At 37.9% G+C, this 144,179-nt stretch overlaps 1 protein-coding gene across 1 annotated transcript; it reads left to right on the top strand.

The window, feature by feature from the left end:
- Positions 1-50,402: 50,402 nt before the first annotated feature.
- LOC149180765 (proline-rich family protein) lies at positions 50,403-127,424 on the top strand. Its single transcript, XM_089416285.1, has 3 exons — positions 50,403-50,700; positions 124,858-124,995; positions 126,431-127,424. The coding sequence occupies exons 1-3, from the start codon at positions 50,524-50,526 to the stop codon at positions 126,740-126,742; spliced, it is 627 nt and encodes a 208-aa protein (XP_089272411.1). The 5' UTR covers positions 50,403-50,523; the 3' UTR covers positions 126,743-127,424.
- The last annotated feature ends 16,755 nt before the right edge of the window (positions 127,425-144,179 follow it).

Raw genomic sequence — 144,179 nt, 5'->3', positions numbered from 1 at the left:
TTTGTTTTGTGATCTGGTTGCATAACATGTAGTCATTATTGGGGAGAGGGATTTAGATGTATGAATGTATCATAGTATTTTATGGAGTTTCTCCTATTATTAAGGAGTTATTGTGCAACTCATATATGTTATCTATCTTGGAGCTATGCTCCATGTGCAAATTTTGGTTGGTGAAGTGGTACATATACATGATTATTAAATGCATTTCTTAGAAAAATATCATGTCCAAAGGGACCAACTTTCAAAGGAATAGAAGGAATACCAATCAATGGTATATCTTAGTGAGTACCTATCTCAAGTATATATTTAGTCACTTTGCTTATGGGATGACAATTAGACCAACATATTTGGGTAGGGAGGCGGGATATGGTTGCACTTAGTGGAAGGGGTGACATTTATCTAGACATATATAATCTAAGATATTTGTCTATTTGGAATGTGTAAATGAGATAGACATCCAATCCTTCAAGGTGATCCTTTTTGAAGTACTTTATATACATCATTATGAAAAGTTGAGAGCACCATAAATGTTCATGTTAGTGGTTTTCCCACAATTTTAAAATTTGTCCATATTAACATTGAACTTAGTACCTTGTTTCTCCAAATCAATGTGAAAATATATTTTATTTGGAGGTTAAAAGTAGATGTCAATCATGTGATGTTATATATGATCCAAGAGAGAGGATTGTAAAGTTTGTGTCAAAAGAAGATGATTGTTATAACTACGAAGAATATGAGAATGAAAAAGAAACCTAAGAAGAATGATATCGAGAAATTGACCATCCATATGATCACTTTCCATGAGTGGTAATTAGGATAATGAAATGCATGTAATCATGATGATGGTATCAATGAAACCTTAGAAATATTCCAAAATGTGCTTATGTATAATCCATTTAATGATTAAGATGGTTGGAAATAAAATAATATCATGATGAGACCCCATGGAATATTTTGAAGATCACTATGATGATGCATAATAAAACATTGATTTAAAAAATGGTGAAATAATAAAGAATACAATAACATTAGATGAAAAGTGTAAATATAATATCTTAGCTCCTTCTCCTCTAAAATTTTTTATGTGCTCCTTATGGTCAACAATGCATGGGTCTTGAACACATTGAGTTGGTTGTATGTGGCATCTAAAATAGCTTATTCTTTTCACCTAGGATCTATGTTCGTTAACATGCAAGAGACACTAATGCTTAGACAACATTAACGGTTAAGGCCATTATTTTTTGAAAAAATGACATAAACATATCAGTGCTTGCTCATGTATATTCACCAACATAAAAACGAACATAAAAACAAATAAAATAATATGCGTTGACAAATGGTAGATGATGATGTTTGATAACAAGAGCTTCTATGATATGAGAATTAATTAAAATGGGAACCATTATAGTTTATGGCTATGGAGAGAAGTACCAAGAGAACAAATAACAACTAGCATTGAAACTCTTAAAGGGGAATGTAGTGAAGATATTGTTATCACGACAAAAACTTATCCCCATGGTTGCTTTTTGTTGTTGAGGATGTAGTTTCATGGATCATGTAAAGTTAAGGTTGATCATTATTATGATCCATGCATCATATAGAAATAAATGATCAGCAAGCTAGTGACCCTAGGCTCATTAACGTATAGATTTTGTTTCAACTTCTATGTAGAGGGTTTTATTCTTACTAAAATAAAGAAATAATGGAAGTTAGTAGTTGGTATTAAATTATTTATTTATGAAAGTTATATTTGATTAGGAACATTTATATAATTGGGGTTACCTTATATCAATTATGGAATACTCTCTTTTTTGTTTTTAGTAATAACTTATTTGTTTTAAAGTTAATTTTAGGTTATGCTCACTTCAAATCATTTAGCTTCCTTATATATGGCTCCATAAAGTTATTTATCCATGTGTCAAACAAGTTGTTAAACTTTTCAAGTATGAGTAACATTTATTTCTATATTTTCTTATCTCTTAGAAAATCATCTTAAAAGACCATTATCATCAAATGTATATTTACTATAATCATTATATAAAATTACTTTTTGTTGTTTTTCTTTAGTGTTTCATTACATAATATAAAACTTCTCCATTTTATGTCAATAGCATAATCTAATTAATCTTATTAGTCCCTGCCATCTGGCAATGGCCAGGGACTATAGTAATCGAAAACGATGTAGTTAACATTAGTTCAGCTGCTTGCTCCGCCTGTTTATCGAGTATAAACAAATTTTTTTAGTCCATAGTGATTTACGGTCTTATTTGGCCTCTTCCCGAGGCAGAAGTGCTAAAAGCATATATTATCTTGCATTTGTCTGGTTCCTTCTCGTTCATTTTTCAGAGCTGTTGATTAATGCTAACATTAATCTAGTAGTATGAAATGCTAGCTCCTGACTCTGGGATATTGTTTATGTGGGACTGATGGGCTTTCTTTGAAGTTGCCAGAAACAATGTCTCTGAAATTGCCACTTGTTGCAATGTGTCTACGAACATTTCAGAGACATTGTTGCTATGTGTCTACGGAACAGATGTTCTGCATGTTGCGGTGTTGTCTTTATGGAACATATGTTGCTGGATGGTTGTTTTCGTTGTTGCTGGCTTTTGTTGTGCTTTGTTGTTGCTGGCTTTTGTTGTGATTTTGTTGGCTGGCTGGCTTTCGCTGGCTTTTGCTGTGGGATATTCGCAGAGACAGGCAGCGGAAGATGGGCGAGAAATTGAGATAAATTGAAAGGTGGCTTTTGCTGTGGGATATTCGCAGAGACCGGCAGCGGAAGATGATGGGCGAGAAATTAAGATAAATTGAAAGGTTTACTTCTTTTGCTGGCTTTTATTGTTGTTGGGGAATAACACAACCGAAGATGGGCGAGAAATTGAGAGAAATTGAAAGGTTTACTTCTTTTGTTGGCTTTTATACTTCTTTTGTTGGTTGGCTGGCTTTTGTGGGATATTCATCAGACGGGTAGCGGAAGATGGGCGATAAATTGAGAGAAATTGAAAGGTTTACCCTCCTAGCTTCCACCTATTTCACCTATACGAGGCAGGGAAACATGCAAGACAGGAAAGGAAAACGTATACGAGGCAGGGAAACGTGCAAGATAGGAAAACGTATATGGGAAAGCAGCTATGCAAGAATGATAACTAACCAAAACTAGAGCTCATTAAGGCGCAAGAAGGATTTTCTGTGTACCTTCACATTCATCTAAGGTTCTGAGGGCTTCGCCGCATGCCCTACTCTTTGGTTCCGAGGCTCTGCATCGTGCTCTACCCTTGTTCTGGTAAGCCCTTGTTCTGGTAAGCCCTTGTTCCGGTAAGTATAAAGGTAGGTGTGCTCCCCTTATTTCTGGAATGTGCCTACCTTTTGTTTGATTACGGAGGCTACATCCATACCATAGAAAATTTTAGGGGCGAATGTTTGCCCTTTGGGGGCGAAATTAAGGGGTTTTAAATTTTTAGTGGGCGAATATTTTGTATCATAGCACATTTTTACAAATCACCTCAAATAGCCCACCTTATTTTAAGGGAGAGGGTAAAAAAGGTAAATTTACCCCTTGAAACTAGGAGTTACAACCTTCCATTCGCCCATTTTCAAGAATAGGTTTTATTTAAGTGAATTCATTCGCCCATTTTCAAGAATAGGTTTTATTTAAGTGAATCCTATGGGCCAAATACCATATTTATAAAAGAGGTATGGTAAATTAATAAAAATATAAATAAATGAGAGGTATGGTAAATAAATAAAACATTTTTTATATTTACTCCATAAGTCACCTTATATACATGCAAGGGTGTAAACAAATAAAAATATAAGTAAAGTGGAAGTATGGTAAATAAATAAAACATTTTTTTATACTTACTCAAAAGATATGGTAAATAAATAAAAATATAAATAAACTAGACGTATGGTAAATAAATAAAACCTCTTTTTATATCTAGTCCATAACCCTCGTTCTATTTATGAAGGCTCAAGAAAGAGGTTTTATTTAAGTGAATCCTATGGGCCAAATACCATATTTGTAAAAGAGGTATGGTAAATTAATAAAAATATAAATAAACGAGAGGTATGGTAAACAAATAAAACATTTTTTTATATTTACTCCATAAGTCACCTTATATTTATGAACACTCAAAAAATGTGTTATATTTAGGTGAAACCTACGGGAAAAATACTATGGGACAAATACCATGGACTAGATTGTTATTAATACCATGCAAAAAAACATTATTAACCCTAATATTAGCATTAATAAAAATAAAAATGGCACATGGTATTGACCCATGGTATCACCAAAATGGCACATGGTATTGACCCATGGTATTCACCTGGAATGTAGCCTATTTAAATGGGAGAATTAAACCAGCATAGATCCATCTTTACTCTGGATCTACTAACCCCCGAGAGGTATCAAATATCGTGATATGCAAACTAGCATAGAGTGAAAAAATATTTGATCCCTCTTGGGGCTTGGTGGATCAAGAGTAAAAATGGATGTTGTAATTTAATGTATGTTAAACATTTTAGCTTGGTTAAAATAAAAAAATAAAATAAAATTCAACTATTAATTTTATTGATTTTTATAAATTACTAATAGTAATTTTTAAGCTCCAGGTTTATGATAACCCATGGTATTGACCCATGGTAATACCATGGTATTCATGTGAACATAGACTATTTAAAGGGGAAATTCTATCATCTTAGATCCATCTTAATTCTGGGTCTACCAAGTGCTCAAAGGGATAAATGGATTTCATCCCCCTAAGAGTGGTAGATGTGGAGTTAAGATGGATTTAGGTTGGTTTTTATGATAATGAAGATATTAAATAGACTTAGGAAATTATATTGTAAAAACATCTTAAGGTGAATGGTTAAAGCATAGACATTGGACAAGTATATTTGTATACTTCTGTTTTAAACTGACTAAAAGGAATGGATTGATTGCACTAGTCATCCTTCTATAACTTTCCAACATATGCTGGAGTAAACAGATTGTAATTTGGGTGATTTTTCTAACTACAAAGAGGAACATACTTGTGTATTGGTAGGGTGGTTACGAGGTCCATAGAAGTGATGAATTTGAATTTTTCTTGGTTTTATATATAGTATTAGGTTTTTTCTCATGCTTTCTGTGAATGACACGGGTGAATTTTATCCTACACCCACTAGGTTATCGATATGTAATTTCAGTAATTTTTATTTCAAAAGATATTTTAAAGAAATGCAATGATTTCATTTGTGTATTCAATAAACACAATATTCTAAAGGAATTCTGCATTTGTGGTTTACCTATATAGATTCCATGGAGAAGTGTTAGTGTGGTGTGACATCAATTGTCCTCAAGCAGAGGCTTTAGTTTTACTCTTTTTGGAAGCAAATACTTTCTTCGAACATTTTTGAGTTCCATGAAAAATTTGAAAGTCCTAATAGTATTCAATTATGGGTTCAAGAGAGACATAGTATTCAATTATGGGTTAAAGAGATCCACACTGAATGATCTATCGGCCTTATCTTCACTTAGTTTAAGACTATTCACTTGGAGAGCCTGCATGTGCCCCCTCTTCAAGAGCATAGTAAAGTCATGTAGAACTTAGAGAAGCTATCTTTAAGCTTTTAGTGAAGAATGGAAAAATGGCTGGGTTCAATAACAACCAGTCGAGCATTAAGCTTCCAATAATGCTAGATTTTAACCTGGAGCACTTTTGTGATTTGGAGGAGATGCCCCCTTGTATTTGTGACACATCTTCAGTTGTGAATTGGACTATTACTAACTGTCATTTCCTTCGAAAGTTACCTGATGACTTGGGGAACCTCAACTCTTTAAGAATGTTAAGGAAGGAAATAAAGTACATTATGCTAAGTTCTCTAATGCTTTTCAAGTTTTTCTTGGATATCTGCAACGTTTCAGGTAGGAAAGTACATTCTATTAATGAAAATTTGTCTTGATAGAAAGGCCCAATTTCAAATTCTAATGCTTTCAAAAAACATTGTATAACTGTAATGTTTCTAAAAGAAAAGCATATTTTTTCAATTTAAGTATCATGATCCCATATTCCAACTTATTTTTCAGTAACCCATTAGGCTTTGTAGCTTTGAATAAATCCATGTCTTTTGATAAGATCCTCTTCCAAATTAGAATGCAGTTTCCTTTTGGCAATAACCACACACAATGTCTTGATTTTGTTATTGAGAAAATAGAGGTTTTGAAACAAGCTTGCGCCATACAAGGACTTGATTCATTGATTATGTATCAATTATGGCTCTTGATGTAACAATGTCTTGATTTTGTTGCTTGAAAATAGAGGTTACGCTTTACTATTTCACAGAATTTCTTACAATCTTTCCATAAGTATTGATTTGTAATCTCAGTCGCTGAGGGATGACAGTGATGACAAAGGTAATATTCCATGGTTTGAAGTTACCCTCTTACTAAATATTTAAATATATCACCACAATTTAACTGTTAGTTAAAGGAATTGTATTTGATTTGTAAACAATTCATTGCTTGATTTATAGATTTTGATTTTTTCCCTTTTTTATTTTTTTCTCAGATTTGGTATGAGATATCTTCCAATATTTGGGTTCCCTAGTTTCCCCACCATAGCTATGAGGTTCAGATGCTATCATTAAATATTCTCAGAACGTTACAACTTTTCTAGTAAGTGTACTTTGAAACATTGTTGTTGCTTTTCCATGGTGTTAATGCAAATAAGCACTACAACTAGTGCCATTATTTAGATTAAGTGTCGAAATCTAGGTGGTCTTGTAATGATGGAGTGATTGTTTTCTAGATACTAAGGCCATATGCATTTTTATCTCTTATGTTGTCCTGAGATATTCAAATTCAGAATAAGAATTGAGATCTCGTTTCCACTGTAGATTGCAGTGAGTTTCTTGAACATAATATATAGTAGATTATATTTTACTAATCAACTGTGGATGTGATCCCTCGCAGGAAAGGAAATTCAAAGTGACTTTGATTTCACATTGATTTGTCAAAACATCCACACAGGAAAGGAGATTCAAAGTGACACTGATTTCACACTGATTTGTCAAAATGGAGGCAAGAGAAAAGGAAACTTTGTATTCAACAATGCTCTTAATTTCATATGTACATGCACAGACATATTAGTAGAAAATATTGAAGGGTTGCCTAACTAGTATTTTCCATTCCACTACATTATTTACAGCTTCTAAAAAAATAACTCGGAACAATTCATTACACTACTTGTTATTCTTTATTAATCAGTGGTTAAGATTTTGATATTGAAATGGCTAAGATTTTTCTTCCTTCTGTGGAATTGTGTGTTCTATAATGCTTCTTTTCCATTCACTGTGTATAGCATATAAAGTGTGTCTAATGGAGTAGGAAGATTGGAAAGTCTTGTGATCCTTGAACTATGTTACAAGGCAGAAACCCAATGGGGAAGGGTAGGTGCATCCCCACAAAGGGGTCACAAATACCAAAGTTGGTATTGGCTAGTGCCTTGAGCTAGAAAATTTCCTTTACCCTTGTATTAACAGTGAATCCGAAGAGGATTCTAATATTATCTTTATAAGATTTATATTAGTTAAGATTGATGAATAAAATTCATGAGACATGAGCTAGGATGTCCTTGCAAGGTGGTTGTTGATTATTGGAAGCTATGATGACCATTATGTCAGGCTAGGTGGTCGCACTCCCTTGATCGTGAGCACGATTGTGATCAAGATGGAAGACTTCGTAGTCTGGATTGATTGTTTAGCAGTGATAATTAGTGGGCTCATTCACAAAAGCTTCTATTTCACTAATCCTTTTTATAGAGTTGTCAGATTCAATTTCCAAAGGTTTTAATTACACTATAGAGTTGAGTTCTGAGAGAGTTGTGATTCACAGTGTTAAGTATAGCAACTATGACACTTGAATGAAGACAAGCATAGTAGATGTATCAGACTCTGTTATAAGCTTACCTGCATATTATAAGGGACTTGGTTGGATTTTTTATAATTTTACAAACAAGTTCCATTTCGTGGAAATGTGAAAAAAACAGTGATATTGCCACCATGTGGCTCTTGTCATATATGGTTTTATACTTTTTCAAAAAATTCTCTAAGAGTTCACAATGCTAAGATTCACTAGGACCTTACAAAGTTTTATTATTTAGTGAAAGAATCACCAAGATCTTACAAGATTTTATAATTGAGTAAAATATTCGCCATGCCTGGTGAAAGATTCGCCAAAAAATTATATATACATATTATATTATTGATAAAATCGCCTTCCATTTTTCCTATATACCATGGAGATTCGCCCATTTATTATACATATAAATTTAGGGGGGGTTCTTAAAATTTTCCCTGATCCATACATTCACAATGAGAAAATGTCAGAATTGCATTTAACTCACCGGCATTATAAAATAGTCCCAGAGACTGCATAAATGTGGCATTATAAAATAGTCCCAGAGACTGCATAAATGTAAGCAATCTAATAATTTATTCTTAGAACAATAAGCAATCTAATCATTTATTATTAGAACAAACGATAGCTTCAAAGATTATTTTGGTGACATTATCCTTAGATCTACAATGCAATGCAATGTCCTTACACTGGATTGGCAACACTACAGTAAGGTTTTGGAGTTTACGTGAGCGTCCTTACAATGGATTTGCGCTACTACAGTGCGGTTTTGGAGTTTACCTGAGCGGTTGAAGCCTTTACAATGGAATTGTGACGCACAGTCGGGTTTTGGAGTTTACCAATTTTCTTAATAGCCAGCGCACAAAGTTTTTGCACTTCGTTGCACAAAGTTTTCTTGCTTCCCTGAGCACAATGTCTGCCCTGAGCACACTGAGCATAATGTCTGCCCTGAGCACAATGTCAGTAAAGACAGGTCCCAGAGACTTATGCCCAAGCCTCATTACCCTCTCTTAAAACCATCGGCCGGCACCTTGCTTTCACCCTTTACTTACTGCCTCTTCACCCAACGGAGTCTAGCATAACGTAGGCACTATCGCCGTGAACCTTTCACCCCTGCCTTCCATTTCTAAAAGCAAGCAAGCGAGCAAGCAGTCGCTCAGCGTAAAAGCCATTGATCCCATCAAGCTGTAGCAGCAAGCGCAGAGCATCAATCCGAGCAATCGTAGCTTTTTTATCCACCCTAGTTGCCTGTGTGAAACGTCTTCAAAATGGGAAAATGTTGGGGCAGTGAGAAGGGTAATGATGAATCAGTTGGAATTTTGAAAACCAGTGGGGATAGAGGGGCGAAAGCCCATTCATGGGGAAATATATTGTATGGCCAGCACTATCAGCAGAAGGTCGTAGTGGTACCCAGCAGTATCCTCAAGCAAGTGTGATTACCAGGCTTGTGAATGCTGTCAGGCGATCCAACTGCACCATCAGTCAAGGTGAGAGTTGTAGCTTCTGTGAAGGCAGGTGGGTTCTACGGATAACAGTTAATAAGTAGGGCGTAGCGGCACGTGAGCATTAGTGGTCAAGTTCGAGATAGCTATTACGCTCCACGACAATAGTAGCACCGTCTCTCGTATGCCACATCTCTATACGAGGTTGAGACAAGTCCTAGAGTGTGGAGAGGCGATAAGTGGGCTACGTGTAAGCCTTGCTTTCCCACGTCCAAGTTTCATTTCCAATATTTAATTTAATTTAATTTATATCTATTTTTTTAATAATTTTTCCTGGGCGCTTTTCTTTTTTTCGCTGGTTGGGGTATCTGCTGAATCACGTAGAGGATCCAAACCTTTTGCTCTGCTTCAGCTACTCTTGCTTCTTCCTCTGCAACTATATCCTGACAGTGATTGTTAGATTCATTATGTTCTCTTGTAGCGCTAAGTAATTTTTATTTTGCAACTTCTGTTGTTCTTGGCAGCATAAGTCCTGGGTTTGTAAATGGCTTGCAAGTTCGTCAATAATTATGTATTATTTTTTCTATCTATCCTGGTGATCTTAATTAGCACACATTAAATGGAGTTTAATTGTTGAATGCCTTCTGATATGTCTGTTGGATTGTAGATACCTGCTCGAACTAGCTTAGCACCTACCAACCTTGATGAGCAGAATGGCCACCAGGTCTTTCTTTTTAAAACTGCTTGTTTGCTAAACTATTGACTATTTCTGTTTTATGTGATTATAATCTCTATTGTATAAACTGGTGATGTTAGTTTCTTTTGCAATAACTGTCAGTTTATTTCCTGATTATATCCGGTAATTAAGTGATTGGCTAATAAGTAATAACTTGTACTACATAGCTTAGTTATACACTTGTAATAGGAGTTGGACTTGCCAACTGAATATTGTAGAAAGGCAAATGGCTTGAATCATCTTCACTTGTTGTGTACAACTGTGGAAAGAATTTCCACCTTCAAAACAAAGCCTTGAAGCAGAAAGGATAGGTAACACTTTTAGGTTTTTTTTTTATATATTGGAAGAATGCGTTTAAAAGGGGCTCCGGCTCAATTCTATTAAATCATGGTATGCTATTGAGCATCATGGGCTTCTCCTATTCCTAGAAAGCATAAACATTTGTGTTAGTTTTGAACTTGAACTTTCATTTCAAATACAATTCCGAAGTTCCTGCTCTTCTTTGCATTGTAGACAAGAGCATTGTAAAAATAGTAGAGCATGCCTATTGTATTATCCTTCTGCCTCCTGTATTGACATATGACCATGATACAATGTTAAGTGGCATGGTTTAGGCCCTGCATGCTATGCCATGGAGAAGGAGGTGAGGCATGTGGCCCTCATGGGAGGGCCCACATGGAGGTGTTTTTATTTTTAGTTTTTTAAGCACTTTAAGTAAAATCACGCAGTTGCTCCCTGTGGTTGGCGTTTCAACTGTCCCTCGCGCAGCTGCTGGAAGGCTCGGTTAGGGAAATATATAGGGCCTTTACAGGTTATTTTTCTATCATATTGATCATATAACTTGATGTGTAGATGCTTCTGAGGAGGTTTCTAGAGCTGTATATGAACAATCATTTGCATTTCAGTTTGGCAGCATAAGTCCTGGGTTTGTCAATGGCTTGCGGGTTCGTCAATAATCATGTATTATTTTTTCTATCTATCCTGGTGATCTTAATTAGCACACATTAAATGGAGTTTAATTGTTGAATTCCTTTTGATATGTCCATTGGATTGTAGATACCTACTCGAACTAGCTCAGCACCTCCCAACCTTGATGAGCAGAATGGCCACCGGGTCTTTCTTTTTAAAACTGTTTGTTTGCTAAACTATTGACTATTTTTGTTTTATGTGATTACAATCTCTATTGTATAAATTGGTGATGTTAGTTTCTTTTGCAATAACTATCAGTTTATTCCCTGATTATATCCGGTAATTAAGTGATTGGCTAATAACGTGTACTATATAGCTTAGTTATACAGTTGTAATAGGAGTTGGACTTGCTGGTTGAATATTGTAGAAAGGCAAATGGCTTGAATCATCTTCACTTGTTGTGTACAGCTGTGGAAAGAATTTCCACCTTCAAAACAAAGTCTTGGAGCACAAAGGATAGGTAACACTTTTAGGTTTTTTTTTTATATATATTGGAAGAATTCGTTTAAAAGGGGATCTAGCTCAATTCTATTAAATCATGGTATGCTACTGAGCATCATGGGCTTCTCCTGTTCCTGGAAAGCATAAACATTTGTGTTAGTTTTGAACTTGAACTTTCATTTCAAATACAATTCTGAAGTTCCTGCTCTTCTTTGCATTGTAGACAAGAGCATTGTAAAAATAGTAGAGCATGCCTACTATAGAATTCGTACTGTCTCCTGGTCTATAGAAGTGCTGCTCACACCATCCTCTATATAAAGTCATAGTCTCAAATCAATTTAAATTATTAATTATAGATTTAGGTTTAGAAGATAAACCAAAATTTGGATACAAATGCTGCTTCTCTCAATAGACTGCCTATTGTTTCAGCTGAACCACAAGCACATTGCCAAGTATGTTGAGAAATTTGCAGTAATTCTTGAACCTTCATCTTTTACTTGATTCTTCTCCATATTATCTTTTCACTCCTGTTTCTCCTATCAACAGAATCAAATACTAGAGTCTCAAGTTCAAGGGAGGAGATACTTACATGATGGTGGTGGACATCCAATATCTCTGGCACAGCAGCACCCTACTTCTGGTGGCACAAGTCCTGTATGCACCAAGTTCACAACAATTGTCGGGTACTCCTCCGCGACCACCACCAACATTACCATCACCTGCCTTGCGTTCACAGCAAGTGCTGATGCAACAAGGGCAGCGTTTGAATGTTCAATCACATATACTGCCACCTTCACTACATGGTATGCCTCAACATATTAGTCCCATTGGTGGTCAGTTTTCATCGCAACAACTACCACAGATAGTCCATCATCTGGGTACTCAAATGAGTCTTCCCATGGGGACCAAGCTACCAAGCGGGATTTCTGGTACACAGTTTAGGTCTCCAGTGATGAATCACCGTATTCCTGCCCGTACCAATAAGGCGGTGAAGATTACTCATCCAGAGACTCATGAAGAGCTGAGGTTTGATTCCAGTGGTAAGAAATCTGAGTCGGATAATGCTGCCACAACTTCTCTTCCAAGATCTATTTCCTTGTCAGTGAGAATGGCAACAAATGGCTTTATTCTCTCACGTCCTCCAGGTGTTTCACATGCTATGAATTTTTACCCTGTACAGACAGGATCGTATGGTCATCCTTCATCTACTTTTTATCTGCATCCAAAAAATTCAGTTCCACCCCAAAGATCTAATTCTGTACATCAATCACCAGCACAAATTGTTTCCTCTGGGATGGATGCATAGTCCATTGTTCCCAAGCTTGAAACTTCTGGGGCTTCTAGCACTGAGCTTTCACGGCCTATTGTTCATGATGGTGCTGCAGTTCCACTTTCTCTGACAAGGGGTCATGGCATAAGACAAACTCGCTTTACATCAACTTCAGAAAAGGATATGTCTGTTATTTCATCCTCTACTCAGAATCAAAATACTCATTTGCTAAGTAATGCAACTGACATTCCCCAAAGTAAACCATTGGATTCATCAGAACAACTTTTCACTCCAGCTGATAGTGTTTCTTCGGAAGTTCATAATGTTGAACCTTTGGGTTCATCTTCATCATTTGTAGCAAACGAGGTATCAGTCCAGAGAAAAGGATATGTCTGTTACTTCATCCTCTACTCAGACTCAAGATACTCATTTGCTAAGAAATGCAACTAACATGCCCCAAAGTAAACCACTGGATTCATCAGAACAGCTTTTCACTCCAGCTGATAGTGTTTCTTCAAAAGTTCATAATGTTGAACCTTTGGGTTCATCTTCATCATCTGTAGCAAACGATGTCTACAGGCCTCCTCCTTTCGGATTATGTTTAAGTTTCCACTGAGGAAAATGCCAAGATTCTGAAGTTTTGTTCCTCACTGCTTCAATTAACCAGCGTATAATCTTCTTGGTAATTTATATGTGAACTTTTTCCAACCTATATCACGGTCCCTTCCTTTAGCCACCGTTTCCTTGTAGACCTATTTAGGGTTTAATCATAATTTCCATTTCTTGTTTATATTTAAGGTTATTTTGTTACTGGGTCAATTATATGTTGGAGTTTTGGGGTTTCTCTTCAAACCTTTCCTTGTAGACCTATTTAGGGTTTAATCATAATTTCCATTTCTTGTTTATATTTAAGGTTATTTTGTTACTGGGTCAATTATATGTTGGAGTTTTGGGGTTTCTCTCCAAACCTGATGGTATTATAATATCAATAACTTTATCTATGTTCCTTTAAGTACAATTTCAAAAAAGTACCTGCTGAGTAATTTCTCGGGTTATAGTTTAATATGGTTTGGGTTCTTATTAAACCCTTGTATATGCTGCGACCTTACTCTTGGCACTAAGTGCTAGTCCTATCAACCGATATGGCATTAATCATATGGTTTATCGGCATCTCGTCAAGCACGTCATCTCCCTTTTGCTGTTTTTTTTGTCGGGAGATGATCTGGAAAAGTCCTTAGACGAAAATAAAACTGTGTGCGGCTCTGCAACTATACAAGTCGGTCTTTCTTTTAGTTGCGGCTCGTTGTTCCCCCCGCTGTTCCTCCCGCTCCTCCCCTTAAGACAAGGACTAGCTGCCATGCAGCCATTCTTGTTAAATGGTAGAATTTATCATTATAAAAATTTGTATTTTATCATATCTCTTTCACATATCTATGATCTTGTAAAACCTTGTATCTTTTTGGTATAACAATGTAACTCATCGATGTTGCGCAACATCACAAACTATGTTTTTAGTGGGGAAGGAGCAATGTATCATTCTAATTTTTTAATCAAAACTTCCGTGTTATATCAAAGTGATCATTCACATATTCTTAACTTATAAGATGTATAAATTCTATCCCATAGTGTAAAATGAAATAACAATACATAATTTTTTAATGTGTTTTATACAAACAAATAATTTTAATTACATTAGACCTTATTCTAATGTCTTTAATCATGGTAAAGATCACCTTTACATGTTTTGATTTAAGATCAATGAGACTTGTTTATTGTACCAAATTTGATATATCACACTTTTGTTCTTATACTGTAATTTAGGTATTTTCTATTTAAATTAAATATAATTATATGTAGATAATGGTTGAAAAAATTGATAGTAAACATAATTGATAATCGTAATTTAATAAATTGGAATAAAACTTAAATCCTTTACAACTAATACACTTATTTAGCATAGAATATTGGCAAGTTAGAACATCTCATGGAATGACAATTGAGAATCAACAACATGAAATCACAAATCTCTATGTATTAGTAACATGTAACTCAATACTTGGTAAGTATGATTTCGTTGAAGCATGCAAAATTTCTATATTCTATTCACCTTTTTATTTGAGGCTAAGTTTGAGTTGTAGAGTTATTCCTTTTACCTAATAAGTTTTTAATTTAACAATTTCCATTATTACTTTAAATTTGAAAATTTTAAGAATTAAATTCCATAAAAACAAAATGTTAACTGAGATTGATTTACTCTACAATTTAAACTAGCAATTGCACTTAAAGGTGCAAAGATACGCAGAAGGAATAGAAGATTTGGGAAGATCTTGGAAAACCAAATCACTAAATTTAAACACTCTTATTTCTAGTAGAATGAATATTACATAAAGCCCACAGGGCTTTGGATTGACAGTGAATGGGTGCACTGTTAAGGCACTCTTTACGATAGGTCACTGGTTCAAATCCCCCGTGGGTGCTTACCTACCAAAAAAAAAAAAATTACATAAGGATTATTTGGAAAATCATTGATAAACATTTATTATGAAGAGTAATCTTCTACTTTAGTGGTTGCAACTAAAGGTCCAATGATAAAATAGAGGTGAATGTCGATGATAAAAAATCATCAGATATATTAATCCTTTTGATAATTAATAATAATATTAAGTATAAGTTATAATTTAGTAATTTTTTTATTCTTTATTTTAATCACTGAAATGTGAATTGTATCATTCTATAAAGCTTAGTGTAGCTATGAGATATTTTTTACTTCTTCTAGCAATATTTTTTTGTAGATTATCTCTAAAGCTTAGTGTAGCTATGAGATAATTTTTATTTTTTCTAGCAATATTTTTTTATGGATTATCTCTAAAATTTCACTTGCATTTCTTGGAATGGTATGATTGAGGTTTGCGATATGTTCTAAGGGTTTTTGAGGAAGTTAAATCCATTTATGCATTAAAAAAATCATTTTAAACAATAAAAAACATAATCTTAGAGAAGTTTGTGATATGTCCTAAGGGTTTTTGAGAAGTTAAATCCATTTATGCATTTAAAAAAACATTTTAAACAATAAAAAATATAACCTTAGAAAAAAATATAATCTTAGGAAAAAATAGTGCCTATTTACAACAAAAAGAGTTAAACATCATTAGATAAATATTTTAATGCATAAACATTTAGCAATCATTTAATATATAACTACACTAGTTTTTATAATAAAATAAATAAATAATACGTTTTTTCTTTTTTATAACCAATAAAAAAATAGTGTTCACAGAAATTTTGATGAATTTAAATAAATTATTTTTTTATTTAAATAATTTTAAAATAATATGAGGACACATACATATGCTCTAAATATAGTAAGATTCACTTCTTCTTTTTTGGGGTGGGCATCCTCATCGCTTATTTCTTTAACTTGATTTACACTCTACATATCATCTTCTCAATTTCAATACAAGATTGAAGCATGGAAAAAATGCACACTTTAATATATTGTATTCATTTTTTTTATATAGTTTTAATACTCATTTAAATATATATTTATGTGTGTGTTAAATTAATATATCTCTATAAATAAACCTCATATGGTTAGGTTGTGAAGAATACAGCTACGCTTCATTTTATCGCACTCATTGTGGGTGTGATAACCCAAAAATCAAAGGAGATTACTCTGAAGGGGGTGTGATAATCTAAAAAGTAATGATCTGGAGCTTGATGATGAGGACATTAGCCAGTATACCACTTGAACAGTATTTCTCTCGATATAAGATGCCCTCACTATGCTCGAGAAAGATGTAAAGAAAATAATATATGAGGTATATTTTGATATATATATATAACCATTAAAGAGTTGAACATAAATTTCATAATGGCATACATAATTATTAGTTGAGTAAATATGGATTATATATATATATATGTGGTTTAGTCTTCGCCAACCGCATTCCTTCCAGTTTCAAATCAAAATATAATGGACTTTGTTGCCTAGCGGCTCGTTCCCCAGGTCGCACACTGGCTCATGCGGGTTAAGATTTGCCATGTATTTTTCATAAGCAGGAATGGTATCTCATGTTACTGAACATTCCCTCCATTTAAAACTAAATTACATGAGTATCCCCAGCAACGACGAATGCAACAATCGGAACCCACGTCAGAACAACAGGATGGAATTACATGAGTATCCCCAGCAACGACGAATGCAACAATCGGAACCCACGTCAGAACAACAGGATGGTTGTGGCTATGCGTGGAGTAGCCCATAAAATCGTTGAAAAATCCCCACTCAATTCATTGTTCTACAAGTTAAGCTGTGGAATTTTCCATATATGTTCGAAATTGGGCTCGAGATATGATTACCATTGAGGCTTAGAGGTTCTGAAGCCTGCCCCCATGGCAGAGATTAGTAGGAATCGAACCTGGATCTCATTGCCCCATTTTACAAGGGACGTGAAGTTGTCCTTGAGGCCGAGATCATTAGGAAGAGTCTTGCTAAGGGAATTTTCAAACATCGAGAAGTAGAAAAGATTTTTCAGTTTGACAACCCTTGGTGGTATTTGGGCCTATCAATTTATTCCTATAGAGGAAAAGAACTTGGAGATTCAAGAGCTTCAATATCTCATTGGGGATGAAGTATGTGATTCCATTCATGCTCTAATCTAGTTGTTCCAATGCCAACAGGTGAACTTGCATATTCAAGAGCTTTGATATCCCATCGGGGATGAGCCAGTGAGGTCATTCATGCTCCAATCTAGTTGCTCCAACGTCGTCAGTTTCCAGACATTGGAAAGGATTTTTCAGCACAATTTATTATAATAGAGATGCATGTAAACCAGTCGATGGAGCCTCATGAGCTCAGGCAGGATGGAACGAGATATGTCTAGAAGCCCCAACACCTATAGGTCACTTGCTGGAGCCTCATGAACTCAGCGGGATGGAACAAGACATGTCCAGAAGCGTCAACGTCTGTAGGTTGTCAATCGAGGTTAGGATTTGAACCATAGTTACCAAATTCGAATTCGATTCAATACGGAAAAAATTCGACTTTATAAAATTCAATACCGAAAAAATTCTACATTATACATCTTACAAATACTTAATATTCTTTTTTTTAATATTGGATTTATTTTTTTTTTCTATTTTTTTATAAGTCTTATCCATTGTAAACTGAATTTTGCTATTTTATAATTTTTTGTAATATAAAAGTTACTGTTTTTTTATTTTTTTATAAAAGTTGTCGATTTGGAAGCTTACCATTTTATATCTTTTATAATAATGAATTTTTCCATTTTATAATTTTTTGTAATATAGAAGTTACTGTTTTTCTATAAAAATTGTGGATTTGGAAGCTTACCATTTTATATGTTTTATAATTTTTTATAATATTGATTTATCCTTTTTTTTTAATAAGAGTTATTCATTTAACACGATATAGAAATTAGATTTTTTCTTTTTATAAAAGAGGTACCAATTTGCAACCAATTCATTATTTCATAATTCTTGTTAAAATAGAAGTTATATTTCTTTTAGTTGCAATTATATAGAAATTATTAACTCATCTCTCAATATGTATAAGAGCTATTTATATTATTTAATATCAATGATAATATTGATTTATTTTTAATTAAATTAATTATTTAATAAAAAATTTAGATTTTTATATTAGCAATTTATTTTCTATTATACCATATTATGTGGTAGAATAATTTGTAAATAATGTATAATAAAATATCAAAATCAAACTAAAATTAAAATAATCAAATTTCTAACCAAATTTCTAATAATATTTAATATTTTATAGAGAAATTTAATAAAAATCATTTTTTTATAATATAAGAATTATTAATTTTTATTTTTATTTTTATGTTTATAAAAATTATTGTTTATTTTTTTCCAATTTTCTGATTAATCCTCACATAAAAAAAAAACCCGAAAAGTTTAAAAAAAAAATATCACTAAAACTAAAAAAAAATAGCTGCATTATTTTTATAAAATTTCAATTCTCAACTTTCCCTGCTTTATTTTATAAAAGGTAATTGAAAAACTTGATTTATTCTTTTGTGATTTTATTTAGCAGTGATTTGTAAGTGTTTCTATCAATGGTTACACAGAGCCTACACAGCCACACTCTTCGTCAAGTCAGCGGGAGCAGCACAGTGGACGCTGGAAATAAACTGATAGAAAGCTTTGACCAAAATCTTTCACCGCTGACCTGTACCGAATTGGACACTGACGAATTATTCATCGTACCGAACCGAATCAGCGAATTTCCGAATTCTTTTTACCGGTACGATCAAATTTGGTAACTATGATTTGAACCATGAAGTACGATGAGACATGTACAAAAATTTTGGCACCTGTAGGTTGCCAAGTGAGCCTGAGATTTGACCTGTGAAGTACAACGAGGGACGTGAGGTCCAAAGCGCGAAGGAAGTTGAGCTAGCAAAGCGGAACTAGAGGCGACTTGGTCTGACGACACACACCACGTGGTCAAATGGTTGACCATTTGACGGAGGAAGCCAAAAATGGAGAAAGGAGATTCGCTGGGGTGAATAGTGTTTGCCCAACAAGCTCCATAGAGGAAACACCTTCCATATAAATATTGTAAATACAATTTTATAATAATATTCTCAATGGATCATTCGAATCTTATTTGTTACTTAAAACACTTTTAAGAAACCAAGTAATAATTGGTCCATTGGCTTTGTGGTATATTTTATTCTCATGTATGAAAATGCAACATTGTTTGGACCTTTATGAGTTACCATCCTCAATTTTTTTGTTAGTATAACACAAATAAATTTCCATATTCAATTTCTTCTTGTTAAATTTTTATATTCAAAGTTTTTTTAACATTCTCTACATTAATTGTATTTTATCAATATATTGGTTTACTTCGCATATAAATTTCATATAACAATTTATTTATAAAATTTTAGAACATCATTAAGGAAAAACTTATATATATATATATGACAATTCATATCTATATCTATATAGTTAAGTTCACATAATTAAACTTTTATACAATATTCAATATATAATGGGGGAGACAATAGCAGGAGGGGTCATTTACAGCCCCGATGAAGAAATAGAGACAAAATTCGCTTGGGGATTAGGCAAGGAAACAAATAACCAAGTGGAAGATTTAGCCCTTTAGTAAGGCTTGAAGATTTCCCTCTCAAGGTGGATATCACAACTTAAAGTCTCCGAGGACTCAATGATAATTATTCAAAAGTTCCACAAAGTGAAAAACTTCAAAGAGAAGGATTTGTCTCCAATGTCCCTTGAAATATGGATGCAAATCTAGAAGTTTGAATCAATAGCCTTCTTCCACATCAAAAGGGAAAATAACCGAAGTGCAAATAAGTAAGCAAATAGAGGAGCAACTCTTGAACAATGAACAATAGTCCAAGATCAAGGAGACCCGTATATATCTTCTATACCATGAATTTAATGTGCTATATGATTGAATCCAATATGTACTAAGTAACCAACCTCGAGGGTAAGACTAGATTGGAATTAATGCCTTTCATGCCCAATAATGAAAGCTTTAATCCCATGGGAGAGAGCACCTCTGGTGGATGGCACACTCGTAAGTTGAGTTGTGGAGGGGGAGTAAACATTTGTGAGAGCGAGGGAGGAAATGACATGATCGAAGATAGGTGGAGACTAATCCCCATTGGATTTATACCTAGCATCAAGGGAATGTAGAATGGTACCCCACTCATTATAGAGAAGTTAAAATTACATGAGCTTGAACATTGGGCGAAGGATTCTGCTACGAATATCTATGTCAGGAGTATGCAAGGAAGGGACATCGAAATTCAATGTGACGAGAATGAGATTGAAGTGGGAAGATCCCAAGCCAAGGAATATAAATGGAGTTTGTTGTTCACGAAATTCGAATTGGGCTATGTCAGAATTTGAGTGTAGTGTAGGATGGCATCTTCAAGGAAGCATAGTTGATAAGACTATGGTAAGGATCAATTGATGGCGAAATTGGTTGACCTCTCAGCCTTAGTACCCAAGCTTGGTGATCATGTGGCTTCAGAATCCTGCTCCCACTTCGCCCTGATCACAAGTCAACTAGAAGAGTTGTGTGATGACGTGGAATGACTATAGCTGATTGTGAACAGTTTAATAACCAAGGTGGATCATTTGAATCTGAAAGTGGATAGTATTGAGATAAAAGTGGAAACAACGACTCTGTGTGTTCTAAAAGAAGTCTCTGGGTGTTATGAAACCAACTCAAGAAAAGATAGAAAAGATAGATCAACGCCTTAGAATTCAGCCTCTTCGAGGGGGCAACCTCCTTTACATTACATAAATGAACAATTCTTGGATGATACAAATGACAAAACCTCCTTTCTATATATAGGAGTATAAGGAGTCAAAATATAATCCATCCGACCTAACAATAATAATATAAAGCCACAAAAATAACAATAGAGGGATTCTATGGGGCACAGTAATAATAATATGGGGGCAATAGGGGCACAACAATATTAATAAGGGGTATAACTACAATAGTAATGGGGTAATCACTAGTATTATAGGGACCCAACATGCCCCTCTCCTTCAAAAAAGTGTTGTCCTCAACACTTGAGTAGTTCTGGATACTTCTGCATAAAATTCTCATCCTCCCATGTGGAATCTTCAGCGGATAAGTTCTTCCACTTGATAAGATACTCTGAAATTGATCGATTTCGTAGCTGTCGAGTTCTTGTTTCTGTGACTGCTTCCGGTTCCAATATAATTTTTCTTTCCTCGTCAAGTTCTGGAAATATTGTTTGAACTGGGAGCTTGTCGCCTATAACCTTCTTTAAACATGAAACATGGAAAACTGGGTGCAATCGAGAAGCTGCAGGAAGCTCCAATTTGTATGCCATAGTACCAATCTTTTGCAACACCTTGTACGAACCATAATACTTTGGTGATAATTTATTATCCTTCTTAGCTTTCTTGAGGGACATTTTCTTATATGGTTGTAGCCGTAGGAATACCCAATCACCTACATCAAAACTTCTTTCACTGTGATGTTGATATGCCTGTTGTTTCATTCTATTCTGTTCCAACACGAGGTTATCCTTTAAGAGTTGGAGGACTTATTGTTGATGTTCGATGTGATGTTCCACTGCCTGAACCTTAGAATTTTCTCTTAAATATGATGTGATGGATGGTGGTTGATACCCATAAAGTGCCATAAATGGGGTCATTTTTGTTGTTGTATGGAAGGAAGTGTTATACCACCATTCAGCCAAAGGCAACCATTTGACCCATTGTGTCTGTTTATCAGATACAAAGCAACGAAGATATCCTTCCAAACATTTGTTTACTATCTTAGTTTGCCCATCAGATTGAGGATGATAAGATGAGATATGAGCTAACTGAGTACCAAGACAAGAAAATAATTCTGTCCAAAAATTTCTAGTGAAAATGGGATCTCTGTCACTTACAATAATCTTTGGGTTTCCATGTAGCTTTTAAATTGTTTCCATAAATGCAGTAGAAACTGTATTGGCTTTAAATGGATGTGATAATGCACAAAAGTGTGCATACTTGGTAAGTCTGTCAACTACCACCATGATGACACTCTTTCCCTCAGACTTGGGTAAACCTGTGATAAAATCCATTGAAACCTCCTCCCAACGTTGGCTTGGAATGGATAAAGGTTGTAATAGACCTGGTGTCTTAATTGTTTCAACTTTATTTTGTTGGCAAACCAAACATTCCGCCACAAACTTTTGAATATCTGATTTAAGGCCATCCCAAAAAAATTCCTTCTTAACCCTGTGGTAAGTTTTTAAAAATCTTGAGTGCCCTCCTAAGGGAGAAGTGTGCAATTCCATAAGAATCTTTTGTTTTAGCTGGGAATTCTTACAGAGGTATAAGCGATCTTTGTACCATAACAAATCATTTTGCCAGCTAAATGTATCAAACATATTGGAATCTTGTTGTAACTTTCGAATAAGTGCCCACACTTCTTCGTCATTCTTCCATTCCTCCCTTGTTTCATTTATCCAATCTGGTTGGATAATAGAAATGGTGCACAACAATGCTTCCACATCCTCATCCTTTCTTGAGAGTGCATCTGCCACCACATTTTGCTTCCCTTTTTTGTAGATGATTTCAAAGTCATAACCCAACATCTTTGTGACCCACTTTTGTTGCTCTTCAGAGGATAATCTTTGTTCTAAAAAGTATTTAAGGCTATCATGATCCGTTTTTACCTTGAAGTGTCTTCCCATTAGGTAGGGTCGCCATTTCTTAAGTGCATGGAGTATTGCCAACATTTCCTTCTCATAAATAGCTTTGTGTAAAAACTTTCCCTTGATTGGACGACTTTCAAAAGCAATGGGTCTTTCATCTTGCATTAAAACAGCACCAATTCCATTTCCTGAAGCATCACATTCCACAATAAAGGTTTTTTTGAAGTCCGGTGTAGCTAAGACCGGTGCTTGGCACATTGCCTCTTTAAGATGTTCGAATGCCTTTGTTGCTTCTGGAGTCCATGAAAATGCATCTTTCTTCAATAATGTTGTTAGAGGTGCTGCTATTCTCCCATAATTCTTAACAAACTTGCGATAATACCCTGTCAACCCGAGAAATCCTCGCAAATGCTTTATGGATGTGGGAATTTTCCATTCCTTAATGGCTTTAATTTTGCTAGGGTCTACCTTAACTCCTTCATGAGATACAATATGACCCAGATATTCCACCTCTTGTACTCCAAAGAAACATTTGGATCTTTTTGCATATAATTGTTTCTCCTCCAATAGTTGTAGCACCCTGTCAACATGTTCAACATGATCCTTCCAAGACTTGTTGTAGATTAGTATATCATCAAAAAATACTAACACAAATTTTCTAAGGAATGGTTTGAAAATTGAATTCATCAAACCTTGAAATGTTGAAGGTGCATTGGTAAGGCCAAAAGGCATGACCAAAAATTCATAATGACCCTCATGAGTTCTAAATGCTGTTTTCGGAATGTCTTCAATCTTCATTCTGATTTGATGATATCCTGAACGAAGATCCAACTTGGTGAAGTAAATTGATCCATGCAATTCATCCAGTAATTCATCAATGACAAGAATGGGAAACTTATCTTTAATAGTGAGCTTGTTGAGCTCCCTATAATCCGGACACATGCGCCATGATCCATCCTTCTTGTGCACCAATACTACTGGAGCAGAGAAAGAACTTTGACTTGGTTGAATTATACCAGCCTCTAGCATTTCTGCAACCATACGTTCAATTTCACTCTTTTGGGCATAGGGATATCTGTACGGCCTGATGTTTGGAGGAACACTTCCTGGAATCAGATGAATAGCATGATCATGATCACGAATAGGTGGGAGACCTTTGGGAGTCTCAAATACCTTGGAATGATTGTCCAAGACTTTTTGGAGATCTGGAGAAATAGATGATTCCACTTGGACACATCTAGCGAACATAATTGTGCAATTACACCTCTTTGTTCCTTTTTTAGAAGCTTTGTCATACCGTTAGAGCTGATTATCTTTCCCGGTTTCCCTGCAATACCCCTTAATTCAACTTCCTTTCCTTCCACAGAAAATTTCATGAAAAGTTCTTGAAAATTAAAAGCTATTGTACCCAAGGATTGTAGCCATTGGACTCCTAGTACAACATCAGCACCTCCCATTGGAATGGAAAGCATTGGGCTAGTCAATACATATTCTCCCATGGATAGCTTGATATTATGGCACTTTCCCAAGCAATTTATTGTTCCTCCATTTGCAACCATCACTTGACACTTTGGTGTTGGATATAAGAAGCAATTCAATTCTTTTGCTACCTTACAATGAATAAAATTGTGGGTACTTCCTGAATCAATCAACACTATTACTTTTTTCTTCTTGATTTGTCCTTCTATCTTGATGGTTTGAGTAGGGGTAATTCCCGCCAATGCCTTACAAGATATGGTCGGATTCATTTCTTCTTTATCTAGGTTTGTTCCTGGAGTATATCCTCTTCTTTTGACCTTTCTTGCTCCTTTTCTTCTTCCTCTTCACAATCTATGTAGAATAATTTCTTCTCAGCACACTTATGACCTTTAGTGTATTTGCTATCACAACTGTAACAAAGCCCTTTTGCTCTTTTTTCTTCCAATTGTTGTGGTGTCAACCTTATAGGTTGTGGAAGACTAGCGGCAACAACACTTCTGTCTTTATAGTTGTGAGTGGTATGCTTCCTGGTTGCCATAATTTTTCTTTCCATTTTTCTTGCTAACCTGAATGCCTTCTCTAATGAATCAGGTTCCCAAAGGCGAACATCATGTTGGATATTATCCTTTAAAGACCCTATGAACACATCAATCCTATGCTCCTCTGGAATATCTTTTACCCTTATGTTCAATTTTTGGAACTCCTCAATGTGCTCCATTATTGAACCCTTTTGTTTGAGACTTATCAATTGGCTAAAAAAAGTGTTGTTTTTTGTATCCTCATAATGTGCTATCAATTCTTCCGTAAAAATTGCCCAAGTGATAAATTGTTTACGAGAGCAAAGCCATTGATACCATACAAACTGATTTGGTTCCAAATATAAAGTTGCCATACGTACCTTTTGTGTGTTTTGCACATTATTGAGATCGAAGAATTGCTCCATCTGTAATATCCATGTGGCGGGATCCTTGCCATCAAACTTCCTCATATCGATTTTTGGAATATGGTTAGTCTTCGATCCAACATTAGAGTCTATGGAATCATGATTAACATTTCTTTTGTTCTCATCATGAGTTTCCTTTAGTACCCTTTCACCCTTAGTGACCATTTCTTGTAGCAACTTATTCATATTTATCTTCAGTTCTTCCATCTTATCATCCATGCCATCAATTTTAGCGTCCATGCCATTCACCTTAGCTTCCATGCCATTCACCTTAGCTTCCATGCCATCCATCTTAGCTTCTACGCCTTTCTTTAAACAATCCATCTTAGCTTCTACACCCTTCTTTAAACCATCCATCTTAGCTTCTAGATCTTTCCTTAAACCATCCATCTTAGATTCTGTTGCTTTTTGTGCAAGTGACACTTGTTGCACTTGTTCTTGTAATTTTGATATATCATATAGCATTTCTTCTTCTTCTTCATGAGTCATGCTAGAGCTTTCAGGTTCCTTACTAGGTGTTTGAATTTTCTTTCCTTGGGGCATCAGTTACCGATAATAATGCTCTATTATGCCCTTTGAATTCCTTCAAAATAAATTTTCAAACCAAGCTTAAGCAAAAATTTAAGAAAATCTACACACCTTTTTTCACTTTGTAGGAGCTCGATATTGCCTCTGATGTATCTCTGTACTTTCTGATTATCTAGTTCTGAATTTGTGACCTGTAGTAGCCCTCTGTGTCCTCTTTCCAATGCCACAAGTCTGACCCAAATTGGATTCTCCAAGGAAGAGTTATGCGAAATCTCCCACAGTGACTTGATTATAGACTAGTTCAGTAGAGCGAACTTGTATGACGTGCCACGAGTCACTGTTTCAACCTTTGGATTTGAAAAACGCATACAAGAAACTAAAGTCTGTCCCCTTTCTGTACCTTCTTATGAAATTTCAATCCGATCCCCAAAGAGAAAGTTATGACAATTTTCCCCAGGTCACCTGTTTGGAATATAATTCAGAAGTCTGCAAAAAGACCAACTTCCTCAGATCATATCTCCGCAAATATAGCGCGAAAAGCTCTGAAATTCGGACCTGAGGTTTAGCGTGATTTCTTCTCAAATGGGTTTTTTTTACAACTTCTGAAACGTCGCAGAAAAAAAGTTATAGTGAAAATGCCACGATGACCTGTTTGGAGCAGCGAAACCCTAGAATCCAAAGCTCTGATACCAAATGTTATGAAACCAGCTCAAGAAAAGATAGAAAAGATAGATCAACGCCTTAGAATTCAGCCTCTTCGAGGGGGCAACCTCCTTTACATTACATAAATGAACAATTCTTGGATGATACAAATGACAAAACCTCCTTTCTATATATAGGAGTCTAAGGAGTCACAATATAATCCAGCCGACCTAACAATAATAATATAAAGCCACAAAAATAACAATAGAGGGATTCTATGGGGCACAGTAATAATAATATGGGGGCAATAGGGACATAACAATATTAATAAGGGGTATAACTACAATAGTAACGGGGTAATCACTAGTATTATAGGGACCCAACACTGGGATCCTAAAACCTCCCATCCTTGTGAGCAGATCGCGCCTCAACTTGAAGAATTTATGGACCAGACTTTGGACTCAGCGCTCTCACAGCAGATGGAAGTAGAATAGAAGGAGCAAGATGGAAACCTTCAAGTTGAGAAGGATGATAGTGGTTTGCTATACATTCTTTGTTTCAAAATGTTTTGTAAGTTTGCGATATATAATGGAGTTTTTTAGAGGATGTACAAAAGAAGGGTAGTTAAAAAATTAGTAAGAAAAAGGCAAGGTAGAGATAGGATATCTTCTAAAAAATATTTGAATATTGATAAAGAAGAACAACTCTTGCATGTAATGGCACTGACGTGTTTTTGTGAAAATTTCATCTATCACAGCAACTAGAAATTATTTTCCTAATTGTTAATTTATTTAACAATTTATTTGTAGTTTGCTACAACAAATACCAAATAATTCACACTGTGATTTTTGCAAATAAACTGTGGAATAAAAATAGCGTTGGAATCTGATAAAATCTAGCACACACACAAAAAAATATGACACAGTTACTTTTGGACTAATTTCCTTGGAAAAACCCAACTAAGGAAATTCGATGTAGCAATTGAGGGTTTTATATTATTAGAAGCAATAAAATATGAGCACAATATATGGATGCCCAGTTGGAAATCCAAACGGCAAGAAAATCTGGCCAAAATTATTTAAGGGAATTTCCCTTCTTCCACAAGCAACCCAAACGCAGCTTTCCTTTATAAACTCGCCCTCTTGGCACCCTCACAATAGCCTCTACCCAGTGCTTGCATAGGCCCTATGAAATCTAGCCCAAAAATACCTCTGATGAAGTCGTTCTACCTTAATCTGTTAAGGAAATCACTTCTCTGGCACTTTGGAACCTTTGCCCGGCCTCCGGAACTGAAAACAATTTTTCCTCGAGCTAAATCGAGTTGCACTTCTGAAGCAACTATGTAGTCCTATGTGCTGCCCCATTGGGAATAACTCGACCTCTTGCTTCTACCTCTCCGGATCAAGAAAACTTCCTTCGTATCATTGTCTCTACCCCTCACTGTCTCTGTTTCAATCTCTAGCTCTTCGATAACTGTTGATGCTCTCTGGAAATCGATATTCCAAGGAAATCGAATTGCTCAAGTGTATTCTCCAATTTCCCATCGACTTCTTCGTATAATCCTCTGTTGGAGCACCAACGACCAAGATTAAAACTTAATCAAGGACCAGGATCGTCTTGAGGTTGATCCATGTGAGTTTCTAGACTATTCTCACCTTGGATTAATTAATTTTGATTAATTAACCATATTCCCTAATTTTTGACTTAGGAAATATTTAAAAAATGGCTAATATTCTAATTAGGTCATCTCTAGGTGGAATTTCCAGAAAAGATTTATGGGATTTGGAGATCTCATGTATTCTAGCCTCTCTACCAAATTTTGTGACTAGAAAACATATGATGTTACAAAAAATAACACTCCCTCTTAGCGATTACTGTGTTCTCTCTAGTGTTGCACATCCTACCACAACACCCTATCTTTGTATCACCTCATATCACGTTGTTGAGGTCTGGCTGCTGCTACCCATCAATTACTGCGCAACTATGATTCATCTGCCACAACTTTGTAGCCGAATCTTTGCTACATTTGTGTTGTTGCTAACACTGCATTGTACAATTTGTACTGCTGCCAACTTTGCAACTGCAGTGCAACACCCTCTCACATTTTTTTGCTGCAACTGCAACTACTACAATTGAGAAGCATCCAAAATACTGAATCAATTGTGTTCAGTATAATGCATCTGTATCCTAAGTCCTGACTTCTACTAACTATTGCACCGTCCACTGAAGTATCTGTGTTGTTGTTGCTCTGCTTTGTGCCACTATGTATTGTTTCCAACACTGCACTGCACTCCTCAGCATCTGACTTCTATTATTCTACAATTGTCACTTTGGTATTGAGTGCATCAACTGCCATTGATCCATCCTACTACTGAATATTGTGGGCCCTCATAGCCAGGTAACGATCCATGAGGTGGACTCCTTAAGGATCCTGCCCAATATCTGTAGCTCTTTGGGGCTAAAACACCAAATCACCCTACCTCACTCTTGAAGGTATATCTCCAAACATAGAAAACTCTTCCTCTAACCTAAAGGAAAGCTTGTCTATTTCCACGGATGGTGCCTATTGATCTTGCTTGTCTTGCTTGTCCTTCTTCCTGGGAGGACACTGTGTACCGCATTGGCCAAACTCAACACACTTAAAGCACTTGACCTTTGATAGGTCCTTCTTCTTCTTCTTTTATTCCCCATGCCCTTGATTGGGACCCTACAATGCAAGGGCCACATTCTCCTCTTTCTTCACACTCTTTGATCCGTTGTTACTGTTTCCATTGATGGAGCTCTTAAGAAAATGCTGCCTCATTTCCTCCTATTGTAAATCAACCCACATCCCGTCCCATCTAAGTAGAGTGTCTCTGCCCAATATACTTTGGACGAAGACCTAACAATCCTCCAAGATATTGTTTAGTGTCAAACACACTAGCTCTGATGGTTGAGGCACTGCCACAACAGTTGCAAGATGATCTCGGACTTCCTGAATCTTGGTCAGGAAGGGATCTACACCTTCTCCCTTTTTCATCCTTATGCCTTTGATATTTCCTTCAAGGAACATCTTTCGTTGCTCGAAAGCACTATGATATATCATGGATAAAGCATCCCACATTTCCTTGGCCATCCCTTGGCCAGCTACATGTGAGACTATATGATCTTGGACTCCATCCAAGATCAATTGCTTCGTCTTTGCCATCTCCTTCCTGTATTCTTTGAGTTGATCCGCATCCTGGGAAACTAGTACCACATTGTCTACATAGCCTTTCAAGCCATATTCATCTAGAAGGAAGGACATCCTAACCTTCCAGGTGACATAGTTGGAGGCCCCCTCCAACCTGTGCTCATCTCTAAGCCCGACTATGGCCATCTCGAGAAAACTTGTCGAAAAATCCCTCTTTCCCTTTGGTTGGTTATTGACCCTGCTATTCGCACTCCTCTTTGGAGTGAGAAAATCTTCTCACAACTCCTTCCAATCTGCAATGGAAAATCTAACTTCTGAAACTCAAAGTTCCCTGAGAGAAATTTTCCCTCTGTTGTGTGTGCTTTTCTCTTCCACCTGATGTTGATTCTGCAACTACACACTGCTACAAAACCCTCTGCATCCAACCAAGGAATATACTCAACAAAAATTTTGATTTGTTGCTGGAATCACTATCCCCGGCAACTCGACATTTCTGCAACCCTGCAACTGAAAATGAAATTTTTGCCCCCAACAATTCAGCCTGCCTGACAATGGACTGCGCAACCTCTAGGAATTTTGTCCTGTTGCTCCCTCTGAACAATGAAATTTCCTTCTTCGCTTCTGATCTTCATGTTTAATCACTCACGATCCAATACCATGTGAAAATTTCATCTATCACAAGTACTGGAAATTATTTTCCTAATTGCTAATTTATTTAACAATTTATTTACAATTTGTTATGGCAAATACCAAATAATTCACACTATGATTTTCAAAAATAAAATGCAGAAGAAAAATAGCGTTGGAATCAAAGAAAATCTAGCTCATAGACATAAAAATATAACACAATTATTTTTGGGCAAATGTCTCTGAAAAAAACCAACTTAGGAAAATCGATGCAGTAGCTCAAGGATTTATATTATTAAGCAACAGTAAAATATGAGTACAATCTATGGATTCCCATATGGAAATCCAAACAATAAGAAAATCTGGCCAAAATTGTCTAAGATAACTACCCTTCTTCCACAAGCAACCCCGACGCAACTTTCTTTCAGAAACTCGTCCTCCTGGAACCCTCACGTTGGCCTTTGCATAGTGCTTGTGCATGATCTATGACATCTAGCCTAGAACTTCCTCTGATGAAGTCTTTCAGCCTGACTCTGCTGAGGAAATCGCTTCTCTGGCACTCTGGAACCTCTGCCTGGCCTCCAAAACTAAAAATGATTTTTCCCCCAACTAAATCGAGTTGCTCTTTTGAAGCAACTACGCAGTCCTCTGTGCTACCCCACTGGGGATAACTCGGCCTCTTATTGTTGCCTCTCCAGATCTGGAAAAGCTTCCTTCGGATCACTGTCTCTGCCCCTCCCTATCTCTGCTTCGATCTTTGGCTCTCCGGCAACTGTTGTTTCTCTCTGGAAATCGATCTACCAAGGAAATCGAACTACTCAAGCGTATTCCCCAAGTGCCCATTCACTTCTTCTTATAATCCTCTATTGGAGCACCAACAACCAATATTAAAACTTAATCAAGGGCGAGGATCATCTTGAATTCGATCTGTGTGAGTTTCTAGACTATTCTCACCTTGACTTAATTAATTTTGATCAATTAACCATATTCCTTACGTTTAGACTTAGGAAATATTTAAAAAGTGACTAATAATCTAATAAAGTCATCCCTAGGTGGAATTTCCAGAAATGATTTATGGGTTTTGGAAATCTCATGTATTCTAGCCTCTCCACCAAATTTCGTGATTAGACCACATTTTGATGCTACAGAAACTAACATTTTTTTAGTTGGATTAATATTAAAACTACCTATTTCTTTAAAAAAATAATAATAGTTTTTCATATAATTATATTTAGTCTAACATATATATCTGTGAGCACAAATTTATCTGTGTGTTATCCCTAATTTTTTCATAATTGATATGAGATTTTATGTACTCATATATGACTATGAGGCATGACTAAAGAATATGAGGCATAATTGATATGAGGCAGGACTAAAGAATATCGATGAATAATGAATATCAATGTTATGAATATTGAATACATAATTTTTTCATAATTGATATGAGGTTTTATGTACTTGTATATGACTATGAAGCATGACTAAAAAATATGAGGCATGACGAAAAATATGGATGAATAATGAATATCAATGTTATGGATATTTATATACATAATTTGAAATAATATTGTCATAATTTATGTATAAAACATTAATAATTTTAAAATATTGTATTATGTATTTTAATTTATAATAATAATTATTATTAAATTTTAAATTATATATTAAATAATTAAATGTGTATAAATTTATATTTCAACAAATGTAATTAGTAATAAAGTTGTTTATAGTTGTAAACAATGCATGATTACAATTAACAAAATACTTCAGTTTACCAATCAGTAAAATCAAATTTGACCAGATTCTTAACACTAACTTGAATTCAATATTTTTAGTTTAATTTAACTATATTTAAACTGAGTGGCCAACTAGTAAAATGGGTCATGTAAATACTATATGTCATTTCTTATAACAAATTCCTTTTCAAAAGAAACATCACAAGAAGAAGAATTCCTAGACTTAAACGGCAACATAATGCATTATTAAAACTTCCTTATTCTTCGTTTGTTGATTCAACTTCGAAACAGGTGCATCATAAAGATTCATAATCAAACATGCGGTGAATTCTCAATCCTAAATTACTAAAGCGATCAACGAGCAAAGCTGAGACTTAAGGACAATGAATGCATGAAATTCGAAATGTCGCAATGGATGGCCGAAGCATTGAGCAATGGAAGAGACATGAATCGATGCCCCAATATGACAAAGGAGAAAATATGCCAAGGATGTGCCAATATGCCAAAGGAACAAACATGTCAAGGATAGCCATGTTTCACAAATGATTTTTTAATAAATTAAGGAGAGGAACATACTTCAGAAACTGAAAAAAGATTGGCAAAATTTTCATATTGTCCATTGGATCATGTATTAGACGAAGAATATTCCCTTGGCTTGTAATTTCAACCATTCATTTTATTAGAATTACATTTATTATTTTATATTGTTAAAATTTTAAAAATAATATATATTAGTTTTATTTACTACCACAACCAAATTAGTAAATGTGGTTGATATACATTGAAGGCATCAAGTTCCATCATCTATATGCTAATCACCTTTTATAAATGAAGTCAATCAACATAATTTAATATATATTTATTAATATTATTTATATTAAAAATGTTAATTTCACTAATAATATTAATATTTTTTTCATATTAACATTAATATTCAATATTAATATTAATATTAACTAATAATAATAATATTGTTATTAATTAATGATTTTAATAATATTATTGTTTGTACATATTGAATATATTTGTATTGGTTTCAAGAACCTGGTTCTGTCAACATGAATCTTTGTATACAAATGAAGATACATGCAAAATAAAATCTTCAGTACATGATTGATGGCGTCAACGATCCTCAAATCTTATTTCATGAGTGTAGAAAATGTAGTTTTGAGTTTTAACTCGATAACCTAGAAATGATCATAGCTTTTGAGTTTTAACTCAATAACCTATAAATGTTCATAGCTTTTATTTGATGTCAACCACTAACATTTCTATATCAAGGCTTGAACATCAACACTATGACTATTAGTCAAATGTTGATGGAAATATCAAGGAACCAAAGATTGTGCCAGATACAGTTAAATCTTAGAATATACACACATATATATTCATTCTAGTGGAAACTTGGAGTCCAATGATTTACCAACATAATACATCTTATCTCATGCATATTGCAATGAAAATATTCCTCTTGTAATGCCAACAACACATCTTCGCTGCAACTTTCTGCCATGCTTGTTTTCCGTTAGATATTATCCCCTGTGTTATGAACACCATAGAATTCCTCTTTCTTGTCTTGAATGATATTAAAATCAATCTGATTATCTCCCATGACTTCCATGTCTTTTTTATTCTCAACACTCTCTAAAAACACTGCTCAATCCCTAGATCTAATCAATCACGGTATTAATAGAGCAAAATGGATCAGGTAAATAGTATATGCCATTTCTCATAACAAATTCCTTTTCAAAAGAAACATCACAAGAAGAAGAATTCCTAGACTCAAACGCCAACATAGTGCATTATTGAAACTCCCTTATTCTTCGTTCGTTGATTCAACTTCAAAACAATTGCATCATAAAAATTCATAATGAGACATGTGGTGAATTCTCAATCCTAAATTACTAAAGCGATCAACGAGCAAAGCTGGGACTTAAGGACAAGGAAGGCATGAAATTCGAAATGTCGCAATGGATGGCCGAAGCGTTGAGCAATGGAAGAGACATGAATCGATGCCCCAATATGACAAAGGATAAAATATGCCAAGGATGTGCCGATATGCCAAAGGAACATACATGCCAAGGATAATCATGTTTCACAAATGATTTTTTAATAAATTAAAGAGAGGAGTAGACTTAAGAAACTAAAAAATGATTGGAAAACTTTTCATATTATTCATTGGATCATGTATTAGACGAAGAATATTCCCTTGGCTTGCAATCTCAACCATTCATTTTATTAAAATTATATTTATTATTTTATATTGTTCAAAAATTAAAAATAATATATAGTAGTTTTATTTACTAGCACAACCAAATTAGTAAATGTGGCTGATATACACCGAAGGCATCAAATTCTATCATTTATATGCCAATCACCTTTTATAAGTGAAGCCAATCAACATAATTTAATATATATTTATATTAAAAATGTTAATTTCACTAATAATATTAATAATTTTTTCATATTAACATTAATATTCAATATTAATATCAAATTTAATATTAATATTAACTAATAGTAATAATATTGTTATTAATTTATGATTTTAATAATATTATTGTTTGTACACATTGAATATATTTGTTTTGGTTTTAAGAAATCGGTTCCATCAACATGAATATTTGTATACCAATGAAGATACATGCAAAATAAAATCTTTAGTACATGATTGATGGCGTCAACGATCCTCAAATCTTATTTTATGAGTGTAGAAATGTAGTTTTGAGTTTTAACTCGGTAACCTAGAAATGATCATAGCTTTTGAGTTTTAACTCAGTAACCTAGAAATGTTCATAACTTTTATTTGATGTCAACCACTAACATTTCCATATCAAGGCTTGAACATCAACACTATGACTATTAGTCAAATGTCAGTGGAAATGTCAAGGAACCAAAGATTGTGCCAGATACAGTTAAATCCTAGAATATACACACATATATATTCATTCTAGTTGAAACTTGGAGTCCAATGATTTACCAACATAATACAACTTATCTCGTGCATCTTGCAATGACAATATTCCTCTTGTAATGCCAACAACACATCTTCGCTGCAATTTTCTTCCATGCTTGTCTGCCGTCAAATATTATCCCCTGTGTTATGAACACCATATAATTCCTCTTTCTTGTCTTGAATGATATTTACGATATTATAATCAATATGATTATGTCCCATGACTTCCATGTCTTTTTTATTCTCAACATTCTTTAAAAACACTGCAAAATGGGTCATGTAAATACTATATGCCATTTTTTTTTATAGCAAATTACTTTTCAAAAGAAACATCACAAGAAGAAGAATTCCTAGACTCAAACGCCAACATATCGCATTATTGAAACTCCCTTATTCTTCGTTCGTTGATTCAACTTTGAAACAGGTGCATCATAAAGATTCGTAATCGGAAATGCGGTGAATTATCAATAAATTACTAAAGTGATCAACAAGCAATGCTGGGACTTAAGGACAACGAATGCATGAAAATTGAAATGTCGCAATGGATGGTCAAAGCGTTGAGCAATGGAAGAGATATGAATCGATGTCCCGATATGGAAAAGGAGAAAATATGCCAAGGATGTGTCAATATGCCAAAGGAACAAACATGCCAAGGATAGCCACGTTTCACAAATGATTTTTTAATAAATTAAAGAGAGAAGCATATTTCAGAAACTGAAAAACGATTGGCAAACTTTTCATATTGTCCATTGGATCATGTATTAGGCGAAGAATATTCCCTTGGCTTGCAATTTCAACCATTCATTTTATTGAAAATATAAATTTCTTAATCCCAATTCCAATATAGACCATGTCTTTGGCGTAAATATTTATAGTTTTATTTGATAATTTACGATTGATTATATATAATAGAATTTTTCTTCCTCATAATAATGTACTATTTAACTTTTAGTGTATATATTATTCAAGATTAATTCAAAATTCTTATATGGCAATATTTTTTGTATGTTAATAAAATGTGAGACTAGTCCAATATGTTAAGTACTAATTTAAGTTTACAAGTATGATCTTGATTAGGATTTATTAGATGTGATTACTAGTCCCTGCCTCACTAGGGACTATAGCACTCACCTCGTGGTCAAAGCCTCTTCACTCTCCAAGTTTTTTGCCATTTTCATGTACATAACCAAAGTTTTCAGGATTTTCTTTTTATTTACAAAATTTCTTAAATTATTAAAACATTTTTATAATATTTGAAAAATGTATTTCTCATTTTCTAATTGGCTTATAGCACTTTGATGGGACATAATAACCCTAGTGGAGTGCCTTTTTATTTTCCTATTTGTCATTGTTTGACAAATCATTTTAAAATGAAAAAATGTTATTTTTCTAAGTGGCCATTCTGTTGTTGAGTGCTCTAACATTGACAGTGACACTGAATTTGTTATGTCTGACTGCTACCACTCTGCCCAATGATACTGGAACTGTCATGGTGCCATGTCCCTTACATAAGGGAGGGGGTGGGTGGGGGTGCCGGGGGTTATGGGTGGGTTGAACACATATGCAAAGGAAGTTTTCATTGTGCGAAGTGCAGCGATGCAAATGAGGATTTCATTGTGATTTCTCCACACTCTGCACAATGAAAGCCTCTTCTACACAATGAGGTGTGGGACCACGTTATCAGGTTTGGCTTGTTACTTTTTTCTCTACTCCAAGAATCACTTCCAACCAATCAACAACATCCCACCTGTGGGTTGCGCCATTTTGGATATATTGCACCAAACTTCACATGTTAAATTCACACTTATCATGCAACCTCTCCATGAGGCAGAGTCCATTGGTTTGTATATGTATTCTCTAATTGTTTAATGTATTTATTCCTCTCTCTTTGCTCAGTAATGTGGCCAAAAAATGGTGTTATATTCGTGAATTATGTGATAGAAAGGGAAAAATCAAAGAATATTACACCAATTCACAATTGTTCTCCACAAGAAGAAGAATTCCTAGACTCAAATGCCAACATAGCGCATTATTGAAACTCCCTTATTCTTCATTCCTTGATTCAACTTCGAAACAGGTGCGTCATAAAGACTCATAATCGAACATGCGGTGAATTCTCAATCCTAAATTACTAAAGCGATCAACGAGCAAAGCTGGGACTTAAGGACAAGGAATGCATGAAATTCAAAATGCCACAATGGATGGCTGAAGCATTGAGAAATGGAAGAGACATGAGTCGATGCCCCAATATGACAAAGGAGAAAATATGCCAAGGATATGCCAATATGCCAAAGGAACAAACATGCCAAGGATAGCCACGTTTCACAAATGATTTTTTAATAAATTAAGGAGAGGAGAGAACTACAAAACCTGAAAAACAATTGGCAAACTTTTCATTTTGTCCATTGGATCATGTATTAGACGAAGAATATTCCCTTGGCTTGCAATTTAAACCATTCATTTTATTGAAAATATAAATTCCTCAATTCCAATTCCAATATAGACCATGCTTTCAGCGTAAATATTTCTAGTTTTACTTGATAATTTATGATTGATTATATATAATATAATTTTTTTCCCATAATAATTTATTAATTAACTTTTAGTGTATATATTATTCAAGATTTAATTCAAAATTCTTATATGGCAATATTTTTTGTATGTTAATAAAATTTGAGACTAGTGCAATATGTTAAGTAATAATTTAAGTTTACTAATAATTTAAGTCTACAAATATGATCTTGATTAGGGTTTATTAGATGTGATTATTGGTCCCTGCCTCACTAGGGACTATAACACTCACCTCGTGGTCAAAGCCCCTTCACTCTCCGAGTTTTTTGCCATTTTCATGTACATAACCAAAGTTTTCAGAGTTTTCTTTTTATTTACAATTTCTCTTAAATTATTAAAACATTTTTATAATTTTTGAAAAATGTATTTCTCATTTTCTAGTTGGCCTAGAGCACTTTGATAGGACATAATAACCATAGTGGAGTGCCTTTTTATTTTCCTATTTTCCATTGTTTAACAAATCATTTTAAAATGAAGAAAGATTATTTTTCTAAATGACCATTTTGTTGTTGTGTGCTATAACATTGACACTGACACTAACTTTGTTATGCTTGACACTGCTACTGCTCTACCCAATGATACTAGAATTGTCATGGTGCCAAGTCCCTTACATAAGGGAGTGGGTGGGTGGGAGAGAGAAGGGTGGGGGGGGGGTGTGTTGTGGGTGGGCTGAAAAAATATGCAGAGGAAGCTTTCATTGTGAAAAGTGCAGAGGTGCAGACAAAGCTTTCATTGTGCTTCCTCCACACTCCTCACAATGAAAGCTTCTTCTACACAATGAGGTGTGGAACCACGTTATGCGGTTTGGCTTGGTACTTTTTTCTCTGCTCCAAGAATCACCTCCAACCAATCAACAACATCCCACCTGTGGGTTGCATCATTTTGGATATATTGCGCCAAGATTCACATGCTAAATTCACACTTATCATGCAACCTCTCCATGAGACAGAGTCCATTGGTCTGTATATGTATTCTCTAATGGTTTAATGTATTTATTCCCCTCTCTTTACTCAGTAATGTGGCCAAAAACTGGTGTTATATTCGTGATTATGTGATAGAAAGGGACAAATCAAAGAATATTACACCAATTCACAATTTTTCTCCACAAACAAAATCCTATTGACAATATTCCTATGACAACCATCGTTTATATATATTCACTTGTAACATTATTCGCAGGCTCTCTGCACTTGTAACCAACTGGTGCCTTTTTAGTTTGAACTGTGAGATAAAACATTCCAATGGAGTGTGACATGTGTGTTGTATCACACATCCACAAGGTCACGTTGAGTTGCCTAGCACAAAAATCCAAACATTCGTTGGAGTAGAAACAAGGTGGATATCCATAATCCATGGGTTGTTGTTGGCCATCAACACTATTAGGCTCCTCTCACATCTTAAAAATAATTGAAATTCAATATAATGCAAAGGAGCCTAAGGTTCGGGCATAATGTAAATTTACATCGGCTGCCCTCTGCATATCATATTTTATTCCTGCTAGGTATCACATACATTTCCTCTACCCACGGTATTAGTTTGCCCACTTATACCTCGTTCAGATTCATCAACCACAAATTTATGATAAGCGACAAGAGGAGTTATGTATATATATATATATATATATATATATATATATATATATATATATATATATATATATATATATATATATATATATATATATATTATTGGTGAAATCACGTTGTTAAAAAGTCAATTTGCAAGTATGCATCTTAATGAAAACTTTGTATTTGTCACATAAATGGTTTTATATGTAGAAGCGAGAGCATAAATGTTTAGATAAAGAGTATCAATAAACATAAACATTTTTCTTCACTTTTAGGATGGGCACAATGGTTTTGTTAAAGATCAATGAAAATCTTTCACACGTTTTCAAATTGGAAATGGATTGCATCAATAATAAACTCTAAACATTTATATCATAAATACATAGCCTTTATTACTATAAAAAAAATTGATCTATATCCCAAATATTGACAATTAAAGATAGTTTGCTAGACACTCTAAGTAGAAACTATTTCTATCTCTTATTACTATACATCAAATATTGATTTTGTCTTCAAACTAGTGGAAGAGAATTTAGTTTTGAATTTAATTTTAGAATTTGGGGTGTGGAGGTGGCTATCGTTATGCGGAGTGCAGAGGTGGCTTCACACTCCGCACAATGAAAGCCACCTCCTCACAATGGTCTTACACTAGGAAGAGAATCGAAAATAAAATTCAAAAAGCGTTGGCATGCAGTCTGTGTGTTTTTGTCTTAAAAGCATTTGGAGAAACCACTGTAACAAAATTCATCGACTCACAATATTTCAAAGTTTTTCTCTACAGTGTAAATAATTCAAAGTCAGGTGTTAAGGCTTAGTGTCTAGAGTACACCATCTATCTAGGAAATCAAAAGTGAAGATGTGGAAAGAGCGAGATCTATGACCCGATGTTTAAGTATTTTAGCAAGAAGAAACAATGTCATACATACTAAGTATCCTAAATATCTTGTTGATGACGGTGCACATGAGATGCTATGAATTAAGCTTATAGACAAATCATCAACTGTGATCTATATTTTCTTTAATATTCTCTTTTAAATACATGATTCTTGTAGTCTATGTATTGTTGTTGTTAGAAGTACGCTTATGTGCAATTCAAATGTGAATTCTATGATTAGCCGTTCATTGTATTATCTACTCGTTTGGGATAACAATACCATTGATCCTGATTCTCCATCTTGTTTGATTATCCCGAAAGAATTTTAAAGATCGTTGTGTGGAGCGCATAGGTGGCTTCGCACTCCGAACGTTGAGATATTTCACGTTGCGTATGTCTATAATTGTGGAAGTCAATGTGTTGTTTGACAAGTTGAGCGAATACAAGTTCGTCTTGGTTCCCAACCATGGTAGTATGGTGCCTGTGAGTTTGTTGCTCGATAGGTCAAGCTGAGAAATATTCCTTAGCGCTGTTGATAACCCACCGGGAATGCTTCCCTCAATGTTGCAATGGGCGAGAGAGATTTCAACTAATCTACTGAACTTCACTAGCACTGTGGGCACACTCACAAGCTTTAAATAATTGAATGAAATATCCATTTTTTCCAGATTAGGAATCTATGATATCTCCTTCAAAATGGTCCCCGAGAAATTGTTGTGAGAGAAATCGAGAGAATTAAGGTAAGGAAGCTTTCCTATAGACCCTAGAATAAGACCTGATAACTTGTTATTGTCCAGGTAGAGCTTGGTTAGTTGTGGGAATTTAAACCACGAAGGTAGAAATGGACCCTCAAATTTGTTTTTTCTTAGTGAAATGCCCTACAGATTGACCAGACGCCCTATAGAAGATGGTAGAACTCTATTTAATTCATTTTTTTGTAGACAAAGAAATGACAATGACATGATATTTCCTAAGGATTTCGGAATGCTAAAGTCCATAGATAATAAATTCATTGCATGACTACAATAGTTCTAAAAGCCTAATGTGCAAGTTTGCCACCACCCATCTGTTAGGTTCCTATAATAATAGGGATCATAATTTTGAATTGACTATGTTAAGTCTTGTAAAATTGTACATACCTTTGCTTTTCTGCAAATGTTTTCCATATTAAAAATTTAAAAAATGTAAAGAGGGTATGTCCTAAAAGAATAAGCAAAGGACAAAAAGAATAAGAAAAGATAAAAAAAAAAAGTAAAAAAAAAAAAAAAATATGAACCCCAAACAAAAACAGATCATGAAAGTGTGCAAGTCCAAGTACCACTACTTTTCACTTTAATGTGAAAAATAATGGTTGTGTGCAGTTTGTCATAAATTCCACAACCCATGATAGTCAAATAGCTTAATCTTGACTAATTCATGCTTTAAATTTCATGTTTATAAATAGAGAATAAAGATCTAGCCAAATTGTTTAATCTTGGTAGATCAGTAGTTAGGTAGAGAAATAAAATGTGCTCATAAGCTTAATCTGAGCCATTGGAAGATATAAAGTTAGAATTAGATAGTTTACTTTTCAAAAGAAAAAGGAAAGAAAGGGCCTGCTAGCTTAAATGCACCAAGATTGGGAGAGATGGCTAGGGTTTCTGATCTCCCTTGCGCCGCAACCGTCAACAAAGGAACTGAGAACGCAGGAAGGCCCTGCAGTATCTCGATTGCTGGAATAGCCAAATCGGTAACTCTGTCAAGAATTTGCCCCCGTAATGAACCAGATCACAAACCTCCCATGGTTGATCGATCCCCGGCGACAGATCGACCCACGTTCAAGCCACGAACGCGATCTTCTTACATGTATCGGGGTTTTTACCACTGGGTTGTCCGTGGATTCACTGTAACAGCATATGATATGAACAACACTCCCTAGCAACGACCAAATCAACAAGATAATAGCAATTTATTTCTCGGGTTTGATCTTCGTGCCACGCTTAAGGACGAGGAAGAAGGGCCCTGGCCGGAAATCGCTGTACGAGCAAGGGTAGAACAGAATGCCGCGACCCTGCCTCCCACCGAGTTAACGAGGGGCATGCATCATCGACCGGAAGGGCGAACAGAGCTTGGCACGGCAGAGCTAGAGAACACGGACCTGATCTATAAGGCAGATCGACAGCAGAAGGGATATATGCGCGATACCGGGTTAGGCGGATCAGGATCACAGACAGAACCTAGGCAATAGGTAACATCAACTTGTTTTCAAATTTTTATAAAACCCCCTGTGGGGAAAACCAATCTAGTGTGGGTACATGCAAAAAACACCATTATGCAGTTGAAACAACAAATATGGGCATTGATGGGATACCTTGTTCAGATCCAACATTTGCTCAGTGGTAGGTGGTCCCTTTAGGACAGCAGAACCTTGAAAAACTATGATATTAGCCTTGAAACAACCATTGCTTTAAACCTTAGGCTGAGAGGAGGTGCTCTACCCCAGGGACATCCAAGCTCCTCAGGAGGAGACAAGGGGAAAAAGACAGCAACTCAGCATCAACCCAAGGGAGGATCCTCTTACAAAAACATCTTACAGGGTAACAGAGATCCAGGGTCCCCTCCAGATCAGGGTGGATATACACCTAGGCCATACATAGTAGATCAGCTAGGGCAAACCCCAGCCCTAAACTTTGATTCTACAGGACTTGAAGATTTTGTCAAATCATATGAAACACAGGCACTAATCTGCCGATTTAACAGTTTTTGGCCAAAGCCAATGGATCTATTTCACTGGATCTTCACCAATTGGACCATGGAATGTGATATACATCTATGCTCCAAGGGGTTTTTCATTGTTAAATTCGCATCCACGGAAGTCAGAGATACAATCATCAGTACAGGGCCTTGGTTTTGGGGAACATCGGGTCTTTTTATGACCCCATGGTTTCCAGATTTTGATCCAAACAAAATGACTGTCTCCAAAATGCCGGTCTGGGTCCGCCTATATAACCTTCCTCTTCACTTTTGGAGTGAACGAGTTTTGGAAGGAATTGGGAACAGCATAGGGAAATACATCAAAACAGATCTGGAAAGGACTGATGAGAGGATCTACACCTTTGCACGCATTTGTGTGGAAGTAGACCTAAGTAAAGGACTGCCGGAAAGCATAAGGCTGGTATATAAGCAACAAAACTAGTTGCAAGGACTAGACTACGAAAACACTGCTTTCAGATGCAGGAACTGTAGGCTGACAAGACACTTGCAAAGTACATGCCCAGAAGCCAAGAAAGCAAACAGTAAAAAGAAGCAGAAAGCGAAGCAGAGGAAAGGGTGGAAATTCCCCCCTCCTGACTCAGAGGACGATGAATCAGAAGCAGAGGAGGAAGTTACCCCCACAGAGAATACTGATCCTACCCAAGGAAAGGAGACTCAAAAGGAAAACATATCAACCAACAAGGTTTCACAACCCCATTCAAATCAGGCAGAGAAGACAAACGAGGATCTGATTATGGGAGGGATCAAACGGCATCACCCCTCAGACACTTCAAACTCAGACAAGGATACAGCTCCACAGAAAGCAGAAACACAGTTAGTCCTAGCTTCGATCGAGCCCACCCAAGGAGAGTGGCGCAAGGTCGAAAAGAAGAAGGGGAGAAAAACATGAGGTGTGAGTCCTCTACTCACTCCCGGGAACCAGTTTTTTCTGTCCTTTCCTCCTTTATTTTTTCTTTTCTCTCATTCTTTCTAAATGCACGGTAGCCTCGCTACGTTGCATTGTGTGCGAAAGCACACGAGCCCAAGGGGCAACTTCTGGAAATGCTTCAATGCATATGCTTTGTGTAACTTTTCATTTTTTAAATAAAAGGTTACCGCTTTTTTCCTGTGGAAAAAAAGCTTAAATGCACCCAATAAAGTGAAGAAAAAATGTTAGGGTAAGTAAAAGGTAAGTAGAAGAAAGGTTGCAGTAGTACAAAGTTGATTGGAGCATAAGCACATTTATCATGCTTGATCTTATGCTTCAGTGTGCAGGAGCAATTATGAAAGTGAAAGGACGTTCACAAGCTCATTTAATTAACTCCCCCTCATTTCATTTCACCCCCCACTACATACTTACTAATTTCCCCATTATCCCATCATTGCTTGTTAAAATACCCCTTTTCCCTTCATTTTGGCCTTTACCCCTTGGTTTCACACATTTCCCTAGCAAATTACACTCCAAACTCATTCCCCTACCCAAAAACCTCTTTTCCCTAGCGTGAAACCCATTCCCCTTTGAAAAAAATCATTTTCCCCTTATTAATTTCCCTATTTCACACTAAAAACCCACAAAACCTCCCTTGTCCTAAGTTTAAATCCCCCCCCCCCCCCCCCCGCATTATTTAACTTTAACTCCACCATTCATATATTTCCCGACAAAACCCCCAAAACCCTTTTAAACCATAAAACCCCATATTTCCTAAGTTTTGTCTCCCTCCCGCTTTATTTAAATTAACTACGCAAATTCACTTTTTTCCCGATATAAACCCATTACCCTCGGTGCAGTTAACAAACCCCGCCGCATTTAACCCCGGTCCCACTATATTAAACCCGCACATTATACTTTTAACCCGCACCACTTATTCATTAAATAATTACAAGTTAAGTGTAATTATCCCCCGGGCCCCGCTAATCTTCGCCTGATTGCCCTCCGTGCAGCTTCACCGTGCGATAGCCGTTAGATCTTTCACCCCCAGATCTGACGGCACGCATCCATATCGCGTGCTCCCGATGTCCGACCTTTACCAGCCCGAGAGCATGCGAGATTTGTGGTTTTGCTCGGGCCCCTTTTGGTTACGTGGCAGCTCCACGCTAACTCGCGTGCTCTTAAGAAAATATTGCCCGATGGCCAAAAGCGGTGCGATGAGCCCTAATACTGCCTCCCCGCTAAAGCCGAAACCACTCATTGTTCATATTATGAATTTCCACGCCAATTCTAGCCGTTACCCGTTAAAACGCCAAAGACGCTCATTTTTGCTCTTTTCACTTGTTTTTCACTAAAAAGCTTCCTTAGCCATCTGCACCACCCTGAGCCTCTGCAACTGATTTTCAACATGGATCACCTCCCGAAAATGCTTCAGACTCCATCCACCGTTCCTCCCAATTCAAATACAACCTTCGGTCACCTCCTCTTAGACCTGGATTTTATTAATGAATTGTTTTATTTTGCAGGTGATTAGCAGAACATGAGCTTGGATAAACAGTTTTGATACTAGTTCCAAAACCTGTTTACTCCAAGATTCGCAAGGAAAATGTATTCAAAAGTATTTATCCAGAAGGAAAAGACAATTATCACAGAGCAGAAAGAAACAATTTACATAGTAATGGTTAAAACAGACATAAAATCATTTTCACCAGCACAACAAAACATTCTTACAAACTACTCTCCAAGAAACATTTTGTATTCTACATAGTAAAAATCATTTTTACTAAAAACACAGAAACATGAAAGAGTGAGTAAGATTTACAGTGAAAGGCAAAAGTAAAATCAGGTGACAGAGTATTCAGTTAAAAGACTAAAAAAAGGAGATAGATAAAGAAATACAGTTGAAAGACAAACAGATGAAAGTGTATTAGATGAAAGGTCATAAGTAAATATGACATCCAGCGTGAAGACCAAACAACCAAACAGTTTAAAGGGCAAAATATCAAAGATTAAAATCCAGCATAACCTAAATAACAGGGACAATTTTCAGTCAGTTGAAAGGTGTCACTACCTTTTAGCATCCAGATATTTTACTCCTAGAATAAATCCTAGTCACTTGACAACATATTTTTTATTAATTTTTGTATAAATACTTCATAATTCGAAGTATTGAAGGTGGTGTGGATTACTATACATTGGTAGAGTTATTTTGATCTTAAACCTAAGGGTGATTGTACCAATGTTCAAGTCAATAGACTGGAGCAAGTAATAAAAAGATTGCACTAGAGGATTCGTGAGATGAGCTATTGCAGTGAAGTATCTTCTTTGTCTGATTTTGTTACCTTCTTATGTGTTTCATAAACTTAATTGTTATCTAAATTTGAATGAATTAACTAGAAATTTAACTCAGAATTTGTTTAAGTACACTCTATTTTTCACAGTTAGTCATTTATATGTTTTCTTCTGATACCCGGATTTGAGAACCCTTAATTTCTCTCCCATCCCAGTTGACCTTTTTCACTTCTCTTCATAATTCGGCCTAGGGAACCCTTAATTTCTCCCTGGATCCGATTGGAAACCATTTCACCTTCAAGCTTTTGAGATTTGTAGTAACTCATCTATATTTTCCTCTAGACACTGTTTTTAGAACTTAATCCAGTCTTGTTTGTCTCACATTTGACTCCATAGCCCAATGGTAAAAGCAACCCTCTTTTCATCTAAGTAAGTGATTCCACCACCCAAATTCAAATCAAAACCAAAGCACAATCATAACTAGCCTAAAAACACATAACTAAAACAAAGTTAAATCATAAAGAGAGAGCCCTCTCTGAGATTAGGAAGGCTGGATCCTAATCTCCAAAGTAGGTTTGTGGTTACCTCAGTGGTTTCTTTCCTTAACCTTGGGAAATCTTTGAGTGATAACACCATCGATGCCTTCCATAAAATGTCCCAGTTTAACATGATTCTACTTTTTCTTAGTTGTGTTATCATGTTTCCTCAGAGGTGCGAAGAAAGCTTTCATTGTGAAGAGTGCGGAGGTGGCTTTCATTGTGCAGAGTGTAAAGTGTGGAGGTGGATTTCATTTTGCGGAGTGCAGAGTGCGGAGGTGGATTTCATTTTGCGGAGTGTGGAGGTGTGAAGCAAGCTGTGCAAAGGTGGATTTCATTGTGTGGAGTGTGGAAGTCTGGATGAAGCGTATGTGGAGGCAGGGATAGCGACATATTGCTAAAACAAAGCATTCTCAAATAATGATAAAATGTGGACCCTGCACTTCCTTAATCAATTAATTAGTGGTAGAGGTACGAACTATGCTACTTTGCAAATATCAATCTTGTTTATATAGATATAAGTATTTTATGGATTGTAATAATAATATTGCTAAAATTATTCTTAATTAAGTTAAAAAAATATGTTTATTTTTAAATAAAATAATTTATAAATTATATTTCAAAAATATAATTAGAGATCAAATCACTAAATTAAAGTGAAAAATATATATATATTTTAATATTATTTTATAATATATTTCATAAACAATTCCCCCGATGGGGGTGATCCACCACATATACACCTGTCACATGTGAGGCCATTGGGGCTCGTCCCGCCTCCACACAGTCATTAAAAACTTAATAATGTGTCGACCTTGCATTCAATACACGCGAGTGATGAGCTTGCTCACACATTCCGCATTTAAATACATGAGTAGGCGAGTGTTGTGCTCCAGTCTGGACTTTTGGGCAGTGAATTTGGGTCGGGAGGAGAACAGAGGTGCACGAGACAGGTTCCATGGCGACTAACTGGGGTCACGACCTTTGTTGAGTAGCAAAGTGGAAGCCTGTGCTAGTTTAGTTTGGGTTGGGGTTAGACTTATGGCTTGTCCTTCGTATTCGGGTACTCAAGCAGTCGGGGCGTCATATTGTCTCCGCGCCATTCTTGGGACAACCTACCACAAGCCCTCAGAAAGGAAACAAAAGGTCCAGGAACTCCCTTCTACTGTGGGGGGTAAGGTATCAATGTCTACAACTTCTTCTGCTTGTCATAATAGGTGGGGGCTCTATCTTTGTTTTTTTGGTATCGCTTTATTGTCGGTTCACTGTTGGGAATTATCTCTGGTTATTATTTGTGGGGGGGCCCTACCCTGGTCTCTGGTCAGTTCTATTGGTGGTTTGGGTGCCCATTCGGGATAGGTGTCACTGATTTTATCTTATCGTGCACTTGGGGCCGTGTTGTGGTTTCAGTGGGTCAATTGGGTGGTGGGAGGTGTCTGCCTTGCACAACTCCTCGATCTGGGTGGACGCTTGCTCTTCCTATTTTAAAGTTTGTGGTTTCTGGATGCTGATATGCAGCCACATGGGGCATAAGGTTCCTGTTCTTGGCTATTGTATTTGTTATTGTAGATTTTGTGAAGACTTTTTCTCGACCCTCCCTTTCAGTTGGCAGTTCCCTCTTACCAAACTCGTTATGCCCTGCCAAAAGGGCCGACCTCGCTGGGGGGTGGGGGGCAACACTTCCATGCAGGGTGTCTCGAGCCAAGCCACAATTTGTCCTCTGACAACTTGGCTAGTCGGGAAACAAAGGATGTTGCAACTATCTCTCCAGCTCACTCTCCAGGTCACATAGTGGCCCCTGCTACCATGGAGTCCATTGCTAAGCAGCTTCGGAATATTCAAATCAACGTGGACATTCTTAGGGACCACAAGTATGAAGATCACAATGAAATTGTGGCCTACCTCACCGACATCCAATACAATCAAAGTGAAATTCTAGAACAATTAAATAACCTTCGTCACAACCACCATCGGACAACTATCCACCTATGCAGCTTGGAAGCGCTGGTGGAACATATAGATGTCCATATGCATGATCGTGTTGTTTATTTTGCAACTCCCCCTGTACTACTCCCCAATCCCCCTCTCTAATATGCTGCTATCAGTTCTGGTCCTCTTTTTGTTTCTTCCTAGTATGCTAAGCCTACAATGCCTCCCGAAAATAATGATTATCAAGTGTTTTCTATGGTATCCTCCTGTCACCAATCTCAACAAGTCTGGTTGGAATGAGAGAAAGGGGACTATTGAGACTGACTTTGTAAGCAATGCTTTCTTGAAGATCTAACGAAAGTTGTTTGAATGACAAAAAATGTAAAATTATTTCATAAATAATTAATATATTAATACTAATTGTTATTATATTTCTTTTGCATTTTTCAAAGAATATTATTATTATTAATATAAATATAAATTTATTTTATTAATATTTTGAATAATAGTTTAACTTTATTTTATTGAAATGTGAATTTGAAATAGATTATTCATATAGATTATTAATTTCTTTAAAAGACAAGTGTAATATGCAAGTGTAATACTTGTCTTTTATGCAAAAAGTAATTGATAACAAAACTTATTGTAACTAGGATAAAAATAATACTATTACTATGTAAAAAATTGTCTATATTTATAGCGTTTTTTAAAACTATTTTTAAGATAACTATGGTTTTTACATCGTAATATAAGATAGTAAACGAGATTTTTAAATGATACAGACTTCCATATTTGAGCATGGTGTGTGACATACTTGAGACACAAAGATATAGTATTTGGTGATCACAAAGATACATAGAACAAATCCTATGTTATATGACAACTAACATACTATAGTAATTAGGAGTTATAAGGGCACTAACTTCCATGAGTGAGCATGTTTTATGATATGTTTGAAATACAAATCCGAGTTATAATTAAGGGAACGGTATGGGCACATAGAAATAACCATTTCTTAGAGTGATATCCAAAAATTATTAATGTAAAAAAAAATATGTTGTGATTTTTAACACTTCTAAATTCTCCAAAAATCATTTAAAATTAAAAAAAAACATATTTATTGTTAATTTTTAATGAAAGTATAATTTATTTACTTTGTATTTGCTTAATTTGTAAAAAATAATGATTTTACGAACATTTTAAAATAAAGCATAGATTTGATGTATTATGGTTGATTGTCAATTATAATATTTTTTTTTTACAATTAAAATATGACACATTCTAATTGTTTTATGGTTTTTTTATTGAAATTCAACAATACAATTCTTGGTGAGAATGTAGCTTTTTATTGTTTAAATTGTGTTTTTAATGTGTCTAGAAAACTCTTAAAAGAGTTAGATTGTACAAACTACACAACTTAAACTTATAATTCTAACAATTTTTGTAAATTTCATATAAAAATAATGAAATTGAAATTAAAATTATTAATAAACATTGAAATATATGTTGGCATCTATATCTCTTGTATATCCCTTGCATTTAAAATAATATGTCTTAATTCCTTTTATTATATTTAAAAACCATAATAATCATCAGCTAAGAAGGTGACAGCCATTTTAGCGAAATAATGTAATACCAAAATACTTGTGTTGGTCCATTGTGCCCTGGTATTCTAGTTGCCTAGGCAGGCAGGTGTTTTTTTTGTGCTGGTACTATTTACAACTTTAGCTTGATTTGTGAGACAAATCGTAAATATGGGGGCAAATTTATCGCTATAAAATTGTGAAAAGTTAGTGGGCATTACGTATGTGGAGATCATATCCATCACAAAACTGGAACCCAATAACACGCCACGATCTATCCGCTGCGATACGTGGCAATTGACAGTTCACTAACATATTCCGATTCTATCACTTCAAAAATGTTCTCAGAGCCAAACGTGTTCACCATTACACCAACGTACCTCTGATCGCTGGTGTCTCCTATTCTACTGATTAAAGCAGAACACGAAGCTCCTGTGGTGTTGGGTTGGCTGTGAGCATGGCGCAAGCTGTTGCTTGTACTGCCCACTGTTCGATTCCCGGGAGACTGTATCTCAGCCGACCCGCATTGCCCAGCAGCAGATATTGGAAATCACCCCGCAGGATTGGATTCAGAGTGAGAGCGGCTAATGAAGCCGAGGAGTGTAATGAAGAAGCGTGCGCCCCGGAGAAAGAGGTAATGTAATCGTCCTCGACTTTCCATATTTGTTACCTATCAGGGTTTTTATTGGGTTGCTTCTAGTATTAACTTTAGTGCGTTAGACACTATATATCCCTTTGCAGTCTCTAGATTTTATTTCACTTATTTTTGGGACAAAATCATTTTCCAAGTAGGAATTTAATATTCTTTTGTGGATTCTTCACAAGTTTTCTGTACTTCGATTCTTTTGTGGATTATTCACAAGCTTTCTGTACGTAACGACTGGACATTTGGGCAGCTTTAATAAACTATCCCCATTGGGCAGAATGAGTTTTCGCCAACTCCATTTAAAATTTCAGTACGAGTAACAGGCACATTAATTGGACTATGTAATTGACAGGGGCTTTGATGGTTAATGGATGGTCTTATTTGTTTGGGTATATTTGGATTTATGGTTTGAATTCAATGATAATTTGGCCAGGGGAAAGGGGTTGTTGTGTTTAGTCTCAATCAGATTAAACATGGAGATATTATATAGGGGCACAAATGGATTTTGCAATATTAATCTTAAAAACCTCTACTCCAAGGGATCAATTGTAGATCTTTAAAGCAATTGTGTGTCAATCAAATCAATTTCGACTCACTTAAAATTATTGAAGATTTGTTATCGACATATTGAAATGAAATGAAATGATATTTTAAGGTCCACGAGACTAAAAATAGTCTATGAGACCATTAGTTCCCTATTTTTCTCTTTTTGCAATTCAATCCTTTTCCAATTCAAATTGATGATGAGCTGGTCCAACTTTCCAACAATCCCCTCGCTAAAAAGACAATGCCAAGAAACTGATGCTAACATGTTCTCATAACTTTCTTTGATGTCTTTGAATGCATCACATTCCAAAATGAAATGTTTTTCCGATTCCACAGCCCCATACGTGCAAAATGTACACACCCTTTTTTCCCAAGCTTCTTCCGGCCTTTTTCACCATCTTGTTTCACACCGAAGTTGATGTGAGTTTGTCCTTAATTGAGCAATAAGAACCTTTGCCCTCCACGAAATGCTAGCTCCAATGAACTCTTTTTGTTGTAGATCACACGTAGGGTTGAATTCCTCAATGTAATATTTCTTCTTTCTACCCAACTCTTTTTCCCATACCTTTTTACGAAATTTCTCCATAACAAAATCCTTTAGCTCCTTGCTATTTGTGGGACAGACATTGAGGTAGATATTCCATTTTTGCATCCATGTGTAGTTTTGTTTCATCCATGTTTTCTTTCTTTCTCTCATGCCTTCATTGAATATAACATTAGGCCATCTACCCATTGTCATTTGCTCAATTCTTTTTAGATATCTTATGAGCCGCACTGTAGCAATTGCTTCGATGGGAGTTGCTCTTGTTTCACTCAACATTATCTCATAAGATAATGAATTTTTTATTTTGAACTTGCTCATGATCAAACATTTTTGGATGATCTCAATTTGTTTCCATTTTGAGACGGGAGTGCTGCTAGCCCACAATTCACACCCATATAGCATCACTGGACAAACTAGGAGTCCAAAAAGCACTTTAATCATTTTCCAATCCCATCACTCTGCCTCTCGACATCTGTTTTGAAGAGCATATAATGCTTTCCAACCTCCTAAAATTCTCTTCTTTCTGCAGTCCTCCCAATTGAGTTTGTTGTTGAAATCAATCCCAAGGTACTTGTACTCATTTACTTCTTCAAGAATGTTGTCTTCAAAGAAGAAAGTATGTTGGCTCTGCTTCCTTTTATTAGAGAAAATCATTATTTTGGTCTTGCTAGTATTAACTTGCATCCCTACTGCTCTACAAAAATGCTCAAGGGAATATAAGTGCATTTGCAATCCATGGGCCGATTTAGAAATCAATACAATATCATTAGCATATAAAAGAAGCTTTATCACAAACTCCCCCAACTGAACACCATCTCCACCTTGCAGATTTAGCCACTCTTCCAATTTATCAATATATAGACCAAAAAGAGTAGGGGATAGAGGGCAACTTTGCTTGACTCCAATGTCACTTCTAAAATTTCTGAAATACCCGCTGAGGTTCTAATTTTGACTTTCACTTCTTCATAAAGTCTATGGAAAACGGCTCTATAATGCACAGGAATTTCAGGTTCTTCCATTCTACACCACAACTTATCCCTAGGGACTGTGTCAAATGCTTTTTTGAAGCAGCGAAATACTTATTCTTTGTCCTCCCAGACCTTTTCAACAATGTGTCTCAACGTGATACCATGATTCACTGTAGAATATTTCGGCCTGAAACTCGCTTGTGCTCTTGCCCTCTTTTCTTTTACTTCTGCCCACTTACTAATTCTGTCTTCTACCATGCTGCCAATAGGCTTTGCAAACAAAGGATTGATCATAATTGTTCTATAGTTGGATGGATTATTAATGTCTCCACTTTTAAAAAGGGGTATTGCTAGGCTAGTTGTCCAGTTTCTTGGGAATCCTTGCTGAATGATGTTGTTGAATATTTCCATGATGTGCAGTGCAAGAGCGTTCATTCCCCATTTTAGATACTCTGCTTGAAGTTCAACCAAGTCCTTTTCCTTTCCTGTTTTCAGCTTCTTAATTCCATTCTCCACCTCCTGTAACGTGAAGAGCTTTGAATTTGTGTTGATCTTGGGGGGGGGGGCTCCGCCTCAGATTCTTTCTCATAGAGTTGTCTTGCATATTCAAACCATTGATTGGTTGTAATATTATTTTCAATTTGCTTTTTCCTTGGTTGCAGTTCTTGCCAGAAAAACTTTGGATTATTCTTGCTTAAATATATTAACTCTTCTCTCCTTGTTTGCATGAACTCATCTTTTTTCCTTTTTAGTATCTGCTTATATAACTTTACATTCATCTTCTCCTTTCCTTCCTTTTTCAAGGTTCTCCTTGCCATTTTGCAATATTGTATGATTAACTTTCATGGACGAGGTGGAATCCAATATGAACATGATGGTTAGTCTTGGGAAAAGTTGGGTCATTAATCCTTGTGTTAATTGACAAGAGAAAGAGGCTGGGACAGGTGGTGCAAACCTAGTGGTGCTGCAAACATTCTCAGAGGACACAACACCTATAATTGGAATCAAAGGACACACAAAGAAGGAATAATGAAACACAACCCAACCTATTAGTTCTTAGGCTTCAAGATTAATGCTTCAATGGCTACCTCTGATTACAAAATATTGGGTCTTTGTCCTTGTCAAAATATTACATTCAGTAATATTATCAAACAGTAATATTACATACATTCAAAGATGCTTGCCAGTTTGAGTCTTGGTTCGGGCTCACAAAAGAATTGATGAATTCCTCTTCATGAGCTTAGACCTTCTATTTCTTCTGCTGCATGAGCTCTTCTCCATCCCCTCTTCACGAGAACTCTTGTATCTCTTTTTTCATTTTATCTTCCCTAATGAATGAATGATAATTCCCCTTTTCTTCGTGCTCTCCTTCTTGTTTTTGCCCATTCATTAACTCTTCTGAACTACTCAACCAACTGTCCTCACTAATAATTATGAATCATTGTTTTTACTTTTTTTCATGTGTTGCATATCTAACAACAATCTTCAAGTTTCTAGTATTGATGGTCCTATGGTTCATTGAGGTTGTTAATGCGCTAGAACCATACACTTTGCCAAGTGTTAGCCTCATGTTGGATTTCTGAACTTTGGGTACTTTTTCTAGTGCCTCTATTCATATCTCCATAATCGCTCTCCCTCACTGTTCCACTATTATTGTGGACCCTGTGGGGCCTCCTTGTCCCACTACCACTAAAGAGTTTTAAGAAATGACATCAATTGATTAGATTAGATAACCAATACTCCTCCTATTCTCTCATCTCCTACATGTTGTCCTCCTTGATGGTTCAACCACGACAAAAAAATTAAATTCTCACCATGTGCAAGATTATATGGATTCTAGAGATGCTCTTGCATTAGACTTCCTTAGTAATTTAAAAAGTGATCACCTATTCACAAATTTGGTATCAACTGTTCTTCTAATGCCCACTTGACTCAACCAAGCTCTTCTTTTGTTGAATTTTGTAACTATGGTTGGTCTTCATAATGTAAATTTTCATTTATATATTTATTTTATTTTTGAGCATGTTCTTCATGCTCATTTCAAAAGATGAGAATTTCAATTTGAATTTTAAATGTTTTGGCTCCATTGAAGCCTAGTCGGCCCCTTCAAGTGATCAAGTCGGCTCTACCATGAAAGACACTCGTTTGGCAAAGAAGAAACCTAAAATATTGGCATTTGTGCTCCACCATTTGACAAGCAACTCGCCTTCTTTTGTGGTGAATTCGGCTCTCATCTGAGGCATATGGAGTAGCAAATCTGAGGTCATCAAAGAGGCTTATCTAAGGCAAGATAGAATGAATTTGAGGCCAACGAAGTACCCTGAGGCCCTTAAAGTTGAATCTGATGTCAATGAAGTTTGCTGAGGCCAGCAAAGTTATCTCTCTATGATGAAAAATTGAAGTACAAGTTGTGGAACAGGTTTTTTGGGCCAACTGTTTGACTTGACTAGGAGGATGGACCAGGTCAGTCCTAGTTTTTGACTTTGATGTCTCTCTCCTTGACTTGATTTAAGAAGGAAAGGATTGTTGAGTTTTTCCCCATGTGGGTTTTCTGAGGGTAAATTTCGTGTGTGGTCGTCTCTTCATGTTTTACTATTGTAGTTCTCCATCTAATTGTTTTATGTTGCATAATCAATATAAGAAAGGATCAACCTAAAAGGATAATCATAAGATACAATTATCAGATTAGAGAACTACTTGAAATAATTTAACATGGTTTTAGAGCTAGGGCATGAAAAAGCAGCCCTGAAGAAGGATCTAATCCACTACATCAGTTTAAAATTTAAATTGTTGGACCTGGATCGAAGAAGTCATAAATGCTGAGAAAATAGGTCAAGGCCAAAGCCCTAGCTAGAGAGTAAAGCCCTACATTAGCAGGTTGAACTCCTCATAATCAAACTCAGATAAGCCTCTGTTCCAATAGGCTGAAAATCTCAGAAGTCAATGAATCCCCTGAACTTATGAAGGATAAATATCTCTGTCATGATCAATCTTTGTTAAGTTTATCATTGTTGAACCAAGAAGGATTGAGTTTATAGGTTTGAGTCATTGAGAAGGATCGAAGCCCTAAATTCTAGGCTCTTGAATAATCCTTTGTATCAAGCCTCATAGATCGAAAAGCCTCAATACCAAAGTGACAATTTCAGCGGGCCGAGTAGGCCTCAAGTCAAACTCAGAAGGCCGAATTTATTCAATCTCAAACTGAGTGAAGAAGCCCCAACTAGCGAGGTCTTAAGGAGCTTAGATATTAATGTCTTGCAGCCTACTACTTTAGGAGTTGAGATGACATGTTCAGATACTATGGTAAATCTGAGAATGTGACCAAGAATCTGCAACATGAGTCCCTAGGTGTCTTTATCTTCTGAATGAACATTGGATGCACTCTTGTTGTGCCATGGAATAGCCCTTTAAATGAAAGGTCTACACTGTGTGATAAGGTCAATATTAAAACACATTAGGAGAGATTGATCTCTTGCTCAGTCAAATTCAAATGAAAGTTGTCAAGGTTATTTGGTCTGTTCCTCTTAAAGTTCTACACGATCGATGATTCATACTCATTGAAAAGAATTGGTCTAATGTCAAGAGAAGGATTTATGCCCTAAGTGACAAGGCTACAGTCCCTTAAATTCACACCTTGAAGAAAATTCAAAAGATGTTTTGAGTTCTAGAAGGCATTGTACAAGAAGAATTTGGGCTAATGTAAAAAGGTTGAAATAAGGAACCAACAAAGCTAGAAGCCTGCAATCACAAAGCCATAATGCATTGCCAGAACCGAGATGATGTCTCGTTAAAGGAAACAACCAAACAAGTATCTTTGTCTTCAATCAAGATTACAATAATGGTCAAAACAAGTATGTGAATCAAGAAGTGAGATCCTAATTGCAATGAAGTTTGAAAGGACGGAATCCCTCATCTAGTTCATTGAAGTATTTGCCAAAAATTGAACATTTGCTTGAGATATAGTGTCTTCTTGTGCTGAGAATGTTTTCGAATCCTAAAGACAAGTTTTGACATACTCTAATGTCTCCATCACATTCTTCCTGTGTCATGTACTTTGACTTGATTAGGGAGGTTATCCCTGTGTCAACTTTCAAGTACATAGACCTGATTAGGAAGAATGGTTCGACAAACTGACATTCTTCTTGTGTCACTTTGACCTTGGTTGCAGAATGATCTGGTAGAAGACATTCTTCTTGTGTGACTTTGACCTTGGTTTGAAGAATGGTTTGACAGAGGATATTCTCCCAGTGTCGGTTAGACTTTGGTTGGAGAATAGTCCTAGAGGCTGCTCAGATCTCTTTTCTGAGTGAGCAGGAGCCTCCTAGCATCATGCTCACATCTCTTTCTAGAGTGAGCTTGTTTTGGCATTTGGCCTGGGTTGAGGATGTTTAGAGTTTCACCTGGACTATGTGCACTAATCGTGTGATGGTGAACAAGGACTAGTCTAAATAACATGATGTTGAGGCACCAAGCGGATCATGGTGACTAGTTGATATTGATGTTGTACCATAGGTATTGAGTGGATGCCATGATTGTCATAGGCCAAGAGGGTTAACCTGGATGATTGTGATGTTGGTGATTATGATACTGATGATGATGCTTATCTTAATCTTGATCCTTCCTTATAGAATCTTTCAACTTGACAACATCATGATAAGTCATTATGAATGCCTCCTTAGTCAAGAGGGAGTGTTGAATTTTGTAACTATGATCGACCTTCATAATGTAAATTTTTATTTATATATTTATTTTATTTTTGAGTATGTTCTTCATGCTCATTTGAAAAGATGAAAATTCGAATTTTAAATTTAAATGTTTGGGCTCCATTGAAGCCTAGTAGGCCTCCTCCTAGTCAATTTTTCCCCTTCAAGTGATCAAGTTGGCTCAACCACGAAAGGCCACCATTCAACAATGAAGAAACCTATATATTGGCATTTCTACTCCACCATTTGACAAGAAACTTGCCTTCTTCTGTGGTGAATTCGGTTCTCATCTGAGGCATACGAAGTAGAAAATATGAGGTCATCAAAGAGGCTTATCTAAGGCAAGATAGAATAAATTTGAGGCTAGCTAACCTACCTGAGGCCAACAAAGTTATCTCTTCATGATGAAGAGCTGAAGTACAAGTTGTGGAGCAAGTTTTTTGGGCTAGCTATTTGACTTGACTAGGAGGATGGACCAGGTTAGTCCTAGTGTTTGAATTTGATGTCTCTCTTGTTGACTTGATTCTATAAGGAAAGGATTGTTGGGTTTTTCCCCATGTGGGTTTTCTTAGAATAAATTTCTTGTGTGATCGTCTCTTCATGTTTTCCTATTGTAGTTACCTGCGTAATTGTTTTATGATGCATAATAAATATAAGGATCAACCTAAAAGGATAATCATAAGAAACAATTATTAGATTAGGGAACTACTTAAGAAAAAATCAACATTTACCTTCCTAGTGAACCAAGTATTCTTTGGTTTTTGACTCTTGGTTTTACTTGCAATTTTTTCTTCCAAGATCTTTACGATCTCCTCTCTTTCTCACTATGGAATCTTCTCTTTCTAGTCAAAGATCCACTCATCTTCATCCTCATGATACTCATACAAGTTTTCCACATAAAATGTTGGGAAAATATCCAAACCTTCAAATAATTCTAGTACATAAGCATTATTTAAACTTTTCTTTAGAATTTTACAAGGTCCTATTTCCTCATCTTAGTGTATTATACATTCCTCTCTAGGACCTTTCCTTCTTTAGATGAGCTAACATAAGGTCTCCTTTGGATTTGTTCACTCGTCTTGTCTTATTATCTCTTTGATATGCCCTTGGATATGTCACTGTAGTTGTTGTTTTACTTTTTCCTACACTTCCCTTATATGCTTTGAGAATGACTCCACATCTACACTTCTCTTGCATCAAATTTGTTACCCCTCTTGGTGATCTCCCATAAACAATTTGGAAAGGACACTTTCTTGTAGATATATTCATTGAATTTTCGTATGGAAACTCTATTGCATGACCATATCCCATTGTCCTAATTTCCCCCACTGAACATCTTAACAAACCTCCAAGACACTTGTTTACTATCATAGTTTTCCCATTAGTATGTGGATGATAGGAAAAATGGAACTACAATTTTGTGTCCAACTTTTTCCACAAAGTGTTAGCTTTTGGGGTTACTCCAAAAGTGTTTTCACCTTGTTGGAAGGGCATCATGTCTCCCAGCCCCTTGGTGATGCCTCATGGACACATGGATGGCCTAGTTTGGGTGGATGCTTGACCTCAGTTGAGTGTTGGTATGACACCCTTACCTAGGAGGTTGATACTCTAGGCAGCTTTATTGACAAACTTATTGGATGCAAAGACTGAGTTAGTTGCTTGATTAGGAGAGGTGCCCACCTAGGAGGAGTGATAGGATCTATTGCTGAAAAATCTAGTAGGCCTAGTGCAAAGCTTCATTAGGTGGGCCATACCTTATGGAAACAAGAGAAAGGGTTGCCATTGTCACCTTACCAACCTTTATCCTGCTCTTTAGTGGTATTGAACCACAAGGGAAGCTTCCCTAGAACACCTAAAGGATATTTTAATACTATGGCTTAAGGTGATGTATAAAAGGTCTATAATATGGCCTAGAGTATTGGCAAAGCCTAGAAAGGCCCCTATACCAAAGATAAGGTTGTTATAAGTTAGGGTTTGGTTGATATGCAATAATTAGGTGCACAATGTCATATAGTGGCCCAAAGAAAAGGCCTTCTAGTGATAATCAACAAAGAGGAACAAAATCCTTCCAATAGACACTAGGATTAGGGTTAGGAAATTGACTTTATGGCTGAAATGTATGCATAAGCAAAAAACAAGTGTGATGTTAGCCCTAAATAGGAGGGATTGACCATGCATTATGCTAGATTTTGCCTTTATATATTTTATAGATGCAATTTCTAAATTATGAGCCATAAACAACCAACATAAATTCCCTTTTAGGCAGAACTTTGTCGAAATAACCCTAGCAACTAACCTAGGATATCTAGGAATGAGGGAAAGATGATGAAATTTAATAAAAATTTTGGATGATCAACACAAAAAAGATTATTGCCTTATCCTACACGGTCTAATGGAGACTTCTAAGGCTAAAATTTCATGGAAAGGTCTTGATGGTGTAAGGGGGGATGCCTAGGGCATCCACTTTTAAAACCTTGACTATTTTCCTTGTGAGGGGAGAAATTAAATATAAGGAATGCACAATTACACCTTCCTTATAGGTTCCAAGAGAACATTTTGCATAATGTAATAGAGCAAGATTTCACCAAAGAATTGTTGAATTTTGAATGGTCGGTCTTCAGAATGTATATTTTGGCCCTTGATGTATTTTTATTGATTATTGTAAAGCATGTTCTTCATGCTAGAGTCAAAAGAAAAAATTATTTTCGAGTCATGTCCATTTGGACTTTTTAAAAGAAGAAAATTTGAATTTTTGGCTCCAAAGTTAGTCAAGTCGGCCTAGGTAGAAGACAAACCGACCCAGCAGATCACTATAAAAAGTTGGCCTAGGTAGAAGACAAACCAACCCAGCAGATCACCATAAAAAGACAGTTCGACCTCCTCCACAAGGCAACAAATTTGATCTCTCTCAAGCAAGAATCTTTTGGGCATCCAAGCGAAGGACAAGAAAGACAAGGAGGATGCAAAACAAGGACGAATTCATCTCTTTCTCTCTCTATCTAGCTTGCATGTGTGGAGGATATCTCTCTCTGCAGTTCACATCTTTTTCTAGGAAATTGTAGTTGCAAGGCCAAAATTTTCTGGGTAGATTGCAAGGCCGAAATTCTTGGTTTTTGCGCATTTACCGGGAGGCTGAAATTCGGCCTGTTGTCGCCCCGATTGTATAAGCACCGCGACAACCACTCAGGGTGGGGGTTGTCACTCTAATCCTCGCCAACTCCATTCTAGCTGTTTCCCAACAACAGGCTACGGGGGGTAGTCCCTATGGAATGAGGTGAAGAAAAACAAGTTAGAAACAAACTTATTTGGGAGACACAGATGAGTGGCCTAGTTACTTGGTTAAATTTAGCAAGATTAATGATTAAATTAGATTTTTTAAGTATGAGACCATTGCCTTAATGGAGTCACAATTATTGCTTATGATAAATTTAAGACCAAGTGACTGGATGGACACCTGCTGCTTGAATGATTAACTAACCTATATGATATGCAAGTCTTAGGACCTATGTGAGGTGCAGTGATCTTGGTTGATTTTAATTATATGCCTAATCTAAGTATGACCTTCCCGTAATTATTTTGAAGCTGGGCTCCAAGGTAAGTTGTGGGAAGGAGGCCAACAGGAAGCAGGCTAGGGCTAGATTAACGATACCTTCTATTGTGCTCCTATCACCCGATGCCTCCGGTGCTGCTGAGACTGTGGCTCTAATGACTGCAAAGTCACCGTGTTAACCACTGAAGAGTTGCCGAGCCCCTCAAGCTAGGTGAGAAGGGTTGCCCTAGATATCTATCAACCTAGCTTATGCTAGGAGGTAAGTTTTAATGCAAGCTAGATCTAGAATGCTTATGCAAGAGATTATGAGTGAGATTATCTTGAGTTGAGATTGTTTTTTTTTTTTTCTAAGTAATGCTAATTCTATTATAAAAAATAGTAAAAATACAATGAGGCTCCGGCCTCTGCGGTGCAGAATAGAGTTATGTCATGATTAGTCAATAAAAACTGAAACAGGACTGCCCTTCGAGGGGAAACCAGTCCGAGTAAACCCAAAAAAGATGCCCATGCAGGGGTCCCAGTTCAAAACCAACATAAGCATCTAAGTAATTTTGCCAAAATTAACCTCATAGTTTGAAAAATCATAAAAAAACCCCATGAATCATCGAAAATGAAACCTGGCGTCTTGAACAGCTGGCTGCATGGATCCTCTTGGGCAGGTGTCGCTTGGTGGAGGCTCTTCCACGATGAGACATCTGTACTCATCCCGGTCCTCCACCGCTGCAGACGTGCCACCAGGGATGCCCTCTTCCGCTTGCGTGCCACCCAAACGGTCTTCGTCTGCATGCTTGCCGCCAGAGATGTCCTTAGCCGGTGGAGTGTTGTCATGGCCATCTTTGCGATCGGGCGAAACAGACCTTCTGTTCGAGTGATGCCGTCCTCTGATGGCTTGCTTCTCCTTTGCCTTCTTCTTCTTTCTGTTATCCTCTGTCTCTGAAACTGGGTCTTGGGTCTGAGCCTCCTGCTCATCCTGCGGTCGAATTTCTTCGCTGAAAGCCACTGTGACAGTGGCAATGATTACAGGCCGATTCAAGGTACTGTGGAAGCGGAGTTGGGTCGAATGGTGCGACAGATGAGGTGAGGCAGGGGAATTAGTCGCTTGAGATGCTGCATTCCTTCTGCGCACCACGGGCTTGGGTTCTACCTCGGCCACTTCGGGTGGTGGGATATCTGCCAGAAAAATGACCTCTGGACGGAGAAGACAAAGGGGAAGAAGAAGGGGCCGTCAGCTTAGGAGGAGGCAGCGTAGGGGGGGGAATGGTTCGGCCTCGACTGCTGCGCATCCGGTGGCGAAGACGCGTCATGGTACTCCGGGTAGGATGATTGTAAATGGTGTGTGCCGAGATGACAATAGTATTAGCATTGATTGCAGAAGGTGAGGCAGAGTTTACGCTGGAGTTGATGGAGCTATTCAGGCGAGGAACAATGGTATTCTGTGAAGAATTCAGAGCACAATGAGTAGTATGGGAGAAATGGAAGCCATTCCCCAAATCAACATAGCTGAGAAGCCAACAACGCCTCCCTGTTGTCGTGCGAGAGCTCGGCTCTGCAGCATCAGGGGGGCAAGAGCAATTGAGAGGGAAAGGGGTGAAGGAGTTCAGGCTTGCAGAAGCCATAGCTTTAAGTCTGCCGCGAGCGTCTCGACCTGAGCACCAGCTTAATGGCGCCTGCAGGTTGATGGTGGCTCGCCATAAATTGGCATGGATGGGGACGCGGGTGGTCATGTGGTTCGGCCATCTGCCATCCTCATGTCTAATCTCCATTAAATTCCAATTAGTCACCCGCATCCGGGGGTTGAGATTGTTTATGTTACTTAAGTACTTAGTGTGAATTAGCTTATAGCAAGAGTACTTAACAATGATGAGACAATAATCTTGAACAAGATAAATTGCTTTAGAGACACAAGTGCAAAACTTCAACAAATTCTCACAAGATGTAAAATGCCAATTTTTCAACAATGTTCGATACCACTTCAAGATAACCAATCACCGTTCACGATAGCCAAATGCAAACTTATATGCCAATTAGATTCCAATTATCACAAGATCAAATCTAGAGTAGGAGTGCTTTAGGTGCCAAATTCCAGAAATTTTACAAACTTAGAGTAAACCACACAAGTGTTAGATTTTAGCAGTGAAATCAACATTTGTATTTCAGAAAATTTTAGCGCTTATTAGTGTTATGACAACAGTAGAAAAATCACTCTAAATTATAAAATTTGCCCAACACATGAAGTACAAAACTTTTCAATGACCAGCAGAAGTAAATTTATATGTCTAGCTTACTTTATTATGATGTATTCTGTGATATTTCAGATCTGTAATAAGTTATTACAACAGTAAATTGACCCAGATCAACAAGCTAGTGATGTCAGAATCAATGCCTAATACACCAAAAAATGGTAAAAGTCACCCAACTTGAAAAAATCAATTTTTAGGGTTTCTAGGGAGTGGGATTAAGAAAATTTCAGATTTGATCTACTTAATACAACAGTGAATAATTGACAGATCAACAAGCTAATGAGACTATAATTAGTGCCCAAAATGCCCCAAAATAGTAAGAATTTTTTGAAATTGAATTTTTTTAGTTTTTTGATCCAATTTAGGTGTATGCTTCAGAAATTTTCAGACCTAAAATTTTCAGTTATGCAGTAAATTCCAGCAAGCATCAAATTAGATCTAGGCTACATCTAAGGTGCCCAAGTGGCCAAAATTCATGAAAATGAAAAACAATTTTGACCAGGTAGCATGTGATTTTAGGGTTTAATTATTGTTGGTTTAACTGCTGTAAGAAAACAAAGATAAAACTAGGGTTTATAGGTCAAATCCTAGGCCTCAAGCCTTGTAGAAGCACTTGCCCAAGTGGCCCAAAATTTTTGGATGAAGATGCCACTTGAAAATCAAAATTTTGGAGACCTTAAACCTACAAAACCACCAAGGAATCAGTCTTAAAAATTCAGATGAGGGTTTAGGGCAAATTAGGGCAGAAAATGACCAAGGAAGGGCAATGCTAGGCCAAGGAAGGCCAGTGTTGGGGGATAAAGAGGCTAGGAAGGCAGATCAGGGGCTGAAATGGCAAGAGAAGGCCAAAAAAGGTCAACGCTGGAGGAGGAAGAGACCCAAGGGCTTGACGCTGGGGCAAAGGAGGCTCACCAAGGAGGACGCTAAGGGTTTGAGGGGCTAAAAGCCCACAGCAAGCCTAGAAGGCTGTTGTCTAGGGTGAAGGAGGCAGGTCGAGGCCTCTTAGGCCCACGACTAGGCCTAAAAAGGCCTAAAACCCTTGACGCAGGGCCAAATAGGGAAGGTCGAGGTCCCTAAAGGCTACGACCATCCCTAGAAGGGCCTAAAAATGTGATGCTGGGGGCTATAGGGGTGACACAGCCCAAGAGAAGGCTGACATTGGGCTTGGAGGGGCCAATTTGGTCTCGGGGAGGCCAAAAACTGAAACCCTTGTCTCAAATTTTGTTTTTCTTTCTTCGGATCTGAATTTTGCCGCAAAATCTTCAGTGAATAGCCCTACAAAATTGTCTAGAGACTAGATCTTACCCTCAAGGGCCTAGATCTAGCTCTTTTTCCACTTGATCCCTTGATCCAACCTGCAAAAATGAAAATAAAACACCCAAACCCCAAATATATACAAAATACTAAAAATCCCCAAAGCCCAAGTTAGAAAAATTAATTTACAAGTCAGATCTACAAAATTATTTACAAGATTTACAGATATACAAGGGTTTTGAAATTTTTAAAATTTTGAGAAAATAATTTTTATGGAGTTTTTTCCTTTGAAGAATGGCTAAAAATACTTTAGAAACCCCAATATATACTATAGCCTAATCGAAGATTTAATCCACCATATAAATATTTGGAATCCAAGCAACAATGATTCTTGCCCAAGTTTGTGAACTTGGAGGCCAAGGACGGAAGTACCTGCAAGCAACCATGAATTTATCTAAAAAATAATATTTTAGATCACATGGGGAATCAAACCACCTAAGATTAGCCCAAAACTATCAATAGTATGGTTTTATTTCCATCTAATGAAAAAACAAATCTTACCAATATTCAACACAACATAGAGATGCCCGTAGTCAGCACATACCACAAATCAATAAGCAAGAACACCTTGAATTGCACCCCAAAGTCTTTATAGTTTATTATGATTGAAAAAATAGTTTTCACTAGGACAATATTTACAAAGATGCTTCAACAGTAATTTTCCAGCGAGAGATCAAGATGCTAGAGACTCAAATGACTCTCTAATTTATAGATTTATCCTCCAAGTGGAAAAATAACAGCTAGTTTCTTTAATCCTTGTCAAAATAATTTTGGCCGTTGATAAACACTTCAAGATCTTTTAATCTTGGCCCTTGATTTTTTATTTTTGAGGAATTTTCGAATTTATCATTTAATTCCATTTTTATTAGCTCAAAATTAATTATTTTGAGCTAATTTCCTCAAAATTTTGACTTTGACTTAACCACCAAAGTCCAAGGGTCCAAATTTTCTTGAAATATACAATATTCCCTTGGTGGAGGACCTTTAAAAATTGATTCCTTTAGGACCCACGAATTTTTCCACTTGGAGAATTATTTTTCCTAAGACAATTTAATTTTGACTCTATTAATTAATTTTTTGGCTTAGGATTTAATTTTATTTTGCTAGAAAAATTAATTAATTTACACATGAGGGGATTTAATTATTTTCCACCCTCTAATACATAAGATTTTACATTTACAACCCTCAAAGGGGGAATACACATTTGGCTTAGACCCTCAAGACACATAACCCATCTATGACACAATATGATCTAGTAGACCAAGTGATTTGTAATAAAATAATTAAGCCAACTAGCTTAAATTATTCCCAAATCACTTTTACATCAGACTCGACTAAAACACTAGGACTCACCTAAGATTTCGATAATAAATTTCACCCTAGCTTTGGGGTTTAAGCTGGAGGGAAAAAAACTCTTTTGATTAGTCGTGTCTAGAAACACAGGTAATCAGCGAGGTCAAAGAAACCTCCTAGGATGAAATTCGTCATCAAAATCATAGACTTACCTAGGGTGTTACATATACTCAAGGTCTTACTAAGATGATTTACAGTATATAATTTGCAGAATGGGTTCACAGTGACGTGTAAACTGTTGATAGATGACCCGATCATGTTGAAAAAGTTGAGCACTTCCTCTTCCTTGGAACTTTGACAAAATGCGTGCAACCTGCCCTATGGCAGATCAAAAGGCATAGTTGCTGGATCAGATTGGAGGTTTGACTTGGAGGGTGTTGACTAGTTTTGACCATAGATTTGTGGAAGGTCAGTTTAACCTAGTTGTTGACTAGAGGTTTAGGTGTGTCTCTTGTTGAAAAGAAGAATTTCTCTATTGAAAAGGTTGCTGGGTTTTTCCCTTCGTCGGTTTTCCCAGGGTAAATCTTGTGCTCTCTTTGTGCATTGTGATCTCTATTGTTCCACTGCTTTTATATGGTTGAATTTTAGAAGTATAATTGATTAATGATATATTGGAAAAATTAAAAGAAGATCATCATCATTAGAAGTAATTATCATTTTCCAGAAATATTGTGCTTGTATCTTGTTAGCACTCCGTAAATTTCCCTAGGCTGAGGAGAGAAATTCCAGAGGTAACCACAAACCACTTTTAGGCTAGAATCTAGCCCTTCTAGCCTTGGAGAGGGCTCTCTCACTTAAGGTGTTCAACTAATCTGATATTAGGCTAGGTATAGAGCTCAATAAGGTCTATTTTTTCAAAGGGTTGCTGGTAAGAAAGGAGACAAATCCATTGGGCATGGAGTCATGTCAAAGTTATAATTTGTCTAGTGATATGATGAAGAGAGAAAGGGTTTTTCCACAGGGGCAAGGTACATTGTCTTGGTGATGGAATCAAGTTTAATCGCTGTAGGAGGGTGTGTGTGAGAAAGGTGGAAACAACACATAGAGCATTAAAACTGTAGATGAATTATAATTATTGTTTTAAGATGAAAACACAGATTACTTGGGAAAACTAAATCAGAGCACCATTAAGATGAATTCTGAATTAAACATTTGGTTCTTCCAAGCATGAAGACATACATTCAAGAGATATAGAAACATAAGACAAACTTACAATATACAAAAAGCACAACACCATCAAGATCTGACACATGAATCCCTGCAAATCACCTTCTATTTTTCATTCACTGGCAAACTTTTTCAGAAAATACAATGCACTGAAGGAGTCTCTCTCCCCAAGCTAACTAACCAACCTTTTGCACAATGAAATTCATGAAATATATACAATTAGCTCATACCTCGACTTAGAGGGTTGAGCTCAACCATGTCCCCAAAGATAGAATCAGTTACATTAAATTTGGAACTGCCTGCTAGGAATAGGAACCGAATTTATGAAAATAGCGGTAAAAGATTAGATCATATCTCTCGATTCATGATAGATGTTACAAAACTGAAGGAGGTTTTTGAGCTTGTTATTGAGAGAAACCTCTCTCAGTTTTCGAAAATTCTTCTCCTTCTCCTTGGAATCTGCACCCAAAGATCATGACTAAAACAGAAAATGACGAAATCTGAAAAATAGGTTGTAAAGATTCATTCAAATCTTCCAATGTTTGACACCTGTAACGAAACTGAAGGAGGTTTTTATTATTTAGCTCGTGTCTGATAAAAATCTTTTTCACTTTTTCAAAATTCATCTCCATTTGGCCAGAAACTGATTTTGAAGTTACCTTCTAAAATATTTAAAAACATTGTCCCAATGATGAGAAAAATGAATGACTATGACTCTGCTTTTGATTTTTTGATTAAACTTGATCTTAAACCTACTTAACTCGACCTCTTAGGATACTAATGACTATTTTCATGATCCTTCACACTCTTTGACATAATTACATTCAATAATGAAATTTTATTCTATAATAAAACCAATAGCTTGATCTCTAGAAGATCAAAGCCTTACCTTTTACACATTTGCCAAATAATTTGAAAGACAAAATTTGTTTTCTGATTATTATGAGTCATGACTATAGGATACTAACATATTTATTGCACTTGAAAAATCAACAAGAATTAGCATTTAGTCATAGCACAAAATAGAAACCCCACTTCACACATACAATATGCAACACATAGAAGATAAAGCATTAAAATTGCACAATTCTCCAAGAAACACATCTTTCAATCCCAGGAAAACGTCTCCACACAAAAAATCCATCTTCAATTGCACCATAGAAAGATCACATTTTGCCTAAGTAGCGAAAAATGAATAATTCACTCTCCTTTAGAAAGAAGAGTGATGTAATGTGTGATTATGAAAAATGAAATGAGGGGGGCATTTATTTATATGAGACTTATCTCCCTCATTTTTACAATAATACTAGTGAAGAGCTCTAATTACAACTTTATGATGAATGTTCCACAATAGAGAGGTTACAAGCCAACCTCATAGCTCAAAACATAAAAAAAGATGCTAAAATGCCCACACGTGTGGGAGAAAATGCCTCCTCCACTATGACGTCACCCTCCCAATGAGCTCTAAATGCCATAAGCAAGTGTCAAGTGGGCTAATGTGTGCTTCATATTTTAAGGACTAGCTTCATGTCCATGGGACTGCCTCCAAAATGCCTCCAAACCAAGATGTCATCACCATGGTGCCTAATGTCATCCTCTAAAGGGAAAGAGGGGTGATATGTGTTAATTCTTTTATACTAGATCTAATTTACTTTACTTCAACAATTTATTAAAAACCCATAAAATATTTACCTTAAATATTTATGAAATTGTTGAAAAATTAAACGCTTTGGTATATTAACTAAGAAAATAAAATGTAGCGGAAATAAAATGGAGAAATCAATTACACTACAACAACAAATTTGCCCAACACAATCTTCATATTAAATTTCTTAGGAAAACTTGGGTGTAGACTTACAAAGAATACATAGAAAAGTACAACTTTTTGGGAACCTGGAACTCGGGCTCACTAGGAAAAGTCAGCCTCAAGGAAACTGGCCCTTGGAAATCGACACTATTGAAGAACCTTGACTTCTGGAAAGCTTAGCCTCCCTCACCAGCTATTTGGCCCCTCTCTTTTCCCTCATACAGTCCTTGTGCACTTGAAAAATTCCGCCTCTAGGTATTTTGCCCCCCCCCTTCTAGTAATTTGGCCCTCCTCTTCAGTTGACTCGGCCTCTCTCACTCTCCTAGCTTCGTTGTCCCCAAAATCTTCTCCCGAAATTCCGTATTGCAATTCTTCTCACTTCTCCTTAGTCTAGTTGAGTCTCTTGCTCTTGAGAAAATCACTTCCTCAACAATTGTCTTCACCTTTCCCATAGGGTTATTTTATAATTACATTAAGCTATAATCCCTAACACTAATCTCCTAAGTGATCAATGGCTAGGATTAAATCTTAAGCCTCACTTGAGATCGCTGGTTGAGATTATATCTAAGCCACTTAAATAATTTTATTATTTGTTCTTTGAACTTTGTCCTAATAGTCCGCAATAATTAATCAAATTAATTATTGTACTTTTCTTAAGTTAATCTTAAGAAAGAAATAATAAAATCACTTACTCCACCAAGTAAGTACCTAAAGAGGAAATAAAATATATTCTACATGCTAAGACACCAAACCAATGTAGAAGACCTTTCGATGTTACAGAATCAACACTCCATCCTAGCAAGGAAGAAATTCTCTACCACCCCCAGCTTGACTCTGTAAAATACAAGCTTCCTCTTCACTAAGGTCTTGGTGAGAATATCTGCTAGCTGCTCCTATGTGGAGATGTATGGAATCTCACAACACCTCTCTAGACCCTGTCTTTGATGAAGTGGTACCTAATCTCTATATGCTTGGACCTACCATGAAACACTAGATTCTTGGATAGCTTAATGTAGCTCTGGTTGTCATAGTGCATCATAGTGGGCCTTGTTGCACCTATTTTGTCACAAGCCCAAGGAAGCAGTTGTACACATTTTTTCGAAGATCAGAGTCGTCAACCAACTATCTGTCATGTCATTGTAAACCCAAATTTTGCAAGTTGTAATGTAAATGGTGCTAGTATGACCATGTAATTATGTAACAACCTAGGTAAGCCTATGATTTTGACGACCAATTTCATCCTAGGAGGTTTTTTAACCTCACGATTATCTGTGTTTCTAAACACAGCTAATTGGAAGAGTTTTTTCCCTCCAGCTTAAACCCCAAAGATAGGGTGAAATTTATTGACAGAGTCTTAGGTGAGTCCTAGTGTTTTAGTCGAGTCTATTGTAAAAGTGATTCGAGAATAATTTAAACTATTTGGCTAAATTATTTTATTACAAATCACTTGGTCTACTAAATCATATTGTGTTGCAGAATTGGGTAAAAATTATGAGGGTCTGTAACGAATGGGTATTCCCCCTTTGAGGGTTGATTTTGTAAATGATTTGATGTAAAAATATTTTAGTGCATGGTCCCTCACAATCAGAGACCATGGCCAAAGTGTTTGAGGGTGGAAAAATAATTAATCCCCTTAAATATCAATTAATTAATTTTTCTGGCAAAATAAAAATTAAATCCTAAGCCAGAAAATTAATTAATTTAGAGTCAAAACTTTATTTCTTGAGAAATTAATTTCTCCAAGTGGAAAATGACCAAAAAATTCGTGGGTCATGAAGAAGTCAAATTTTGGAGATCCCCCACCAAGGCAAAAATGGATTTTTTAAGAAAAATTAAGCCCTTGGACCTTGGTGGTTAAGTCAAAGTCAAAATTTTGAGGAAATTAATAAAAAATAATTAATTTTGGATTAATAAAAAATGATTTTAGTGAGAAATTCGAAAATTTCTCGAAAGTAAATATTTTCGACGGCAAAGATTGAAAGTTGATCAAAGATTTATCGACGGTCGAGATTATTTTGACGGGGATTAATCCAACTAGCCATTATTTTCCACTGGGAGGATTTATCTATAAATTAGAAGCCATTTACTTCTCAAAGCACAATGATAGTGACTCTGGTCTAAATTTAATTTTGTAACGCTGGTGTGAAGCAGCTGTTCCGCTGGGAATGTTTGAAATTCATAATAAAAGACTTTGGGGTTCAGTTCATGGTGTCTTTGTCTCAATGATCTGTGGTACGTGTTGGGTATGTGCTTTCCTATATTGTGTTTCAATACTATATGAATTGTTATCTCATTGTAGATGATAGGAACATTCTATTGGTAAGTTTTGGGCTTAGCTTCGGTGATTCGATTCATTGTATGATCTAACAATTTTCTCTTAAGAAATATATAGAGTTCGCAGGTTACCCGACCCGCTCCAAGTTCACAGACTGTGGGCGCAGACCGACCTTGTTTAGGCTTCAGGAAATTTATGTGGTTTTCTTACTTAGCTAAGGTTGTGGTTAACATCTATCTTTCGAAATACATCAAACTATTGTCATTATCATAAAATTTATTCTTCAAAAAATCTTTGAATCATTGTATATAAATTGTAAATTATTTTTTTTGTAAAATATTTTTGAAGAATAATTTTTTCTAACCCTTGTTTTGTAGCTGGGGTTTGGGGTTTTGAATTTTTGTATATATTGGGGTTTTGGGCACTTGTAATTTCATTTGTGCAGGTGAGATTCAAGAAGATTTGCTGAGTTGGAGCTAGATCTAGGCCCTTGAGGGTAAGATCTAGTCTCTAGAATTTTTGGAGGGCCAACATCAAAGGAAATTGGACAAATTTGAAGATTTGAAGCTAATTTACATTTTGGCGAGGATTGGTAAATTTGTTTTGGGCCCATAGGCCCAACATCTGCCTCCAAGCCTAGCCCCTGCCCTCTAAGCCCTAGCCGCTGGTCATTTTTGGCCCTTGAAGCCTAGTTGTCTAGCCCTAGACTCTTTTTCTCTTGGCCGCAGGCCCTCTAAGCCTTGCGACAGCCCTTCCTTGGCCTTTAAGGCTTGGCCGCAGGCCCTTTGGGCCTCCCTATCCCCTCGGCCTCCCTCCTTACCCCTCTGTCACCCCTTTTTCCCCCTTTTTTGGCCTCCTCTGCCCTCAACCTCCTCCGTCTTCCCATCTTCTCCTTGTTGCGGCCCCTTTTGGGTCCTCCCTCCTCCTCGACCCTTTCTTTCGCAGACCTAGAAGGCCTCTATCGTCTTGGCCGCAACCTCTAAAAGGCTTTGGCGTGCCTTATTTCGCCCTAGCGTAGGCCTGATTTCCTCCCTAGCCACTGCCTTCACTTAGCTGGTTGTTGGCCTTCCAGCCCTCTTCCTAGCCCTCATTGGCCCTCTTTCCATATCTTTTTGGCCATTTTGATTTCTAAAGCTAATATTGGTGTGTTTTGCAGAGAGTTTGAGTTAAAATCGTATGTTTACAGGTAGCCATCTCACCAGAAGGATTTTGGTAAGTAAGTGGGTTATCTTCTAGGCCAAAAGGCCTATAGGTTTGCACCATCTAACCCTCATTTTTCCTCACTGATTGCTACAACTCTCTGAATACTTTCTAGCAGTGGTCAAACATCTATCTAAGTGGCATAAAAAAATCACATATAAGATATCTCACATATTGCTAAGTCACTTAAGCATAGTGGGCACTCATCTTTTGGGAAAACTTCATTCCATGATTGTCATCTCTGTTTGAAAAGCATACTAAAGTCTGATATATTGACAGTGATATAAGGTCTATTTAAGTGCCCTAAAATCATTTAACAAGTCATATAGACAAATCAATAATTCATTGCATCATTTGGCTAGTTATTTGGGCGTGTTTCATGTCTTATTGCTAACTGTCATAAGTATAATCAGATCCAATCCTAACAATGGCAATTGCATCATAAGAAAGCTAATTCATCTAAAATATTGTATTCGCATTTGGATTTAAATTGCTTACATTTGGCAAGCATATGCATCTTGCATCTAGAAGGCTCTAAAGTGGTGTACCTCTCTGCTGTTATAAAGTTATTTGTGGCTCATTGAATATCATAAGATCTTAAGGAACATAAAGCGCTTATACTTGTTCTTGCTCCATTAGCATGTTAGCGTTGAAGTGAGTTTATTATTGGCCTAATTGTTAAATTGTTTGTATTGTTTCTAAGGCACTAACACATTGTTGTCTTGTGTGGTTCCAAAGGGTTTCTAATTCATATCTAATAAACTCACTCCATAAAGCACATTCATCTCATAATCTAATAATCTGGATTGCCTAAGTGAATAAATCTAATATTAGTATCTATTGTTTCCTCACACATTGGCATAAGAACGTTGGTGAATAGTGCTATCGTTATTGTCATTCTTGTTTCATTGTTGATATCTACTTTAAAGATCTAAGTGTTCATTGCTTGAATTGAATATCTTTTGAATAGTTGGCATTGAGCAATATTGATATTTCAGAAGGCTTTCTAATTGCATAAGAGCATTGATAATCTTGTTGTCTATCTTGAGTAATTGGCATCTTGTCTTGGGATCATTGGTTAATTGAATAAATGCTCTAATTGTCATTGGATTTATAGTTCATGTTTTAAAACTCTATATTGGTGAATCATTGTGAAGAGCATCTATTTTATTCTTGGGTGGTTGTATTGTGGATATCTCTTGTTTATTGTTGGAACTTATATCGTTGAGCACTTTGTCTTGTTTAAGATTGTCTCTCAACTCATTGATTAAGTACTATTGTTAAAGATAATCAACACTAAGTACTTAAAGTCACTAAACAATCTTAATTCAAGAACACTCATAACCTCACATTAAGCATCGGCATCCTAAGCTAGTCTTGCATTTAATAACTTACCTCCAAGCATAAGCTTGGTTGATAGAAAATAGGACCACCTTTCTCACCTGGCTTGAGTAGCCTAGCACCTCTTTAGTGGTTAACACGGTGAGCTTGCAGTTGTCAGAGCCATAGTCTCTGCAGCGTTGGAGGCATCGGGTGGTTAGTACCTAAGGGAAGGTATCGTTAATCAAGCCTTTGCTTGCTTCCCTTTGGCCTCTTTCTCACAAACTACTCTAGAGACTAACTTCAAAATAGTTAAGATGAAGGATACACATAGAATAGGCATTTAATTAAAAGTAACCAAGATTCTTGCATCACACTTAAGTCTTAGGATTTGCATAGCATATAGGATAGCTAATCATTCAAGTAGCGGTTGTTAATCCGGTTGCTTGGTCTTTAATCGATATAAATCAAGAAATTGACTCCATAAGGCACTGGTCTCACATCTAAATATAATCTAATCCATAAATCTTGCTAAATCATCCAAGTGGCTAGGCCATTCAATCATGTCTCCTAGACTCGTTGGTTGCCAACTTGTCCATTTCCGTCTTCCATAGGGACTACCTCCCATAGCCTGTTGTTGGGAGACAACTAGAACGGAGAGGTTGGGGATCAGAGTGACAACCCCTGCCCTGAGTTGTTGTCGCACTGTGCTTGTACAATTTGAGCGACCATTGACTCCATCTCAAGACCAAATAATTCTACGAACATTTTGCGAAGCCATATGGCCCCACAACTCACTAGATTCGTTACCATGTACTCAACATCCATTGAGCTAAGTGTCATTGAGGTGCTGCTTCCTGCTATATCACAAGATCGTAGCTGATCCCAAGCTAAAACAACAACTTGAAGTACTCTTCCTATCCATTGCATTCCCTAAAAGTCTGAATTTGTGTAGCCCTGCAACTCTACTACAACTATGACATACCTCAATCCATACTCCATTGTACCCTGAAGATACTTGAGCACATGCTTCGCTGCGGACTAATGAACTCTCCTTTATTCCACCATGAAACGGCTCAGTGTGTTCAAAACAAATCAAATATCTGGCCTGGTGTTGACTAGATACATCAAGGACGCAATCAACTGTTTGTACAAGGTGGGATCCACCAACTCACCCTGAGAAGCATTTAGCTTCCTTAAGTTGGTGATCGTAGGTGTAAACATCGCCCTACAATCCTCCATACTAAATCTCCTCAAAATTTCAATTGCATACTTGCCCTACTCATGGAAGATCTCTCCTGGTTGTTGCCACATCTCTAATCCCAATATAATATTCCTAATGGGAAATTAACAATGAATAACAGAAAGACATGCTCATGAACAATACCCAAAAATGGAAAACATACATAAATGGCAGATACACATATATTGGCACCAAAGCTGGGTCTTTATATTAGATTTTGAGTTGAATAAGTACAATATAGCGAGGGAAAGAGGAACCTGGGATTGCTACAGCAAGCAAGCAAAGCCCTAGGTCGAGAAAACACTGCCCAAGTCCTCAAATATCAGCCCAACTATGCTCTGCACAGACCCAGTAAATTCCTGCTCCTGCTGTTGGAAGAAAATGGAGATATTTGCCACTCTTGCACTTAGAACCTCCTGACACTGTAGCTAGTGTCTCTCCACAATGTGCTCAACCAAACCCAGAAAGGAATCTAACCCAAACCAACCACCCGGAAAACCCATAAAATGGTGCAAATTACCAACAACTGCTGGTTGGAAAGAGACACCTATTTGAGCCCTCTAGATTGCTCAATTTTTTTTGCCAAATTAATCTTGGCTTCTTATCAACAAACCCAGAAAGACCCAGAAAGGGTTTGGTCTAATTCATACCTCCAAATTTTGCCCCAATTTCCACTTGCTCCTCCAACAGCTAGAAAATTCGTCCCACCTGTAATATTCCCTCACAACCCCGACAAATTGCTGACAAAGGCTAGCAAAAATTCCCTCGGGTAGCCTCCACAAATTCCAGCTCTATCCAAGCCCCAATTGAGCTTCTCCTCAACTCCCACATGTGGCCCAGAATTAGGTTCTGCGCAGGCCCACACAGTCCCTGGCAAGGTGATGCTACCACAACAAAAACTCCACTGAATTGTGCCCAACTAGCACTCAAATTCTTTGGCAATTTTGTAGCCAAATTCTCTCCCTACAATCTCTGTAAGATGCTGCCCCACAACCGTCTTTCCCAGGTAATGCGTATTCCTCTTCTGCGTCCAACTTGCTGAGAAAATCCCACGACTTTTCCTGAATAATCACTGGAATAACTCTGCAATTTGAAGTGAATCTGCTCCTAGGGATGGCACTCGAAGTCCCTTGAAGGTAGGTTGAGATTTCTGCTTCGAGATCTCATGCTCTGAACAACACTCTGTCGACCCAGCTAAACAACTTGAGCAAACAATGGTTTAGATGATAAATGAGCAAGTCTCCAAAATGAGGTTCTCCACCTCTATTTATTTTGTTGCCTCCTTCTTCCTCCATGTGGGCCCCACAAGTCGAGTCCCTTTTCTCTCTCTTCCCATACTTTGAACTGTCCTAAGCGGTATGAATTCCCTTTGGAGTTGTAATATTCCTAATTAGCCATGGCTAATTGGAATATTCGATTTTGCTCAATTTCGCCTTCTATAGTTATTTATAAATAAAAAGGTGAGGAAAAGGGGGACATAACTCACCTTTAGAATAAAGTCACTCCCTAGTAGCACAACGTTATGACTGAAAGGGGAGCCAAGGGGGCCAAAGGACCACGCAGAGATGGGGCCCATGCATAGACTTGGAGGGGCGGCGCAGATGGAAAGGAACACGTGGCAAGAGAGGCACTGCGTTGGAGGAGGTGGGCCTTGGGATTGAGAGAGGCCAACGCTATAAAGGAGAGGGGAGCCTCCTCATTTTGTCATTCGATTATGTGCATTTGAGCTAGTCACTTCGACTTAGAGCACGCTGGCTGTTTAGCTGGTTTGCAACACTGTTTAGTGCATCGAGTGTCTCCGTTCAGAGATCTCACCCTTAGCTCCGGGGGACTTCGAGTGCCTGCAAGGGCAAGGTAGTTTTCAGCAATCTTTTTCAGGAGGATTGATCTTTGGAGGGAGGAGGAACTGAGCATTTTGCATAATTGCGCAGTCTTGAGAGAGGGACGCAGTTCTTTTGGTGGGAGTTTCAGATTGAGGCTTTTGCGGAGGATTTGAGCTGGGAGATTGAGCAGGGGATCAGCCCTTGCATATTGGAGGATTTTGGCAGAGTTTCAGGTGGAGTTTTGGAGGATTCTATTCAGTGGCAGCGCAGAGCCTTGAGGGACAGCGTAGATCCCCAAGGGGGTGATTTTCGGGGGTCGGCTATTTCAGAAAAGATTTCTGGGTTTTTCTGGGTTTCTTGAGTAGAGTCTGATTCCAGAGTTTCAGCGTTTTCTGAGGGGAACAACCCCAAATCTTCATTTGATTTACAGTAGTAGCAGCGGCACGACAGTTCTCCAGCAACTTGGACGCAGTTCAGAGAGAGGCCATTCCTTTGCTATTCTGAGTGTATTTCTTCACTTGCCTTGTGCAAGTCGAGGTGCTACCTGTCTGATCACCTCTTGTACTCTTTCCATTACTCAGTATAATAAAATGGCTTAGCATTTCTCTCTGCATTTCTTGAGTATCTGCTTATATTTCATGTTCACATTATTATATGTTGTACCACTGTTATTTTTATCACTTTGAGTTTCTCGGTCACTATATCATTTGGACATGTTTGGTTGGAGTTTGCTTGGGTTTGAGGGATATCTCGGAAACGGGATATTACAGGAGTGGCCCCCACATTCCACTTGCACTTTGATTTATTTCCTTTTCTAATGTTTGGAAGCCTTCTCTTCCCAAAAATTCAAGTGGGGTCCTCCTAATCCACCTTTCCTAAGTCCTAATGCCAAAATATCTCCCAATGGCCAAAATTGCAAAAAAATGGAAATTCTTCTTAACCATATTAATTAATTGGGGATACTACAATCCTCCCACCAGAAATTGCTTGTCCTCAAGCAACGGCTTAACAAACACCCTCTCGATCGACTGAACCAGATAGTCACTGCAAACAATACCGGGTTCCCACATGTGCCACCGAGTCATCCCTGATCTTTGCACTATCCTGCCATGGGGAATTCCCTGAGACTAGGATCCCAAGCCATCCTGGTCAGCATGAGGCATCCCTCGCTCCACTCACTGCCTAGCCCGACATGGGCACCAAATGCCATCTCCATATTGCCACTAAGTAGAGTGTCATGGTAGAATAGAACCTTGATCATCTCCTCATGAAACTGCTCTACTGGATAGTCCCTCTCGTGCACGTCAGGAATAGACTGCGAAAGATGCAATCCAATCCATATGGGATTGAATCCTCGTCCGCTTGGACTTCCCCTGATCTCCTCTTGCTGATCACTCTGCCACACAGTTGAAGTCCCCCGCACCATCAGCGAACCGCTAAAACCCAATGGAAGATTTGGATGATCTTCCCTTGTAGAAGCCAACTCAACTTTACGAGTAGCTGAACAGCTAAGCCCTGCTATGCCAGAATCCCCTGCCCGTCGAAGAATGAACCTATCCTGCTAACATTGTGACATCCCGACCATGCCCCACTGCTCAACATACTCGTACTGGATCCTCCTCTTCAGTAACCCTTGACCACTATATCTATCATGATCAGTGCTATGCGCAACCTGCAAGGGCAACTCAACAATGCTCAAATCCACTGCTCCACTGCTAGCCTTGATCCTAAGCGGAAACTTGCCTCGCCATATGATGAAGCTCTCAGTGATCCCCCATGTGTCAGCCTGGGAAAGAATTGGATCACTCTCCGTCATAACCCTACCTATCGAGAAGTGGAGTGATCCACTCGGCACTCGAACCCCTAGATCCCCTAACCATACTAGGAGCTCACAACTCCCACACCTCATGGGTCGCTACTGCGTAGCACTACTACCTACTAGAGCCCATCCGGTCCTCATCTCTGATCCTTGTATGTATCCCATAGGTGGTCCCCAAGTATCAAGAATCTATCCTAGGCATGCCAATCTTCCTTGTTCATGCCAAACAACATAGTGATATTCGCTATCCCAACTCCTGATGATATGTTTGGACACTACTGGGAGTCTGGGCACCCTCTTGTAGACGAAGTCTACCATCCACAGTCCCTCATGCTCATGTAGCACCTTAGATTATCTCGCCGAAAGTGTTTCATGCAGCTCCCTCACAATCACCTCCCCAAGTGTGAGCCCAGGGGTGGAACATATGCTACTTCGACAATAACCCACACCATCTCTAAGCCTGTATCCGTCAACTCGTGCACCTACCAAGTGTCTCAACTGGAGAGTCTCCTCCCTGCCTGTGACACGTGGTGTCCCATCCAACTGCCTATGGTGAGCCTCCCATGCCTTGCATCAAGGCGCAACAACCAAACAATAAGCAACACTGGGGATAATGAGCAAGTGGGTCCTCAAGGGTATGATCAAGAGTCTGTCGGGGTGCTGAAGAGTAATCCTATGGATGTCCTTCTCTCTGCCTCGGATCTGCTGATAGACTCCTCGAAGATTTGTCTTCGCTAAACATGGTGTCCCCATATTCTCAACAATGTCCTCATCGATCCTAGATGAGTTGCATCCAATGGTACACCTAATGTCCCTGTCCATAAGTCTCCTCGGAGGCAACGCCCCAAGAGCCCGTTGTGCCACATCATGTGCCACTGCGTACCACCAAGTATCACCACACTCCTCGACATGCCACTGTATGCCGCAACTTGTCCTTGTACACCACTGGATACCCCTGACTACTGCTATACCGTCCTGTACTGTCTCGTGTCCTGCCTGTGTCACTGCACTTATCACTCCCCGCGTGTACACAATGCGATGTAAGACACTCCTACTCCACAACAAAATCCAACACACTACGACACATCCCCATGCATCTCCATGCCCACCTGCAGACCATTGCTCAATGCTAGGTGCTCCTACACATCCTTGGATGTGATGGCCTAACGCTATGTCAGTACATGTCGGCCCACACCCGACCGACATCATCACCTTCACCGTCGCATCACCATACCCTCTGACGAATGGATCTCCCCTCCAAATCCTCCTTGAGGGATCTAAGAAGTGAATCTCCTTAGGTATCAGTGGTGATGCCACCATTGCTTTTCTCCTCTGTGTCCTCTGTGCTCCACACAAATGTGAAGAATCCCCAACTCCATACAAGGCATTGTCTGGGGGCCTACCAATGCCACCTCCTCCGAAAAACTCTTGCCAGAGTATGCTGATCATCCTTTGATCCCATGTACAACCGTCATACCAAGACAACCCAAGGAGTCTGTTTATAAACTGGTTGGCCACTGGTGCTAACCCAAAATCCCCTAGCGAATGCGTGCACTCAACTACTAGGTCAACTATACCATCAAAGTCGTAGTCAAACAACATACTTGGGAAATGATAGGTAGTCCCACTCGGATCCCAATGCCAGTCTTGGCTTCCGGTATCTCCAGTGCCTAGAAGCTCCTGTTGAGCTACACTCGGGTCCACTACCATCTCCATAGCCCACTCCATTGGGTACCAACTCAGAATCTCTTTGCCATCCAAGCCTAAGAGAGGGATCGAATGCACGAACTCCCACACATAGAACAACCCCAACATGCGGATGATGCACCCTGTGCAACTCAAGCGTCTCATCTCGCTATCCTGGTCAACACATGAAATCTGACTAGGTAGCTCTATCTCTCTCTCTCTCCAATGGCCAAAGGTAACCTAATGGTGCTGCCAGCCTCGTCTATGTACGCCTGAAGAGGGTTGCTCCATCACTACAATGTGCACTCTAGCTGTACCATTAGGGAGTCCAACCGTTGCTCAATGTGGGTTAGTTTGGCCGTTGACTCGGCATAAACCGCTCTCATGCCCTTTAGCTCCTTGTTCTGTAGCAGAATAGCCTCTCGCATTGACGTGGCCTTCCTTTTTAATGTTAGAAGGTCGGCCTGAAACTAATGAAACTGCTGTGGGCGACCATCGTCTAATACCTTTGTATCTCCCGGCGCCTCATCAAGGGTGGATACATCTCTTGGCACCTCCCCCATCTGTTGTGTTAAGTTATCACCCAAACACCCGAACACGACCTCGACCCCGACCACCTCATCAACGACACTACTAGGGTATGCTCTAGTCCATTAAGATGTCAATCAGAGCGGTCAAGGGAGTCTCCAACAAGGGTGACTCCCGTGTCACACTCAGTGTATCTACATGCTTCCCACAATCCTGTGTGCCCTCAACCTCATGCTCAGCCTCCTCCTCAGGCTCCTGATATCTAAAGCTAGGTCTCTACTAGTAATAGCGCGCCTTGGTTTCACCCTCTAACTGTCCCTGTCTTGTCTGCTACTTTTGAGAAGATCCAGTGCCCTAATTCTGTCGGCTTTCCCCACACAATGTAGATGGATGCACCCCCACGACTTGCACAACTCTTGTGTCTTTGCTATAAGGATGAGGATGGATCTGGTCCGACACCTTTCTCAACTAGGCCAAGAATTCCTGCATACTAAATATTCCCTGAGCCATGGGCTGTCTATGGTTTAACCCATCACTGTGCATACATGTACAAATCTTCCAGGATCTAGTTGGCTACCCCACAGCTGGCCAAGATCATGGCTCTGATACAACTGTAATATTCCTAATGGGAAATTAACAATGAATAACAGAAAGACATGCTCATGAACAATACCCAAAAATGGAAAACATACATAAATGGCAGATACACACATATTGGCACCAAAACTGGGTCTTTATATTAAATTTTGAGTTGAATAAGTACAATATAGTGAGGGAAAGAGGAACTTGGGCTTGCTACAGCAAGCAAGCAAAGCCCCAGGTCGAGAAAACACTACCCAAGTGCTCAAATATCAGCCCAACTAAGCTCTGCACAGACCCAGTAAATTCCTGCTCCTACTGCTAGAAGAAAATGTTGATATCTGCCACTCTTGCGCTCAGAACCTCTTGAAATTGTAGCTGGTGCCTCTCCACAATGTGCTCAACCAAACCCAGAAAGGAATCTGCCTCAAACCAACCACCCGGAAAACCCACAAAATGGTGCAAATTACCGACAACTGCTGGTTGGAAAGAGACACTTGTTTGAGCCCTCTAGATTGCTCAAAAAATTCAATCAAAGTAATCTTGGCCTCTCCTCAACAAACCCAGAAAAACCCAGAAAGGGTTTGGTCTAATTCATACCTTCGAATTTTGCCTCAATTTCCCCTTGCTCCTCCAACATCTAGGAAATTCGTCCCACCTGTAGATCTTACCCTCACAACCTCGACAAATTGATGACAAAGGCTAGCAAAAATTCCTTTTGGTAGCCTCCACAAATCCTAGCTCTATCCATGCCCCAATTGAGCCTCTCCTCAGCTCCCACGCGTGGCCCAGAATTAGCTTCTGCGCAGGCCCACGCAGTCCCTGGAAAGGTGATGCTGCCACAACAAAAAATCCACTGAATTGTGCCCAATCAGCAGTCCAATTCTTTAGCAATTTTGTAGCCCAATTCTCTCCCTACTATCCCGACAAGATGCCGCCCCACAACTATCTCTCCCAAGTAATGCGTATTCCTCTTTTGTGTCCAACCCACTGAGGAAAACCCACGACTTTACTTGAATAATCACCAGAACGGCTCTGCAATATGAAGTGAATCTCTTAGGGATGGCACTCGAAGTCCCTCGAAGGTAGGTTGAGATTTTCACTTGGAGATCTTGTGTGTTGAACAACACTCTGTTGACCCAGGTAAACAACATGAGCAAACAATGGTTTAGACGAGAAATGAGCAAGTCCCCAAAATGAATCCCTCCACCTCTATTTATCTTGCTGCCCCCTTCTTCCTCCATGTGGGTCCCACAAGTCGAGTTCCCTCTTCTCTCTCTTCCCATAATTCGAACTCTCCTAAGGGGTACGAAGTCCCTTTAGAGTGGGCCCCACATTCCGCTTGCACTTTGATTTATTTCCTTTTCTAATGTTTGAAAGCCTTCTCTTCCCAAAAATTCAAGTGGGGTCCTCCTAATCCACCTTTCCTAAGTACTAATGCCAAAATATCTTCCAATGGCCAAAATTGCAAAAAAATGGAAATTCTTCTTAACCACATTAATTAATTGGGGATATTACACCCAAGTAATGCATCAAACCAATGTCCTTCATCTCGAATTCCGAAGCGAGGTCCTCCTTGCACATCCCTATGAGCTTCTCTAATCTTTGTCAGAAAGAGATCATCAACATATAGTACCAAACAAACAACTCATCATCAACAAGTACATAGTACAAGTTGGAGTCTGCCTCACTATTGTTGAAGCCTAGGTCAAGTAGGTGCCCATCAATCCTAGAGTACCATGCGCTCTGTGTTTGCTTAAGTCCATATAAGGCCTTCTTCAATTTGCATACATGGGACTCTGATGCAGGAGCATGAGGTTTGAAGACAAAAGACTTCGATTTTATTCCAAAAATACAAAAAAAGTTTACAAGCAAAGGAGTGGGATCCTTTAGCTGTCACTTTACAAAGCTTTCTAGATAGGATTTAGGCTAGAATTTAGGGGTTTGGATTACCTTGTAATAAATTCAAGTAGTTAGGCTTAGTTGAGATTCTCGAGGAGAATATCATGCAGATTAGATAGGATTAGGCAGTTTCGATCCTTTAGTTTAGGATTTGGTTGTTGTATGTACAAGTATTTATGTAAGTTCTGAATGAATGTAAAAGGATTTGGCTGTGGAAGATTAGACTGTAAAAATTCGTAATCTCTCTGTGTTTCGGTGTATTTTGTGCACGAATGGTCAATCCCGGAGGTTTGAATTTCCTTCGAAATCTCTTTGAATGTCATTGATTTCCAGTTTGGCCTATCGAATTAGAGTTCTGTAGGATCTTGTGTTATCGTGTTTAAATCCTCATTCATTGTGTATTAGGATAAATCGAATGTATTTCGAACCACAGAGCTTTAGTTAGCGATATTCTGAATTCAATAGATAAGAACTAAACTTGGCGGAAGCACTAAAATCATAGCGGAATGAGAAAAGTCTGACAAATTCGCACTAAATCCAAAAGAAGAGCGGAAGTCGTCCGATCAATAGATTGACAGATCTACGGTCATCGCGTGGGTTAAAAGCCTGAAGGTTAATCCAAAACTGGACGTGATATTTTATTAAACTGGGTTAATAGCTCAGTTAACCTGGGCCGTCCGATTAAAGGAGGCAGATCTGACGGATATCGCGCGGAAAAATGCACGTACGTTAATTTCATTTTTGGACCCGATGAGTTATCAACTGTGATTTATTCCAGTTGAAGTCCGGTCAATCAGATCCATTCGTTGTGAAGGGCGCAATCCGACGGTGATCGCGTGGTAAAGGTGTGCGCGGGTTATTTCAAAGTTTGGACCCGAGAAGTTATAAACTGCAATTTTATTTCTTTCGGTTCCGCGTGGTATTTGGGTTTTGGCCATATTTCGGTGAATTTAACAATTCCACTGTTTTGAGTAGAATAGCTACATTTAGTGGCGGATGACTGAAACTCCAAGGGAGATTCGAGAAGAACTTCCACCTGAATTAGAAACGATAGTCACTCGTTTTGAACGGTTATCCCTTACAGCTGCAATCACCCCACCAGACTCCCTCCCATGCACCTCAAAGCCTTGGGGTTGCTCAATATAAACCTCTTACTCAATCACCCCATTGAGGAAGGCAGTCTTCACAACAATATGATGTATCCTCCACTCCATCTTTGAAGCAATAGAAATGACCGCCCTGATAGATGCATATCTGGCATCAAGAGCAGATGTCTCCTCATAGTCTACTCCCTCCTAGGAGAACCCTCTTGTCGTGAGCCTTGCTTTTTACTTCTTGACACTGCCATTTGTTGTATGCTTGATCCTGAAGTTGCATTGAAAAGTGACCATTGACTTCTCCTTAGGCCTCAATACTATCTCCGACACATCGTTCTTCATGATGGAACTATACTCTTCCACCATAGCGTCCCTCCAAACTTCTTGATATGTTGCCTCCTCAAAGGTAGAAGGATCAAACTCATTTATGATACTCATCAAGGCCAAATAGCTAGAAAATTTGGTAGGTGGTCTACTCTCCCCAAAGGTCTTGCTAGGAACCTCTACCTACTCCCCTGCATCCCTCAGGGTCTACTCGGCCCATCTCAATCTCCTCTTGGTAGAGCTCGAAGGAACATCGATCTTCTCCTATTGATTTGAAGGTTGTGCTCCTGATGCTGGAGTTATTGGTCCCTACTCAACCTTTGGAGCCCCTCGTTCTTGATCCTCTACCACAATTGTATCTGTCCCATGTGACCTCCTAAAGGTCCTACCCTCCTCAAATCTGACATCCCTCCTAACCACTATCTTTCTTTGTCCTAGAATGTCGACCCTCCAGGCCTTTGAGTTCTCATTGTATCCAACAATAATGCCCCTCTCCAATGAGGGCTCCAATTTAGTCCTCTTCTTTGAAGGAATGTGAACATATATAGACTATCAAAGATGCGCAAATGACTCACCTCCATTTTCACTTCTGTAAAAGCCTCCTCAAGAGTCATGTCGTCCACTTTCTTGTGATGACTCCTGTTCCTGCAAGTATTACAACCATACTACATGCCTCCACCACAAGAACACAGGCAGATCCTGCTCATGAATCATGACCTTGGCTGCTCTGACTATAATCTTGTTTTTTCTCTTTGCCACTCCATTCTCCTGCAGATTGTAGGGCATTTTCATCTCTTTCTTGATTTCTGCTTCCCAATAGAAATCCTTAAACTTGTTGGAGGTATACTCGCCCCCATTGTCTGATCTCAGGACCTTGATCTTCTTCCCAGTCTGGTTCTCCACAAGAGATTTGAACTCTTGAAACCGACTGAAGACCTCATCCTTAGCCTTCAAGAAGTAAATCCATGTCCTCTTGGAATAGTCATCTATGAATGTCACAAAATAACTGAACCCTAAGATAGACTCCGTTGACATGACCACAGATCTTGGAATGCACTAAATCTTACACACCCTTGGACTTGGTCACACTGCTAGGAAATGTTGCCTTGGCCTGCTTGCCAAGTGCACATCCCTTACACACACCATCATGCTCTATACTGAACTCATGGATGTTGGAATGCACTAAATCCAACACACCCTTGGACATGGTGACACTACTAGGAAATGTTGCCTTGGCTTGCTTTCGAAGTGCACATCCCTTACACACACCATCATGCTCTATACTGAACTCTGGAAAACCAATGACTGTCTTCTGTAATATTGATAGAGCCTTGTAGTGTAGATGTCCCATCCTCTTATGCCAAATCTCACTCTGGTTGTTACTGTTATGTACTAGGGATTTCATTGGTTGTCCTCTCAGAAGATATAGGTTATTTTCCCTGTTGCCTATAACTCACCTCCCACTAGGATCAATGCATTTCAACTTGAAAGCTACTTCACCTCCTGTGAAACTAACCTCAAGTCCTTTGTCTTCCATGGCCGAAATTGAGAGTAAATTCTTTTCCAACCCAAGTACATACATTATCTCCTTCACCTCCATAAGACTCCCTATGTCTATGTGCTCCTTGGCCATGCTGGTGAAGATATCATGAGATCCCATCATGTGACGAGATGCTTCACTGTCCACAAACCACACGCCTCTTCTAATGGTGCCAAAAAGAAAGGATACTAGAGCAAATTGCTTCTCGATTTTTTTTTCCAACTCATCTATCTGTGCAGATGCAATTGTTGTCTTCCCCTTGCCGTTCTTCTTGTTTGGACACTATCCGACATAATAATTGAACTTATGACATGCAAAGCACTTGACTTTGCTCATGTCTTTCTTCCCTTGTGAAGGTGCTCCTCCACTCTGGTTTTTCTTGGCTTTACCCTTGCTCTTCTTTGTTTGCCTAGCAAGAACAAGGTTCTCCTTATCTCCACCTTTGTGTTGTCCATTAGTTATGGATTCCTTCCAAATCTCCTTTTGGGTGAAATCGTCCCACAATCTGGCCCAATCAGGAAGCTTATCTTTGGCTAGGATACCTGTCACAAATGTAGCCCATTGCTTGGTACACCCTTTCAATGCTACTTTTACATGCTCCTCCTCATCCACCACTTCCCCAATAGCCAAAAGTTTATCACAAACTTGTTGAATCCTTGTGAAGTATGAGGCCCGTTGAACACATTTTATCAAAGTTCCAAGGAAGCAAATGTACCAATTTTCTTCAAAGATTGAGATCATCAACTATTAACTATTGTGTCATTGTAAACCCATTCTGCAAATTTATAATGTAAATGATGCTAGTAAGATCATGTATGTATGTAACAACCTAGGTAAGCCTATTATTTTGGCAACGAATTTCACCTTAGGAGGTTTTTCGTCACACTGATTCATTTGTTTTTTAAACACGGATGATCAGGAGAGTTTTTCCCTCTAGCCTCACCCCAAAGCTAGGGTGGAATTTATCATCAAAGTCTTAGGTTAGTTCTAGTATTTTAGTCGAGTCTTCTGTAAAAGTGATTTGGGAATAATTTAAGCGAATTAGCTAAATTATTTTATTACAAATCACTTGGTCTACTAGATCATATTGTGTCGAAAAATTGGGTATGTATTTTGAGGGTTTATAACGAACGGGTATTCCCCCTTAAAGGGTTGAATTATGTAAAAGATATTTTAGTGCATGGTCCCTCATATTTAGACACCATGGCTAAATTTGAGGGTGGAAAAAATAATTAATCCCCTCAGTTGTCAATTAATTAATTTTTCTGGGAAAAATATAATTAATCTTAAGCTAGAAAATTAATTAATTAGAGTAAAAGAATTAAATTTCTAGAGAAATTAAATTCTCCAAGTGGAAAAATTTGTGGGTCTTAAAGAAATTAATTTTTGGAGGCCCCCCACCAAGGGAATATTGGAAATTTCAAGAAAAGTTGGACCCTTGAGCCTTGATGGTCAAGTCAAAGTTATTTTTTTGAACAAATTAGCTCAAAATAATTATTTTTGAGCTAATAAAAAAAAGGTTTAATGAGAAATTCGAAAATTCATCAAAAAATAATTATTTCAACCGCTGAAATTAAAATATCATCAAAGATTTATCAATGAACGAGATTATTTTGACGGGGATCAAGCCAACTAGCCGTTATTTTCCATTCGGAAGATTTATCTATAAATGAGAGTCATTTGTGTCTCAAGCCATTGAATTTTGACTAATGTAACTTTGAAAAACTGATGTAAATTACTGTCCTGCTGGGAATGTCAGAATAATCATAATAAAGACTTTGGGGTGCAGTTCATTGTGTCTCTGATCTATTGATTTGTGGTATGTATTGGGTACAGGCATTCCTATATTATGCTTTGTAATTTTAATTAATTGCTATTTCATTGTAGGTGATAGGAGCATTATATTGGCAAGTTGTGGGCTTATCTTAGGTGATTCGATTCACTGTGTGTTCTAATTGTTATCTTTGAGAAATATATAGTGTTTGTAGGTTCCACAACCCTTGGATTCCAAGTTCACGAACTGTGGACAAAGGCTAACTTTGTTTGGATCCCAATTATTTGTATGGTTCTCTAACTTCGCCAAGGTTGTGGTTTCTACATTTATCTTTCAAAATACATTTAGCCATTATCAAAGATTTATAAAAATGTAATCTTTCAAAATTTCTTCAAGCATTTTTCACATGTATCTTTTGTAAATGTATTTGTAAAATAGAGTTTTGTAATTAATTTATTTTCTAACATTTGTTTTGTAGCTGTGGTTTTTGGGGTTTAGAGATTTTTGAATTTTTGTATATATTGGGGTTTTGGGTATTTGTAAATTCATTTGTGTAGGTGAGATCAAGTGAGAAGAGCTAGATTAGAGCTATATCTAGGCCCTTGAGGGTACGATTTAACCTCTATAAATTTTTGTAGGGCCAGAATTAAGGAAATTTGCAGTAAATATGAAGATCTAAAGCAAAATTATGTTTTGAGCAAGAGTTTCGAAATTTTTTTAGGGCCAAAGGGCCCCGCATCCTCCTCCAAGCCCCACATTAGCCCTTCTTCCTCCAGCGTCAACGATTTTCGGCCTCTTAGAGGTTGGTTGCAAGCCCTAGAGGGTTTCCACCTCCTTTTTAGACCTTGTCGTGGGCATTTTAGGGCCTTATAGGCCTGGCCGTGAGGCCTAGCCTTATCAGCCTGCCCTCCCTTGCCTAGTTGTGAAGCGTTAAGGCCTCGACCTCCCTCCTTATCCCTTCTCCCCCTCGTTTGACCCTTCGTCCTCCCTCCTCTCCTTTCCCCTCCATCCTCCAAGCCGCTGCCCCTAAGGGCTTGTCGCAGGCCTTTAAGGCCTCTTCTCCCCTAGCCGCAGCTCTTGTGGGGCCTACAACAAACACTTGTGGGCCTATCCTCCTTTGCGGAAGGCCTATTAGGCCTCCTTCCCCTCATGGTAGGCCTATTTGGCCTTTTCCCCTTAGCCGCTAGGCCTTTAGGGCCTCTCCCTCCCCAGCGCTAGTCTTACTAGGCCTAGTGTTGGCCCTTTTTGGCCTTGTTTGTCTCTCCTCCATCTCTTGTTGGTCTCTTGGTTTTCTGGACTGAATATTTGGTGTGTTTTGTAGATATACTTAGCCCAAAAGTTGTGTTTTCAGGTGGCCTAATCATTGGACAAAAGTTTGGCTACCTGGCCAAGTGATCTTCAAGGTTTTGGAATCACTGTTTGCTACAGCTCTTTGAATCATTCATAGCAGTGGTAAAATTTAAGTCCAAATGCTCTAAAATTCACTCATAAATTGCCTAAGCACACTAATAATTTCATGGTAAAATTTTACTAGTTGTTTAGTAAGTTGGGCATTGATTTTTTTAGCATAGATCTACTTATTTAGTGACTGAAATTTCTCTGCATAACCAGTAGATCAGATCTGATATAAATCTGAAGATCACATCTTAAAGGGCTTAAAAGTCAATTTTTTCAATTTGGCAAGCTTGTTCTAACATTTGGCAAATTTTGGACACAATTTGGCACACTTTCACATTGGTAGCTCGCTGTTTACATATCTTTCTTACTGCTGTTATAAGTGTTCCAGATCTGATATATCTCTGGATACTTCATCATAAAAGGGTTAAGTAATTCATATAATTGCTTGGCAAGTCATTGCGCATCTCATTGGTGATATTTAGTATTCATATGCTTGATAATTTCTTGATCTAGAGTGATTTACTTATTGCTGTCTTATATGTCACATAAGTGGTTTATGTTATTGAAATCTAATGTTTACTTGTCTTGTGTTAGATCCAAGAATTGTTAACTTTGCACTAAAACCACTCAAACATTTAAGCTCTAAATCTTCTAATCTTGTTGATGGTCTAAGTTACTTTGGACATTAAGATCTAATTGGCACTTTTGTTGAAACATTGTTGAGAAATTATTTGATAATTGCTCTAACTGAAGCTCATAATCTTGTTCTCCTTCACAATCTTAAGAAGCTTTGGTAATTTTGTTAAGCATTGGCATTTTCAGTTTTATTGGTTATCTTCCTAAGTGAGCATCTCTCAACATTGGTCATTGGCATATCTTGGAAGATTTTTGTGTCAAGTAATTATTGTTAAATTGGATAAGTGTTCTAAATTCCTAAGCATCTTGTAGACTGATCTATTGTTCAATATTGGGACTTGTATGATTAAGCATTTGTCTTGTTTAAAGATTGTCTTTCAATTCATTACTAAGTACTCTTTCTATAAGGTAATTAACATTAAGTATTAAAAAAACATAAACAATCTTAACTCAAGATTCACTCACATTCCTTACATAAGCATTCTAGGTCTAGTCGCATTAATAATTTACCTCCAAGCATAAACTTGGTTGATAGACCTCTAGGGCTACCCTCTCTCAATTTAGCTTGAAGGATTCAACACCTTTCTAGTGGTTAACACGGTGGCTTTGTAGTCGTCAGAGCCACAGTCTCTACAGCCACAGAGGCACCGGGTGGTTGGAACACAGGGGGAGGTATCACTAATTAAGCCTTTGCTTGCTTCCTGTTGGCTTCCATCCCACAACTTACTCTAAAGTCTGGTTCCAAAACAGTTAAGAGGAAGGTGATATTTAGAATAGGCATATAACTTAAAACTAACCAAGATTCTTGCATCACACCTAGGTCTTAGGATTTGCACAACATGTAGGTTAGTGACGCATCTAAGCGGCGATTGTCCATCCCATTACTTGGTCTTAATTTAATAATAAGCAAGAGTTTTGACTCCATAAGGCACTGGTCTCATATTTGAATTTAATCTATTCCTTAAGATCTTGCTAAATTTAACCAAGTAGTTAGGCCACTCAAATGTGTCTCCCAGAATTGTTGGATACCAACTTGTCCTTCGCCTTCACATTTCCATAGGGACTACCCCCCATAGCCTATTGTTGGGAGACAACTAGAACAGAGAGGTCGGGAATTAGGGTGACAGCCCTCGACCCAAGTCATTGTCGCAGTGCTTGTACAATCTGGATGACAACAAGGCCACAGTGTCAGATTTGTTCATCTTATGTTATTTAGCTTCTCCCTTAGCCCCATATTTTTGTTCTAGTTGTCACTCTAGTATAGCTTTGTCAAGGAAATCCACATTATAAGTTCAATCTTTCTTTGTTATCTGAGGGATTATGTGATCCTTCACACCATCGAAATTGATGCCCTTGAATTTTATATCTTTTATCTGATGTTCAGCTACTCGGATAGCGTCCTGAGGAACTTGAATCTCTTGGCTTGCAATTTCCCACAAATTGTTTGCCATTAAAACCATGGTGATCAACTCCTTCCACGTGGACTGAAGTTTACAACCCCCTCCAACTTGTGTTCATATCTCAAACTTGATGATGTCATATTACTAGATCAACTTGTTGTCGCACAAAATGTTTAGGCATTGCGACAACAACTCATATTGGGGGTTGTCACCCTGATCCTCAATCTCTTCGTTTAAGTTGTCTCCCAATAACAGACTAAGGGGGGTAGACCCTACGAAAATGGAATGAAGGAGAACTAGTTGGGAACCAACCAGTTTGGGAGACACAATTAAGCGACCAAGTACTTGTTTTAGATTTAGCAAGACTTATAGGATTCAATTAGATTTAGACGATTGATACCAATGCCTTATGGAGTCAACTATCTTGCTAGGAAATTTAGGACCAAGTAATTGATGAGCAACTGCTGCTTGGATGAATAACTATCTTATATGAAATGCAGATCCTAAAACTAATGTGAGATGCAGGAATCTTGGTTAATTTTAGTTAAATGTCTATCTAAGTTTTAACCCTTCGATCCTTTCTATATTGAGCCTGATTCTGTAGTAAGTGGCAGAGAGAAGATAAGGTGAAGCACACTAAGGTGTGATTAACGATACCTCTCCTGAAAATCTAACATACCCAGTGCCTCTGACGCTACAGAGAGTTGTGGCTCTAACGACTGCAAAGTCACCGTTTTAAGTACTATTCAAAACCAGGCTTCTTAGGCAAATATGGATGGGTACCTATCTTTATATTGACCAAGCTTATGCTTGGAAGTAAATTCTAATTATGCAGGACTAACTTAATATGCAAATGCACGAGATGATTAGAAGATGGAGCGAGATGAAGCTAGATCAAGGATTGAAAACGCTTATATCATGATTTATTTATGAGTTATATGCCAAAGCCTTAATTGCCAAAATAAATATTCACTTCACAAGACAATGACTAAAAGATAAACTTAAAATATCCAGCTCAACGAAAATATCGCAGTGTAATGCCCAATATGAAATTAAATCACAAGCTTATCACTTCAATTTATCTAAATTCTTTCCAATGTAATTATAGCTCAAAGAGAACAAAAACTTCTTCACAATTCTTGAATATCATCCTCTCTTCAAGATAATTTCAATTATGTTTAATGCTCAAAATACTCAATTTCGGAAACGTAAGATATACAATTTTCTACAAGTCCATGATAGAGTATTCAACAATTACTTGAAAATTTTCAAAATTAAATATGCAATAAATATCCAATAATTTCAAGTAAATAAACCCACACTTAGAGCGATAAAAAATATTTAAAATCCAATGCCAATGATCATGAAACTTAGCATGCAGAAGGGTTAAGCACTTCAAATTTCGAAAATTAATTACCAGGAATAACCATGAAATTTAAATGCTAATCAAATAAACACTGCCATGTAATTTTGGAATTAAATGATCTTCTTAAATAACTCCAATCCAGAAATTATTTTTTTCTATAGTCAAACTTTAGAGATATTAAAAAATTAAGTTGCCTTGACTATAGAAAATTTTAAAATTTTTACCACATTTTTTTTTAAAGTTTGTGGGCCCCAAAAACCCTTATCACATAAACTCAAAAAGACTTGGATTTTTTTAAAAACCAATTTATGTCTCTTTTAAAAATCCTTTAAAGTTAAATGTGATAATGTTTGTGAATTATAAATTTTTGAAAGGGCCAAAATAAATTTAATGTGATTTTTTTTTTTTTAATTTTAAACTTGTTTATGGACCAAAGGCCACTTAAATTTTTTTTAAATCAAATGCTATAAAGTTTAATTCTTTTCAAAAGGGGAAACCCAAAATTCGAAATGAAAGCGTTAAGTTGTTTTTAGATTTAATTCTTTTTATTTAAATGCCTAAAGCTTACCCTAAAAAATTAAATCAAATGAGGCCAAGTCAAAAGAGGTACGATTGAGGGTGAGTTTGTATGCAGGTCGATGGAAAGGAAAACATGTGCAGTTCGAGGAAGAGCGAGGATGAGGGACATTAATGGAGGGTTTGGATACAGGTTTGAGGGAGAGGAAACTACACAGAGGAGGTAGTGAGGAGATGGGAAGATGCACTGAGGGAGAGGAGTTGCGTGAGGAAGGAAAGGAGGACGAGCTAGGGCCGCGTGAGGAACGAAAGGAAACACAAAGGCAACGAGAATGAGGGCAAGCGAGGAAGGAGGGACGTGCAGGGAGTAGCGGATCAGCAAGGGGAGAAGAAAAGACGCAACAGGTAGCAGAAAGAGGAAGATGGGGCCACAGGAGAGAAGGATGACTCCGTGCAGGAGAGAAAAACGCAGAGGGAGAGAAGGAAAAAACACAGGTAGAGGAAAGAGGGTTTAGCAACGAACTAGAAAGGGTTTCAAAATGCAAGGAAGCAGAAAGATGGAGCTTCAAGGCAGCGAATAGGAGAAGAAAAATGGTAGCCCAGGGCCCTAAAAATTTCCCAGAAATTTATATTTTAAACTGATATATTTCTGCTTCAAATTTGTTCTCAGAAAAACCTCAGATTTGAACCTTCCCTGCAAACAAATTGTTTTCTGAGACAAGATCTTGCCCTCCAGGGCCTAGATCTGTCTCAAATCTTGAAAAATCTCCTTAAAAAACCTTTAGATCTATACTTGCACAAACAACAGACAAAAACCCAAAAACCCCATACAAATATATAAAAATTTGAAATTAAAACCCCAAGTTAGAAGATCAAATCTAAAATTTCTAAATATTTATACAATTAAAATTACAGATCTATCAGATCTGAGGAGTATGAGTCCGACTCCGCTCCCAGATCTGAAGATTTCAGGCTCCTGCTAGCCAGATCTAACTATTTAGCACAATATTTTGAAGATAAATAATTTTTTAAATTTTAGGTACTAGCCCAAAAAATCCCTGCAAAATATATTTCGTTAGATAATCTTGGAGTTTTAATCTGGAAGGCTCTCCAGATCTTAAGTTTTGGGAGTCGGCTGGTCCAATCGAGGACTTCCCCAAATGCCCAAAATCTCTGAATAAAGATGACTTCTGCACACTTAAAATATAAGCCGTCAAATTAATAGAGGTATAAAATAACGATTAAATCTTCAAAGATTGGAGATACTTGCTAATCGAATAAAAATCTTAATGCTATCTTAAAACCCAACAATTTAAGTAAGATACCTATGCAATAAATTGATCTACAAAAGCTATTAACCAACAACTTATAAATAAGATCAACAAAACTTTAAATACAAGTTACCATAAAATACCGGAGAGGAACACTGCCATCAAGTAAAACCCCAAAGACTTTGCATTGTTTTATTCCAGAAAAAAGTTTAGAAGAGCTTCAAAAGCTAGTACACGATTCAATGATCAGATCTTTTGAATGACAATTGACCTCTAATTTATAGATTAATTCTCCAACGGCTAGTTGGCTTGATCCCCATCAAAGTAATATCAATCGTTAAAAAAGATTTCATTATCTTTTAATCTCCTCCGTCAAAATTATTTTATTTTTTGAGGAAATTTGAATTTTTCATTTAATTGAATTTTAATATCTTTTTGTTGATTTCCTCAAAAAAATGACTTTGACTTAACTACCAAGGCCCAAGAGTGCAAAATATCTTGAAATTTTCAATATTCCCTTGGCCAGGGACTTCCAAAAATTAGTTCTTCTAGAACCCATGAATTTTTTAATTTGGAAAATTAATTTTTCCTAGGACTTAAAATTAATTAAATTTCTGGCTTATAATTTTAATTTATTTTTGCCAGAAAATTTAATTAATTGACTCATGAGGGGATTAATAATTTTTTCAACCCTCAAATAATTTAGCCATGGTGTCTAAATATGAGGGACTATGCACTAAAATATTTTTTACATCAAGATATTACAATTTAATACATGAAGGGGGAACACCCGTTCGTTATAGACCCTCAATCATTTACCTAATTCTATGACTCAAATATGATCTAGTAGACCAAGTAATTTGTAATAAAACAATTTAGCCAATTAGCTTAAATTACTCGCAAATTACTTTTACAGAAGATTCGATTAAAACACTAGGACTTACCTAAGATCTTGACGACAAAATTTACCTTAGCTTTGGCGTGAGGTTGGAGGGAAAAGCTCTGCCGATCATCCTTGTTTAGCACACATGAATCGGTGAGACAAAAAACCTCATAGGATAGAAATCGTCACCAAAAATGTAGGATTACCTAGGTTGTTACATACATAGATGGTCTTACTAGGATCATTTACATTATAAACTTGCAGAATGAGTTGATAACTTTTACAAAACGATCACTGAAGATGAAGATGAAATCTGGATGATCTTCACTGCCTGAGCATGGTGGAATTTTCTTGCGAAAATGTACACTGCTATAAGGTAGTTGACGCAGAGTGGTCAACACAACTTTAGCCACAAAACCCTCGCTGCAAAATAAAATTATGTTGCAAAAAATAATTTTCTATTGTAAAACCCTTATGATATATGATATCCCCCGAAGTTTTTATTACTCTGATACCATGTTAATTTTTTTATACCAGATCTGATTTACTTTATTTCAACAATTTATTAAGAACCCATAAAGTATTTATCTCAAATATTTCTAAGATTGTTGATAAAATACACACTTAGAAAATAAAATGCAACAAAAATAAAATGGAAAAATCAGTTACACTACAACAACAAATTTGTGCCCAACACAATCTCTCTTCATAATAAATTTCTAAGGAACTTTTGGTTCTAGACCCATAAAGAATACACAGAAAAATACAAGTGCTGGCAATCTAGAACTCTGCCCCACTGGAAAAATATGGCCCCTAGAAATCAACACTATTGAAGAAACTCAACCTCTGGAAAAATTAGCCTACCTCACCAGCAATTCGGCCCCTCTTTTCCCTCACATGACCTTGTGCACTTGAGAAATTCATCCTCTGGATTTTTCGACCCTCCAGTAATTCGTCTTTCCTCTTCAGCTGACTTAGCCTCTCTCTCTCCTAGCTTCTGCTTCCCTGAAATCTTTTCTCAAAATTCCTTGCTACACTTCTTCTCACTTCTCCTCACTCTAATTGACCCTCTCGCTCTTGAGAAAATAACTTCCTCATCAATTTTGTCTTCACCTCTCCCTTCGGCTTATTTTATAATTTCATTAAGCCAAAATCCCTAACCCTAATCTCCTAAGTGATCAATGGCTAAGATTAAATCCTAAGCCTCACTTGAGATTAGCGGTTGAATTGTATCCAAGTCGCTTAGATACTTTTATTAATTATCCTTAGAACTTTGGTTTAATAGTCCACAATAATTAATTCAAGCTTACTTTTGGGATTTTTCATTGTTACCCCTTAAGGATGAGTCATTTTATTGGTCATCAGGGTTGGGACAATACAAAAGTTTATAGATGAAGCATCATGTGCTTGAGGAACTGGGTGATGACTAATGAATGGTGTAGAGCTCATGCTAGGCTTTTGCCCACATGCTAATTAAATATCTTAGACATCTTTTGCATTTTATGTTTTTCTTTCAATGTGGCTTTTTTATGTTTTTAGTGTTTTTTAGCTGCATTGACCGCTAGGGCAAAGTTTTCCGCTCCAGACCCAAGGATGAGGATGAAAGTGTGCTAATCTCCCTAACCAATGACTACTAGCCCAAAGGATGGAGATTGAAATCGTGGGAATGACGAAAAGTTGTAAGTATAGAATATCATGGACATGCTACTTCAATTAGAGCCTCCCAATAGTATCCTTCCTAAAACCCTAAGGCCTTAGAAGAGGTTGCATTGGAATAGAGTCAAAGACTAACCTCCCAGGTGAAGTGAGGGAACAAAAATAGTCAACATCAGTCAATCATCTAGTTTTCCCCTTGATCCATATTAGTATGACCATAACATTAAGTGAAACACATGATTACAAAATTGGTTAACGTCACTATCAATGGACACCCCACCTTCTTTTAAGAAAGAATGTTGGTTGGGAGAGAGATCTGACCAGAGTAAGAGGTGGAGGATCTTGGCATCATGTTATGTGCTGATCATATAGGGTTGTTGGCTAGCTAGTTGTCCAAGGAGGAGAAAATTTTTCTCTAACGAGTTACCCACCTTTTTGGTGGGTAACAAATATTAACCCTTGGATTTTTGGACAATCTGATATGAGATACTTGGTGTTTGGAGCCCTTGGTTGGTCCATGATGGACATGCACATGTGGACTTTGGAGGTGGTTGACTCTTGATTTGCTAGACCTCAATTGAATGCTTATGTGGTTTTGTTCTTTGGAGCATTGGGGACCTTGTGACGACAATTTACTTGGAGGATTCCTAGCACTAAAGGAGTGTTGGAAATTTTAGAGGGGACATTAAGCTCTAGATGGCATTGGGTTGTTTGGATGCTTGCATGGAGGGTTGGGGTTGACCTAAGGACACCTAGGTTTTAACAATGATCTTGTAGGTGGAGTGGGCTCAAAGGAGCATGTGGTTGAGTGATGGAGTTTCTATGAGTTTGTGGTAGAGGAGCATGGACACATCTTGTGTGGTGATATCACCTTGGAGATTGACATGTGCACCTTTGGATTGTAGCACTTCACTTGTGTAGGCCTACTTGTTTGTAGTAGGTTTCATGTAAGGATTTAGGACCACTTGTGTATTGTTTGCCTCTCTTACTTTTCATATATATAGAGGAAGGATAGAATCCTTTCTTTCACTCGCTCATTGTTCTTCATCTTATGTTTAGAGATGGGGCACTAAGGTTTTATGAGAAAACTCTAGGGAGGATGTGGTGAGAAGAGTATTTTGATCTCTCTCACTCTCTAGGTTTTTTTTTGTACACTGTCTCTATTATCATGGAGGTGCTAGGGTTTCTTGAAGCACTTGGTGCATCTTAAACACTAGGGTGAGGATTCCATCCATTGGAGACTTGGAGATTAGGGTTTGTGATTAAACCCTAGTTGGTACTTGTTGGAAAGGAGTTAGGAAACACCTTGCTTGGAGACAACAATTCTTGCTAGTGTGATACTAGTTTGTGAAGGATCTTTGGTGAAGCTAGGGTTTTGTCATGGTTTTTGAAGAGCTAGAGGATTGTACTAGCCTTGGGATGAGGCTATGGTATGGATATGTACTTAATATATATATATATATATATATAAAGTACCTCAATCCAAAATTATTTCAATAGCAGATTTGATATATATATATATATATATATAAAGTTTACTGTAATCCAAAATTGTTTCAATTGCAGATTTGATTTTCAGCATCCATTATTGTCTTGGTTTGGTAATTTTCAACACTAGTTTGTCATGCTGATTTGACATTAGCGAAGGTTGAAATTGTTAAACGATTTAACATTAATATAGAAAATAATAGTGATTTACCACTGTAAATTTGCATTAATTGCAGTGATTTCATATTAGATTTTATGCTTGTGAAGCGTGCCCTAAGAGCTGAATTTTTTTGGCATATGTTGGGTATCCTTACTCTTGAATTGTCTAGTGGAATGGGGTTGAAGTGAATTGAAGTATTTTCTATTGTTTTCTGAATCTGTAATTGATATTTTAGACTAGCCATAACACTGAATATTCACAAGGTATGGATTCAGGGAACCTACGGTGTCAAGTAAAATGTCTGTTTTTCATTATAAGTAAAAAAACACAAAATTCTACATGGTATCATGGCTGTTTTACTGAAATTGTTCTTTTGGTGAAGAGTGTGTTGGTATATCACCTACATTGTTTCTAAGAATGGTAGTTGACTTTGTTGAGTTTTATTGGGTGGTGAAACCCTGGAGTGTTTGAGATGAGGACTTGTACACATGAAGGGTTTGATGACTTGAAATCCTAGCTGCATTTGTGATGAGAGTATGTTTTCACATGTTATAGATGGTAGATCTAATCCATGGATGGTTGTTATGGATTATTTTCAGCATGTGTGATGACTAAGCCCTGTGATAGGTGCTTGATTTGTTCCAGTGGTTGCCAATATGTTTTCACATGTGAAAGATGATGGATCTAACATGATGATTGGTTGGTATGGATTTATTTTTAGCATGTGAGATGCCAAAGAGGACCTATGTTAGGTGGTTGATTTGTTCTTGTGCATACTAGTGTGTTCTACTTCATTTATAGGTGGCATGGAATTATTTTTAGCAGGTGTGATGGATAGGAGGACCTATAATGGGTGGTTGATTTGTTTTAATAGATCTAGTGTGTTTTCACTTGTGATAGGTGGAGGATCTACTTCATTGATGGCCAGTATGTGATCTATATTCAGCAGGTGTGATGCCCAAGAGGACTTTTGATAGATGGTTGATTTGTTCCACTAAATGCTAGTTTTTGGAGTGGATTGATGCTTGTGATAGGCATGCTTCATCATTTGATTATTTGCTAACTTTTTTGGAGCGTAGGATGGGCTGATTCATTCTATGATAGATTGATGGTTATTAGTTGGTTGTTTTGGTTGAGTTTGATGGCATCCTTGCTTAACTTTAGTGATTGTTGCAGATGGGGGGAGCCTTTAGTGATCTCCGTTAAGGATAGTATTGGTTGTATATCTGTACCTTTTTAGTGAGATTGATCATGGATATGATAGCTAGTGTGATTCTAAGCTTTTGGTTGTCTTGTGCATTGTACCTATGGTGGTGGAATTAGTGATTGATTTCAATCTTTCTATTGTTGGGTGTGTTGTTGCTCAGATTATACAGGCACTGCGACAACGACTCAGGACGGGGGTTGTCACATTGATCCTTGCCCACTCCTTTTTAGTTATCTCCCAACAGGAGGCTATGGGGGGTAGTCCCTATGGAAATGTGAAGATGAAGGACAAGTTGGCAACCAACGAGTCCAAAAGACACGATTGAGTGGCCTAGCTACTTGGTTAATTTTAGCAAGACTTCAGAATTAGATTTGATTCGAATGTGAGACCAGTGCCTTATGGAGTCAACTTCTTGCTTATTTTCAATTATATGCCAAATGACCGAATGGACAATCATTGCTTGAATGCCTCACTAACTTATATGTTAATGAAATTCCTAAGACCTAGGTGTGATGCAGGAATCTTGGATACTTTTAGTTATATGCCTATTGTAGGTAAGACCTTTCTCTTAACTGTTTTGGAACCAGTCTTTAGAGTAGGTTGTGGGATGGAAGCCAACGGCAAGCAAGCAAATGCTTGATTAAGGATACCTCCCCTTGTGTTCCAACCCCCTGATGCCTTTGATGCTGCAGAGACTGTGACTCTGACGACTGCAAGGTCACCGTGTTAACCACTAGAAAGGTGTTGAATTCCTCAAGCTGAATTGAGCAAGGGTGGCCCTAGATGTCTATCAACCAAGCTTATGCTTGGAGGTATGTTATTAATGCAACTAGACTTAGAATGCTTGTATGAGTGAATTCTTAAGTTAAGATTGCTTATTGATTAAGTACCTTAGTTATGATTTAATCTTCAATTATGACAAGAAGTACTTGTCAATTAAGAGACAATCTTTATCCTCAAGAGTATGTGCCAAATTTTTAGGCGTCAACAAGATACAACAATGTTCAATGATTCACCAAAATAGAGAGATCACAATAGATATCTACTTGCAATAAGAAAGCGACAATTAGAACAACACAAGATGCTGACAAATTTGAAACTTCCCAAGATATGGCAATTACTCAAGATACTCGAAACGATTAGATATCTTCCAAGATATTTAGACAATGCCAATTAATGAAATTTCTCAAGGCTATATTGCTTAAGCAACCAAAACACAATTAACAATTAGATCCCAAAGTGACAAGATGCTAAAGCAATAGAAACCATTCAACAAGATGTTTGTGAAAATTCTATCATTATAGCAACTGATATACTTTTCCTACTTATTCCTCAATAAGTTATTTATGAAATTACTTTAGTAAACATTAAAATAAATACTGCTGCAGATATCACACCGTAATACAGAAACAAACATATGCACAAGAATCAACACATTGACACAGATATTTTGGACAATAGTCCCCGGAAAAACCCAATGTGGGAAAACTGGTGCAGCAAGGGAGGATTTTATTATTATGCAGGAGAAATATTTGAATACAAATCTAGGATGCTCATCTAGCAATCCTTTACAGAGAAAATATTGGCGGAAAATCTGAGTGAGTTTTACCTCACTTCACCCGGCAGAATTCCAGCCAATTCGGTGCAAGACTGGCTAACCCCAGCTATTTCTACGTCACCTCTTCTGCCCTCTGCGTCAGCTTTCCGGACAGTTCCTGGCAGTTCCGGTTGTTCCCGACAGTGCCAGCTTCTGCCCTCTGTGTCAACTTTCCCAGCTCTTTTGGCAGTTCCCGACAGTTCTGGCTTCTGCCCTCTGCGTTAGCTTTCCCAACTATTCCGGCTGTTCCCGGCAGTTCTGGCTTCTGCCCTCTGCGTCAGCTTTCCCGGCTGTCCCGGCTGTTCCCGGCAGTTCCGGCTTCTGCCCTCTTGACTGCTCATCAGACCACTAATTCAATTTCTCAGCTAACCCCGCTCCATAAATTGAACTGATTGGTCTCCCTCAGTGTGTTCTCTAATTGACCCTCAAGCCTCTTCTTATACTTTTCTTGTTAACAAATCAATGGCCGAGATTAAGTCCCTAATCAACGGCTAAGATTAGATCTGGCTTGATCCATGACTTTTGGACCATTCTAACACAATTTTATATTAATACACATTAATATTTTATTTTCCCTAAGTTTAGACTTAGGGACTCCATTAAAAATATTAATTATTTTAATATCTCCCAAATTGTTTAGAATATGCCCAAACCCTTTCTGGGTATTGGAGATCTCATGTGCCTTAGCCTGTCCACCAATTTTCGTGGCTAGAGCACATCCGATGCTGCCCCAAATCAACACTCCCTCTTAGCGAGGACTGTGCTCTAGTAATACTCCTCATTGAGTATCAACCTGATCATCCGGCATTGGTCCCTGTGTTGATGCTAAGCCTCTCTGCCCAACATCCTCTGCACTGCTGAATCCTGTACTGCTGCCCATGGCTCTGCTACTGCCATTGCTGCTTCTGTACAACAACTACCTCTGCATCCGTGTTGCTGCTGGTCCTTTCCTCCCAACACTGCATCTGCACTGCAACTCCCTTTGCATCCTTGCAGTTATCACTCCCATTTCTGCTACTGAAACAGGTTCTTTACCATCCCCATCTTTTCCCTGAAGTAGGAAAATTTTGTGCTTCCAATGGCCTTGGTGAGGATATCCGCCACCTATTCTCCTGTAGGAGTGTAGCTCAATTGTACAACTCCTCGTTGGACACAGTCCCTGACGAAGTGACACCGGATATCAATATGCTTAGACCTATCATGAAACACTGGATTCTCAGAGAGCTCGATGCAACTCTGATTATCACACATGATCCTGGTCGCCTCCATATTCCTTCTGAATAGGTTCACAAGCAGTTTTCTAAGCCATATGGCCTCACACGAAGTTGTGCTTGTTGCCATATATTCTGCCTCAGATGAGCTCAGAGCCACGGAATTTTGTTTCCTACTGCACCAGGAGGTCATTCTTGATCCAATGTTGAAACAATACCCAGAGGTACTTTTCCGATCCACTGAACTTCCTGCCCAATCTGCATCAGTAAATCCACTCAATCTGATATCCTTACTCTTTGTGTACAAGAGTCCATAATCGACTGTTCCCTGTAAATACCTGAGAACATGTTTGGTTGCTACCCAATGCACTCTCTTCGATTCCACCATGAACTGACTGAGGGTGTTGACAGAGTAGCAAATGTCTGGCTTGGTATTGACCAAATACATCAGGGACCCTATGATTTTCCTGTATAGGATAGGATCGACATCCTTGTTTTCTGATGCATTAATCTTCTTCCAGTTGGTGATCGTTGGCGTAGCCATAGGTCTACAGTCCTCCATCTCGAATCTTTTCAGGATTTCTGTAGCATACCTCCCTTTCCCAAGGAAGATTTCTCCCTTCTGCTGCCAAACTTCCAACCCTAGGAAGTAGTGCATTCGTCCAAATCCTTCATATCGAATTCTGTGGCTAGATTTTTCTTGCAGTCCCCAATGAGTCTAGATGATCTAGGCAGAAAGAGATCATCCACATACAATACTAAGATTAGTGGCTCATTCTCTATAACCAGATAGTAGAGATTCAGATCCGCACCACTCTTGACAAACCCCATCTTCTGCAAGTAGCCATCTATTCGACCATACCATGCTCTCGGTGCCTATTTCAGCCCATACAAGGCTTTCTTCAATCTGCATACATGAGATTTTTTCTCATGAGTTTCAAAGCCCTCTGGTTGTTCAATGTATACCTCCTCTTCTATTACCCCGTTCAAAAATGCTGTTTTGACATCCATCTGATGGATCTTGCATCCCATCTGGGCTACAAGAGATATCACGGTCTTAATAGATGTATACCTGGCTACCAAGGCGAAGGTCTCCTCATAGTCAATCCCTTCCTTTTGAGCATACCCCTTAGCCACAAACCTGGCTTTGTATTTCTCAACACTGCCGTCTGCAGCATATTTGATCTGTAGATCCATCTTGAACCTACCACTAATCTGTCTTGAGGTCTTGGCACAACCTCCCAGACATCATTTACCATTATGGAGTTGTATTCCTCTACCATCACATCTAGCCAAACTTGATGTTGAGTTGCCTCCTTGAAACTGGCAAGCTCTCCATCCTGAGCTACTAATGCCTGATATCTATCTGGTTGTTTTCACTCCCTCTTATTGTTTCTTGGCGCACTGATGAAGTCCTTTGCATCTCGCAGAACCTGACGAAGTTCCCTGCTAGTTCTTCCTCTGCCAGCAGGTGCTTCTGTTCGCTCCTCCTCATCCTGAGAATCTTCCTGTCCCGAGGAAGAATTATTTACTTCTATTGGTTGAAGAGGCTTAACCAACGGCTCCTCTTTCGATCGCTCCTCGGAAGGCATCTCCGAGATCTTCTGAAAGCCCTGTCCTCCATGAACTTTACATCTCGTCGTACTACTACCTTCCTGCTCCCTGGAAGATAGATTCTGTATGCCTTAGCGTTCTCGCTATATCTTACCAAATATCCTTTTTCCGCAGTCTGATCCAGCTTCTTCTTCTTTTCTTCGGGTATGCGGCAATATGCTAGACTCCCAAATATCCTGAAATGATTAACTTCAGGTGTCTTCCCTGTGAAGACTTTCTCTGGAGTAATCTTTCCCACTGCCCAATGAGGAGTCTTGTTCTGAACATAGATTGCTATGTTGCATGCTTTTGCCCACAGGAATTTTGGCATATCCCGATCATACATCATGGCCATAACTACTTCTACAATAGTCCTGTTCTTTCTTTCTGCTACCCCATTCTGCTCCGGATTATATGGAGTTGTCCACTCTCTTTTGATGCCATCATTAGCGCAAAAATCAGTGAATTCCTTATCGACATACTCTCCACCATTATCTGAGCACAAAACTTTTATTTTCTTCCCACTCAGATTCTCCACTAGAGCCTTGAACTTCTTGAATCGACAGAAAACCTTGTCCTTGGTTTTTAGAAAATAAATCCAAGTTTTCCTTGAGTGGTCATCAATGAAGGTAAGGAAATACTCGGCACCACTGAGAGCTTTGACGGACATAGGTCCGCATATATCTGAGTGTATCAATCCTAGTACACTCTTGGCCCTGTGTTTTCTCCTAGCAAATGCTGCCATGGCATACTTTCCTAGAGCACATCCTCTGCATACATCAAACTGGTTCCGTACTCAGATCCAGAACTCCTGTTACAGTGCTCCTGAGAATTCTCAGAGCTCCATGGTGCGAGTGACCCATTCTTTTGTGCCATAGTTCATTCAAGTCGTTGTCTCCATGATTGCCTATTAGTGCCATTGGTGATTCTAGTTGTAATCTATACAACCTATTACTTTTGATCCCGATCTGCACTTTCTTTTTCCATTTCGGGTGTTTGACGTATACCTTCTCCTTGATGAAGTAGACGTCATAGCCCTTGCCTTGAAGTTGCGACACGGAAAATAAGTTCATCCCCAATCTTGGTACATGTAGCACACTTGTAGCACGGAACCGTTCTCCTGATTTTGTTTGAAAAACTATGGTACCCTTCCCTACTGGAGTACACTTTGCCTTGTTCCCCATGGTGATCTGAAAGTTCATCTTCTCTTTTAGATATTCTGAGAAACATTCCCTGATTCCTGTCATATGCCATGAAGCTCCACTGTCTATATACCACACTTCTGATGATGCAAAACTAGTCATACAAGCCACTTCTTCTTCCATCCTGGAAGCCAACATAGAGAAATCGAAGTCTCTTTCTCTTGTGCAATCTTCTGAAAATCTGTGAGTCCCCTAACGTGGATGCCTCTGCATCGTGGTCTCGACCCATAACTGATTTTCCCTTCCTGTCTTTGATTACTCGCTCTGATACCATGTGAAAATTCTATCACTGCAGCAACTGATTTACTTTTCCTACTTATTCCTCAATAAGTTATTTATGAAATTACTTCAGTAAACATTAAAATAAATACTGCTGCAGATATCACACCATAATACAGAAACAAACATATGCACAAGAATCAACACATTGACACAGATATTTTGGAAAACAGTCCCTGGAAAAACCAATGTGGGAAAACCGGTGCAGCAAGGGAGGATTTTATTATTATGCAGGAGAAATATCTGGATACAAATCTAGGATGCTCATCTAGCAATCCTTTACAGTGAAAACACTGGCGGAAAATCTGAGTGAGTTTTACCTCACTTCACTCGGGAGAATTCCGGCTGATCCAACACAGGACTGGCTAACCCCGACTATTTCTGCGTCACCTCTTCTGCCCTCTGCGTCAGCTTTCCCGGCAGTTCCGGCAGTTCCCGGCTGTTCCGGTTGTTCCCGACAGTTCTGGCTTTTGCCCTTTGCATCAACTTTCCCGGCTGTTCCGACAGTTTCGGCGTCTGGCCTTTGCGTCATCTTTCCCGGCTGTTCCGGCAATTCCTGACAGTTCCGTCTTTCCCGACATTTTCGGCTTCTGGCCTCTGCGTCATCTTTCCCGGTTGTTCTCGCAGTTCTCGACAGTTCTGGCTTTCCCAGCAGTTCCGACTTCTGCTCTCTGCATCAACTTTCCCGGCTGTTCTGGCAGTTCCCGACAGTTTCGACTGTTCCCGGTAGTTCCAACTTCTGCCCTCTTGACTGCTACCCAGACCATTGGTTCAATTTCTCAGCGAACCCCGCTCCAGAAATTGAATTCACTGGTCTCCCTCAGTGTGTTCTCCAAGTGACCCTCAAGCCTCCTCTTATACTTTTCTCGTTGATAAATCAACGGTGGAGATTAAGTCCCTAATCAATGACTAAGATTAGATCTGGCTTGATCCATGACTTTTGGACCATTCTAATACAGTTTTATATTAATACACATTAATATTTTATTTTCCTAAGTTCAGACTTAGGGACTCCATTAAAAATATTAATTATTTTAATATTTCCCAAACTGTTTAGAATCTGACCAAACCCTTTCTGGGTATTTGAGATCTCATGTGCCTTAGCTTCTCTACCAATTTTCGTGGCTAGAGCACATCCGATGCTACCCCAAATCAACAGATGTGCTTAATGCCAATATTCACTTAGATGCTTCAAGAGATATTTACCAAGATAATGCCAAAGTTGCAAATCAAAGTTTTCAATGCCCACAATTATTAAATTATGAGATTTAGTTGTCAAGTGCTTTTAGAGAGTGATCTTAGTGCAAAATTTGAAGCTTAGGCAACTTACAACAAACAAGTTAGCACAATAACATAAATCTTCTCCACAATGAACTTATTAGAGCATGAAACGATGTAAACCACTTATGTAATTTGTAGCTCACTCTTAAGATAGATTTAAGACAGCAGTAAACAAAATCACTTTTGCTCCCAAATGACAAGCAAGTAATGAGCCAAATGTAAGCAATGAGACACCTAATGACTTGCCAAATGAAAATTTAAGCTAATCAACCTTCTTATAATGTACTTTTCAGTGTTATATCAGACCTTGAAGCACTTGTGACAGCAGTAAGATAAGTATGAAAACAGTGAGCCACCAATGTGAGGATGTGTGCCAAAATGTGCCAAACTATTGACAAATGCCAAAACAAGTTTATCAAACTTAAAGTTTAGATTTTTTAGCCCTTTATGATGCAGTTATCAGATCTGATCACACTGGTTATGAAGAGATATTCAGCCAACCAATCAGTTAGATCTATGCCCAATAAACAATGCCCAATTCACCAAATGACTAGTAAACTTATACCATGAATTTCTTAGAGCATTTAGGCAATTTATATGTGATTTTTAGGGCGCTTAGATTAAATTTAATCACTGTTATGAATGGAATTAGCTTCCATTTACCAGTCTTGAAGCCCTCTAGCACAATCGTGACCTTCTAACTTCCCTTATGCCAATGTCCTAAGCTTTGATACCATGTTGAGAAATCTAGGGCAGCTTCGTTAGGGCTTATATAGATTGATTTCTCTTAACTTTGATAGTTTCTTGTGACATTCTTATTAAATTATTCTTCTTCGTGTTATCATTATCTCTTGATCATCAAACAGCTATCAGAACTATGAAGATCATCAAAGACAAATGGACACCAGATGTAAGCACTCAGCCATGGCAAAACTCCTATGAAGGGGAAAACCCAGTCAAATTCTTCCACTAATAGATTCAAATCAAATTGAGACAACCAGGACCTAAGACCAAGACAAGTGACCTCCTCCTCTCCACCAAGTCAACTTTTCAAGTCAAACTTTAGTCCAAGTCAATACAATTTTGCTCCTCAACAAAGATCTCGGTCTACCCTGTGATTTCTGAAGCTCGCACTGTATTCTCGGCCCTGCAACTTCGTGGTTCCATTACAAAAAAATTTCGGTCCTGCGATTTCATGGTTCCATTACAAAAATTCTCGGCCCTTTTATTTACTTTCTTGATCTTCTTCATGATGAAAAGTCCTTTCAAAATATGCTTCTCGCACTCCTTTTTCCTTGCAACAACTTCAGATCCAGATTACTTCATGATTTTCTTCCAATAGGTCAAATGCACTTCTATTAATAGTCTTTTACAAGGTGATGGTTTCCCTTTATGAGGCCAACTTGATGTGGAGAGCAGGCTGACTTGGTGGAGGAGGCTAGTCTTACAAAATTTGACTCTTTTACAATTTTACAAAGCCCAAGAAGGGTCTATAATTTTATGACATGGAAAAAGATTTTATGACTCAACCCTAGAAGCCTTCAATGGAGGCTTTTGACCTAGAAACAAATAAACAAAGTATGAAACCCATGCTTAATAATAATTTTTCTTTTCTTTCTTTTGATGAATAAATTACATCATGACTCAAATACAATTATGAAGACCGACACTAGTTACTTTCTTCAACAAAACACAGTAAAGTGATGAGCTCTAATAACATACAAAATTGCTAAAAAGGGGACACCAAGGTGTAACTGCACAATTGAGTTCATTATGTGTTCAAACATCTATATCCTATATCCTCTGTTTTGGTGGATCTCCTAAAAAGTTATCAACAATCATTATACAGTATTTGGAGAGATTCCTAAGGGTCTTCCACCTGCCTGAGATCATGACCATGCAATTTATTTGCAACCTAGAAGTGTACCACCTAACATTAGGCCTTATAAGTATCCACATGCACAAAAAAGTGAGATTGAGCATATGGTTGAAGAAATGTTAGAGGTCAACATCATTCAACCTAGCCAAAGTGCTTCCTCTTCACCAGTAGTGATGGTTATCAAAAAGGATGTTTCATGCGTGTAATATTCCAAATTGAAATATCAAGTGATAACAACCATAAAACTCCCAACATGCAACCCAAAATAAAAAACATAGCAGAGATATTAGCACACCAACAATTTACTCCAAATAAACTGAGCCATTTAATTAAATTTCATGGAATGGGCACAATGAGTTGGAACAAGTGCACATGGGCTTGATTAAACAAGCTAGACAAGTCCCAGGTGAGAAATAGTACTGCCCCAAATGCTACAGAATGTTTGTCCTCCAACCCCTGTGTTGGCCTAGTAATTTTGCTGCTTTTGGCTGGAGTAGAACCTGTGTTTGACTCCTCTAGAGTGCTCAGAAAATTCTGCAAAATTGGCTGTAGGCTCTCCTCAACAAACCCATAAAAACCCATAAAAATTTCGGCCAAATTCCACCGCTCCAAATTTCCCACAAAAGAGGGCGTAGTTGGCTCTCCACTAGCTAAAATGCACCACTAGAAATTTTTCTACAGATGAGGTTCAGATGCTAAGAAAACCCTCCACTCATTTAACTTTATAACTCCCAGCAATTACCAGCCCTCAACACCTGTTCCTTCCTTCCACACGAGTTCCACTCTTGAAAGGCTGCACAGGCCTTGCCAGTCAACCTCTGCCCAGAATAGAAAAATTTGGCCTGGAGGACAACCTCCACACTAGATTTGCAAATCACTGGAAATATTCAGCAAATCCTCAAGGGAATCAGTGCTAAAAATCCTGAAATCAGTCCTGCTCAAAGTCTGGCTCTCCCAAGAAGTGTGTATACTTATTTTGTGCCCAGTATGCTCCAAATGGTGACTGATCGTACCTGGAACAGGTCTGAAATATGAGTATGTTCTCCCCTAGAGTGACACTCGTAATCCACTGAAGATGGAGTTGAGATTTCCGCCCGGAAATCTCATGTTGAACAACACAATGTAGCTTGGCTCAACAACTCAAGCGTACAAGGAGTTCGATGTTCAGATTGGCAAAAAGTTCCTAAAATGAGGCCCTCCACCTCTATTTATCTTGTTGCCCCCTTCTTCCTCCATGTGGGCCCTGTTGTCGCACAAAGTGTCTAGGCACCGTGACAATGCTCAGATTAAGGGTTGTCACTCTAATCCTTATTCACTCCATTTAGACTCTCTCCTAGACAACTTGAGGGGGGTAGTCCCTAAGGTGAATGAATTAGAATAGCCTGTGAAACATTGGCTCTAGGAGAGTTAAAGATGGACAACTTGATGAATTTAGAAATGAGTCTTGGTTAAACGAGATTGATAGATCTAGCAATTAAAGCAAATAAGACACAACCACAAGATAGAAATGATTTTAGACCAATGCTTTTATATTCAATTAACCATAGACTAAATAAAAACAAGTTATCCAGAGCAATTTATAAATGTGGCAAAGTGACGATTATGAATAATTAAATGTCAACGCCAAAATTTTTATCATGCAAGAGTTTTTAGCAATAGAATCCCATGAAGAATTATGAGGCTTAAGTACTAAGCAGCGATTCTAGATTTGAAATTTTTTTCTTTAATAACCCAAATCTAATTTTTTTATCTTTCTCCTATAATCAGTATGATTTTTAAAACATTAATCGCACTTGACAATAGAGAAATCACTACCACAAAAATTTAAATTTTACACTTAACACCAATGACACTAAGGAACTTTAAATTTGAATTTTAATTATCCCTTAGGCAGTTAATTTAATGTGGTAAATGAAGAAATTAAATTTTTAATGTGACAACAGTAAAACAAATAAAAAAGGCTAATAAATTGAAAATTGAAAATTTGATGGGCCATAGGTCGCATTAAAATTTTTAATGTGAAAGCGCAAAAAATCTTTTGGTTTAATTCTTTTAGGAATTTTAAAGTCACATAAATGAAATTTTTAAATTTTTAAATTTTTAATGTTTTAAAAATATTTTTAAATTTTTTAGAGCAAAAAAAAAGAAAAAAAAAGGAAAGGGAATCAAAATCAAAATAAGAACATCATAAGTAAAAATAAAAAAAGAAAATTTGAAATCAAAACAAGACAAAAATAAAAATCAAAAATCAAATTTTAAATCAAAACGAATCTAAAAGACAAAATAAAATAAATCTAACCCAAATCCTAAACTAGCAAACACAAACAACAAAAATCAAATTTAAAATAAAGAATGAATAAGTTAACTAAAGTAAAAAAAAAAATCAAATGAAACCAAAGGAACTAACTAAACTAACATAGCATAAATAACAAAAAAAAAAAGTAAAACCTAAACCTAACCTAACGCATACAAATGAAGCAAAGAGAAAAAAAGATCGAATGTTTGTTTTGTTGTGCAGGTGCAGCGGATGGAGAATGGCAGAGGATGGGGGAATAAAGGGTTTTAAATTCGAAATTTTCTGCAGCAAAAAACAAAAAATAAAAAGCCCCAGGCAACAATTCAGAAAACTCGGTCAACAGATAAATGGTAGCCAGAAAACCCTTTAAAACATTTCTAGAAATTCTGATTAAAATGTTGAATACTTTTGCTTCAGATTTCCTTGAAACCCTTACAAAAATTTCCAGATTTAAAATTTTCAAACCCTTGGATTGCAAAAATTTGAATAATATCCCTGGAAAATTATGTTGATAAACCCCCAGAGATCCAGATCTTACCCTCTAAGGCCTAGATTTAGACAATACACAAATTTCTTCCTCATATTTGTAGCTGCATGACAATAAGAAAACACCTAAATGATATATACAATGATAAAAACTAAAACCTATAAAAAACCCATGTTAGAAAAATAATTACAAAATTTACAAATTGCAGGCTCTAATAAGTTAGATGTATCATTTTGCTGCACATAAATTAAAAGATTTTTAAATTTTAAAGGTGCTAACTCGAAACCCTCATGCATAAAAAAAAAATCTTATGATAAGTACGATATTAATTTTGCTAGGTTCTTCAGAAAATACGGATCGGGAGTTGGTTGGTTCAACTGAAAACTTCCCTTAACGCCCGAGGATCTAAAATCAAGATTTCCCTGCAAAACTCGATCTAGCCATTAAAAATAGAGCGAGAAAATAATAATAAAACTCAAACAAATAGAGATACTTGCTATTATGTTCAAAATTTAGATTATTATTCAAACCCCAGCAACTGAGCAAGATACCTGTATTCAAATAACTCTTTAGAAGCTATCATCAATGGCTTTAGAAAAAATTATGCATGAAAACAACACATCTTACAGTATTTCCATGAAGAGTAACACCAACAAAACTTAACCCCAAAGTCCTTCTTTATTATCCAGAAAAAGATTACACAAGAGCTTCTTGCTAAGCACATGACTCAAACGTTGGATGATTCGACTGACAAATGACCTCCTATTTAAAGATAAATCCTCCAATGGCTAGTTCGGGTGATCATCGTCAAAGCAATTTCGACCGTTGATGAAGATTAAAATTTCTTTTAATCTCATCTGTAGAAATATTTAAATATTTGGGGAAATTTGAAATTTTTAATTAAATGCATTTTAATTAACTCAAAAATAAAAATTTTGAGTTAATTTCCCAAAAAAATTGACTTTGTCTTAAACCTTAGGGATCAAAGGTTTAAAATTTAGCAAAATAATTAATTTACCTTAGTCCCGGAACCTTTTAAAAGTTAATTTTTAAAGACTGACGAATTTTGCCTTTGAAGAATTTAAATTTACCTAGGACCTAGAATTAATTAAATTTATGGCTTAGGATTTTAATTAATTTTTGGCCAGAAAATTTAATTAATTAACTTATGAGGGGATAAATTATTTTTCCAACCCTCAAGACTATTTACATCATGATTTTCATAGTTTTACATCATAAGGGGGGAAACCCATTTGTAATAGACCTTCACAGAATACCCATTTTTGCGACACAAATATAATTCAGTAGACCAAGCAATTTTAATAAAATAACCTAACCAAATAGTTAGGATTATTCCCAAATTACTTTTACATAGACTCGATCTAGAAAAGTAGGATTTACCTAAGATCCTAGCGACAAAATCCATTCCAGCTTTGGGGTAAGACTGGAGGAAAACTCTACCGACCATCCGAGAATAGATCAGTGAGACAAAAAACCTCCTCGAATGGAGATCGTCACTAGAAAAGTAGGTTTACCTAGGTCGTTACATACATGACACTGATCTGCTAAAATTATTTACATTATACACATGCAGAAAGGGTTTACATAACATTCTGGAAGTCAAGTTGATGATGATAGCTGGACGGCACAGACACATCGATCAAGTGCTATCCCTTTTTGCAAAAAAAAGGGGGTGTATTGCTATGGGTTGTTGACACGTAGTGGTAAACATCTTGCTCCACTTGGGGACACATTATTGCACCGGAGGAATGTGAGAATACAGAATCTGCATCCACGCAACACACAATATAACATAAGTAGCGTCCATCCAAAAATCATCATATAACATTACACACAGGAGAGATATAAGCTCTTCATTTATTAACTATCCTAATAACATGAAAAACACAAATCTAACTATAAAATGAAATAATGAAATAACAAGGTACAAGGTTAGAAATACAATACAAAGATGCCCCATGGCATCAGATGCGTTCAATATAGTGCACCATTTTCTTGCTTTCAGGAAAATCTGTTGGTTGTTTCTCAGATGTGCTATGTCTAATCTTGCACACGTAGGACTTTTTCCTATCAAAAAATCAAGCTGCTTGCGACCATCATATGGATCAAACGACTTTCTCATTTTCTTTCTCTTGCACTTTTTGTTTGTGGTAGGTTGTGATGTTGATGATGATGTGGTCGGCGCACAACTTCCTTCTTGATCCGAAAAACACTCATATGGAAAATTTGGAATGTTCAAGACTTCTGTGACCTGCGCTTCTTTATGAACTTGATTTATTATGATTGGTGGATCAACCATGTAAGCATCAACCTGATTCTTATCAATTTCCATTTTATTCGGGTCACCTTCAATTAGCCACTTTTCAATGGAACACGACCTCCTCATAATAAGATGGAGCTTGTTGCAGTAGACAGGGAGGCTTATGATCTGTTGATGTTTCTTTGTTTCTTTCATCCTTTGACCGATGCTGAAATTTTTGTACCTGTATCTTTTCCATTGTTATTGCATCCATCTGGTTAGAGTGTTCAACTTTCATAGCACCGACTTCCTTGGCATGGTTTTCCTCCATGGTCAATAACCTATTCTGAAGACATATCTGACCAACTTCCATGTCCTTTATACTTTTACATTCTTTGCGTTCATGCCCATGAAGCAGTTTTTCATATAGTTTATCTCTTTCTTATGATTTGCTTGCATGGTAGCTAACTAATTTTTATAATCAAATCTCATGATGGTCATTTATTGATCCATAGTTGACAATCTGTTCTGAATCGAACTTATTTTTTCTTGATAACTTGCTTTCATGGTAGTCACTTGATTTGAATGATTGAATTCCATGATCGTCATCTTTTCCTCTAGGGCTAATAACTTGCTTTGCATAAAATTAATTTTTGGCACTGTTGCCGGGCACCAATTTATTGGACCTTGGCTTTGCGACATTCGTCTTAATCATCTTTATCTTTTCAATCATTCATCATTTCTTATCCCATCAACGCCACATTTTTTGGCGTTGTTGTCGGGCATAGAGTTTTTCTGTCCTTGGTCCTCATGACATTTTTCTAATCATCTAATCTTTTCCGCCATCCATTAGCCCGTCATGCGGCACAACATTTTTTGGCGCCGTTACCGGGGATATTTTATTCTCGGCATTTCAACGACATTTTCTCATCATTCTTCTCATTTCTCATCTCTCATTTGAGCCGGGAAAGTCAACACTTCTTGGCATTTCCACCAAGGACCAATTTATTGGACTTTGGCTTTACGGCATTTTCATCTCATTTTTATGGCGTCATTTCGTCTCTTCATTTCTCACTATCCTAACTCTCGTCATCTCTCTCATCTAATCCTTTCATCTTCACTTTCTGCACCTGGACATTCTAGTTGGTTTTCTGTTTGGGTGGCGACTCCACGTATTCATTCATTTAATCCCAGACAAGGAGCCCTCCTTGAATATCATCTGCCTCCATCCACTAACTTTTCGGTTTCGCCTTTGGAAACTTTGTGAGAGATTCATGCTCAAGTGGCGACTTTGCTTCTTCCATTTCTTACAAGAATTTCTACTAGAAGCTCGCTTCTTGTAGATGTTTTGATTTTCTTGAGTAGGGATCTCTCTCTCTGATATCCATTTGGCCCATCTTTTTCCCGTTAAACAAGTCATCATGGATTTTGACTTGTTTGCTCCTTGTGATTTTACTAATATTCAGGGAGCTCCGCATAGTTATTCTTATGTTTTGGGTGAAGCCATCGATGAATTTCCTCCTTTTCAAGGTAACAATGCTTTTACTACCGAAACTCACCTTCAGAATGTCAGCCTCTGTATAAGCAAGTGTCTCCCATATTCTAAATATGAAGATGTGAAGATGAAGATTTTCGTTCTTACCTTATCTGGAGATGCTTTAGATTGGTTTATTAAGTTCCCTGATAACACTTTTGATTCTCTACAATCAATCGTTGATGCCTTTGAAGATAGATATGGAGATAAAGAAAAGATCAAAGCGAAAGCTAAAGTAAAAGAAACTATAGAAGTTGAAAATAATTTCAAGGAGCTAATTCAAATGGTTAAAGACATACAGTTAAATCAGGCTCAAGTAATCAAGAATGCAGAAGTTAATCAAGCTCAACTTATTAAAGATATGGAACTTAATCAAGCAAGATTAACAGCTGACCATGCCAGGGAAATTAATTGAATGCAAAGGCATTGGTCTATAATTATTTCTATCTTGTGGTTGTGTCTTGTTTTTATTAAGATTTATCCATTTCAGTTAATTAGGACTTGTTTACATTCATCAAGTCGTTCATCTTTAAGTCTCCTAGAGTTTGTGTTCCACAGGCTACCCTCATTCATTCACCCTAGGGATTATCCCCCTTGACTTGTCTAGGAGAGAGTCTAAACAGAGTGAGTAAGGATTAGAGTGACAACCCTTACTTTGAGCGTTGTCACGGTGCCTAGACATTTTGTGCGACAACAGGCCCCACAAGTCGAGTTCCCTCCTCTCTCTCTTCCCACGAATTCAAACTCTCCTAAGGGGTAAGAATTCCCTTTGGAGTGTCCCCCACATTCCACTCGCACTTTGATTTATTTCCTCAAAAAGTCAAGTGGGTTTCTCCTAACCCACCTTTTCTAAGTTTTAATGCCAAAATATCTCCCAATTTCCAAAATTGCATGAATGGAAATTCTTCTTAACAACATTAATTAATTGGGGATTTTATAGTCCTTCCCACCAGAAATTGCTTGTCCTCAAGCAATGCCTGAACAAGCACCCTCTTGATCGGTTTACCCAAACAGTCACTGCAAACAATACCAGGGTCTCAAATGTGCCACTGAGTCATCCCTGATCTCTGCACTGTCCTGCCATTGGGAAATCCCTCGATATCAGGATCTTAAGCCATCCTGATTAGCATGAGGCATCCCTTGCTCCACTCACTATCCAGCCCGGCATGGGCACTAGACGCCCTCTGCATACCGCCACTGACTAGAGCATCATGGTAGTATAAAATTCTGATTATCCCCTCGTGAAACTGCTCTACTGAATAGTCCCTCTCGTGCACTTCATGAGTGGACTCCTGAAGATGCAATCCAATCCCAGTGGGATTGAATCCTCATCTGCATGAAGTCCCCTTGATCTCCTCCTGCTGATCACCCTGCCACACCGGTGAAGTCCTCCACACCATCAACGAATCACTAAAACCCAATGGAAGATCTGGATGACCTTCCCTTGTAGAAACCAACTCGCCTCTATGGGTAGTTGAGCTGTTAGGCCCTGTTATGCCGAAATCTCCTGCCTGACGCATAATGAACCTATCATGTTGACATCATGACACCCCGGTCATGACCAATTGCTCAACATGCCTGCACCGGATCCTCCTCTCCGATGACACTTGGCCACTATATCTATCATGATCAGCGCTATGCCCAACTTGCAAGGGCAACTCAACAATGCTCGAGTCCACCACTCCATGGCTAGCCTCGATCTTGAGTAGCAACTTGCCTCGCCATATGATGAAGGTCTCAGTGATTCCCCATGTGTTAGCCTGGGAAAGAATTGGATCACTCTCCATCGTAACCCTACCCATCGAGAAGTGGAGTGATCCACTCGCCAATCGGATTGCTGGATCCCCCAACCATAGTGGGAGCTCACAACTCCCACACCTCATGGGTTGCCTCTGCATAGCACTACTACCCGCTAGAGCCCATCCGACCCTCATATCTGACCCCTGTACGTATCACATAGGTGGATCCCAAGTATCAAGAACTTGTCCCATGCATGCCTATCTGCCTTGCTCCTGCCAGACCACACAGTGAAATCTGCGATCCCAATTCCTCGTGATACACTCAAACACTGCTCGGAGTCTGGACACCCTCCTGTAGACAAAGTCTACCCTCCATTGCCCCTCATGCTCATGTAACGCCTCAGACTGTCTCGTTGAAAGTGTTATCATGCAACTCCCTCACAATCACCTCCCCAAGTGTGAGCCCACTATGCTACCTTGGCAATAAACCATGCCATCCATAAGCCTGTATCTGTTAGCTCGTGCATGTACCAAATGTCTCAACTAGAGTCTCCTCCCTCCCCATGATATGCAGTGTCTCATCCAACTGCCTAGGGTGAGCCTCCCATGTCCTGTTGCCTGAATGGAGAGCATGAAGGGGCAGTAGCCAAATGCTCTGCGAATGTAAGAAACACTGGAGGGTGATGGGTGGGTAGGTCCCCAAGGTTATGATCAAGAGTTTGCAGGGGTACTGAAGAGTAATCCTATGGACATCCCTCTCTCCGCCTCGGATCTGCTGATAACCCAATTGAAGACCTGTCTTTGCTAAACATGGTATCCCCAGATGCTCAACAATGCCCTCATCGATCCTAGGTGAGCTACACCCAATGGTACACCTAATGTCCCTGTCCATAAGTTTCCTTGGAGGAAACACTCCAAGAGCCCATTGTGCCACATCATATGCCACTGCATACCACTAAGTATCCCCGTACTCCTCGGCATGCCACTGTACGCTGTGACCAGTCCCTATACACCACTGGATTACCCTGCCTGCTGCTGTATCACCTTGTACGGTCGAGTGTCCCATATGCACCAATTCATTCATCACTCCACTAACAAACCCAATGTGGTGTGAGTCTCTACCCCTACTCCATGGTGTAAATCCATGCACCGTGACACACCGCCATGCATCTTCATGCTCTCTTGCAAACCACTACTCAACACTGTTTGCTCTTACACGCCACTGGATGCCATGATCTAAAGCTAAGTCAGTAAGCGTCAGCCCGCACCCTACCGGTATCGCCACCTCCACTATCGCATCACCATACCTTTTGATGCATGGGCCTCACCTCCAAATCCTCCTTAAGAGACACGAGAGGCGAATCCCCCTTTGAACTAGTGGCGATGCCACCATTGTGCTACTCTTCTGTGACCACTGTGCCCCACATAACTAGGGAGAACCCTTGGCTCCATGTAAGGCACTGTCTGGTGCCCTGCCAATGCCACCTTCTCTGACAAACTCTTGCCAGAGTATGCTGATCATTCTGTGATCCCATGTACAACCATCATACCAAGACAACCCAAGGAGTCTGCCCATAAACTGGTTGGCCACTGGTGCTAACCGAAACTCCCCTAGCGAATGCATGTGCTCAACTGTTAGGTCAACTCATCAATGTCTTAATCAACTGACATATCTGGGAAATGATAGCTAGTCCCACCTGGATCCCAATGCTAGTCTAGGATTTTGGTATCCCCAATGCCTGGAAGCTCTTGCTAAGATTCACCCTGGTCCATTACCAGCTCCATAGCCCACTCCACCGGGTACCAACTCAGAATCTCTCGCTATCCAACCCCAATAGAGGGATCGAATGTACGAACTGTTGAACAAGCCCTCCATGTTGCGAATGCTGCACCCTGCGCAACTCATATCGCCTCATCTCACCATCTTGGTCAACACACAAAATCTGTCGAGGTGACTTTTCCTCTCCCTCTCCAATGTGCGAAGGCAAACTACTAGTGCTATCAACCTCAACTATGTATGTCTGAAGCGGGTTGCTTTGATGCTCCAATGTACACCCTAGCTGTACCATTAAGGAATCCAATCGTTCCCCAACGCGAGTCAGTTTGGCCGCTGACTTGGCACAAACCGCTCTCATGCCCTCTAGCTTCTCGTTCTACTGCAGAATGGCCTCCCGTACTGTTGTGGTCTTCTTTCTCAATGCTAGAAGGTTGGCCTAGAACCGATGAAACTGCTGTGGGCGACTATCATCTATAAACTTGGTCATAGCTTTGGACCCCTGTGTCTCTTTTGGCACCTCGTCAACGACATATATGTCTCTAGGCACCTCACCAATCTGTTGTGGGCGCCCATCGTCTAGAAACTTGGTCATAGCACTAGGTACCTCATCAACTGTGGGAATCTCATCCATGGGTGGCACCACCTCAACAGATCGCCCTCTGAGTGTATGCTCTACTCTCTCCACTAAGGTGTCAGCCAGAGCTATTGAAGGAATGTCCAACAAGGGTAACTCCTGCGTCACGATAGGTATATCTATGTGCTCCTCACAACCCTGCGTGCCCTCAGCTTCATGCTCAACCTCCTAATATTTAAATCCAGGTCTCCACTAGCAAAATTGCATCCTGGTCTCACCCTCTAATTGTTCTTGGCCTGTCTCCTCCTTTTGAGGAGATCTAGTGCCCTAATTTTGTCAACTTTCCCCACATGGTGTAGATCGCTGCACCACCACGAGCTGTGCACTTCTAGTGTCTTTGCTGTAAGGATGAGGATGGATCTGGTTCATCACCTTCCTCAACCGGGCCAACCTCTCATAGTTCCAGCAGATCCCACCCTAGAATTTTTGCATACTGAATCTTCCTTGAGCCATGGGTTTGTATATGGTTTCACTCTTCATTGTGCATACATGCCCAAATCTTCCATGATTTTGTTGGCTATCCCACAGCTAACCAAGATCATGCTCTGATACCACTGTAATATTCCAAATTGAAATATCAAGTGATAATAGCCATAGAATTCCCAACATGCAACCCAAAATAAAGAACATAACAGAGATATCAGCACACCAACAATTTACGCCAAATAAGCTGAGCCATTTTATTAAATTTCATGGAATGGGTACAATGAGTTGGAAGAAGTGCACCTGGGCTTGCTAAAGCAAGCTAGACAAGTCCCAGGTGAGAAATAGTACTACCCTAAATGATATAGAATGCTTGTCCTCCAACCCCTACACTAACCTAGTAATTCTACTGCTTCTGGCTGGAGTAGAACCTGTGTTTGGCCCAGAAACCTTTTGGCCAAACTCCACTGCTCCAAATTTCCCACAAAATAGGGTCTAGTTGGCTCTCCACTAGCTGAAATGCACCAATTTATCTTATAACTCGCGGCAATTACCAGCCCTCAACTCTTGTTCCTCCCTCCCACACAAGCTCCACTCCTGAAAGGCTGCGTAGGCCCTGGAAATCAACCTTTGCGCAGGCCCCAAAATAGAAAAAATTGGCCCTGGAGGACAGCCTCCCAACAACTCTGCAAATCACCGGAAATCTTCAGCAATTCCTCAAGGGAATCAGCCCTCAAAATCCCAGAATCAGCCTGCTTAAAATCTGGCTCTCCCAAGAAATGCGTATACTTGTACGGCGCCTAGTCTGCTCCAAATGGTGACTGATTGTACCTGCAATTACCTCCCAGAACAGATCTGAAATATGAAGATGTTCTCCCCTAGAGTGGTACTCGGAGTCCACTGAAGATGGAGTTGAGATTCCTGCCTGGAAATCTCGTGTGCTGAAGAACACAATATAGACTTGGCTCAACATCTCAAGCATACAAGGAATTCGATGTTCAGATTGGCAAAAAGTCCCCAAAATGAGGCCCTCCACCTCTATTTATCTTGCTGCCCCCGTCTTCCTCCATGTGGGTCCCACAAGTCGAGTTCCCTCCTCTCTCTTCCCATGAATTCGAACTCTCCTAAGGGGTACGAATTCCCTTTAGAGTGGCCCCCACATTCCATTTTCACTTTGATTTATTTCCTTTTCTAATGTTTGGGAGCCTTCTTTCCTCAAAAAGTCAAGTGGGTTTCTCTTAACCTATGTTGCAGGAAACGTGGTATAGAGGTTCGTTTCCGTACTAAAACGGGTACGAAACGCGGAAACGCGTTTGGTACGGCCGTGAAACGTGTTTTTGGCCGTACTGCCACATTTCCCGAAATGGAAACGTGGCCAGTACGGCAGAAAACGCGTTTCAGGGCCATACGACCCACGTTTCCTCATTAACTTGTGTTTTTTTTAATTTTTTTTAATTTACTTTTAGGGTATGTTAGTGACTTCTTGTTGCTTCTAGATGCGTGTCTAAAGTTATAAAAGTGATATTCTCCTTTAGTATCCATTTTCATCCTTTTACTTAAATTTTCAACATTACCATGAAATGACTCAGGATGTTTGAGAGTGGTTTCCCCCTCATTGGATTTCATATGGAGAAAGTAGAATTTTAGATCTCACTCAAAATCCAGCAGACTTATCTTTTTTTTCAGGATTTCAGGATTGGAGGGATTGCAATGTTTTCATTGGATTTTATCATGTACTAGGGTATGGAACTTGTATTTAATCAAGAGAACCAAGCCCTCTATGCAGGGGAAACTCCCAATAATCAAGATCATGTAGGGCACTAGGGTATGAAACGTGTATTTAATCAAGAGCACTAAGGTCGTTCGACTATGTAGGAGGAGACTCCCAATACAACAGTGGTCCTTCTAAAGAATGGGATGTGGATGCAAAAAATCCTGATTTGGATCTCTCTCTTGCAGCCTTATAGTCTTTATTGTACTTGCAGCCTCATATATTAATATAAATAAAAGGCTGATTTTGAGATTTGGATATATAATAAAGGTTGCTTTTGGATATTCCGATATTTTTATTTTCATTATGTGATCATTCATGAGTAAATGTGATGTAAATTAAATCTTAATGATTAAGTGTAATAGATTATAACGTATCATTTATGCTTTATGATTGCACACATATATCTATATATATATATATATATTTAAATATTTTCAATATATATATATTCACGTTTCCCCGTTTCCAAAATTTGGGGATGTCACGTTTCGTATCGCTTCCCGTTTCGGAAACTCGTACCCGTTTCCCCGTTTCATGCAACTTAGCTCTTAACCCATCTTTCCTAATCATACCTGCAATTACCTCCCGGAACAGGTCTGAAATATGAAGATGTTCTCCCCTAGAGTGGTACTCGGAGTCCACTGAAGATGGAGTTGAGATTCAAGCCTGGAAATCTCGTGTGCTGAAGAACACAATGTAGACTTGGCTCAACAGCTCAAGCATACAAGGAATTCGATGTTCAGATTGGCAAAAAGTCCCCAAAATGAGGCCCTCCACCTCTATTTATCTTGCTGCCCCCTTCTTCCTCCATGTGGGCCCCACAAATCGAGTTCCCTCCTCTCTCTCTTCCCATGAATTTGAACTCTCCTAAGGGGTACGAATTACCTTTAGAGTGGCCCCCACATTCCATTTTCACTTTGAATTATTTCCTTTTCTAATTTTTGGGAGCCTTCTTTCCTCAAAAAGTCAAGCGGGTTTCTCTTAACCCATCTTTCCTAAGTTTTAATGCCAAAATATCTCCCAATTTCCAAAATTGCATAAATGGAAATTCTTCTTAACAAAATTAATTAATTGGGGATATTACAGTGCGTCAACTCAACCAAATGACAATCAAAGATAAGTTTCCTATTCCTATCGTTGATGAATTATTAGATGAATTGGGTAGAACACTTTTCTTTACTAAGTTGGATCTTTGTTTTGGGTATCATCAAATAAGAATGAGGCAAGAAGACATTCCCAAAATAGCTTTTAGAACACATGAAGTTCATTATGAGTTTTTGGTTATGCCATCTGGGCTTACAAATGCATCTTCAACATTTCAAAGCTTGATGAATTTTATTTTCAAACTCTTCCTTAGAAAACTTGTGTTAGTATTTTTTGATGACATACTAATATACAACAAATCTTGGGAAGAGCATGTACAACATGTTGACAGGGTCTTAACACTATTGGAAGAGTAACAAGAGCATAACGCTATTGGAAGAGTAACAAGAGCATGTACAACATGTTGACAAGGTCTTAACACTATTGGAAGAGTAACAACTATATGCAAAACATTCCAAGTGTGCCTTTGGGGTTCAAGAAGTGGAATATTTGTGTCATATTGTATCACATGAGGGTGTCAAGATGGATCCTAACAAAATCAAAGCTATGAAGGAATGGCCAATCTCCAATACCTTGAAGAAACTCCAAGGTTTCTTAGGATTGACAGGATATTATCACACGTTTGTCAAGAATTATGGTCAAATAGCAGCACCTAACAAATTTTTTGAAGAAACAAGCATTTTCTTGGACTAAAGAACCAACCGAAGCTTTTGAAGAACTTTAAGAGGCTGTGTACAATTCCCTTATTGGTGATACATGTCTTCACAAAAACCTTCTTTGTGGAGTGATGCCTTGAGGGAAGATTAGTGCCTTAAATTTGGCCATGCGGTCAAGTGGGCTTGTAAGAGGACTGTTCCAACAATGATTTAGGGACAAACTGACGTTCAAAACACATTCTACAGCAGCTTTAGTTTGGTTGGTAATATCACAAAATTTGCAAGAGTCAAAACAGCAGCACAGTAGTTACCCTGGATTATCTGGTTAACAGAGGCATAGACTGAACCCAGTTAAAAAAGCGAGCAAAACATTGGAATAAGCAGTAAACACATTGATAGCATATGTTCCATGTTTATTATTGTGCTTGTAAAGAAGCAGTATTATATAAGTTAGCAATTTGCGAGATAATTTAAGCAATTATTTTAATCAGTACCTATCCCAACATAGTCCAAGTTAAGAAACCAATGAATCAAATGACTAAATGAATTATGCAAACATATGTAGATAGACATTTAGATTGTAGAAAACATGACAACTGTGGGATCTGAGGAATCCAATAGAATCTATGGAGCAAAATAGGGAGCTAGGATAGGAGTAGGACATTATGGAAAGAAAGGTTTCATAAAATATGTGATTCAGGCAAAGTGGAGATACACATATAACTGATCAGAATGCAAAGCTAAAAGTGACAAGAAAATTCAGTAGACATCAAGCCATTACCTCCAAGTCATCATCAGCCACAAAACATTTGAAGCTAGAAAATCAGATGATTTGTATTCCGACGCATGAACAACAAAAATATTTGAACTAGCTTGTATTCTTTCAACAACACGATTTAATATATGATGCTCAAAAAGGGATTTTACCAGAATCAATTGATCAAAAAGGTCTTAAACCCCACATAGGCTTCACTTTTAATATATGATACTCAACTCAGGATTTTACCAGAATCAATTTATCAAAAAGGTCTTAAACCCCACATAAGATTTATGCGTGAAAACCCTTTGTGTTTCTAGTTGTTCCACCTTGCATTATCTACATATTGTAAGTTTATAGTATCTTGTGGTTTCTGCAGATTGGAAAAGTGAGCATGGAGTGGGCAGTTGAGGAAAGAACTAAAGTACTAGGCACATTCCCTCCTACCACAAAACGGAGATGGACTGGCTATGTAGAGAAGGATACAGCTGGGCAGACTAATGTTTACTCTGTTGAGGTAAAGCGTAAAATCTAGATCTGGGTTATCACTGAGTAGATCACTTAGGATTTTATAACTAATTTTATAAAATATTTTTCTCTCAGATGCTGTATTGTTTAAAGAAAAAGATAATAATATTAGTATTGGCTAGACTAATGTTAATGTTCCTATGAACCGTTCTATAATGCAGCTATGTTTTCATTCCTTTTTTCACAACAGATGAGTTCAAAGAAAGATAGGAATATCCTTAATATTGACAATGACACGCTCCTTGAAAATTATGCCTTACCATAATCCATGCATTTTTTGCACTTTCAACCTATTTAAAATATATCTTGGGATACAAAAGGTAGACTCGCAGACATTTGTGCTACTACTCTTGCATTTAAATATAAATTAAAAAGGCTAATTGTATTGATGGCTGTCATTGGCACTTGTTTTTTGGTTAAATCGTAAATGTGCATCATTGAAACAACAGTTATATTAAGAAAAAGTAAAATGATTTACAGCCTGTTAGCATAGGATGCTTAATTATAATAACTAGATTGATGCTACTAGTATCTTGTGTAGAGTCTAGACAGAGCACCATAACATCTTTGCACAACAACATAGCCTATAAAAAATGTGTACATTTTGAGGTATGACATAGATTTATGTAAAAGTTTTTTGTTTGAATAAAAAGCTTCTCACTTCTATCAATACAAAATAAGTACTTGCATTTTGTACAAAAAAGGGCTGCAAATGCAACCTCCACAAGCCTATAGCTGATAATCTAGTATCTAGATAAACTACTCAAAGTGTTTCCATGCATGGCCAAAATAATAAGTTTCTGCTGTTAAGGTTGTCTAGACTATTAAACCATATTGATATAACTAAAACAAAATCACAAAAAGCATCTAGATCAGATGGGCAACACAAACATCATATCAAACAGCAATGGCAATAATGCTCGTATTAGGAGGAGGGTCTGTTTCGTCAAGGGTTGTGCCCCATCCATCAGCTGTGGGCTCAAGAATGGCTTGGATTGGCTCCCATCTGTAGTTGCCTTGCTTGATCTGTATGTGCCACTCTAGTCAGAAATGGTCGGAGGCATGGTAGGAAACTTAAAATCGAGGAACATCGGGAACACTGCGCAAGATCCAGTTGTTGTTATGCACACAGAATTTTGCCTTCACACTTTTACCAGAATTTTGGAATGTTCTCAGCTTGAGAATTATACTTGAGAGACATAGTAAATAAATTATTTATTAATCAAGCACATAGACATATAATATTAAGATGGCGTGTAAAAGTTTTGTTAGAAGGCATGCCTCCTGCCTGAAAGGCTTCATTCTTATTCCAGTACAGTTAGTCCCACTTGAGAGTCCTTTATTTCAATATATTATCATAGAAAACAGCATGATGATTTTGCTTGACTGATTTTAAATGATATTATGTCATGAATTCCTTGCAGCCAACAATGTACGTGGCAGACACTGCAATTAGTTCTGGCGAAGCTGGAACATCAACTACCGGAGCAGAAAACACAGCAGCCATATCTTTTGGACTAGCCCTTATCTTTCTTGCGGGAACTTCTTCAGTACTTTTGCAAGTGGGAAAGAATCCAACTAATACTCAAAGCCTTGAATACTCTGGCCCTCCCCTTAATTACTATATTAATAAATTCACTACTCCAGTTGTAATTGAGGCCTCTGCACCGGTTGAAATTCAAAGTGCCCCTTCTGTGACTTCTGAACCAATCACAACTCTCTCCAGCTCCAACTGAAGCTTATGTAAAAGGTGTCACAGGAAGTGTAATGGACCCTGCTCTAACTGCCAAAACAACCCCTTTAGCCTTTGTCACTTGATTCAACCAGGAGTGGCCTGAATGAACATTCATCTCTCTGAGTTCCTCATATAAACTTCAAGCACCCTAACCAAATCTGAATGCGTTGTTGTCTAACTTTATAAGTTATTTAGAATAGCTTATATTGTGTTGACCAGGCTTCAGCAAGATATAGAATAATGCCTATTAGAAGCACATGCTAGTCTCGCGATGTTATATGATCATCTCTACAAATTTCAAGTGTAGCAAATATATACATGCATCTGGCCTGCTTATATAAATATAATGTGACTAAGTTTATTGGCTCAATTAGGATCATTCAATAATATGCCAACAATGGTAGCAAAAATTATGGAAAAGTGGGCAATACTGTCAACTTTTGCATTTCTTTTGCCTTTTCCAAACTTCAGGTGCCATTTTTTCTTTTTCTCATGATGTATTGCAGTCAATCATTTCATTTAGAAAAACGACATCTTACAAAAATGCATTTTTTAGCTTGATCTAGGTTCAGAATTTAAATGAAGACGATTGGATCTTCGGAATATGACAAGATGTCAAGATGTCCATCTATGTTACTTTGGAAAAAAATAAAAAGATCTATATGTTTTTATGTCTTCTTCAATTTGTTTGAATTGTAATGTCTTTTTCAAGTCCAACGGTTTTCCTGTTTCTAAATATGGTTGCGTTTTAATATCATCCAAAAAAATGATCCTGAGCTTGACCAGTTCCTAAATTATTCAGATAAGGGTAAAGTAACATTCCTTGTGCATTTGGGAGAGTCATGTCTGAGATGATCTATAGATTAAGCAAATAATAATTTGTAATACTTAATATAAGGATTAGATTATGTTTAATATCATAGATGAAAATCGGACATTTTCTTCTTTCATTACATGCTTGTATTAATATCAAAACAATACATCTGAAATCCTCCTCACTCTGAAGTACAACTTTAAGCCCCCTTCACTATCCTCACTCTGAAGTACAACTTTAAGCCCCCTTCAATATCCTGGTATACGTAGATTCTTAGAGTGATAGAACCCAGCGTCTTTTCACCTTAAGAGGACGACACATCAGGAGAACTTTACTTTTATAGCATTCGTATGCGACGCATGCCTGCTCCCCAGCTGTAATGCATTTTCTGCACAGTGAAGGGTGTTGACAATGTAAGAAAATTATATGGACAATTCACAAGTCTTCCAATGAAAGACCCTACTCGGAAGGTCAACAGCATGTTTTTTATCACAATCTCGTCAAAAAGGTAAGCAGCTAATCATGACTGGACACTCACCCTATAATCAAAGGCATAGAAATCAACATTGCTCTTTGATACCAATTTTTTTCCCTCGAAAAAATATTGTAATTTTATTGCTTCTTTGAAAGCTACATTATTCACATTTTTTTCAAGCAATTTCTGCTAACTGCCCTCACATTGGACATTTGAAAGCTTTAAAAAAAAAAGGTGTAGATATGAAACTGCTCCTTCTCAACTTCATCCGATCTAGTACATCAAGAGAAACTCAACTTATTCTTCAGACAATGACAATGGATATCATTTCCATGTTGGAGATATGACTTTAGGATCTAGAAATAGAATAAATAGTATGATCAGGATTGGTAAAGAGTAACCTATGTTTAGAGATAAGAAAGACTCAAGACAAAAGCATCTTTTGCTCCCACCATTACTTCATAAAAAGGAAGATGATAATATTTTGAAATGTCTTCATTCTTATTTTATGTTATCATCTAGGTACCACGCTGTCATAAAATCCTAGCTTTGGATAAATCATCAGCTTCCATATTTTTCTTTCTGTACACATGCTACAGAACAAGATGTATCAGCTTCCATATTTCTTTCTGTGCAGAATCCTAGCTTTGGATAAATCATCAGCTTCCATATTTTTCTTTCTGTACACATGCTGCAGAACAAGATGTATCAGCTTCCATATTTTTCTTTCTGTACACATGCTGCAGAACAAGATGCTTGAAAAGCACTCTCAATCCTTTGACCTTTTCTAAGACAGAATTCATAAACACATTTGACATCTTTGTTCATCTTTTACTCATATAATGACAACCTAAGTGAATCACTGAACACTTGTAAATTGTTAATTCCATTTTCATTTTCCAACAATAATACTAATTTTAATGTCATGAATTCTGCATAATTATTTTCCCCCTTCCTCAATCATGCGATAAACTTAATGAAATGATTATCTTTAATGTCATGAATTCTGCATAATTATTTTCCCCCTTCCTCAATCATGCGATAAACTTAATGAAATGATTATCTTCAAAGAATAAAATCCTTCTCTCTCCATACATAGCAAGATCTCTTTGTGATCCCTATCAAAAAAAAGCTCAGGGAAAGCTCTTATCAATTTGTTTTTTAATCACTACCTTCACTGAGTTATTTTTCCTTGTCTCATGGAAAATGACTCAATACACGAAGCCCATTGGTTGCACACTTTATCTGAAGAGTGTATTTTTCTTCAAAAATTAAAGGGTTCCAGTCAACCATATCCTCCAATCCAATCCACTATAAATGGATGAGCCTTAAAATTCTTCTTATGAATTCTCTGCCAATTCTTTGGACCTACTTCAATAGAATTTCTTAAAATTCTTCTTATGAATTCTCTGCCCAATTCTTTGGACCTACTTCAATAGAATCTCTTAAAATTCATCTTATGATTTCTCTACCCAATTCTTTGAACCTATTTCATAGAATCAGAGGTAGAATCTCTGACTAGACATTTTTCAATTATGTGAGTATCTCCACTTCTAATCACATTTGTTTTGAATATTTGCCTCTCACTAGATTTGCAAAGAGCACATTTCCCAGATCTCTCCCATTTTCTCTGCTGTAATATGTTCCAAATTAATACAATATGCAACTTACCGTAATAACTAATACAATAACAGCATGCAGCTTGCCTGCTTCGTTAAGCCTAACTAGAAATTCATGTTAATCCCATTTGTAACAAATATGAAGTAACAAATCTCATCAAACCAGTCTAGGTTTAGCCTAGACTACTAGATGACTATAGCAAGACATAAATTAAATTTAGATACAATATGCACAAATCAATTCTAAGGAGATGGTATCCATGCAACCAACATGATCCTCACTAAGATGAATTCATGCCCACTGTACTTTCCAAATTCGATGCATGTTATGGCATATTTCAAATATGGTAAACGATAATATTGTATGCATACAACAAATACAATTGCACAAAATCGAAATGGTATCAACATATCACATAGTATCATCGTGTTAACAGCCATACGGTTGGGAATGGAAGATCAATAGACAAATAATATCATATCATGCACACCACTCATTCCAAATAACTGGAATGCATTTCTCAACGCAATAAAAACAAAATTGAAATTCAATTGAATGCCAAAAAGAATCTCTAAATTATGGTTGTATTTAGCTTGTCAGTGCACATGTGCTTGATATTGGCATAAAATTCACAAAAATAGAATGTTTTTGTTCATGTTGTGTAATAATATTGTAGAATAATTATTTTAAGTGTTTACGTAAAAAAATCCATGCGTGATAACACAATTGGCAAAAATTATGTTGGCAAAGAGCATGTTGGTAAGTTCTTATCTATTCAAGTAATCAGAACCTTTGGACATGTCTCACCAGTGTAACTTAAAAAAAAAAATTAGGCAAAAAAAATTGTCGTATCGAAAGAAGTCCTAACATTTTAGTTTTTTTTGGTTAGCTATAGAATGGTTTGTTGCCCATTTGGGTCTTATGGGTTTACAATGCCTGCAAATATTCAAATCAATTGTGTAATTCCATTAGCTAATAAAAATACAATTGACATTACTCTCTTACTTTGAAAAATTTCATCTAGTTCTTATTGTGGCTTATGGAGTCATGTTGCATCGACACACTATTATCTCCAGAAAACATTGAACACAAGGTTGGTTGTCTATAGAGTTATTGGTGTGTCAACCTTGAATGCCTTGTTCTTAATCAATTGATGTAGGGTTTCCCTTTGAATGTTTCCAACTCAATTGAACCATTATTATACAATTTTTTAAGCTCATTAGGCCTTAATCATCCATGGGTTAATTTTTTAACTTTATCCTTTTGATTGTTGTACAAGAGGCCAAGTTGACCTTCTTGGAAGTAATGCTTCTCTAATTTGTTCTCATGGTATCTCCTAATTGTACAATTGCCATTTCTCATTGAAAGATGGTTGATGGTTAATTTTCATGCATATGTTCAGGGTCTTCCAAGTTGTCGTTAACGAAGCACTATGTTGTAATTGTCCTCCATTAGAGACGGTACTCAATTTTCTATTGACATTATTGCTTCTTTATTGAAGTCAATTAGAATGGTGTTTACCTTGATTGTTTCTTACATGTTATTTGATATGCTCAAGCTCTAATTGCAATTGGTTATCTTTATTGGATCATTTCAAACCAAATTTTTGTTGATCCAAAATGGGTCATTATATAATTTGTTATCTATTTTTGATACTCTTGGGTGGAAAAATTGGAGCTATGGCTTGTAGTGCCCATTTTAAGGGCAAGTCCTACTTTGGTGATTTGGTTTTAAACGATTGTTTTTGGGGTAAAAAAATTCGCGAACAAAGTTTCAAGCTCTTGATGTTATACTACAGATCGTGAACTCTCTAATGGGTTGAATATTATCACTATTTGACTTCATATGTGGAAGTTATGCCTCCTACGAGTTGACTTGTCCTATTGACCACCATGATAACAAGTGGATGTCACATATGTTGAGAAACCAAGATGCTAGTAGATAATGATCTTTTGTATTCATGATTTCTTGGAGAAGGTATAGCCTCTTGTTGATCCTTGTCCTTGATTGCTTTAGCATTATTCCTTGGAGCCACAACATTTTTAATCTTCTTTGGTTCTTTATTTTGATTTGGCTTTTGATTGCTGATGAGCTCATCCAATGCTCTAGTGCTGCTTGCCAAGTTCTATTGGACATTTCCTTTTTGTGCTTTCGTCTGTAGGTAGACTATCTGAGCTTCTAAATCTTCTCTTACTTTGTTACTTTCTTCAAGTTCTCTTCTGAGTGAGTCTTCAATTTTTCTGGCTTCTTCCGATTGTACTTTAACGCTGATAATGGCTTCCTTTGATTCTTCATTCTTCTTATTGAGGCTTCTAGCATGTTCTTTTGCTATCTTCAGTTCGGCTTCGAGAGATTTGGCGTTTCCTCTTTCAACCTTAAGCTCCTTTATAACTTTGACCTTTTGTTTTGAAATTCAATTTCGTTCATCTCTTCATCTCCTTCTTTCAGATCTTCCTTCCTGTTGTCCCTTACCATGAATATTACTCTTCCTGTGTCATTTTCTTTGTCATTGTCACTTACTTCTTCAGATGAGAACCTGTTTTCTTTAGAGAAAACTTTTTTCATAAAGCCTTTCCTTTTACCTTGCTTATTGAATCTTCTGTGACCCTTCTTACCTTTCCAGGGTGCTTCATCTTCGTAACCCGAGTATTTATGAGGAACATTTAACTGCAAAGTGACCAATCTCACCACAATTGAAACATATAATGGAATTTTACCTTTGAACTTACCTGTTCCCCTTTTCATCTCTCAAAAAGTTAGCAATTTCTTCATCTGAGTATTCTTCTTCTTTGTAGTAACTGGTGCTTGGCTTTGATTCTTGTTTGGCTTTCCTGGTCTTCTTGGATGTTGTGAATATTGCTTCTCAGTCAGATGGACCATCTTGTTCTTTCCTCATTTCATATGTCATAAGTATTCCATGCAACTGGTCCATGGTGAGCTTTTCCAGTTCATCTCTTTCTTCTAGCACATAGACCTCAGCATTGAATCTCTCTGGCAGAGATCTTAGAACCTTTTGGACAACTACCTTGCTTTCCATTGGTTCTTCCAATGCTTTTATAGCATTCACTATTTCATCAACACAAATGAAGTACACTGAAATGTTTTCCTCTTCATTCGTTCTTAGCTACTCAAATTGTCCTCGGTGGGTTTGGAGCTTGGCCTCTTTTACCTTCTTGTCTCCTTCATATGTATTTTGAAGCTTGTCCCAAATTTCTTTCGTTGATTTGTAGTGCATTATTTTGACATATATAGAATCTTTCACGACAGTTATGAGGGCATTTTTAGCTTTAGCATTTCTCTCGTAAAACCTTCGACCATCATCATTCGAAGGGTGAGTCAAAGGTTCCTTGTATTCGATCAACACAACATTCCAAGCATCAAATCCTTGTGCTTGAAGATGTCTTCCAATGTAAAAAGCATAGTTGTTTTCGTTGAGTACTGGAATTCTCAGCTTATTCCACTCCATGATCTCCTTCTAGTTGTTACACTGCCAGTGAAGGAACCGACTCTGATTCCAATTGTTGGAAATACTGAGAGGTGAGGTGAATCAATATTTCTTATCAGTTAGTATATTTTTAATTCCACATAGCATTAATTGTTATAACATCAAATTAATATAAACAAAATCAACAACATTTCAACAATGCACAACAGATAGAGACAACAGACACATTTTTAGGTGGAAACACCTTCAAGACAAAAACCACCGAATGCTTCTTAATATTTGTCTTCAAAAAGATTTACATCAAGTTTTCAACTCCAACTGAAGGAGGCTCCAACCCCCTGATTTACAGGCTTCAATCTGTAGGACACTCTAATGCCCTGTTTACCCACTGCCACTGGGAGGACGCTCTAACGCCCTAGTTTACAGGCTGCAACCTAACGGACGCTGCAACACCCTGTTCAACGGTTGCAACTGGTCAGACGCTCCAATGCCCTGTGTAGGGTCCAACCTGAAGGAGACTCCACATTACCGTCTTGCAACACCCTGCGACCTTGATCAGCGAATGGACCATGTTTCACAATTTTCAAATTGGATCCACATGTACTCTGAATCAATACACACAAGCTGCAATACAAGAAATTGTTGTACAATCTTTGTCAATAAACTCTTCCTCTACTTAATCTACATAGCAAATCCTCGTTGTTGAACAACCCAAATCTCACTGAGCAAATCCTCGTTGTTGAACAACCCAAATCTCACTGTTGTACCATACTGCTTCACACTCGCTGCCACTACCGCTGCTGTCAAGAACAATTCTACCTGTACCCAATCTATAAATCAAACCCTAGCGGTCAATATCAACTATTATAAACAATTCTATCTTTGGCCGATCTAACAAAATTATAATAACTTCAATAGTATTTGCTGGTTAATTCTGATGCCATTGCTTCTTTCGTTCTTCAAATTAGACAGAAGTTTCTTCCAAAAATAAAACATAACCCTTTATCAAGTCAATTGTTCTACAAATTAATTTATTCCAGGAAACTTGACTGGTCGGCCACCCACAATTGCTAATTATGTGACAAAATGAACATTTAAAAAACAAAATATAAAATCACCTTACCAACTGGGCCCTCTATTTTATATGATCGACATACATATAATATCACCTTAGCAACAGGGCCCTCTATATTATTAAACGATTGGCACACAGAATTGTTCGAATCAAGCTTCTCATTCACCTTAACACAAGGTGGGGCTATTAATGTGTTGACACGATGTGGCATGGTGACAGGTTCCTCTAGTTGTCAGAGGGCAAAAAACATTCACATACTAAATCTGAGTGCTATCCTAAATTTTATCTGCGGTCTTGAGAATCGCAACAATACTGGCAGCGTTCAAAGTTGAAAGGACAACGCCAGCAAACCCACTAGCGATCTTACACACAGGTCTCCCTTGAATTCTCACAATGCATCAAGTCTTCGCATAGAATATACAAAGGTCTCACTGTCATTGCAATGAATCTAGGTCAATGTGGTATCTCTGATCTATGAGAAACCCTTGCCTTGTTGGTTTTAGGATCAATTAATTGACTAGATTGACTAGTCAAAGGTCAACTTCACTTTATTAGGCACTGTACCATATATATATATATATATATATATATAAATTTTTGCACTGCAACAGTCTAGGTCTCAACTAACTTCGCACATGAGCACTTTTGGAATTATTTCACGAAGTTAGGACTCTTGCTCAAATGACCCTCTTTTGTATGCTCAGAAAACTCCCCTTCCTTCGCTAGAACAGGATCAAGAATACTTCGCAATCCACAGAAGTTTGTACGCATTTATTGCTTTAGGACTGTATGTCATGGTTTTGCAGATCTAGAAGTCCCAGAAAGGCTGCAAGTATTTAGAGAGCGATTTTAGTTAATGTTTCATGGCTCGGTGATCCAACCTTGAATGATACATAAGATGAGCAGGCCACAGATATTAGGGCTTTGATCTGCTCAAACTATACTTTGTAACAGTTCATCAAGGATCACCATCTCAGGGCTGAATGCAAGATTTTCCCAATCAAACTATCAACAAAAAGTCGAGCTCTGGCTGTTGAAACAACTGTATTGGATCAGAAGAGAATTTAACTTCTTCATTAGTCTCATAAATTGCAGAAGCATGAGTGATTTAACTTAGAGATTTGATGCTTGGTCGTGACCCCTCCTCATGCAAGAAAATATTCCCAAACGGATCACCAAAACCAAAACTAAAACAAAAATTCCCAAATCCTATCTTCTGATTGCTTCGCTGTCTCCACATCGGCTGAGATAGATTTCAGATGTGTGTTTACAAAAGGATGCTCATTAAGTTCATATATCTTGGAGAAGAGATCGATGTCCTTTTATAGTTTTCTCATGGATAGACAAGGGCTTCCATAGGATATCCTTTGGAGGAACTTTAGGGCTTCATCCCTTTTGAAATTTGAAAGTTATTTTGAGTTAGAACCCAAAGATAGGTCGTTTTCCCTTTGGAGATGAAAATTTGAGTTATTCAATAAAGTTCAATTTCCCTTGTAATTTCATCCCCTTTTGAAATTTGAAAGTTATTTTGAGTTAGAACCCAAAGATAGGTCGTTTTCCCTTTGGAGATGAAAATTTGAATTATTCAATTAAGTTCAATTTCCCTTGTAAATTCAAATAACGTTTGAGATCGTCTACAAGATATTTAATCATAGCGTTGATGAAAAACCTTTCTTCCTTGCTTTGAATAAGGGTGGGCAAATGGTAAAGTGTCACTGGATTTTTTTTTCAACCCACAAATTGGGTTCTTGACTTCAAACAAGCATAAATCACAAATTGAGAGGCTCCTCGAGGCGTGCCATTTATCACCAAAATCATCTTGACAAGGATAATTTATTGATAATGATCTTGAGATCAATTTCACTGCTCTTCATCTTAAAAAACCACGACGAATGTGGGGCTACTAGGGTTTCCAACGATCCTTCTATTGGAGCTTCCAACTGATCCAATCTAGACAAATATTAAGAGCGTTCATTAACAAATTTTGGCATCAATGACAACACCATTCAACAAAAGAACACCAAAATTAGGGTCTAAGCCTAGGCAAAACCCCACAAGGGGATAAACCCAAACAATCCTCTTCTTATAGAATGAGATCAAAGTGAGATATCCAAGACACAAAAACCCAAATTAGTCCTCCAAGTCACCTCCAATAAGTCAAAGTCAACAATAGTCAATGTTGGTCAAATCTCTGAAATCTAAGCAAATCTCTGAATATTTGGACTTGCAATGGATGGCCAAATTTCGGCCCTGTAACAACCTCTGAAAAACTGAAGGAACTTCGTACATGGGGACAGAGTTAGGGTAGAAATAACTTGTCTTCTCTCTCCTTTGACTTTTGTTGATTTTTCTTCTTCTTCTTGCACAAAAATCGATGTGATGATGATAAATGAATTGTCTTCCAAATGGTTGAGTTGACTTGTATATATACATGTCTAGGAGGGTCAAATAATTGCCCCTAGGGATGACTTGTCCAAGGAGGGCCAACTTGTTCTCGTGGTTGACAATTTGACTCTTTGACTCATGAGAAAAAAATTCTTTTTCTTTCAAGAAGTCCAAATGGGATTTGACTCAATTTCATTTCTTTTGTCTCCCAATAAATTATCTTTTGACTCAATTGGCCCTATAAGCATGAGGAACATGCCTTGACTAAAATAAAATAATAATGATGAATATAATAAATACATCAATGGTAGATTTGAATTACATTATGAAGACCGACACTCGCTACATTTTTAATACTCCCTCTTAACTAGGGAGGTATTCATAATGACACAACAAGATACTCTCAAGTTGAAATATTCATATAAGAAAGGATCTGGATTGATAACCATCAATGATGATTTGCATCATCATAACCAATATTGTCAAAATAGTAAGGCTTTGACTAAAAAGCTCTATCTCTCCACTAAATTAGAGCACAATGTTGAGAGGCATAAATTTGGATACCATCGCCTCTCTAGGCACATACCCCATTCGGATGTTCCCTAGGTATGTCCTCATAGGACTATTTCCATACCAAGAAATATCAGTCCTCAAGACTATTCTTATCTTGGATTAATGTACAAAGTACAAATCCTCAAAGAATATTGGTCCCAAATGCTTTTCCAATCCACCATTCTCCTTACCAGTGCCTTTAGTAAGGCTTACAACTATTAGTCCTGGCCTAGTACATGACACATGGAGAATATTGTGTCCACCCTCACTCCCTCTCAATCAGGGAGGAGATATTCACAAGCCTAAGCTTGTCCCATTCATTTTCATAGAAATCAAAATCATCAATACATCGATTACCCACTACATAATGGAGATGTATTGTTGCTTCACGATATCATCATGTCACGAATCATAGAGTACTTCGACCTTCCTTGTTCTCTGTCAATATTCATGTAACCAATTTCAAAATCGAATCTTAACGTCATCAAGTAATTTATCAAACGTTCTACGTCACCACTGACTATACTAACTACCACGTCTTTTGCCTCTCTAATGTTAAGGAATTTGCTATGGATTCTTCTAGGAGCCCATACCATATCAATAGTATCTAATTGCCAAATCAATCGATGTTATTCTAAATTTCAAGTTGTGGGATTCTCCATTTTAGCTCTTGCTACTAGCTCCCTCTAATGTCAATAATACTTCCATCTCATAGTTCTACCAAAAATGTGCTCAAACTTTGAACCAATCAGCTATAGGACCAAGGCTAATGATGTTTGTCATAGAACTATCAGTCAACCATCTAGTAGAATCTTAATGATTTGATTTTTCTCCTAATTTTTTATAAGTAATATATCTTGACCAAAATGTATCAAGCTCTGCTTTTGAATTTCTTCCCGAGTGTATTATTGATCTACATATAACAAGTTCTTCCTTCAACTCCCTCTGAAGATATGAGTTCTTTTTAGATCTATGATTACAAGGTATTCATGAGAGACTTCTTCTAAGGTAAGTGTACTTATTTTCATACTGCAATCAAACTTCTTCTTAAATTTTTCTTTAACTTTCTTTGAAGATGATATCTATGAATTGTAAGATGATGAGATTCCTCCTTCCTGATAAGAGTAAGCTCATGTATGCTTTCATTCTACTTCTTGATTGTCTTCAATAAGTTGTTTGCTCTTCTTGTAGAATAGACTTTGCTATGTCCCTTTGATTCAAATCCTAAACTCTGGTAGTATCGCTAGACTAGTACTTAAAACGAAATATCATGTTGGAGAGACTCCTATAATGTTGCATAAAGACTTTGATTCTTCTATGTTATACTATTGTTGTCAATGTGTAGTCCTTGCTGCTAAAAGAAATGATGGTTGCCTCTAAAAACTTCATGACGAAATCAATAACTTTAATTGCCATGGTGATTGTAGAATACTATGTAGACAACTTTTGATAACTCCATACTATATCTTCATGATTTCTCAATTAACGAATCTCAAGAATCTTTATTCAAATGTATCTGTAACTGCTACTCTAACTGGCATCTTCTAATGAAAAACAAACATACTAGCAAACATGTTATTTGCCAATTTTTTTAATAATAGAGGTCTTTGTTGTCTTCATTCTTAAGTTTCTTCTCAGCGTCTTCATCTTCTGTTGTATGTGCTTCATCTCTTTCTTTTCTTTTGTTCTTTTGTTCATTTGTTCATTTATTATTATTATTATTATTATATATATATCTTAAGATCCTTGAGACAATCCCTTTTATAATGTCCATATTAAATGCAACCTGTTACTGCTCAAACTAGCAGGGGTCCTAGGAGGGGATCCTATAGAGCAACCACTAGGTCAAGGGGCAATAATGGAGAAATAGCCCACTTCCACCTCAGCTAAGGCTCCCTTCTCTTTACGAACTTTCATCGATGGGAGGAGACTCGGTATGAGGGGAATCACTAGATGAATGGATTAATGAAAAGATAAAAGGTGATTCCCAAGGCCCATTCACAAGCGAGACTTAATAATATGGCTTTCTTTCTTGAAAAGCAATGTGATAGCCTCTCAAGGAAAGGCTAGGAGGATTCTTGAGACTAGGGTTTGAGAATATGTCTTGTCAAGAGGATTCCTAGACCCGAGAATCCTTATGAAGAAATGGTCCTTTTGTGATCTTTGCAGAATCAGAGTTGTAAGGTTGTAGGACCACACGAGACCAAGTGGACCTAGAATTAGGTCAAGGACGTGGAGTTGATTAGCCAAGGAGGGGCTCGACCTAATTATGGAAGAGAAGAGGATCAAAGGACAAATATTCTTTCTAAAATTGAATTCAATGATCCAAATAAGGACACTAGCCAAAGGAAACATAGGGCAAGCAATGATCCTTGAGTTAGGGCTTGCTATATCTCAAGATCCCACCTTTCTTGAAATTTGGAGGGCCTCTAGAGAAAACCCTAGCGCAGTTATGGATAAGAGATCGAAGTTTTTTGATGGCTACAAAGGGAGAAAAATGATGCCCTAGATCACCTATGGAGGCTAGGCCTAGAGAGAGGAGAGGTGAGAGAAATATTCTTTAAAAGCGATAACTTATGGAAGGATCAGTGCCTTATTCTTTGGGAGAGATGGAGTCAAAGAGAACTTGGTGTTTGGAAAAGATTGACCCAATCAAGGAGGCCTTCAAGCAACTTCACATGGCATTAGAGCATGAAATTAGCTACTTAAGGTATTTATACTTTGATATGCAATAATTGATGACTTATCAAGATGTATTCAACAACAATAATCTCTAGGAACATTTGCTCATTCATACATGGCCCATGCAATGATGCAACGCTACAAAAAATCAAAATTTTCACAATTTTGCATAGAAAAGAAGTAAATTTCAAACTTATATAGCGAAAATCCTAGCAACATTTCATGTGACAAAGTAAATAACAAGAATAATCATGAAAAAGATCACTTACATGTACAAATGAGTATATTCAATCATCAAATTATGCCAATAATGAAGCTCCAAGACAAGAGAAATAGATCCAAACTTCAAAATTCATCCATGTAATGCAAACTCGTCCTCCAAAAGGGAATGCGAAATTTTCAAGTAGCTACTAAACCCAATCCAAGTGATGATGAGAGAATGAATCACCTCTCATCTATTTATTCAATCTATAGTGAGTTCGATTTGCTTAATTTGACCTAATTGAGCTCCAAATAATAAAATAACGTGCAATAATAGCATCCCTTGGTGGCAAGCCCACCAAGATAGCTCAACAACATAGGAATACTATTGAATTTCCATGACCTTGGGTCTAGGTTAGAGTCTTAAATCACTGATGCTACCAAACCAAGAATCTCAACTACTAAACTACTTTACATAGCGGAAATATAGAGCAATAAATCACATATACACAAATATACAGAACTTTTAAAAAATTTCAACCGAACTTCGTTATATTAACAATATATAATACAATAGTCCAAGGCTCCCGTACTAGGGATAATGGCCCTCATACATCCACTAGTACGAGACAAGATACTATGACCATATGGTTGTAGTACAATCTCTCAGCCCTCTCGATCGTACCTTGTACCAACTCGGTCCTTCGGCTCTCGATCTGTGGCTCCTGCCTCTATCAATGCTCCAAGTCCATCTGGCCACTGAATCTCGGCTATCCAATCTGCTCTCTAGTTGTCCCTTCGTCCATCGAGGACACAACTCATCAATACTCTTGTCGAGATGTTCACAGCTCCACTTGTGAACAACTCTCAATCTGCCCACTGTTGCTCCTCAGCTACTCTGGGACTTCAGTGCACTATGGTCTTCCTATGCTGCTACGACGAAGACCAACATAGGGCACAAAGGGCTACCACCTATCACTACGAGATGTCCATCTCCCACAATGAACATGGGCTAGGCAGATTGTCCATCATCTACTGTAGAAGTCCTTCTCCACATGTAAGTCTCGAGTTACTCAATCTTGCTCCTGGTTGATCAGACCCTTGAGCTTCAACAACAACTAGTAGGCTAGCAGTCACCTTTGTTCGTCAAGGTGCTGCACTTCGACTCCAACATGGACACTATCACGATGTCCTCTAGTAGACCATAAGTGCCCAATCTCGTCCACACTCGGTCCTCTCTCACACTTCCCTCCAATAGTCCACGAGAGACTAAGTCCACGTTGTAGCATCTTCTCCCAGTTAGGGCATTCCCACGCTTAGGAGACCCTTACACATGGCTGCCCATAGACTCCAACAATCTGCCCTTTTTCCCTGCAATAGAGGAGATATTGCACAAATCTAGGCATCTCAATGTGTCGTCACCTAGGACACCATTAATCAGTCGATCATCAAGTGAACATCTGCAACACTCCTTGCTGTTGAATTCTTACCTTCCAATCTGATGTGCATGTTGTCACCTTGATTTCTTGGTCAGCTTTCCAATAGTCAACGTGGGCACCTCCAAAAAACTCCTAAGGTTTCTTCATGCTGCCCATCATCTGATCCAACGAATGATCCAATCATGGATTTCCCAGTGTGCCCACCTTCTGCTGTACACGGTCCTTTATGACAACAAGTCTAGGGTACCTTGTCACCTTAACACCTCACAAAATATGACAAGCACATGATCCAAACACTGGCCCAAAAATCACGGACCCAACACACCTCCACAAGACACTGCTGCAATATTGTTTGCATTGTTGTTCGTTGAAATCTTGGTTAGGGCACATACTGTAGCCTTAGTTTCACCCCATAGTCAACAAACAATCCCTTCTAGGGCTGCGGTCCACCTTGGAGGGGTTCCTCTCATGCCACACTGCCTCCTTAGGTTATTGTCCACCCTTGACAACCCTCCAATTTGGCCCAACTGTGTGTTTTGGCATGCAACCTAGCAACACAACTATCCAGTAGCTTCCAACCCTTCAAAGTGTACTGAAACAGTCATCAATCTACAGTGTAATTCTCTCCATGAACTCGACCTTGCTGTCTGCTTCTTTTGGCCCTAGTCCACACTCAAAACAACCAATTTAGGCCTATCATTAGCCAATAAAACAAACACAGAATTACATTGTACCTACAACTCCTTTTCACATTGTTCTAGGGCAGACCTTATCCATGCTTGACTTGTCTTTGTTGCGGATTCCTTGCCTTGCAAACGCACCAACAAAACAACCCTAATTCGCCTTCAACCAACCCTGTACTCACCACACTGTACCTACAACAAAACAAAGAAACCCAAGCTGATTTCAAACCTCCTTCACGGTTATCCTGTACTCCTTCCTGCGGCTCCTTTTCTCCACGAAATTTCAGAGGTAATGTTTACACACTTTTGGATGACCAAATGACTCCAAAATGTCTCACATTTATAGCCTTTAAGGCCTCCACGAAATCATTTGAAGGGACCCATCTTTTGGCACCTTTTTACACGAAGCCGACCTAACTTGGCAACCAAAATTTACATAGTCAACTTCAAAAATTCATTTCTATCTAAAGACAGCTCGGATTCTGACGATTCTTGATGCATTGGAATCGTATCACTGAGCACTATCATCCTCATCCAGCGCATGTCATGTTTTCATCTTGGTTTTGGCCCAAATCACGATGGGTGCAAAACCCCCAAGCTTGGATCTCAAGCCCACAAGTCCATTTGTGGCGCTTTGACCTCCAACCCTCGATCACCAGGGCTTAGAGTACCTCCCAAGCTACAAAAATCAACACTCCCTCTTAGTGAGGGAGGTACTTCCAAATCTAGGAAGCAATCATCATCTCTGGCAATGACACTAGCCCACCTAGCATCCATCACTGCAACATACCCTGTAGATGAATTTGATAATCTTGGTAGTGCCTCTTCCTTGTTACATTCGAACATGAAGATCCCAAACCTCCATAGGGCTGCTCCCTCTAAGGCTAAAATCCCTCTTAGCCTACATGATCTCCACTGGCTCAGTCCTGCAAGCACTTATCCTCCCGGATCAAATACCACTCGTGCAAATCCCTCTAATCTTGGATATGCAACATCATGATCTAATGAAGGCTCTAGCCTGTTAATATCCAATCCATCACATGAATCCATCTCGATCAACCTGATCTCGTCCATGCCAAAGAAACCCTCAAGCTGTCCCAACCATCCATGACAAATTAACAGATGTCCATGATCAATAATCTTCCCTACAACAAACTGTTGTTCATGAGGCTCACCACCAATCCACCAGAACTCCCAGGCAATCTTGCTTCCAAGCCAGTCAAGACGACATCTCCATGTCTCTAGCTGAACCCTCTGCTCCATGATCTAGACACCCACAACTCCCTCTTAGTTGCTTCACTATGCACACTCTGATTCACTGTGCCTCAAAGTAGCTCAGATATGCTCTGATACCATGTTGAATTTCCATGACCTTAGGTCTAGGTTAGAGTCTTATATCATTGATGCTACCAAACCAAGAATCTCAACCACTAAACTACTTTACACAACGGAAACATAGAGCAGTAAATCACATATGCACAAATATACACAACTTTTAAAATTTTTCAACCCGACTTCGTTATATTAACAACATATAATACAACAGTCTAGGACTCCCGTACCAGGGCTCCTGTACCAGGGATAATGGCCCTCATACATCCACTAGTACAAGGCAAGATACTCTAACCATCTGGTTGTAGTACAATCTTTCATCCCTCTCAATCATACCTTGTACCTTCCCGGTCCTTCGACTCCCGATCTGCATGTCCTGCCTCTATCAATGCTCCAAGTACATCTGGTCACTGAATCTTGGCTATCCAATCTACTCTCTAGTTGTCCCTTCGTCCATCAAGGGCACAACTCATCGAGACTCCTGTCTAGTTGTTCATAGCTCCACTTATGAACAACTCTCAATATTCCCACTACTGCTCATCATCTACTATGGTACTTTAGCCCACTATGGTCTTCCTACACTGCTACAACGAAGACAAACATAGGGCATGGAGGATTGCCACCTATCACTGCGAGATGTCCATCTCCCACAATGAACATGGGCTAGGAGGACTGTCCATAATCTGCTGCAGAATTCCTTCTCCACACGCAAGTCTCGGGCTATTCAATCCTGAT

Source organism: Pinus tabuliformis, chromosome 3_2, assembly GCF_031772625.1.
Source record: "Pinus tabuliformis cultivar Carrire ecotype Pingquan chromosome 3_2, CPIR1, whole genome shotgun sequence".
In the NCBI taxonomy this organism is placed as follows: domain Eukaryota; kingdom Viridiplantae; phylum Streptophyta; class Pinopsida; order Pinales; family Pinaceae; genus Pinus; species Pinus tabuliformis.
The sequence above is the reverse complement of the archived record's forward strand: the minus strand, read 5'-3'. Positions and strand labels throughout refer to the sequence as shown.

Coding starts and splice junctions, on each gene's coding strand:
- LOC149180765 (XM_089416285.1), top strand. CDS start 50,524: ATGGCGCAAGCTGTTGCTTGTACTGCCCACTGTTCGATTCCCGGGAGA. Junction 50,701..124,857: donor CGTGCGCCCCGGAGAAAGAG/GTAATGTAATCG, acceptor TGGTTTCTGCAG/ATTGGAAAAGTGAGCATGGA. Junction 124,996..126,430: donor CTAATGTTTACTCTGTTGAG/GTAAAGCGTAAA, acceptor AATTCCTTGCAG/CCAACAATGTACGTGGCAGA.